This window comes from Tachypleus tridentatus, chromosome 2, assembly GCF_004210375.1.
Source record: "Tachypleus tridentatus isolate NWPU-2018 chromosome 2, ASM421037v1, whole genome shotgun sequence".
Classification (NCBI taxonomy): Eukaryota; Metazoa; Arthropoda; class Merostomata; order Xiphosura; family Limulidae; genus Tachypleus; species Tachypleus tridentatus.
In genome coordinates this window covers 150,661,560-150,794,358 of record NC_134826.1, presented here as the reverse complement: position 1 = coordinate 150,794,358, position 132,799 = coordinate 150,661,560, and the positions used below count along the sequence as shown (strand labels likewise).

Genomic DNA, 132,799 nt, shown 5'->3' with positions numbered 1-132,799 from the left:
AAATCTTAAGGCCAATAACATAAAGAAAAAATATGCATTTTGCATTGTTTGACTCAACCACTTGTTTGACTAGAGCTGCATGGCCAAGCGCGTAAAGCGTGCGACTCGTGATCCGAGGGTCGCGCCCGCGTCGCGCTAAACATGCTCGCCCTCCCAGCCGTGGGGGGCGTATAATGTGACGGTCAATCCCACTATTCGTTGGTAAAAGAGTAGCCCAAGAGTTGGCGGTGGGTGGTGATGACTAGCTGCCTTCCCTCTAATCTTACACTGCTAAATTAGGGACGGCTAGCACAGATAGCCCTCGAGTAGCTTTGTGCGAAATTCCAAAAACAAACAAACAGACTAGAGCTTCGAAAGATGAAAATAAGAAAAGTGAAAATAAAAAAAAAACTTTTTTCAGCATTTAATTAGGAAAATGGGAACACTATGAAATTAGCCTAAATACTAGCTGGTCAAAAGTTTAAGACCATACCAGAAAAAGCCCTAACCAGTGTACGAAATGGTCCAAGAGAGGTCTCAGTAGTGATTTGCACGACCGTCATTGCGAATAATTTCAAACATTCGCTTTGGCATGGTCGATAAAAGCGTTTGCAGAAAGCTAGCTGAAAAGTTAATCCAAGTAGTGAAGATGACTTCACGGAGATCATGCACTGTTTGGAATTGACGTTCATTTCTATAGATTTCCCTTGAAATCCACCCCAAACATTTTCAATGGGGTTCAGTTCAGGCGAACACGCTGGATGGTCGAAAAGAATCACGTTATTCGCCATGAAAAAGTCCTTTGTCCTGCGGGCATTGTGGGATGCAGCTTTGTCCTGCTGAAACATCCAGTCATTTCCACACAAGCCAGGAACTTCAGTCAATAAGGATGCCTCTCCAACATGCCAATGTAGCCGGCTTCTGTTTCACGCCCCTGTATAACCTGATGCACCATTGTCCCATGGAAGGAGAAAGCACCCGATATCATGATGGAACCTCCTTCACTGTGTCGTGTAGAAAATGTCTCCGGTGGGATATATTTATCGTGCCAGTAACGTTGGAAGCCATCTGGACCATGCAGGTAAAATTTGTTCTAATCAGAGAACAGAACCTTCGTCCACTTTTCTACGTCCCATGTTTGGTGCTTCTCAGCAAAGTGTACCGAGCCGTATCTTGGTGTGGAAGGAGGCGTGTTCTTTGAAAACGCTTACACTTTTTTAAAGCCTTTTTAATGCCGTTTTATTGTTCTTGAACTGCATTCTGCGTCCGTAAGGGCCTTAATCTGGTTTGACAATCTGCTGGTGTCTTGCTGGACAGCCGGTTGAATCCTCTTGCTGAACGCTGGCGAAATTTTCTTAAGTCGACCAATTGACATTCTCGTTCCATATTCCTCAGGGTCTTTTAAGAAATTTGAAACAGCAGTTTTACGACGCCCCATCTCACTAGCGATGGCACGTTGAATGAGACCTTGCTTTTGCACGTTCAAACTGTGTCAACGTTTTAGCTATTGCCATGTGTTTACCTAATGTAACACAGGAGATGTCAGTGGGAGATGTTGTCAACGCTAATGCTTGAACACAAATGACAAAATGTTGCTACGTGTTTACCGATTAACGCTTCTTTCAGTATGGTATTTAGGCTAATGTCATACTGTTCACATTTTCCCTATTAAATGCTAAAAATGTTTTTTATTTTTGTATTCCCTTTTCTTATTTTCATCTTTCGAAGCTCTAATCAATTATGCGGTTGAGTCTAACAACGCAAAATGCATATTTTTTTCTTAATGTTCATTGGCCTTAAGATTTTGGCCAGCAGTGTATAAACATGTTCATAAACACTTGTATATCTATACTGCTAAATTCTAACCATTCAGCAGAAGTCGCATCCAAGTATCTAATCTATCAAGTTTATTGTTTCGGACAGTGTATAGAGACGTATAATAAAACACTTTCGGAACTTTTGTTTTTACTTTATGGGATAATCTTTGCAACCATTGTACTGTAAACAAGACAATAATTCTTTCTTTCACTATGTTCTCAGAGTCAGGATTACGTTAAAGTTTCTGTGACTTATCAGCTTTTTGCGACTTACGTGCTTATTTGCTATATATAGTGTCACATACAGAGTAGTGGCAGAATGATAATTCATTGCGTTATGTTCGGCAGATTTCTCATTCAACTGCTAACAGTATGATGAACATAGACTATAGATATGAAAAGTTTAGAAGTAGGAACTTGTAGGAGAAGTGCTTTGGAACTTTGTAGTAAATATTAAAAAGGTTTGTTTATTTGTAGTTTAAACATAAAGCAACACAACGGACTATTTGTTGTACTTTTCCCACCAGAGTTGTCGAAACCCAGCTTTTCACGTTATTACTGTGTAGACATGTAATAGTCAATAAGGGCGGATTTATTTCTTATTTAATTTTCCTTTTTTGTGATGGTTACGAGTTTGGTGAAATTAGCCAAATTCGCATAGTTTTGTTTGTTTTGAATTTCACATAAAACTAGACGAGAGCTATTTGTGCTAGCCGTCCCTAATTCACAGTGCAAGACTAGAGAGAAAGCAACTAGTCATCACCACCCACCGCCAACTCTTGGGCTACTCTTTTACCAATGAATACTGGGATTGATCGAAACATTATAACGACCCCAACAGGCTTAAAGGACAAGCATGTTTGATGGGACTGGGAAAACTCGCATTGAGAAAATAACAAATGAAGTTCATATCTTTAACGAAAAAGAATGTTTTAAATTTCTTTACGAAGTTTTATATTTTACGCAAGAGTAACTTTATTACTTTCAGATGAATAAAAATAATTTTAATTACATCACAAATTTATTTCACACGTTGTCAAAGTTATATTTTTAAGAGAAATCAAACCAATAATGTTAAATAAATACCATGTGTAAACCAGTAAGTAAACAATCAAAATATTTATTGAAGTACATCGACTTCTGATAAAATTAAACTGTTCACTTATAATACTTTATTTATCAGTGTTAATGTATTTAGACAACCAGTTTCTCGACATTTTTAGTGTTTCTGATTAAATAATGTTTTAGTTAACTTAACTTCTATCATTTTTAACACAAAATATTAAGCATTATCTTTATTTACTTTCGTATATTCGGGTGAACTGGACTTTTAGGAACCATGGAGTAGGACTACAGAATAACAAGATATATATCATTGAATAGTTCTTAGTTTTTCTGAATAAAATAAAGGTTGTGGATACAATGCAACGAATCAACAACTAACCTTGACTGTCTACACTAATACAAACAAACACAGAGTGGACACTTGTTTGGTTCATCACAGCCAGTTGCTTTAACTGGATAAGACATAAGTTCTGTCGGACTGATTTAGCAGACACCATTTATCTGTTTAAAAGAATTTCACTGTCTTCAGAGGTAAAGTTTAATTAACCCAATGCGACAGACATCATCCACGTTGCTGATTATTTTCATTGTAACTTAAGTGTGGGTCATGGTCTCGTGGCATCACTTGATTTATCACTCCTGTTGACATCTTTATACAATCTGTATCAGCACGACCATTCCATCCATAGACAGAGTAGATGCCACCATAATAGAACTTCCTTAATCTCATGTCATAAAAACTACAACAACGGAATAATGAACTAATTTAGAAAAATTCGATGTTAAAAAAAGAAGTCATAAAATACATGGTGTGTTGTTATTCAATATATTCAAGAATATCACTGATGATATGGTGTGGTTAATATCAACAGTTATTTTTTTATGAAACATTGAATTCGGTATTTTTAATATTTTCTTAACGGCTAAATTTGATATTTATTTAGTTTTAGTTAATATACTAACCTTTTTCTTCTTTAAGAAAGCAACTGCACAAGCTTTTTCCTTGTCACATTAGTAAAAAAAGAAATATATAGAGGAAACTATACAAAATATAACTTGAATGTGGAGAAACAGAAATTTGCTAGAAAGTTAGAAACGTCCTGGTCGAACTTTACTGATTGCAGAAAGAAATGGTGAAGACTTTTCAATATACTATTGTGAGGAAATTGCTTCATTAGGCTTGGTGATTGTTATTAGTTTCTGCTATAACGTAACACAAAATACTTAACAAAGTTTATTGTAAATAAAAGGTTAACATCAGAGCCAGCTTACAGTTTTCTGAGGCCAGAATACAAAATAGCTCGCAGTACCCTCTTCTATAGGTCAAAGACCTTAAGTACATTATTCAATTTGCCATATAACTCTTCAATACTGAATACGTCAAGGCCTCTGTTTTCTGAGCTCTAGAAATTGTGTCTACATTTAACTCGCACTATGGCTAGATCTATTATGGAAACTAAAAAAAAAGAGAGTCATATTCATGTATGTTTTCATTTCTGTCGGTCTTCACTGATGATTACTGTAATATGGATAGTTATAAACTACAACTGATCATCTTGGCCACGTTTTAAATAGTATGAACGATTGTTTAAAAAATGGTGTCTGTTTCATTTCACAATATACTGAGACATAATTAATTGAATTGTATCATTTTGAGGATAAGGTTTAAATAGATTTCTTAATATTTCCGTTCCTTAAGAAGCACTTCTAATACTGGATCTTATTTATTTAATAACTCAACCATAGTAAGAAAACTATCACAGCCCTCTTCAAATTCCTCTTTGCTCCCTCTAAAAAGTTGATGTTGCATAATTTGAGGCAAAATTATATTGCTGATGCGGTCAAAAACCTATAATGCCAATAAAGTGCTTCATTTTTTTAGCGTTTAGACTTGCATCCAAATTACTATGAGATCGCCATTATTCATAAACAACACAAGATAGTGTGTCTACAATAGATGTTTCATGGTTTTGAAAACGAATCAGAGAAACCTATAATCCAAATAAGAGAAAGAATTGTTCTCTTGTGATATCCAAACAATCAACATGGTTCACAATTACATTTATTCAAAGTCGAGAACACGTTAAATTTTGACCCAAGCTTTAGGCTTCATTTCGTAAAAAAAAAGGAATAACCACGTTCCTTATCTAAGCTGTTATCGTGTGGGCCCTTTTAAATCTACATAGATTAGGGTCTCAGATTGTCAAAATTTATAACTAGAAATTAACCTTGGGTGTACATGGTCCCATTTTCAAAACAAAATATACCTGTACAGCATTTAAATTATCTTTAGGGCTTGTGTTTTATGTTGGATATTTATAGTTCAAAAAATCCCTGATAAAGAAATTGATATGTTTTGAATCTTAATATTTATTATTATTATTATTACTTTATTACGTATTACCGTTAGTAGTAGTAGAATGTGGTTATGTAGAGATTTGTTAATGTCTTCGAATGCATCGTGATTTTTTGGTACAAAAATCTAAAAGTTTGTTTGAGGTAGGTCATCTTACAATTTCTTTACTAGTAAAAAAATAAGTAATTTTAGAAGACTTTCAATTTGTATTTCTTTTCACGTCGTGTTTTATTGTTAACAGCACCATTTAAAACATGTTTATGTCATTTTGTAATTCCAAATCGCGACAACTTTACTAGCAATTATTATTATGAGAATGCAGTGTACCTTATACACTCGGCTGCGTGGAACGTACAATTTATATTCATTCTGAAATCTTTTAAAAATTGTGCGACATTTATATTAGAAAGAGGAACTTGAAGACATTTACAATAAATTGCAGTAACATTAACTGAAAACAATAATGATACTGTTTGTGATGTATTTAAACCATTAATAACTGTCCAAGTGCCACCATTGTCGCAATGTTTTCTGGTCTTTTTCTGCACACTAATATATAAAAGTTATGGTAACTTGACACAAATTATCAACGTTAAAACCGAACACACCACTAACGAGGGGTTCTGGTGCATTAGCACCAACTACATTTTCCATAGACACGGCCTGATTTATTATAATCATGCTTTGTCAGGATATCAAAAGGTGTTCACACAGTATCAACTGTTGTTGTAACAACAGGCCTATGTGAATAGTGTTTCCATCAAGCAGTATTTTGATATTTTGTTCGTCACACTTAGTGACTTCGATGCCTTTCGCTAACACCGAGGTCACCAGACTGTTTGGAGAAAGGCATCGAAGTCAGTTAGTATGACGAACAATGTCAAAATACTGCTTTAGACTTTTATTGGTAAACCTCAAAAGATTGATAAAGAACTGTTAAAATTATAAGAAACCTTATGACAAGTATAATTAATAATTATTTTCCTTAGAATATAGAATTGATTTCCTTTTCCTCCAGCTGTCTTATCTTTGTACTTCAGTTATTAACATATTTATTATTTTTTATGTTGTGTGAATATACATTTTTTTCTGTTTGTTCGAACGTTGAATTTTTATCCTGTATTTTAAATGCATTTATTAAAACGGTTAAAACATATATACGGTTTTCCTGCTTTACATTGTTTAGTAATCGTTATGTTGTACATTTCACCAGCTGTAATATACGTTACAATTATCAGTGTGCTTTGTAAACTCTATGCCTATTTATTGTATGGTAGGCCTTGTACAGTTTACTTATTTATGTATGATAATCATCGTCGAATAATGAACTTGTAAGATTTTTCTTTAAACAAATTTGGTTGTCGTTTGGGTTTTTAATATCTTTGGGGGAAACTTCAAAGGCAAACCCGGGGCGCTCAGAAACTGTTGTTTCTCTTCAGCCCCACACGCGTTAACGGTGAGATGAGACCTGACGAGAGAGGTAGAAAAACATGGTGAACAAACTTGAATTGTTAATGTTAGAATATTCCAATCATATAGGAAAGATAGGAGCAGGACAGTTGGGCTGGTACGTTGAGGATGAGTTTCATTAGCAACAACTGGAGCAGGGAGATCAAGGCTGCAGCAGGTCACACGTGTCAAAGGAACCGGTGACATAAGTAGAGAAGGTGAGGGAAAGAGAGAGAGAGAGAAGAAAAACAAAGAGAGAGAGGAAAGAGAGGTATGGAGAGAGTGATAGAAAAGAACAAGACATAGAAGGGTTAAGGGAGAGAGTGATAGAAAAGAACAAGACATAGAAGGGTTAAGGGAGAGAGTGAAGGAGAGAGTGAAGAAAAGAACAAAACCTAAAGGGTTAAGGGAGAGAGAAGAAAAGAACTCAAACAAAAAGCCTCAGGAAAAAGGAAAAAAAAAAAAGGCCGCAAAACCTCAGGGATAAGAGTGAGAGTGAGAGAAAAGAAAAGTGAAATCTCGGGAACTCATGGAAGAAATAAGAAAAAACTCAGAGAACATCGAAGGCTCATCTCGAGAGAAAGAAAAAAAAGAACCAAGATCGAAGGGTTATGGGAGAGTGAAGTGAACAAAACATCTCGAAGGTTCTCGAGGGAGAAGAATGAGAGAAAAGAACAAGACATAGAAGGGTTAAGGGTGAGAGTGAGAGAAGAGAACAAGACATAGAAAAGGTAAGGGAGAGAAAAGAACAAGACAGAAGGGTTAAGGGAAAGAATGAGAGAAAAAAACAAGACATAGAAGGGTTAAGGGAGAGAGTCATAGAAAAGAACAAGACATAGAAGAGTGGGTGATAACAATAAAAAACGAAGATGGTGAAAGACAGAGAGAGAGGGGTGGGAGACAGAAGGTCCTTTCAGAACCAGGGTACCGGGGATCTATAAATCCAATGGCAGAAAATAAGATGTGGGGGAACCTGGAGTACCCGGAAAAAACAACTTTCACTGAGTAGGCGCCGAAATATCTACCCACCCAGTGCCCAACCTGAAATGTAAAATATTAATGACATATAAATGGGTCATCCTGTGGGGTATGATTCAACGTTAAAAGTTAATAGGAGTCAGTGTGGTTGGTAATCCAGTTTTATGGTGATGTGTTCTTTGCCCAGGCTTGAGGTGTGCCTGAGAGTTGGAATAATTGGCGTGTTTGAAGATTTCTGTCCAAAGCTTTAGTGTTGTAGCGATAGGCAAGTTTAATAAATCTATTCTGAATTGATAAGAGCTGAGTTACGGAGTTGAGGCATGATCTAGGAATGTAATTAGGAAGGCGGTAAGCGATTTTATTGATGCGGTTTTGCAAGTTTTGTGATATTGAATATTGTTTATAGGTCATGTTGCATGTAACTGCACTGCCATATTCAAAAAGTGGTCTAATGAATGCTTTGTATAGAGTAATGATGATGTTGGGGGAGCAGCCTTTGTTAGGGCTACTAATGCGTTTGAGAAATAAAATTCTATTGCTTGCTTGGATACAGATTTTCTGAAAGTGTTGAGTCCAGGATAAGTTTTGAGTCATGATAAGACCAAGAAAAGTAATAGATTTAGTGAAGATGATATCTGTGTTATTGAGGTTAAGTTTTATACTTTTAATTTTTTCCTGTACTTATTAACTTTTCTGTGAAAAGCGATAGCTTGTGATTTCGTGGGGTTTAAGACGACACGTCATCTATTGCACCACTGAGATACAGCGTCGAGGGTGGCTTGTATGCTGCAGTATGGGGATTACTTGAGGTGCTCCAAAAAACGATATCATCAGCATGCTGGGAAGTAAGGGTACACCCGCATTTAGATTGAGCGAGTTCAAAATAGAGGTATTTACTTTAACATTAGCTGTATGGTTAGTAAGGAAGTTGGATATCCAGTGAACAAAAACTTGTGGAATGCCGAGAGCTAGAGTCTTATAACGTAGTCCATCATGCCAGACTGAATCGAATGTTTTTTGGACGTCCAGGAAGGTAGCAATAGTTGTTTGTTTACGGTTGAAACTTTTAAAAACTGATTCGGTAAGACTGGCTAGGTTGTCAGTAGTTGTCTATTTTTCCTACCAGAATACTGGGTTTCGCTTATAAGATTATTCGTCTCAAGGAAGCAACCAATTCTATTTGTAATTGATTTCTCCATAAGTTTTCCTTGGGTATTTAGGAGACTGATCGATCTGTAGTTGTTTGGGTTGCATGGGTTCTTGTCTTTTTTGGGGATGACTTTAATTATGGCAGGTTTTCAGAATTTTAGGTAATATCCTGAGGAAAGGGATAGGTTAGAAATTGTGACTAGGTGGTTTAGATTGGTGTTGCGCAGGTGTTTAAGAACTATATTACTAAAATTATCACTTCCAGGAGCTTTATTTTTAATTTTCTTAAAGATTAGCCTTAACTCGGTTTGAGTTATAGGACGGGTGTAATAAGAGGAAGGCTGATTGATTCGGTTTAAATTAATGGGGAATCGGGCGGAGAAATAAGTAGGGTTCGAACTAACAATCTGATTAACTTGGTAATAGTGTGATTGATCAAAGGGTGAGACGTTTGGGGTAACAAAAGTGTGAGTGAAATATTGGGCAAAAAGGTTAGCTTTGTTTTGGTCAGAGGTTGCAGAAATATTATTGTACTTGATATCTGGGAAGTTGTTTCTAGATTATGTCTTTATTATGGTTTTAACATTTTTCCAGAAGAGAACAGGATTTGGATATGATTTTTCAATGGTATTCATTCCAGTTGTGGGCTTGGAGAGATTTAATCAGGGTTTTTATCCTATTGTTAGTGTTGTTAATCTGGGTTTTAATGTTTGGGCTGCGAGTGCTGATGAAAATTCGCCTTAACTGTCGTCTGTGAATAATAGTTTGATGTTGTTCTGTGTTTGGTACAGTGTTTAGTATACAAATTGTTTTTTTTTTTTTTTTTGGATCGCTTGATTAATGGTTTTGGTTATTAGTGATGAATAAATTTCTATATCCTGTTTACAGGAGGCCATAGTCAGTGTTTAGGGTAATTGGTTTTCGATATACTTATTTAAGTTATCCCAATCAGCGCGGGAATAATTTAGTATGAGCGGTCGTGTGTTTGATTTAAGAAGAAGGTTAGGGGACACTTCAATGTAGATAAGATAGTGATCGCTTCCAATGTCATGGAGAATCTAAAAGTTGAGTAGTTGCAGAAACATTCGAATAGGGGCTATTATGAGGTCAAGGATGTCCTCGCTGCGATCACTGTGTGTGAGTGGCTTGATTATTGTTTATCGTAATCAGATTATTATTCTCTATGAACTTATGTAGTAAAATTCGATTACGATTTGTAATTCGGCAATTGAAATCAGTGTGTTTGCTGTTAAGGTCACCTATGATATTCGTGTTAGGAAATGAGTTGTATATGTTTTGTAGAATGTTTAAATCACGTTTAGATCGAGGAGAAACATATATAGCAGCTAAAGTGATAGCGGTAGACGTGGTGAATACTTGTAGAATAATAATCTCATTATCAGTCGTGTACGTAAGTTTAGGAAATGAGATAACCAAGGAATTATGGTAAAGCACTGCAATGCCACGCCGGACTTGGCCGTGTGGTATATGTTTCATGTTGTAGCCTGGGATTTTAAACGTAGTATTTTCTTTCAGTAAAGTTTCATTTAGGAATAGTATATCAGTGTTTGTTGATTTAAGCAGTTGGAACAGTTCATATTTTTTTTAGTATTAACCTCCTCTAATGTTAATATAAGTAATCTGTACCAATGTAAAACAGTACTTACATGTCGTCAAGGATGGATCTTTCAGCTCGGTCTCACTCCAGTTTTTTCAGTGCTAGGGTTCTGCCCAGCCATACAGGATTCAGAGCTGACTCAGCCTGAAGGTGATAATTGGTGCTTTTGCATACCAAATTAGCTACGTGGTTTTCTTCAATGCTGGCTTTGGTGAGCTCGGTAAGGACGTTGGCAAGAATTATCACTACTGAGGTTAATATTTGGTTCTGTGTAAAAGCATACTTGTCTTGAAGTGGAGCAAGAGGGTTTGTAGCGGCTGCATACGATTTCTGGGTTGTGGAGTTAGGTAGACTGGATGGAAATGGGACATTACCCGAGTGCTGCTTTTTTGGTAGGTTGAGAGATCAGAGGTGTAGCGAACTGAAAAGTTTTCTTGGTTGTGTTGGCTGTTTCCGTATTTAGTGAAGTTGTCTGCTGTGCTTGAAGGGCTGCCTGAAACTTGGAGCAGCCTCGGTTGGAAGAGGCATGGGGCTCCTTGCAATTAGCACAACGGGTGACATCTCTTGCATTGGGGCACACTGAAACTTGATGGGGGGCCGCTACATCAAACACACCGAACGGATGATCTACATACTATCGCAGTGTGCTCAAAGCGTTGGCATTTAAAGCACTGGATGAATCTGGGGGCTGAATACCTGACTTCTTCAACCTGGTGATGTGAATATTTTTCCGCATCCTTAACGTTGTGGGTACTAATTTTCACCAGTGGAGTAGGTAGGCCAGTTTTGGGAAACTTGATACGGTCAATTTTGTTAGTATAAATGTCCTGCGCCGCGAGCTCTTTCTTGACTTCGTCCATAGTAATATCGAAGGGGACACCTAGGATTACAAGTTCTTTACCAGGAAGTTGGTTACCTGCAACACGAACTGAAATGTTGCGCCCTTAAAGGCAGTACTTGGCCAGGTGTTGAGTATCCATGAGTTGATAACAACTCCCCCTCTGGGGAGTCGCCTGAGGTGGTTGAATGCTACTCGTGGTAATAAGTTTTGAGTTTCTTAGCGATTTCAGGGATCCTGGCGGTGGCTGGAATGCCCTCGACAATGAGTGCTGTGGCATCTTGGGGAGGGATTGTTGAGTAATGGAAGGTGCAGGATCCGTAGAAGTCTTGGAAGGGGACAAGGTTTGACTTGTTCGGTTGGTCGGTAAGTTCAGTTGTCTCGGTGTCGGTCCTTAGGAGAGTTGCATGTCGTATTAACACTGTCGTCAGTTGAAATCTGGGTGTTGTCTGATTCAGGTTCACTGAATGAACAACATTCTACGGCTTCTTGAAGTAAATTAAACTGATCTGAAGTCGGCAATTGTTAACATGTAGATCTAGTATTTTTCTTTCTTCTTCTCATAGTCTGATCTGAAGTTATTTTCAGACTTATGATTCAAAAGTATCAGGTGCATGAGCCTGAGTAACTGTTAAACGTTCCCGCGGGTGAATACGTACACCCTAGGAATGTAGGTCAAGATAGAATTGAGGGAGAGTACGCTAAGCTAATTTTCTTACTATCGCACAAATATTAAACACGTCTGCTCTCGTAAACTTTCTAAGTAAACTATGACGTACTTGTTAGTGAAAGTTAAACATGTTTATAGCCTAAGAAAATTTAAACAGTAACTTGCCCTCTACCTACAAATGTTTTACCTGAAACAAATCTGTCCCTATCGATAATATGAATCAACGGATACAGTCTTTCCATGTTACGTACTGAAGAAGCCATCCTTCTTTTGTTTAATGTCCAACAATTAGTTCTCTTGATTAAATAGTGTATTAGAAGTAAACTGTCTTTACAAGGCTTCAATAAACCTAAATTATATGTGGAAACATTTGTAATGAATACTTTTTTGTTAGCAGTTAGTTAATTTGCCGTCTTTTTAGTTACCTAAAAGCAAGTGCAATTTATAACTATGCATAATATTTCACCCATAATACTGGAAAAAGTGGGGATCCCAGATAGTTGAACGTCCTTATCCACGTGCTGTATAAATACATACATTATTTATTATTGGTTTATTAAACCTAATATGAAAACAAGGACTATTCATATGACTTTTGAAACATCGCTGTCTCACACTAAACACAAAACAAAAGCTGGTAAAACACATTTTCGTCTCTCAGTGAGCTGAACGATTTTGATATTTTGAGTGGTAGGTTATCGTCATGTTAGGCTTAGTTTCAGATATCCAGAGTGTAAGTTTTACCTATGTTTTCATTAATGCTCTAGCCCTAATTTTATGTTATAGTATTTTTAGCTGTTGAGTTTCCTTTTCCTCTTGAAATTATTCAGTTATCCTGTTTGTGTGTTGCACTGCAATACATTGTCATAAACCGTTAAAATGCTCTAAAATCATCCATTGTTCCAATGCTTCCTCTTGAGAAAATTGCTAATGACGTTTATGAAGCCCTTCACGAACAAATCGCTAACGAATCGATTGAGTTCCTTAAGAAACATTTTTTGATGGTGGTAAAATGTGTTTAACCTCTGCAGTTTTTATCAAGAACGCTTTAGGTAATGTTGTTGTTGTTGTTAAACTCGTGTTTTTTCTCGTGTTGTCAATATATTAAGTGGGTCCACCTTAGACCACTTCCTCATGAAGTATAATATTAGGTTTTATATATGGGTTGAATTCTTTACAGCAGGTGTCTGTGACTTGTTAGCGATAAATTTCATTAAGAAACAAACAGCAAACATTGCACTTATTTTAAAATATTATAGGGAAACAACTGAAATGTACATATAAATGTTCATTACTTGTTGATTTTCACAGTTGTATCCAGAACTTTCAATAATTAAAGTCATACAGGCTGGTTCAATCACTTTAGAATAAAATTGAGAAGTCAAGTTATTCTTTATTCTGTTATGACAACAAAATATGTGCTAATGTCGTTTCCAAAATCGCTACTATACGTTCTTTAGAGCTGAACTCACATTCACAAAATTTAGATCTATATTTTAACTATATTTTCAATGTGTAGTTACAACCGGAGAGAGGTATACCTTTATTTAGTAACGCTGCCCAGATCAACTATTTATAGCAAACATTAGTTAAACTGTTTAACTTGTACAGTTATTAAGTGCCAGTTTTGTTATTAAAGCAGTGAAATATACATTTTAGGACAAAAATTAAGATTTAGATGCAAAATGAAAAACTATTTTCGCTAAATATTTACTGTTTACAATGTATTTCTCCGCTAGGTGACAGGCTGTTCAAGTAAACTGAACTGCATGAAAAGTTGGGAATGAGAGTCATTTTTCATATTTTCTAAAACGTGTTTGGTTTTTAATTTCTGTTTCTTAGGTCCGCCGACGGTTGCGTGGCCCAAATGGGCGAGAGCGAAACGGGCGGAGATGCCAGTTCTTCCTCCCGCGTCGTCTGCATCAGCTATGGGTGGTCCCCAAGGGGTGCCATCCCAGAAGCTGCCGTGTCTAGGATGGGAGAGTCATGGTCCCCTGAGGAGGGCCACATCTTGCCAGCCCAGGTTGTGGAGGCAGAGTCCTCTGGGAAAGGGGTGGCGCTTTGGGTGCCATTCAGGTTGAGTGGCCTCTGAAGGGGCTTCACCCCATTCTTTGGGCCCTGGTTTGGATAGGGCCCTTGTGGGCGTTCAGGACAAACCATGTGCCCCTGAGGCGTCCCCTGTCTCCCTGGAGGCTCAGGCCTCCCTGTCGGGTGGTGTGGGGGTTGGAGGTTGTGTGGGCACCCACGATACTGGACCCCAGTAAGTGTTGGGGTATGTCCCTCTGAGGAGGGTCCTGCCTCCCTGTTCAGGATGGGTCAGCAGGGGTTGATGGGGACTCTGTGGAGCCCCAGGCTTTCTCTGCTGGTGCTGCAGCACCTGGGAGTACCAAGGGACCCTCACACTGGCACTGGGGATGGTGGATGTTCCTGCCCCCTCCCCCGAGGCCGTGCAGGCGCCGATCGCGACGTTGGAAGACCGGCCGTCACCAGGCTCGTCCGCGAGTATTGTGGACTTCCCCTGTCTACCGTGTCTCTCGGGGCTGGATGTGGACAGTGGAGAGGAGTGGGTGACTTGCAGTCCCTTGGTTTTTCCAGATTTTACTATGCATATGCCTGTGGCGCAGCAGCAGCAGTCGGATGCCAAAAGGACACTGCTACGAGGCGGTGGTGGGGTCGGATGGTCTTAAGAGACCGCTCGCCTTCCCACCTGATTCAGTAATGAACAAGCAGCAGCATCAATAAGTCTATCCTTCCTATCGGTTGATAATATTCTATTACATCACACTTAACATCCAGGGTATGCATGGCATTGCTAAACAATTCTACGCATCTTCCGTGTTCAATCGCTTTGTGGCTGATGTAATATTCTTGCAGGAGACGCATTTTGCCTCTAAAAGGGATCATTTTTCGTTTTCCTTTTACTATCCTGTCTGTGCCTTCTGGTCATTTGGCACGACACATGCACGAGGTGTGGGGATCCTCTTTCATTTGATCTTCAATGGCTCCATCCTTGCGTCACATAGTAATGCTGAGAGGCGAGTTGAGTACGTCGATGTCGTCGCTGGGAGTCGTAAGATTTTGCTTGTTAATGTCTATGCACCTGTAAAGTCTGAGAAGCAGGAGTCCTTCTTCTGGGTCTTGGATAGGTACTTGATTATGCACGCCAATATCATCCTCGGTGGCGACTTTAACTGCACCTTGGATCCTCACTTTGACAGGATTGGGGGTGATCCCCATTCTGGTGATCAGGGTATGCAGTCTCTCCATGTGGTGCTGTCGGATTTCGGCTTTTCTGATGTCTGGCATGCACTGCACGGGTCAGCCTTTAAGGCCACTTGGACTGGTCAGGGCGTTTCTTGTCGCCTTGACAGGTTCTATGTAACACCTGGTTCTGGGCAGAGCCTCTGCAGGGCTGCAGTTCACCGGGTTGGGGACGTCTCGTTTTCTGTGTCTGACCATAGGGCACTACTCGTCACATTCCGGGATTGCTCGAAACAAGTTGGTTTAAGAGCGAGCACCGGTGTCGTACTTTTCTATATTGGGAAGGGCCAGATATAGACTGTTACTCCTACTTCAAGTGGACTATCAGCGTCTGGGTCCGGGGATATTTTATCATCTATGGCGGCCGGACGTCTCGCCTCTTTGTGCGTTGGTGGGGGGTTGGGTGGAGATTGGATTCTGAACCACCCTGTCTCTGACCTCGCTTTTAGTGTTCTTTATGTTTTGTTTAACTTTTTCATTTTTTTGTTTAGCGTTTATCTTTGTTTTGTTCTTTTTAAATATTGTAAGTTTTGTTTTGTTTAACTTGTATATATTTTATTCTTTGCTTTTTAACTTGTAATTTTTTCACTCTTGTAATTTCTGTTTAACTTTTGTACATTTTTCTTTGCTTTGTTTAACTTGTAATTATACTTTTGTACTCTTGTTTAACTTGTAATTATACTTTTGTACTCTTGTTTAACTTATACTTTTGTTTCACTTGTATATTTTTCTGGCAATCACACATGGGACATAAGGTAACGTACTAGCAACCCGGATTTTGAACGTGATTTGAAACATTTGTGTTGGCTCATTGCACATCGAATGTTATCTGTCCGAGAAACTCTGTATCTCCGTTAGATGAGTCGGATGGAGGCACGTCCATTATGTCTGGTATGTATAGAGTTGGTTGTACACCTTTTTCGTTCTGTGTCCTATGTCGTGTAGGGCATTGTCTTTTGCTGCTAAATTGTTCCATGTCCCTTATATTGTCCCTACTACCATTTTATTCCGCTTTCCCGTTCTGGTAACTCGAGAGTTTAAGATTCCTTTTTGTTATTGAATAACACTTTTTAAGTATTGCCTGTGGTTCAACTGGAATAGGGCAGTTTTTGAACACTGTCGTGACATTTTTTACCACAGTGTACATCAGGTCAAATATCGTCTTCTTGTACGGTTGGATGCTGACTTTGTACATTTGGCTACTGTGGACACCTGCTCACAATCCCTTATTTAGTATTCAGGGTGAATACATACACTAAAGTTATGATTCCGTTTTCTGTATGATTTTTAGTCAATGTATTGCATTTACTTTTGTCTCATTTCAAACTGATCTAAGTGTATCCTCTTTGTATCTTCACCTGTTTTTTATTTTTTCCCAGTGTGGTTACTTCTTGTTTTATATTACTTTCTTGTTCTTTGCGTGTATTCCTTTTTTTGTAAATCACACAAAGTATGTTTTACTCATTTTCTTTACTCCTGGCCTAGTACTTTTGTTACATATTGTACATTTGTATATATTTCATTGTATACTTTGTACACTGGATTAGTCCTTCCAGTTCATTTGTATTATTGTTTGTTTTCCTTGTAGTTCTGATTTTGTTTCTGTTTTCAGTGAAAATAAACAATTTCAAAAGAGTATCTGGTACGGTCCCATTGGCAGTATCATTCGCAGATACTAACTTTAACTTAACTGACTAGCGTATCTTACCAATGATAGAACAACCAATTACAATAAAAACTGCAATTATCGTAATTTATATTTCCCGTTCAACCATATCAGATGTAATATATATACATTTATAATAACTGAATTTCATTCCAAACACCACAATTTCAACTGTAGAATTAACAACAATAACGGCTATAATATCATTGACTTTATCTCCCAAGCATAATCTTATTCTAGGCCACAAGAAAATCCCAACCCATACACACTATAATGGGAGTCAGGACATCCTAGACCTTGCTTTATATACATCGATTCAAGTCCCTCAATACAAAATTTCAGAGTGCATAATAACACAGGTGGCGATCACAACCATATATCCATATTCATCCGCAGTACCTGCCCCCAAGCCATGATCAACCCGCCTAGAATTTTCTAATTTTCTACCAGTGACTGGGACGCCTTTTGGAAAACTATCGATGATAATTTACCAGAGATAGCAACGCATGCCAACAACCCCAAGTCCATAGATGATTACTTATCCAGCATAGTCAACACGATAACAAATGCAATAGACACAATAGTTCCCAAACGTAACCTCCACAATCTTCAAAACTCATCAAAACAGTCCATTCACTAATTATTAAAAGACGCAAACTCAGATGCCAATTCACTATTTCTCGCGACCCCACCATTAAAACCAGAATTAATCAGGTAAACAACCTCATCAGGCACCACATCAATGAACAAAAAGAACACAACTGGTCTGAGCTATGTGCATCACTAGATAATTCACACAAAGACTCTGCAACATTCTGGAGAAAATTCAAAAACATGTGCAATGATAACTCAAGCAACAATATTCCCAAATTAAAAGTAGACAACAATACAGTAACACCCGGCCTCGAAAAAGCTAATTTACTAGCCGAATACTACAGATAGGTGTTCACCACTTCGAACTCACCACTCTTTGATAACAATTATTTTTGCGCAATTCAAAACTTTATAAAATTAATGCAAACTTATTTAGTATCGACTTCCCATGTGAAAACAATGAATATCCAGCTACTCATTAATCCAATTACACACGCCGATTAATTGTTTGTTTGTTTTTTGAATTTCGCACAAAGCTACTCGAGGGCTATCTGTGCTAGCTGTTCCTAATTTAGCAGTGTAAGACTAGAGGAAAGGCAGCTAGTCATCACCACCCACCGCCAACTCTTGGGCTACTCTTTTACCAACGAATAGTGGGATTGACCGTAACATTATAAAGCCCCCACGGCTGAAAGACGAGCATGTTTGGCGCGACGGGGATACGAACCCACGACCCTCAGATTACGAGTCGCACTCTTGTCCATGCCGGGCCTACATACGCCGAAATCAGGCTGTCTATCATCTATCAAAACACTGCCCCAGGAGAAAATGGCATACGTAATGTCATTCTTAAAAAAGCCTCAGCTTCACTTATCAATCATCTTATTTAAAAGGATTATGAACAGCGCTAGTGGAAAAGAAGGGGACAGACAGAAACACCTAACGGTCGTCAAAGGGTTTTTAATTATATTCAAAAACCACACACAAAATTACTCAGCGTTGAGCAGTAAAAAGAATTAAAGCCAATTAGACAACAATAGAAAATATAGTCACATGAACGTCGGGTATTGCTTCAGAGATGAACTATCCACTGCGTATGTATTGCTATATCATAAAAGAAACCCATACTTTAAAAATTATATTTTATATTTCACTGTCTTTTAATTCTCGAATTAACTTTCTTTTGTGTACTATTCATAACAGATGGGGTCTACATATACCATTTTGAGTAACTTTAGTAAGTTTTGAATATTGCAACGCTCAGAAGAAAAGAAGTGGCTAAAATAACTGGATTTTCCTGTGCAATAAATAATAGAGGACAACAATGATGTGTTGAATTAATTACAGTTTGGTTCATAAATATATATTTTTAAATGTACTGATAAATCTATAGTGTAGGTAACTCTAGGTCTAAGAATGATGTTTAAGCCTTTTAAAATACTTCTGTTGATTACAAACAAGGAAATAAAACAGAAAACTGCAAAATTTATTTTCAAAAGCGCTTTAATTTAAACACTTCCTTATGAACATGTCATAAAATCGCCAACATAACAATTAGAAATAATCTTTTCGAAAAAGTTGTTTTGATATCTCATTCACATACGTTGTAGGTACAACTACAAAATATAAAGATATGTGATCATCCACATACGATTAAACAGAAACATTCATAAGTGGCAAACAAACGTTTTGCCATCAAAACTCTCACAAAATGTTTTGTTATCTAAAACTCGTTTTCTGATATGTTTGTCTTGAATATCTGTTCTAAAGTAGTTTTATCTTTTACTTTTCCTAGCTCCGCCCTCCCTTCGATGTCATATCTGAGTCAAATCCTTTCATTATTTTGTCGATGAAAAGGTTTTCCAACTGTCGTAGGGGCATGTCCAGGAACAGAGAGACGAATGACGCCATTGAAAACGATATTAACAGTAATCCGCTAAACAAGTAAAGCTAAACAAAACAAAATGATGAAGAGGTTAAGTGTAAGAATGATTTGCAACTATATTATAATAATTTATTAGAATTTTGAAATATTAAATACATATGTTTACTGAAGCTTGCGTGGTAAACACAGATATCCTGGAATTCAAATTCACTTAAGTTTCAGTGTAAGAAAAATGTTTCATATAATTTTTCTAAATGTAAAAAAGTGAAAATACGCAGAAAGTAGTCCTCGTGTATCACTGCACGAAACGAAAAATAAAACAAAACCAAGCTTGTTTTTCTCTTAATTTTTGTGTTTAAAGTTATTGAAATAAAAACAAATTCATTATTCAATATCATATAAAAAATTAAGTTTCAGGATCTTGCAAAGGAATTTCAAGTGTATCAATGTTTAAATATATTATACTTGTCGTAAGATATTAGTATTAAGCCTAATATATTTTAAAAATAAAATTATTAAGCCTAATATATTTTTAAATACTACGTTTTTTATTTGACCGTGTATAATAATTGTATTCCAACCTCACTTTATACATCGTATAAGTCGCCGATGACACGTTTTTCTTAATCCAGAGCTCATCAGGCCTGCTAAGACACAGCAAATATTACATAAGCCAATCTTACAACAATAGCAATAGTGTTTGTTGTATCTCAGTCGGATTGAACGAGTCATGTTGTCGGTAATGGATATGGCGAATATGATGTGGCTGGAATGTTATTATTATATACTATTTAAATGATTGAAAATACTAATAAACTAGACAAATAACTTAGTGTTTAAAACTGTAATAGTTTTAACAGTAATGTCTTATGACGAGTGCAGTTATCACAATTTTCTCGCTTGTAAAAGATGTTCATACCATAACATGTTGAAATACAGTATTTTAAAATGATCCTAAGCAGCAGGAATGTGTCTTATACATTGACTTTGCTACTTCAGGAACTTTCAGTAGCAGGTTTTACAAACTTGTAAAATGACATTCTGTTCATTACAACAAAACGAATTTGCCTACTTTAAAATTACATTTACGTATTTAATTGAGAATAAATAACACATAAAAAGTTAATACATCGACGAGAGGTGCTGTTATTAATAAACTGCTTCTCATAAGTATGCACGTTTATGTCAAATACTTTTTTCATATTTTTCATTTTGAATAAAATAATTTTTATAAAACTTACTGCAATATACTGGTCCGCCTGAAGCCGTTCTTTAACACTAGCAACTAAGGTCATCTGGACCAAAGGGTGTAGAAGGTAGGTAAGAAAGGTTAACCGACTTAACGGTATCCAACCTCTCCAACATAGAATCCTGTTGATGATGCCTACAAAACACAGAAACAATGGTAGTTAAGAACTAAGGAAACAAAAAGGAAACTTGCATATAAAAAATCACAATTTATGGACCAGATAATAAGTCTACAGATGAGAAACTAAATAAATGTTTACGTTTTGAAAACAAGTTTGTGAATAATTTTCTCACGTAACAATGTGGAATGAGAACAAAAATTCATTAAAAATTAAACACATTTATTATTTCAGATTTTATAAAACTCTAAATATTTATTTTAAAACAAAACACTGTGGTGTTCCTTTCATTCACCAGGTTAAGTAAATACAACATTTTGAAAAGCCAGGACGAAACCCGACACTCGTTGTTGACAAAGATAAACCCATAGAGAGTTAGAACTATTGTAAAGATAAATTAATAACTTGTGAGCTGAGGTTGTATCTGATAAACAAATCTTTACGATTTAGTTTTATTACCATAAACTAGGAATATCCGGGTTTTCATTACGGTCTGTTTTTATTGGCCTCACTATTCTAGTGAAGCCTAACACTGAATGTAACAGCTGTTGTCTTTATTTGAGCGATTACAGGTTCGTCGAACAGCGTGGTTTCAAGTATGTGTTGACAAGTATTTGGTTCTGAATGTTCGCTAAGGCTTTCCGAATTGTACAGAATTCCTTTGTAAATTATTATTTTTAGCACGTGATACATACCAGTCTTATAAATTACTATTCCATAAATTATAGGTTCAGTTTCATTTCTTACAATTTAACTTTATCTATCTAGCTCTTGTATGTTATGTATCTCAGTTATTTTCTAGCTTTTAGAACTTAAGTCATCCTTCACAGTTTCTTTTCCGGTGTTACATCTTACTAATTATAAATTTACAGCCTTATTCTTTATCGTTTAAGTACTGAACCTTATATTTCCAAGTCTTACATGTCTCATCCTTAATCTTATACGTTTTCTTCAACCGTTTTTACTCTAGCCTTCAATTTTTACTCATCTGATTTTTAAACTTACCTCCATTTCCGGTAATGCAAGCAAACACCATCCAACCGACTCCAAAGGCCCACAGGGTCCTGTGAGTTGCGGCATAAATGGCTGAATCCGCTGTTTCAATAGTTTCGTTACCTTTGTTCCATGGATGAATTCCCAGAACCAGGGAAAGGTTACATCCTGTAGCTAGCAGCCATAGGATTAATTGTATATACTAAAATATAAAATTAATTAAATAAAGTAAATTATTAATACGACGTTGTTGTAAATTGTAATTGTTCGAAAATTATACATCAAATACTAAAGTATGTTGAAAACATAGGAAATCTGAACACAATTGTATTCAAAATTTCCGAATATAAATTATGTTGGCAGTCCAATGGGCAGTTCTTTCACTAATGAAAAAAATAATATACAAGCCTAATTAATATAAAATTCAAGAACCTTGAAAACCAGGATTTTCTTAAAGGTTTCTTTGTTTGTTATGATTGTCGCGCCAAACTACATGAGGGCTGTCTGCACCAGGCGTCCCTAATTTATTAGTGAAATACTAGATGGAAGACAGCTAGTCCTCACTACCAACTGCTAATCATTGAGCTACCCTTTTACCAACGAATAGTGGGCTTGACCATCACAGTATAATGCTCCCAAGGCTGAAAGGGTTTACTGAAAAACTACTATATATATATATATATAAACACACATATTTGTCAATGAATTTGGAATATTTCTTACTCTTAAAATATTTTACAAAATAAACAAAATTAATAAGATGAAAATTTGTGTTTGCTGGGATTCCAGCAGCGAATCCTGATTCGAGTTATCTTTTGAAATTTACATCGTTTTGAATTAACGCTTTGTAGAAAAAACATGACAATTAACAGATGAATATCAAGTTACATTTCGTCAAACGTTTCTTATTTTCAAGGTGATCACCCAGAATATAATAATATGTGTACTTAGTAGCAAAGCAACACTGTGTCAACTGAGGGGAATTAGACCCCTGATTTTGACATTGAAAACCCACAGACTTATCGTTGTACCACCGGGGGAACAACAATTATAATAACAAAGCACAATACATCCCAAGGAGGGTGCACCAAACATTTCTTGGTGTGTTTGTTTCTTCAACAAAAAATAAGTCTGCGAATTAACAATACTAAATTCAGGGGTTTAATTCTCCTCGGTTGACACAGCAAATATCCCGATGTGGCTTTTTTATAAGAAAAATACACACACACACACTCCTTGAAAAAATTATGTACTGAAAATCTTTACTTCTTAATTTGTATTGAAGGACTTGATTTAATTAATTAATATGAAAATGTATTTCATGAATATATTTCTTAAGTTTTCCGGCATCCTTTAGTTAATTGTTGAACGTGTTTTTACCTTTCCTATAGCTTAATTTGTAACCTTTCAGCCGGAAGGGCATTGTAATGTGAGAGTCAATCCCACTATTCATTGGTAAACGAGTAGCCCAAGAATTGGCGGTGAGTGGTGATGACTAGCTGTCTTCCCTCTAGTCTTTCACTGCTAAATTAGGAACGGCTAATACAGATAGCACGATGCGTAGCTTTGCGCAAAATTCATATTAAACTACTTTGTAACCTAGCATGTTTCTAACATTTTGGCCAGTACGGTAGCACGTAACCATTCAAAGATAAAAGTTACTTCCTTGGTTTCAGAAATATTATTCTATGTGTGTACAAATTGCATAATGGTTCAGAAGGGGGCTGGTTATACGTCGTCATGTGTAAAAACTGTATCATGGTTCAGAAGGGGGCTGGTTATACGTCGTCATGTGTAAAAACTGTATCATGGTTTAGAAGGGGGCTGGTTATACGTCGTCATGTGTAAAAACTGCATCATGATTCAGAAGGGGGCTGGTTATTCGTCGTCATGTGTAAAAACTGCATCATGGTTCAGAAGGGGGCTGGTTATACGTCGTCATGTGTAAAAACTGCATCATGGTTCAGAATGGGGCTGGTTATACGTCGTCATATGTAAAAGCTGCATCATGGTTCAGAAGGGGGCTGATTATACGTCGTCATGTGTAAAAACTGTATCATGGTTCAGAAGGGGCTGGTTATACGTCGTCATGTGTAAAAACTGCATCATGGTTCAGAAGGGGCTGGTTATACGTCGTCATGTGTAAAAACTGCATAATGGTTCAGAAGGGGCTGGTTATACGTCGTCATGTGTAAAAACTGCATCATGGTTCAGAAGGGGGCTGGTTATACGTCGTCATGTGTAAAAACTGCATAATGGTTCAGAAGGGGGCTGGTTATACGTCGTCATGTGTAAAAACTGCATCATGGTTCAGAAGGGGGCTTGTTATACGTCGTCATGTGTAAAAACTGCATCATGGTTCAGAAGGGGGCTGGTTATACGTCGTCATGTGTAAAAACTGCATCATGGTTCAGAAGGGGGCTTGTTATACGTCGTCATGTGTAAAAACTGCATCATGGTTCAGAAGGTGGCTGGTTACACGTCGTCATGTGTAAAAACTGCATCATGGTTCAGAAGGGGGCTGGTTATACGTCGTCATGATATACGCTGCTTACATCATGACATAAGTTTATAATTTTTGACTCTCTCAACACGAACACTGTCAATTTTAGCGACCACATGAGCTCTTTGTGATTTCTATAGAAGTTTCTATAGAGTTAGTATTTCTTTTCACGACATTTGGCAGTTTTTCGGTTAATATGATAAGTTTTTAGTATATAAAACATCATATTTTGTGTACTGTTTTAGTTCTCTTATTAATATATGATTTTTTTATAAATTTTGAACATGTAGTGTATTCAGTTTTGAAAGTGTATTGCCCGAAACCTTTGCAATTAGTCTACTTACATGACTTACTGGTGTGTTTCAACTCTCCCAATTAGTCTACTTACATGACTTACTGGTGTGTTTCAACTCTCCCAATTAGTCTACTTACATGACTTACTGGTGTGTTTCAACTCTCCCAATTAGTCTACTTACATGACTTACTGGTGTGTTTCAACTCTCCCAATTAGTCTACTTACATGACTTACTGGTGTGTTTCAACTCTCCCAATTAGTCTACTTACATGACTTACTGGTGTGTTTCAACTCTCCCAATTAGTCTACTTACATGACTTACTGGTGTGTTTCAACTCTCCCAATTAGTCTACTTACATGACTTACTGGTGTGTTTCAACTCTCCCAATTAGTCTACTTACATGACTTACTGGTGTGTTTCAACTCTCCTTATAACTGCTATTAATTTACGAATAAATGTTTTAAATATCTAAATGGTAAGAGTCGGTATCTTCAGAGGACATTAAAGGTCAGGGATTCATTGAAAACAAAGGAGACGTTTTATGCACCGTAAGGCAAGACTTTGGGGTATAGGGAAGTAGGTGTTAGGGAAATTTTGGGTTGCCTCTGGTATACTTTGTGATTTCTATAGAAGTTTCTATAGAGTTAGTATTTAAAGTTTGGGTTGCCTCTGGTATACTTGAGTCAAACTTTATAAACAAACAGACACACTCTTCTATTCCTATTCAATCTTATAAACACTTTTAAAATATAAAACTAAACAGTAAATACTAGCCTATTAACACTTAACAAAACATCGCAATTATTTTACTGTAAAGCCCTGCATGCCTTTTTGTATCATTCATTTTAAAACTAAAATCATTTTCCCAACTCACAGCAAGCAAAATATGGACCCAGGCGTGTCTTTTTTTTTTTTTTTTTTTGTAGTTGTGGATACTTTTCGTGAATGACAATAAGGACACTTTGGAGACATAAGAAGCCTGTAGCTTTAATCTATCTAGTCAAACCCCTAAGCAGTCACTACTACAGTTTTTAGAGGCTTTAATCAGTATTGTCAAAAGTAAAGAAGCAGTTAGCACGTGGATTTAAAGACACAGAAGTTAAACAATGTAAAATAATACTTTAAGTAAGAACCAGTTTTACCCACTGCAGATATTTTCATATTCTTCCCCACCCGAAGTGTTGAAGATAAAAACTATGGTTAGTTAGTTTGATCTTCCACTATAATCAGTACCGGCTCCACAATTCTGTAAATTGAAGGGGTGGCAGACTACTTTACAAGAAAGAGAGGAAGGTTGTGGAAGATATTTTATAAAATCCTAAAGTTGCTTTATTTTATCCTGCAGAATATTGTTATAAATTTTCGACCGCCGCTAGTACAGAGGTATGTCTACGGATTTACAACGCTAAAATATGGGGTTCGATTTCTCTAGGTGGGCTCAGCAGATAGCCCGATGAGCACGTTATAAATTTTTATTTTTGATTCACAAAATAATTAAGATAACTCACGATAAGTTTATAGCACAAAATCACACAATTGGCTGGCTGCTATCTGTGCATCTCTTGGGATTGAACCCTGTATTTTAGCATTGTAAGTCTAAGCCTACCGTTCACCCGAAAGGTCTCTCTCCGGATAGGGATTTAGGTCATTTGTGACCTAGGAAGGTCAGGGTCACAACAAGTTTTCAGGTGTGGACGATTCTTACTATCACTGGCTGTAAGATTAATGGGACTAATCAGAGAATGGATGATACTACAGCTGTAAGGTTTATGGGACTAATCAGAGAATGGATGATACTACGGCTGTAAGGTTAATGGGACTAATCAGAGAATGGATGATACTACATTAGGTGGGTTTTTTTTGTTTACATTTACTTGATTCCTGACAACACGGTATTATGTGAACTGTGTAGCTCTTAATGTACATGGGGAGGCAGACAAATATTTCAATGTTGCTAGCCGTCCTTCGTCTCTTCCTAACGTCGTCATTGTGTATAATTCAACTAAAGGGTAATATTGTCGGAGTTAATGTGTTATTTGTTAATATACCACTGGTACGTTGCATTGGTACCCATAAAAAGTTGGAAGTTACCAAAGGGAGGTGGTCGTTAAGGAATATATGTGATGTTAAAATTGGATCTACACCCAAACATCTCAACTTGTAACAAATTACCCCTACAGTGAAAAGTGATATAATACCAAACAGAGAAAAACAAACAAACAGACACAGCGTGATAGATCATAAAGCTAAACATACCGGTTTGATGTTGAACATAGACTTTTTAGCTATTTTGTAACCTATTACAAGCCCTGTGCAGAAGGCACCTAAATGAGCGTAAGGCTTATGGTAAGTCAGGTCCTCAGAAGTCAACCTTTCACTGCAAAAGAGAATCAGAATAAGTAAAAAGAAACATGATGAACATACTTTACATATTTTTTTATTTTTAAATAAATTTCCTCATTAAACTGGATGAAGTTAATTTGTATGAACATTATAATAAAGTTTCTAGTACTAATACAAAATTTACATATACACTTCAATGGCGGAAGGTAACAGAAAAGTGATAGACTTTATTTGATAGACACCTAAATCTATTCAATAACAGGAGGAATTGAACATGTAAAAGATATATCTCGCGCTCCTCAAATCTGCTACCTACGTTTTGTATGTCAGCTTTTCCACGTTTACGGTTAAAAAAAAAAAAAAAAAAGATTGAAACTGGCGGGAGAAAAGATAAACATAAATAAAATATTTCGTTAGATTTACTATGATGTTATATAGCAGTTGTATAGCTTCCCCTTTAAATAAAATATACTAAATATAAATCATCATTAAGCTTTACTGTTACCTTTATTAACTGATAGCTTATTATAACTAAAACTGTTTAACTTTTAAAATAATAGTTGAGTTATGTAGTTATTTTTATAACTTATCCATGAAACATTTTTATTTGGATGTTTGTTTGTTTCGTAAAATGTTTTCAATAACTTCTAATAAACTAGATATAGTCAAATGTTTACATTAGTTCTGAATAATATTTTTCAAGTACAAAGCTACCGTACATATACTGCACTTAAATGTTATTTAATTTTGTATACATTTTACGTTTTAAAACAGTGATCTGTTCAATTCTTTCTGCCTACCTTTGGTCAGCTTGAGCAAAAAGAACAGTGGGTGGGAGGACATAATAGAAGGTCAACAGTCCTGTTATTATGACCGCTAGAATAGTCAACATGCAAGACAGTAGAATTCCGAGTTTGGGTTTTCTGCAATAACACAACCCCGGTTCTCAAAAAAATATATATATATAATTATAGATACCATTAGTTGTTTTAACAGAACCTTAAGTTTTAAATACCATTAGTTGTTGAAACAGAACCTTAAGTTTCAGATACCATTAGTTGTTAAAACAGAACCTTAAGTTTTAGATACCATTAGTTGTTTTAACAGAACCTTAAGTTTTAAATACCATTAGTTGTTGAAACAGAACCTTAAGTTTCAGATACCATTAGTTGTTAAAACAGAACCTTAAGTTTTAGATACCATTAGTTGTTTTAACAGAACCTTAAGTTTTAAATACCATTAGTTGTTGAAACAGAACCTTAAGTTTCAGATACCATTAGTTGTTAAAACAGAACCTTAAGTTTTAGATACCATTAGTTGTTAAACTATAACCTTAAGTTTTAGATACTATTAGTTGTTAAAACAGAACCTTAAATTTTAGATACCATTAGTTGTTAACACAGAACCTTAAATTTTAGATACCATTAGTTGTTTTAACAGAACCTTAAGTTTTAGATACCATTAGTTGTTGAAACAGAACCTTAAGTTTTAGATACCATTAGTTGTTAAAACAGAACCTTAAGTTTTAGATACCATTAGTTGTTAAAATATAACCTTAAGTTTTAGATACTATTAGTTGTTAAAACAGAACCTTAAATTTTAGATACCATTAGTTGTTAACACAGAACCTTAAATTTTAGATACCATTAGTTGTTTTAACAGAACTTTAAGTTTTAGATACCATTAGTTGTTGAAACAGAACCTTAAGTTTTAGATACCATTAGTTGTTAAAATATAACCTTAAGTTTTAGATACCATTAGTTGTTAAAACAGAACCTTAAATTTTAGATACCATTAGTTGTTAAAACAGAACCTAAAATTTTAGATACCATAAGTTGTTAAAACAGAACCTTAAGTTTTAGATACCATTAGTTGTTAAAACAGAACCTTAAGTTTATGTTTAACAAATCAAGAAATGTGTCACCATGAAACAGACGGGTATGTTAACATTTTATGAAATGCCCTAGCTAGCTACTTTAATGAGATGCCTCTCTAAAACGTTAGGTCACTTAACCCCTTTTATTTCTACATACAAATAAACTGACGACGTCAGGTAATTATTTGAGCCATACAAATGTTAGATATGCAGTCTTATTTTTGTACAATTTCAGGGATCTCTCTTCAAGTGGCTTCTTTGAGACTTTTCACGTGGTACTTTCTCATTTTTAGTTTCAACCCGAGACTTTCCTTCTGTAACAAATAAATAACATTTCCAACTGCTATGTTTTTCCCCTGTCACAGAAAAAGCCTATCATGAGACCTAGCTTCAGGGTCGTGAGGTAACAACACGTCGTGCACTAATGTGGTAATTATTTCAATGATTATCTTATCGTTACGTGGCAGGTATCAACTGTCATAAAGGGCTACTAGCTCCATAAGTTTGCTAGCATAACATTTACAGCCATTCAAACTAAACTGAACTCTAATTCTGTGAAATATATGACAGCCTCTTTAAAGAACCAACTAAAAATAAATACAGCGGCTTCTGACATCTTTTTGAGTCTATGCTTCGCAAAGAAGGATGGTCTGACTAAATATTAGGTGGAAGTTCTAATGTAGTCAGTTTAACTAAGTACTTCTGTAGTAAATGTACACGTATTTGACTTTGAAAACTAAAATCTTAACTAGCTAAAATAAAAACTGTACGAATTTTGACTTTATGCAGTTATTAACATTCTAGAAATAAACACCACTGAGTGTTACTGGAAAGTTATTGTTTATAATGGAAGAAAAAATAACCTCGTTCTCTGATTGGTCCATTCCATCAACACCAACAAGTTTAGGTATAACTATAGAAATAATCAAAAATGAATTGTAAAACATGATATGGGTTTAACTTTACGTTTTTACATTTGAAAAAAAGAACACGTGCATATATTCGTTACAAGTTATGTACGAATATTCACAATTCAAACTTAAACCTAAGTAAATATCAAATTTCTTTATATCTAGCTATTGTTTCAAAAACCAGTTATTTTGTAATGTGCACAATGTTCAAACGACTTTATCCACTTCACATGTTTGTTTTGGAATACCATTGGTTTGATTATTTTGAAATACAAATGGTTTGGTCTCCCAGTAACACAGCGGTATGCCTGCGGACTTATAACGCCAAAATCCGGGTTCCGATACCCATGGTGGTAGGTAGAGCATACATAGCTCTTTCTGTAACTTTGTGTTAACTTCAAACAAACACAACCAATGGTTAACAATGGAATACAATGGAAAAACAAAAACGTTTTAACTTGTCAAGATCAATCGTTACAAATGACGTAATCAATCTGTTCTAATATAAAATTTGTGATTTATACCGCAGATTCTCCATTGTGATTTCCCGAAATCATTTTGTCATAACAGCTTACCTTTGCATTAGGTACACTACTGCCATTGACACGACGAAGAGTTGTAGTTCGCAAGCCACGTACCAGGAGTGTTCTAAACACTGTTCATGGAAAGAATAAACACTGAAATCAAAAACAAGTCTTTCATTAAACAGCTTGTAAACACTAGTTCGTATCTGCTTGAGAAAAAAATTAAATTTTTATTTGTTCCATCATATATTAAGTTTGATTATTATGATGTTGGCTGATAACGTTTTAAATTGATACTGCCGGTTAATTACAAGAAATTTTCAGAAAGTTCAAACAAGTATTTTCAATCAAACTGTCACATTTTACCAGTGTTCTATTACATGTCATACTGAGCAAATTATTGTTTTTTAAATGTGGCAATTTTAAACAAAACTCCATGGAATTCACCGCACTTTAATATATAATAAAATAATTTTTTTTCACCTAAATATCCACGACCCCTGAGCCGTGAAATCACCAATACATACTCTGTCTTTAGCCGAGAGAACAATGTTGTTAATAAACAACAGATTGGCCCACCATGACTTCTGACACTTGGTTACTATAGGGTCCACTGTCTCATGCCATACAGGTCCAGAACCTAACAGTGGAAGCAACATAGCTAGTGCTATTACCGTCATGTGAGCCGGAACCATCCTGTTAAAAAAACACCAGATAATTATTGCATTACCATAAATGAAAAAACAAACAAACACAGATAAACTTGACATTACTTATGGTTATAGTTGGCTATAGCTTAGTTATTATAATTTCAACATCATTATCAGCAAATGATTGAAAATATTTCTTCGCATTTGTTTAGTGACGCACCTAAAGAAATATTTTGATATGTGACCAAACAAAACAACATCTAGTGTCTAGAATGGTTTTTGGTGTATCACCTCTGTAACTAAAGTTATATTAAAAACACATACTTTTATCAGCATTTCCCAATACAATATACATTTATTAATTTCGTCTTTAGAACGAAAGCCATTTTGTATATTTATATTGGTTTGTTTTGTTTTGAATTTCGCGCAAAGCTGCACGTGGGCTATCTGCTCTAGTCGTTCATAATTATGCAGTGTAAAACTATAGGGAAGGCAGCTAGTTATCACCACCCACCGCCAACTTTTGGGCTACTTTTTTTACAAACGAATACTGGGATTTACTGTCACATTATAACGCCCCCACAGCTGAAAGAGCGAGCATGTTTTGTGTGACGGTATATTAATATAATATTAACATATACCAGCCTTTATTCAAAATTTAAAGTTAGTTGCTAAACGTCTTCATTTCTATTCTCACCACATCTGCGACCTTTCACGTATTAGAGCCCGTCATAGAAATCTGAGGGTCGCGGATTCAAATCCCCGTCTCACCAAATATGTTCGTATTTTCATCCGTGGGGGCGTCATAATATGACGGTGGGTGGTCATAATTAGCTGCCTTCCTTTTCGTCTTACACTGTTAAGTTAAGGACGGCTAGCGCAGATAGTCTTCGTGTCGGTTTGCATGAAATTCAAACAAACTAATAATCCACTTATTAAGTTATTTTTTTATTTAATTATGAGAATAAAATGTACATACAATCTGGTTGATTGTAAGTAAGTGTAAAGGTATTCTATTCTACCAGATTTGATAAATCTGGAAATGTTGTGTTCACAACAACTAAAGACAATTCGTTGATGGCGATTATCTGGTTTTATTTCCACTTGTCTCTTTAAAACGTTCTTTACCACTTGTGCTTAGTTTAACACCTTGTTAGTGTACGTTGTTCACCACTGAAGCTGTCATGATATTCTTAAGACCTTATGTGATAAGCAGGAAGATAGAGAAGCATGATTGAATACACATAAAACGATCCTCCCTCCCAAATCTTGAATTAACACCAAGTTGATCATGTATTCCTGGGCACACATTATTCATGATTTTACACAACATACTAAACGTAAACTATTTGAAATTTTGCAATTAAATGTTACTTTATAGCTCGTCATGTTTTATCGTTTTACTTCTGAAACACGGGTGTGAAAAGCACGGTATATATTTATAATTTTGTTTATTTATTTCAAAAGTTTTATACAAAACTAAAAAAAAGAACGGTTTCAAAATAGGTGTTCCTAATCAGCACCGTTATCTATCGTCAACTACTGTACTAATCGATTCACAGTTCAGCATGCTAAGAATTAGTTCAAGTATGATCAAATTTCTAAAATGGAAGGATTTGGATTAACAACGTAATAAATCTTATTTTTACATTTAATATATATTTGTGTCTATGACAATGTCTTCATTTTCTTTCTTTTTACAGTGAGGTACTACACTTACCTGTATATTTTATAAGTTAGTAGACTTATCTGTAGATGTTGTATATTGGTAGACTTACCTGTATATTTTGTAAGTTAGTAGACTTAAGTGTATATTTTGTAAGTTAGTAGACTTACCTGTATATTTTATAAGTTAGTAGACTTACCTGTATATTTTGTAAGTTAGTAGACTTACCTGTAGATTTTGTAAGTTAGTAGACGTACCTGTAGATTTTGTAAGTTAGTAGACTTACCTGTAGATGTATGTTGGTAATCTTACCTGTATATTTTGTAAGTTAGTAGACTTACCTGTATATTTTGTAAGTTAGTAGACTTATCTGTAGATGTTGTATATTGGTAGACTTACCTGTATATTTTATAAGTTAGTAGACTTATCTGTAGATGTTGTATATTGGTAGACTTACCAGTATATTTTGTATATTGGTAGACTTACCAGTATATTTTGTAAGTTAGTAGACTTACCTGTATATTTTGTAAGTTAGTAGACTTATCTGTAGATGTTGTATATTGGTAGACTTACCTGTATATTTTGTAAGTTAGTAGACTTACCTGTATATTTTGTAAGTTAGTAGACTTAAGTGTATATTTTGTAAGTTAGTAGACTTACCTGTATATTTTATAAGTTAGTAGACTTACCTGTAGATTTTGTAAGTTAGTAGACTTACATGTAGATTTTGTAAGTTAGTAGACTTACATGTAGATTTTATAAGTTAGTAGACTTACCTGTAGATGTATGTTGGTAAACTTACCTGTATATTTTGTAAGTTAGTAGACTTACCTGTATATTTTGTAAATTAGTAGACTTACCTGTATATTTTGTAAGTTAGTAGACTTACCTGTATATTTTGTAAATTAGTAGACTTACCTGTATATTTTGTAAATTAGTAGACTTACCTGTATATTTTGTAAGTTAGTAGACTTACCTGTATATTTTGTGGAGAAGAAGCATTAAAAGAGTTGTTTTTCGTTCTGATTCATAAGTTGGTTTCAAAATGACGTACGACGTGAGGAGTCCACTGCATAAAAATGAAATTTGAATCATAGATTACGATTTATTGTTTACCAAAAATGTATCTCGAACAAAAACCATATTTACATAAATAGTGGCGACAAGTTTGTGCTATGAGAACATGTAAGTATTTAAAGAAAAATGAAAACACGATTATGACAATTTATACTGCAGAAACATTATTACATTAAAAATAATAAATATGTGTTCATAATATAGTTTGTTCTGTTGTAGTAATTTTTGTATATACTTGTTCAGAGTTGTTGATCTAAATATTCCTTCAATGACAACAATAAAGATATATTTAGAGTAGACTGTTCTTAGAGTGAAACAATGTTACCAGGAAAATATATTTGTATCGATGTCTCTAAGAAACACTGAATAAATATTTTTAAAAAATTATAGTAATTTTGCTGAAGTTATGGATTTTAGTGAGTAAAAGGAAAATCTGTAATATTTGTTCTATTAAAACTATTTCACTGCTCAATAACCATAGTGCTATTTTCTGTAAAGACATTATTGCAATAAGAATAAGAAAAGACATGTTCATTGTAGTTTGTTCTTAGGAAAATTATTTGGGTAATAAAAATACAGACACATTCACAGTAATTGCTTTGAAGTTAAACATTACAGTGTTTAGAATGTTTTTCTAGTTAAAAAATAAAGATACTTTTATGGTATTCCTCAATAATTAAAAACCACTGTGTTCATTCGAGTTTATCCTTATTTAGGAACTAAACAAAGTGTAAAGGTTTCTCATGAAAAATCGTCTAATTATTGTTTTTAAATCAACTGGTTATAATCAGTTACACTACGTTCGTGCTATTCAGTTAAACAACAAACTGATAGTTTAAAATGAACTTTTTTCCAAGGAAAGGAACGAAACACTTAATTATTTTACACAACTCAATCTAATTATAGCGTGAATGGAAAATCTGATTATAATCAAATTTTGAAACAAGAGAAATCAGTTACTCCTTTTTAATAATATTTTATGATTTATTCTTTCTACAGTACTGAGAAACATTAAGCATCTTTGACATCAAAGTAAATATTATATCAGATCTAAACAACGAATGTTATATTATATCAGATCCAAACAACGAATGTTTATTTACATCAGAATAAAATGCTTTATTTGCAAAATACGTTTGAATTTATTTCATTACAGTCTTTAATCACTTGGAGAGGAAGAAAGTGTCTAGTACTATTCATCAGTTAAATATCTGGAGAGGAAGAAAGTGTCTAGTACTAATCATCAGTTAATTATCTGGAGAGGAAGAAAGTGTCTAGTACTAATCATTAGTTAAATATCTGGAGAGGAAGAAAGTGTCTAGTACTAATCATGAGTTAATTATCTGGAGAGGAAGAAAGTGTCTAGTACTAATCATCAGTTAATTATCTGGAGAGGAAGAAAGTGTCTATTACTAATCATCAGTTAATTACCTGGAGAGGAAGAAAGTGTCTATTACTAATCATCAGTTAATTATCTGGAGAGGAAGAAAGTTTCTTGTACCAATCATCAGTTAATTATCTGGAGAGGAAGAAAGTGTCTAGTACTAATTATAAGTTAATTACGTGGAAAGGAAGAAAGTGTCTATTACTAATTATAAGTTATTTACGTGGAAAGGAAGAAAGTGTCTATTACTAATCATCAGTTAATTACCTGGAGAGGAAGAAAGTGTCTATTACTAATTATCAGTTAAATATCTGGAGAGGAAGAAAGTGTCTATTACTAATCATTAGTTAAATATCTGGAGAGGAAGAAAGTGTCTAGTACTAATCATGAGTTAATTATCTGGAGAGGAAGAAAGTGTCTAGTACTAATCATCAGTTAATTATCTAGAGAGGAAGAAAGTGTCTATTACTAATCATCAGTTAATTACCTGGAGAGGAAAAAAGTGTCTATTACTAATCATCAGTTAATTATCTGGAGAGGAAGAAAGTTTCTTGTACCAATCATCAGTTAATTATCTGGAGAGGAAGAAAGTGTCTAGTACTAATTATAAGTTAATTACGTGGAAAGGAAGAAAGTGTCTATTACTAATCATCAGTTAATTACCTGGAGAGGAAGAAAGTGTCTATTACTAATCATCAGTTAATTATCTGGAGAGGAAGAAAGTGTCTAGTACTAATCATCAGTTAAATATCTGGAGAGGAAGAAAGTGTCTAGTAATAATCATGAGTTAATTATCTGGAGAGGAAGAAAGTGTCTAGTACTAATCATCAGTTAATTATCTGGAGAGGAAGAAAGTGTCTAGTACTAATCATCAGTTAATTATCTGGAGAGGAAGAAAGTGTTTAGTGCTATTCTTCAGTTAATTATCTGGAGAGGAAGAAAGTGTCTAGTACTAATCATCAGTTAAATATCTGGAGAGGAAGAAAGTGTCTAGTACTAATCATCAGTTAATTATCTGGAGAGGAAGAAAGTGTCTAGTACTAATCATTAGTTAAATATCTGGAGAGGGAGAAAGTGTCTAGTACTAATCATGAGTTAAATATCTGGAGAGGGAGAAAGTGTCTAGTACTAATCATGAGTTAATTATCTGGAGAGGAAGAAAGTGTCTAGTACTAATCATCAGTTAATTACCTGGAGAGGAAGAAAGTGTCTGGTACTAATCATTAGTTAAATATCTGGAGAGGGAGAAAGTGTCTAGTACTAATCATGAGTTAAATATCTGGAGAGGGAGAAAGTGTCTAGTACTAATCATGAGTTAATTATCTGGAGAGGAAGAAAGTGTCTAGTACTAATCATCAGTTAATTATCTGGAGAGGAAGAAAGTGTTTAGTTTTAATCATCAGTTAATTATCTGGAGAGGAAGAAAGTGTCTAGTACTAATCATCAGTTAATTACCTGGAGAGGAAGAAAGTGTCTATTACTAATCATCAGTTAATTATCTGGAGAGGAAGAAAGTTTCTGGTACTAATCATCAGTTAATTATCTGGAGAGGAAGAAAGTTTCTGGTACTAATCATAAGTTAATTACGTGGAGAGGAAGAAAGTGTCTAGTACTAATCATCAGTTAATTACCTGGAGAGGAAGAAAGTGTCTATTACTAATCATCAGTTAATTATCTAGAGAGGAAGAAAGTGTCTATTGCTAATCATCAGTTAATTACCTGGAGAGGAAGAAAGTGTCTATTACTAATCAGCAGTTAATTATCTAGAGAGGAAGAAAGTGTCTATTACTAATCAGCAGTTAATTATCTAGAGAGGAAGAAAGTGTCTATTACTAATCATCAGTTAATTACCTGGAGAGGAAGAAAGTGTCTATTACTAATCATCAGTTAATTACCTGGAGAGGAAGAAAGTTTCTGGTACTAATCATCAGTTAATTATCTGGAGAGGAAGAAAGTGTCTAATACTAATCATAAGTTAATTACGTGGAGAGGAAGAAAGTGTCTATTACTAATCATGTTAATTACCTGGAGAGGAAGAAAGTGTCTATTACTAATCATCAGTTAAATATCTGGAGAGGAAGAAATGTCTAGTACTAATCATCTGTTAATTATCTGGAGAGGAAGAAAGTGTCTAGTACTAATCATCAGTTAATTACCTGGAGAGGAAGAAAGTGTCTATTACTAATCATCAGTTAATTATCTGGAGAGGAAGAAAGTTTCTGGTACTAATCATCAGTTAATTATCTGGAGAGGAAGAAAGTTTCTGGTGCTAATCATAAGTTAATTACGTGGAGAGGAAGAAAGTGTCTATTACTAATCATCAGTTAATTACCTGGAGAGGAAGAAAGTGTCTATTACTAATCATCAGTTAATTATCTAGAGAGGAAGAAAGTGTCTATTACTAATCATCAGTTAATTACCTGGATTGGAAGAAAGTGTCTATTACTAATCATCAGTTAATTACCTGGAGAGGAAGAAAGTGTCTATTACTAATCATCAGTTAATTATCTAGAGAGGAAGAAAGTGTCTATTACTAATCATCAGTTAATTACCTGGATTGGAAGAAAGTGTCTATTACTAATCATCAGTTAATTACCTGGAGAGGAAGAAAGTGTCTATTACTAATCATCAGTTAATTACCTGGAGAGGAAGAAAGTGTCTAGGGCAAGAGTAGAACTGAGGAAAGGCTGAAACGCCAAATCACCGGAAAAACTCACAGCTTTCAACAGCTGTCCTGTAAAAAAAACAAAACCAGATAAATTAACATATACATATGTTTTGGCTTTTCACGTTGGTTTCGCATGTGTATCATTTCTAAGAAGCGAGAAACTTATAAAGGAGTTTTTTTATATTTCAATTAGACTAATAGGTTTAAGCTTACCTTTAGATATTCGTTTGTACTTGTGTATGAAATAGCCACTTCTTAACGAGAAAATATAACTAATAACTGAAATTACCCATGGTCAAAAGCAAGATCACCTATACAGTATTTCTAGCTTTGATATACAAATAAAAGGTTGGTTTTATGAGTATTTATTCTTAATTAAACATAACGGGTAAGATGCTCGTCCAAAACTTTACTTATGTAAAGTGTAGTTGGGTGATATTGTTGGTTAATTAATTGTGTCACTTTTGCACACGTGTTTACAAATTCTTTGTTAACAAATCTGCTCAGAATTCGTGTGATTTAACACGATTTGATTTACACACTAGAGGAGTTTAGCATTGGTCAGAAGATAAGTTTTAATTCTTCAAATTATAAATGTTTTTTCACAGTGCATTTATTTGTGCAGGTAGCGTGACGCTGCTTTAATATTGAATTTCTGACCACAGAGGGAGCAAGTGTCTTTGTAGCTACCATTGTTATGGTTTTGTTTGTATATCTATTTTTAACAATAAATACTTGTTATAGATAAGTTGATTTTAATATTGTTGCTTTTATACCTATTAGATGCTTAAAATATCTGTTACCGGCCTTCAACCATCACTTCAGTGTTCTTCTGAAATTTGATTTAACACAAGCTATCTGTTTACATAATAGATTGTTACGAAAATTAACTGTTACCTGTAAGGCATAATTAAATCTAATGTTATGATTGGTTGATAGTTTGTTGTCAAGGGTTTTGATATTAAAAACAAATAAACTTGAATTTTGAGATCTTTGAGAAAACTCACTCCGAAACACGTGTCTAAAAACAGACATTTGCAATATGAGATTCATTTTTGAAATTTATTAGCTTAACTATTATTTAAATATAATAGATATGGTCCTGTGAATGTAGGAGAAAACAAACATGGCCTAAAAGAGGTTAAAGTTACTTTAGTGTTTGAATAGGAGTGATTTCACGCAGGAGCAGGAACGGTTTAGCTGTCATGATCACAATACTGTAATGACTCAGTACTCAAAGACTAACCTTAATCTACTTTCTTGTTATTATATTTGTTGCTGTTGATGTTGGGTTACGAGTGTTAGGGTTATCCTAAGACTTACCAATATGATCGTATACTAATTTAAGAGAAATTTAATTCAATTTAATGTGAATAAATATTTGAATTATACTGTATTCACGAACTAACTACCGAGTAAAGTTGACAACAGTTTCTTCGAATGTTAATTAAAATGAAAATGTTTTTAATCGATTAAAAAGTCATTTTACGTCTTTATGAGAAGTGAAAAAACTATCGTGAAATATTGGATTATCCTTGGAACTGTTAAATTAAAGTAACATCGGCATAGCAGCCTTTCTGTATGATAATCTTTGTTCACTAAAAAATAAATATAGTTTACTAAAATCCCGAAACAAGGCAAAAATAGAACTAGAAATCTGCGTTAACAATAACATATAGGCTTAACTTTGATTATACTAATCCTTGGAGTCTACCATTACAAAACCCCTTGTCGATATGTTTCAAAAATTGATAACACGTTGATACAGACCACACAAGAGAAGTTCATGTAGATTTTCAACAATATATTCATGTGTAATTGGAACGTAATAACAGTATTTTCTGAAGAAATTTCTCTTCACGGGTGTTTCTAGCATTAAGGGGCCAGTTAAATATATGTCGTTAATCAGATGATGACCATATCTAATAGATAAGGTGTAAGCATTAAACAAACCATAACCTGCTTAATAGAATAGCAAATGTTTACCTTTTATACAAACATATATTAGTCTTAGCTGTTTCATGCTCTACGAGCTGACATTTATCGAAAATATGTGTTTATTTGTTAAACACTCAATACAATTAAAATAACTATTTTAAACAACCATACGTACGGAAAATCTGGTATTTGATACACAAAAAGATGTTTCCTGATATAATCCACGTCATACTGAGAGCTCTGAGACCGTGCAGACCTTCTAGTTTGTCCAAAGATGTTTTGGTTTCTAGGACTTTGGAAATGTTACTGTTAAACGACAGAGATGTCAGTATTCTGGTGAATGTGCCTGAAAAGACGTGTTCATAGTAATTAATAAAATAATGAATGTCTATCAAAACAACAATATTAAATCACGTGCCATTTAATTACATTCACGTGTATACATTTAACAAGCTTCCAATGACAAATAGCTCTCCAGGTCTTTTTCACAAGACAAAAACCTCTCTATACAAACAACACAACACGTGTAATGCAACCTAAAATCAGTGACGAAATGCTAACAATACTTTCACGTTCTAGCAGGAATCTAAGATGATTTATTCGAATTAGATTATGAATACAATTGACTCTGTGTGTATATATAAAGATTATTAAGTATATATATATATAAAGATTATAGGGTATATATATATATATAAAGATTATAGAGTGTATATATATATATAAAGATTATAGGGTATATATATATATAAAGATTATAGAGTGTATATATATATATAAAGATTATAGGGTATATATATATATAAAGATTATATGGTATGTATATGTATATAAAGATCATAGGCTGAATTACATTTTAAATAGAATAGAAAATTATTTATGTAGCAGTAGTAGTAGTGTTTCTACCCCCTAATTAGTAATGAGTATAAAAGCATGTCTTTCTTAGAACAAAAGACAAATTAGACCTTTCTAAAACAAAAGATAAGATGTACTAAACACCTGGACGAAGAATGAAATGAAACTGTTAGTAAGTTCCAGTATATAGACTTAATTAAAAACCAAATTATCGGACGTGATGTAGACACGAAAATATCGAATCAGACCCTTAGTTAACGAATCGAATCGGAGCCTTAGTTAACGAATCGAATCGGAGCCTTAGTTAACGAATCGAATTGGAGCCTCAGTTAACGAATCGAACCGGAGCCTTAGTTAACGAATCGAATCGGAGCCTTAGTTAACGAATCGAATCGGAGCCTTAGTTAACGAGCCCAATCAGAGCCTTAGTTAACGAATCGAATCGGAGCCTTAATTCCAATTTGCAATTGAATCTCGAAGCTTCGCAGGGCCCTAAATATATATATATCCACATATCTACATATATATATATCCACATATCTACATATATATATATCCACATATCTACATATATATATATCCACATATCTACATATATATATATCCACATATCTACATATATATATATCCACATATCTACATATATATATCCACATATCTACATATATATATCCACATATCTACATGTATATATCTACATATATATATATCCACATATCTACATGTATATATCTACATATATATATATCCACATATCTACATATATATATATCCACATATCTACATATATATATATCCACATATCTACATATATATATATCCACATATCTACATGTATATATCTACATATATATATATCCACATATCTACATATATATATATCCACATATCTACATGTATATATATCCACATATCTACATATATATATATCCACATATCTACATATATATATCTACATATCCTGTAAATAAACTGTTATACAGTTTTGTTTACTGAAGTTCTAGAAACTTCTGTTCCTGATTGGAAGTTAAATAATCGTCATTCCAACCACTTTTAATTACTACCATTTCAAACTGTTTGTGGTGTGTTATCTCTTGGTCATTCCAACCACTTTTATTTACTACCATTTCAAACTGTTTGTGGTGTCTTATCTCTTGGTCATTCCAACCACTTTTAATTACTACCATTTCAAACTGTTTGTGGTGTCTTATCTCTTGGTCATTCCAACCACTTTTAATTACTACCATTTCAAACTGTTTGTGTTGTCTTATCTCTTGGTCATTCCAAGCACTTTTAATTACTACCATTTCAAACTGTTTGTGGTGTCTTATCTATTGGTCATTCCAACCACTTTTATTTACTACCATTTCAAACTGTTTGTGGTGTTTTATCTCTTGGTCATTCCAACCACTTTTATTTACTACCATTTCAAACTGTTTGTGGTGTCTTATTCCTTGGTCATTCCAATCACTTTTAATTACTACCATTTCAAACTGTTTGTGGTGTCTTATCTCTTGGTTCATGTAACACCAACAGCTTACCCAGATTGTCTTCCAAATTTATTTTTGATATTATTAGAATTGCATTATTTGCTTCTTTACAAGATTTATAATGGGAGTAAGCTCAATTATCTAGTTGAAGTACAAGGGCTATACATAAGAAGTTATCATTTTTATATTATTAAGTTATTGAATTTGAATTTCCCACAAAGTTATACGAGAGCTATCTGCTTTAAGAGTCCCTAATGTAGTAGTGAAAAACTAGAGAGAAGGCAGCTAGTTATCACCACCAACCGTCAACTCGTGGGCTACTCCATAATAAACGAATAGTGCGATTTACTGTAACATTATAACACTCTCACGGCTGAAAGGGCGAACAAAATTGGTGGGACCGGATATTCAAATCTGCGACCGTCAGATTGCGAGTTAAGCGCTCTAACCATCTTGCCATGCCGAACCATATTACTAAGAATTCACTAACCATCTTGCCATGCCGAACCATATTACTAAGAATTCACTAACCATCTTGCCATGCTGAACCGTAATACTAAGAGCTCACTAACCACCTTGCCATGCCGAACCATAATACTAAGAGCTCACTAACCACCTTGCCATACCGAACCATATTACTAAGAACTCACTAACCACCTTGCCATGCCGAACCATATTACTAAGAACTCACTAACCACCTTGCCATGCCGAACCATATTACTAAGAACTCACTAACCAACTTGCCATGCCGAACCATATTACTAAGAACTCACTAACCACCTTGCCATGCCGAACCATATTACTAAGAACTCACTAACCACCTTGCCATACCGAACCATATTACTAAGAACTCACTAACCACCTTGCCATACCGAACCATATTACTAAGAGCTCACTAACCACCTTGCCATACCAAACCATATTACTAAGAACTCACTAACCACCTTGCCATGCCGAACCATATTACTAAGAGCTCACTAACCATCTTGCCATACCGAACCATAATACTAAGAGCTCACTAACCACCTTGCCATACCGAACCATATTACTAAGAACTCACTAACCACCTTGCCATGCCGAACCATATTACTAAGAACTCACTAACCACCTTGCCATACCGAACCATATTACTAAGAGCTCACTAACCACCTTGCCATACCGAACAATATTACTAAGAGCTCACTAACCACCTTGCCATGCCGAACCATATTACTAAGAACTCACTAACCACCTTGCCATGCCGAACCATATTACTAAGAACTCACTAACCACCTTGCCATGCCGAACCATATTACTAAGAGCTCACTAACCACCTTGCCATGCCGAACCATAATACTAAGAACTCACTAATCACCTTGCCATACCGAACCATATTACTAAGAACTCACTAACCACCTTGCCATACCGAACCATATTACTAAGAACTCACTAACCACCTTGCCATGCCGAACCATATTACTAAGAACTCACTAACCACCTTGCCATGCCGAACCATATTACTAAGAGCTCACTAACCACCTTGCCATACCGAACCATATTACTAAGAGCTCACTAACCACCTTGCCATGCCGAACCATATTACTAAGAGCTCACTAACCACCTTGCCATGCCGAACCATATTACTAAGAGCTCATACATTAAAAACGATTTTCCAAAAGTGAATTCTTATTTTCATTAGAAAACGCTAATCAGCAAGATATAGGGGAAGATAAGGAAATTTGAAACTTAGCGGATTGTAAGAAGTTCTTTGACTAGAAAGAGTCACTAACGTTTAACATAGGAAAATGTTTTCAAACGCTACAGAATTCCAAAACCAGGTTCGTCAATTTGTTTGTTTTGAATTTCGCGCAAAGCTACTAGAGAGCTATCTGCGCTAGTCATCCCTAATTTAGCAGTGTTAAGACTAGAGGGAAGTCAGCTTGGTTATCACCACCCACCGCCAACTCTTGGGCTACTCTTTTACCAATGAATAGTGGGATTGACCGTCACATTATAACGGCCCCACGGCTGAAAGGGCGAGCATGTTTGGTGCGACCTGGATTCGAACCCGTGACCCTCGGATTACGAGTCGAACGCCTTAACGCGCTTGGCCATGCCGGACCAGGTTAGTCAGTTAGGTCTTAAAGTGTTACTTTCTACTTACAAAAAAAGAATAGAATTTCTAAGACATAATAATTTGTTTATGGCTGATCAGTATAGTTGAAACGGTTTTCACTACAAAGTTTATTGATCAATGAAATAAGTTTAACATTTTTTTCGCTTTACTTTTGACAGAAATGTGCGAACTCTGATTTTTTCCTTACATGATTTTTAATGTAAAATTTATATTATTTTCACGTAGAACAGCTACAGTTTAAAGTGTACCAACTTCAGATTGTTCATACTAACCTCGTGGCGAACGTTTGTTCCTTATGCGGTTCTCGCAGCAATAAAATGACAATATGTCATAGGCAGTTCCAACTAGAATAAATATTCCCAAAATTCCAAAAACGCACCTGAAATTACCAATAACAAAATAATTCTAAAATTGTTTTCAAATGTAATAAAGAGAAAGATAATTTATTATTTGAAAATCAAGAAATAATATTTGTTCTTTACAAAAATCTCAGAGTAAAATTCATGAAAGTTGATTGAAGAAGCAAAAGGTGTTACACATATTTATTGAATATATATTGTAACTAATATATAAATACTGGGTATGCTTACATTGCAAAGAATATCTAAATTCGAATCAAGAGACCAAGTCTTTAGTATATATATATATTGTGACTCTTAATAATTAACATTTCATTTAATAAAGTTGAAGTATAAAGTTGATGTATAAAGTTGAAGTATAAAGTTGAGTTATATAGTTGGTGTATAAAGTTGATGTATAAAGTTGGTGTATAAAGTTGAAGTATAAAGTTGAGGTATATAGTTGATGTATAAAGTTGAAGTATATAGTTGATGTATAAAGTTGATGTATAAAGTTGAAGTATATAGATGAAGTATATAGTTGATGTATAAAGTTGAAGTATAAAGTTGATGTATAAAGTTGAAGTATAAAGTTGATGTATAAAGTTGAAGTATATAGTTTGTGTATAAAGTTGAAGTATATAGTTGATTATAAATTTGAAGTATAAAGTTGCTGTATAAAGTTGAAGTATATAGTTGATTATAAAGTTGAGGTATATAGTTGATGTATAAAGTTGATGTATAAAGTTGAAGTATATAGTTGATGTATAAAGTTGATGTATAAAGTTGAAATATAAAGTTGAAGTATATAGTTGATGTATAAAGTTGATGTATAAAGTTGAAGCATATAGTTGATTATAAAGTTGAAGTATAAAGTTGAGGTATAAAGTTGAAGTATTAAGTTGAAGTATATAGTTGATGTATAAAGTTGAAGGATATAGTTGATGTATAAAGTTGAAGTATTAAGTTGAGGTATATAGTTGATGTATAAAGTTGAAGTATATAGTTGATGTATAAAGTTCAATTATATAGTTGATGTATAAAGTTGAAGTATTAAGTTGAGGTATATAGTTGATGTATAAAGTTGATGTATAAAGTTGAAGTTTATAGTTGATGTATAAAGTTGAAGTATTAAGTTGAGGTATATAGTTGATGTATAAAGTTGATGTATAAAGTTGAAGTATATAGTTGATGTATAAAGTTGAAGTATTAAGTTGAGGTATATAGTTGATGTATAAAGTTGATTATAAAGTTGAAGTATAAAGTTGATGTATCAAGTTGAGGTATAAAGTTGAAGTAAAATGTTGAAGTAGAAAGTTTAGTATAGTTTTCTAATCCAATTTTCGCATTTAAATTTATATCACTTTTCTTTCTATGAAAACATTTATTTGTTTACTAGTAAGAGCAAACTTTATGCAATATGCTATTTGAACTGTATCAAGACGGGTATAGAAACTCTATTTTTTGTGCTACAAGACTAGAGATTTATTGTTGCTCACTAGGGGCAAAAGAATCTATAAAATAAACTATAATATTTGAGTGATTCCTTAAGTGTACAACATTTATAAAACTCAGAAAGATCTCACAACCAACAGCTCCCCATTCTTTACTAAAACCAGGGAACTAGTAGATCCCACTTTAAAGACCTCGCAAGCAACAGCTCCCCATTCTTTACTAAAACCAGGAAACTAGTAGATCCCACTTTAAAGACCTCGCAAGCAACAGCTCCCCACTCTTTACTAAAACCAGGGAACTAGTAGATTCCACTTTAAAGACCTCACAACCAATTGCTCCCCATTCTTTACTAAAACCAGAAAACTAGTATATCCCACTTTAAAGACCTCACAACCAACAGCTCCCCACTCTTTACTAAAACCAGGGAACTAGTAGATTCCACTTTAAAGACCTCACAACCAATAGCTCACCATTCTTTACTAAAACCAGGAAACTAGTAGATCCCACTTTAAAGACCTCACAACCAACAGCTCCCCATTTTTTACTAAAACCAGGGAACTAGTATATCCCACTTTAAAGACCTCACAACCAACAGCTCCCCACTCTTTACTAAAACCAGGGAACTAGTAGATCCCACTTTAAAGACCTCACAACTAACAGCTCCCCATTCTTTACTAAAACCAGGAAACAAGTAGATTCCAATTTAAAAACCTCACAACCAACAGCTCACCATTCTTTACTAAAACCAGGAAACTGGAAAATTCCACTTTAAAAGACCTCACAACCAACAGCTCCCCATTCTTTACTAAAACCAGGGAACCAGTAGATCCCACTTTAAAGACCTCACAAACACCAGCTCCCCATTCTTTACTAAAACCAGGAAACTAGTAGATTCCACTTTAAAGACCTCACAACCAACAGCTTCCCATTCTTTACTAAAACCAGGGAACTAGTTGATCCCACTTTAAAGACCTCACAACCAACAGCTTCCCATTCTTTACTAAAACCAGGGAACTAGTTGATCCCACTTTAAAGACCTCACAACCAACAGCTCCCCATTCTTTACTAAAACCAGAAAACTAAGATTCCATTTTAAAGACCTCACAACCAACAGCTCCCCATTCTTTACTAAAACTAGGGAACTAGTAGATTCCACTTTAAAGACATCACAACCAACAGCTCCCCACTCTTTACTAAAACCAGGGAACTAGTTGATCCCACTTTAAAGATCTCACAACCAACAGCTCCCCATTCTTTACTAAAACCAGGAAACTAGTAGATTCCACTTTAAAGACCTCACAACTAACAGCTCCCCACTCTTTACTAAAACCAGGGAACTAGTAGATTCCACTTTAAAGACCTCACAACCAACAGCTTCCCATTCTTTACTAAAACCAGGGAACTAGTAGATCCCACTTTAAAGACCTCACAACCAACAGCTTCCCATTCTTTACTAAAAGCAGGGAACTAGTTGATTCCACTTTAAACACCTCCCAACCAACAGCTTCCCATTCTTTACTAAAACCAAGGAACTAATAGATCCCACTTTAAAGACCTCACAACCAACAGCTTCCCATTCTTTACTAAAACCAGAAAACTAGTAGATCCCACTTTAAAGACCTCACAACCAACAGCTCCCCATTCTTTACTAAAACCAGGAAACCAGTAGATTCCACTTTAAAGACCTCACAACCAACAGCTTCCCATTCTTTACTAAAACCAGGGAACTAGTTGATCCCACTTTAAAGACCTCACAACCAACAGCTTCCCATTCTTTACTAAAACCAAGGAACTAATAGATTCCACTTTAAAGACCTCACAACCAACAGCTCCCCACTCTTTACTAAAACCAGGGAACTAGTAGATTCCACTTTAAAGACCTCACAACCAATAGCTCCACATTCTTTACTAAAACCAGATAACTAGTAGATCCCTCTTTAAAGACCTCACAACCAATAGCTCCCCATTCTTTACTAAAACCTGGAAACTAGTAGATTCCAATTTAAAGACCTCACAACCAACCGCTTCCCATTCTTTACTAAAACCAGGGAACTAGTAGATCCCACTTTAAAGCCCTCACAACCAATAGCTCCCCACTTTTTTACTAAAACCAGGGAACTAGTAGATTCCACTTTAAAGACCTCACAACCAACAGCTCCCCACTCTTTACTAAAAACAGGGAACTAGTAGATTCCACTTTAAAGACCTCACAACCAATAGCTCCCCATTCTTTACTAAAACCAGGGAACTAGTATATCCCATTTTAAAGACCTCACAACCAACAGCTCCCCACTCTTTACTGAAACCAAAGAACTAGTAGATTCCACTTCAAAGACCTCACAACCAATAGCTCCCCATTCTTTACTAAAACCAGGAAACTAGTAGATTCCAATTTAAAGACCTCACAACCAACAGCTTCCCATTCTTTACTAAAACCAGGGAACTAGTAGATCCCATTTTAAAGACCTCACAACCAACAGCTCCCCACTCTTTACTAAAACCAGGGAAATAGTAGATTCCCTTAAAAGACCTCACAACCAACAGCTCCCCACTCTTGCTAAAACCAGGGAACTAGTAGATTCCACTTTAAAGACCTCACAACCAATAGCTCCCCATTCTTTACTAAAACCAGGGAACTAGTATATCCCACTTTAAAGACCTCACAACCAACAGCTCCCCACTCTTTACTAAAACCAGGAAACTAGTAGATTCCAATTTAAAGACCTCACAACCAACAGCTTCCCATTCTTTACTAAAACCAGGGAACTAGTAGATCCCATTTTAAAGACCTCACAACCAACAGCTCCCCACTCTTACTAAAACCAGGGAAATAGTAGATTCCCCTTAAAAGACCTCACAACCAACAGCTCCCCACTCTTTGCTAAAACCAGGGAACTAGTAGATTCCACTTTAAAGACCTCACAACCAATAGCTCCCCATTCTTTACTAAAACCAGGGAACTAGTATATCCCACTTTAAAGACCTCACAACCAACAGCTCCCCACTCTTTACTAAAACCAAAGAACTAGTAGATTCCACTTCAAAGACCTCACAACCAATAGCTCACCATTCTTTACTAAAACCAGGAAACTGGAAGATTCCACTTTAAAGACCTCACAACCAACAGCTCCTCATTCTTTACTAAAACCAGGGAACTAATAGATCCCACTTTAAAGACCTCACAACCAACAGCTCCCCACTCTTTACTAAAACCAGGGAACTAGTAGATTCCACTTTAAAGATCTCACAACCAACAGCTCCCCATTCTTTACTAAAACCAGGAAACTAGTAGATTCCACTTTAAAGACCTCACAACTAACAGCTCCCCACTCTTTACTAAAACCAGGGAACTAGTAGATTCCACTTTAAAGACCTCACAACCAACAGCTTCCCATTCTTTACTAAAACCAGGGAACTAGTAGATCCCACTTTAAAGACCTCACAACCAACAGCTTCCCATTCTTTACTAAAAGCAGGGAACTAGTTGATTCCACATTAAACACCTCCCAACCAACAGCTTCCCATTCTTTACTAAAACCAAGGAACTAATAGATCCCACTTTAAAGACCTCCCAACCAACAGCTTCCCATTCTTTACTAAAACCAGGGAACTAGTAGATCCCACTTTAAAGACCTCACAACCAACAGCTCCCCATTCTTTACTAAAACCAGGAAACCAGTAGATTCCACTTTAAAGACCTCACAACCAACAGCTTCCCATTCTTTACTAAAACCAGGGAACTAGTTGATCCCACTTTAAAGACCTCACAACCAACAGCTTCCCATTCTTTACTAAAACCAAGGAACTAATAGATCCCACTTTAAAGACCTCACAACCAATAGCTCTCCACTCTTTACTAAAACCAGGGAACTAGTAGATTCCACTTTAAAGACCTCACAACCAATAGCTCCACATTCTTTACTAAAACCAGATAACTAGTAGATCCCTCTTTAAAGACCTCACAACCAATAGCTCCCCATTCTTTACTAAAACCTGGAAACTAGTAGATTCCAATTTAAAGACCTCACAACCAACCGCTTCCCATTCTTTACTAAAACCAGGGAACTAGTAGATCCCACTTTAAAGCCCTCACAACCAATAGCTCCCCACTTTTTACTAAAACCAGGGAACTAGTAGATTCCACTTTAAAGACCTCACAACCAACAGCTCCCCACTCTTTACTAAAAACAGGGAACTAGTAGATTCCACTTTAAAGACCTCACAACCAATAGCTCCCCATTCTTTACTAAAACCAGGGAACTAGTATATCCCATTTTAAAGACCTCACAACCAACAGCTCCCCACTCTTTACTAAAACCAAAGAACTAGTAGATTCCACTTCAAAGACCTCACAACCAATAGCTCCCCATTCTTTACTAAAACCAGGAAACTAGTAGATTCCACTTTAAAGACCTCACAACCAACAGCTTCCCATTCTTTACTAAAACCAGGGAACTAGTAGATCCCATTTTAAAGACCTCACAACCAACAGCTCCCCACTCTTTACTAAAACCAGGGAAATAGTAGATTCCCCTTAAAAGACCTCACAACCAACAGCTCCCCACTCTTTGCTAAAACCAGGGAACTAGTAGATTCCACTTTAAAGACCTCACAACCAATAGCTCCCCATTCTTTACTAAAACCAGGGAACTAGTATATCCCACTTTAAAGACCTCACAACCAACAGCTCCCCACTCTTTACTAAAACCAAAGAACTAGTAGATTCCACTTCAAAGACCTCACAACCAATAGCTCACCATTCTTTACTAAAACCAGGAAACTGGAAGATTCCACTTTAAAGACCTCACAACCAACAGCTCCTCATTCTTTACTAAAACCAGGGAACTAATAGATCCCACTTTAAAGACCTCACAACCAACAGCTCCCCACTCTTTACTAAAACCAGGGAACTAGTAGATTCCACTTTAAAGACGTCACAACCAACAGCTCCCCATTCTTTACTAAAACCAGGAAACTAGTAGATTCTACTTTAAAGACCTCACAACCAACAGCTTCCCATTCTTTACTAAAACCAGGGAACTAGTAGATCTCACTTTAAAGACCTCACAATCAACAGCTCCCCACTCTTTACTAAAACCAGGGAACTAGTAGATTCCACTTTAAATACCTCACAACCAATAGCTCTCCACTCTTTACTAAAACCAGGGAACTAGTAGATTCCACTTTAAAGACCTCACAACCAATGGCTCCCCATTCTTTACTAAAACCAGGGAACTAGTAGATCCCACTTTAAAGACCTCACAACCAATAGCTCCCCATTCTTTACTAAATCCAGGGAACTAGTAGATTCCACTTTAAAGACCTCACAACCAACAGCTCCCTACTCTTTACTAAAAACAGGAAACTGGAAGATTCCACTTTAAAGACCTCACAACCAATAGCTCCCCACTCTTTACTAAAACCAGGGAACTAGTATATCCCATTTTAAAGACCTCACAACCAACAGCTCCCCACTCTTTACTAAAACCAGGGAACTAGTAGATTCCACTTTAAAGACCTCACAACCAACAGCTCCCCACTCTTTACTAAAACCAGGGAACTAGTAGATTCCACTTTAAAGACCTCATAACCAATAGCTCCCCATTGTTTACTAAAACCAGGGAACTAGTATATCCCACTTTAAAGACCTCACAACCAACAGCTCCCCACTCTTTACTAAAACCAGGGAACTAGTAGATTCCACTTTAAAGACCTCACAACCAATAGCTCACCATTCTTTACTAAAACCAGGAAATTGGAAGATTCCACTTTAAAGACCTCACAACCAACAGCTCCCCATTCTTTACTAAAACCAGGGAACTAGTAGATTCCACTTTAAAGACCTCACAACCAATAGCTCACCATTCTTTACTAAAACCAGGAAATTGGAAGATTCCACTTTAAAGACCTCACAACCAACAGCTTCCCATTCTTTACTAAAACCAGGGAACTAGTTGATCCCACTTCAAAGACCTCACAACCAACAGCTCCCCATTCTTTACTAAAACCAGGAAACTAGTAGATTCAACTTTAAAGACTTCACAACCAACAGCTCCCCATTCTTTACTAAAACCAGGGAACTAGTATATCCCACTTTAAAGACCTCACAACCAACAGCTCCCCACTCTTTACTAAAACCAGGGAACTAGTAGATTCCACTTTAAAGACCTCACAACCAATAGCTCACCATTCTTTACTAAAACCAGGAAATTGGAGGATTCCACTTTAAAGACCTCACAACCAACAGCTCCCCACTCTTTACTAAAACAAGGGAACTAGTAGATTCCACTTCAAAGACTTCACAACCAATAGCTTACCATTCTTTACTAAAACCAGGAAACTGGAAGATTCCACTTTAAAGACCTCACAACCAACAGCTCCCCATCCTTTACTAAAACCAGGGAACTAGTAGATCCCACTTTAAAGACCTCTCAAACAACAGCTCCCCATTTTTTACTAAAACCAGGAAACTAGTAGATTCCACTTTAAAGACCTCACAACCAACAGCTTCCCATTCTTTACTAAAACCACGGAACTAGTTGATCCCACTTTAAAGACCTCACAACCAACAGCTTCCCATTCTTTACTAAAACCAGGGAACTAGTTGATCCCACTTTAAAGACCTCACAACCAACAACTCCCCATTCTTTACTAAAACCAGGGAACTAGTAGATCCCACTTTAAAGACCTCACAACCAACAGCTCCCCATTCTTTACTAAAACCAGGAAACTAGTAGATTCCACTTTAAAGACTTCACAACCAACAGCTCCCCACTCTTTACTAAAACCAGTGAACTAGTTGATTTCACTTTAAAGACCTCACAACCAACAGCTTCTCATTCTTTACTAAAACCAGGGAACTAGTAAATCCAACTTTAAAGACCTCACAACCAACAGTTTCCCATTCTTTACTAAAACCAGGGAACTAGTAGATCCCACTTTAAAGACCTCACAACCAATAGCTCCCCATTCTTTACTAAAACCAGGTAACTAGTAGATCCCACTTTAAAGACCTCACACCCAACAGCTACCCACTCTTTACTAAAACCAGGGAACTAATAGATTCTACTTTAAAGACCTCACAACCAATAGCTCCCCATTCTTTACTAAAACCAGGGAACTAGTAGATCCCACTTTAAAGACCTCACAACCAACAGCTTCCCATTCTTTACTAAAACCAGGGAACTAGTTGATCCCACTTTAAAGACCTCACAACCAACAGCTCCCCACTCTTTACTAAAACCAGGGAACTAGTAGATCCCACTTTAAAGACCTCACAACCAACAGCTCCCCACTCTTTACTAAAACCAGGGAACTAGTAGATTCCACTTTAAATACCTCACAACCAACAGCTCCCCACTCTTTATTAAAACCAGGGAACTAGTAGATTCCACTTTAAAGACCTCACAACAAACAGCTCCCCACTCTTTACTAAAACCAGGGAACTAGTAGATTCCACTTTAAAGACCTCATAACCAATAGCTCCCCATTCTTTACTAAAACCAGGGAACTAGTATATCCCACTTTAAAGACCTCACAACCAACAGCTCCCCACTCTTTACTAAAACAAGGGAACTAGTAGATTCCACTTGAAAGACCTCACAACCAATAGCTCACCATTCTTTACTAAAACCAGGAAACTGGAAGATTCCACTTTAAAGACCTCACAACCAACAGCTCCCCATTGTTTACTAAATCCAGGGAAGTAGTAGATCCCACTTTAAAGACCTCTCAACCAACATCTCCCCATTTTTTACTAAAACCAGGAAACTAGTAGATTCCACTTTAAAGACCTCACAACCAACAGCTTCCCATTCTTTACTAAAACCAGGGAACTAGTTGATCTAACTTTAAAGACCTCACAACCAACAGCTTCCCATTCTTTACTAAAACCAGGGAACTAGTTGATCCCACTTTAAAGACCTCACAACCAACAGCTCCCCATTCTTTACTAAAACCAGGGAACTAGTAGATCCCACTTTAAAGACCTCACAACCAACAACTCCCCATTCTTTACTAAAACCAGTGAACTAGTTGATCCCACTTTAAAGACCTCACAACCAACAGCTCCCCATTCTTTACTAAAACCAGGAAACTAGTAGATTCCACTTTAAAGACCTCACAACCAATAGCTCCCCATTCTTTACTAAAACCAGGGAACTAGTATATCCCATTTTAATGACCTCACAACCAACAGCTCCCCACTCTTTACTAAAACCAAAGAACTAGTAGATTCCACTTCAAAGACCTCACAACCAATAGCTCACCATTCTTTACTAAAACCAGGAAACTGGAAGATTCCACTTTAAAGACCTCACAACCAACAGCTCCCCACTCTTTACTAAAACCAGTGAACTAGTTGATCCCACTTTAAAGACCTCACAACCAACAGCTCCCCATTCTTTACTAAAACCAGGAAACTAGTAGATTCCACTTTAAAGACCTCACAACCAACAGCTTCCCATTCTTTACTAAAACCAGGGAACTAGTAGATCCCACTTTAAAGACCTCACAACCAAGAGCTTCCCATTCTTTACTAAAACCAGGGAACTAGTAGATCCCACTTTAAAGACCTCACAACAAACAGCTCCCCATTCTTTAGTCTTGTTCAAGAAAAACCAATGTTTACTCTCCTGCTATATTAATCACCAAGTGTATTCACGTAAATTGTTTAAATCTAGTTTAGTAGTAGCTCACATAATGGCTATTTGACTGCTGTTTATATCCGCTGATGCTTCTGTTTCGCAGTGAGGAACGGAAACGGTGAATCCATACGAACCTATCACTGAAACAATAGAAATGAATAACTTTTTTCACAATCAGTTATGTTGCAGTTTGGTAGTGTGACGTAAAATAAATATTAATTCAAATTGACTTAAATGTGAATTTTTTTCTCACAAATTAGTTTTTTTTTACAATAAAATGATAAAACTATGACAATGTAGTAAGGTCGACGAGAAATCTTATCCACTGAGTTTGGTAAATTACGTAAAATATTTCACGTTAGAGGAAATGAAATTACGCCTTTCATGGCGTTCACTGTTGTTATGATTTTACTCAAACAGAAAAGAATTAATAGAGGAACAAGTTACGTGATCGTTAAACTTAACACTAACGTCTAGTGATGACGTGGACGAGATCTTCGGATGAGCAGGTAGAAGGGATGCATACTCCCAGTCGAAATGATAAGAAGTAGAAGAAATGTGCTTTATCGCTAATGAGTGATAGAATCTGGAAAACAAAATAATATTAAACATGAAAGTCAAAAAATAGTACAATAGGTATTTTCATTATATGTACACAAACACATTACTATAATATATTGATAACTATAAAATAACAACGTTTTAATGAAGCTGTCAACCAGTATTTCAACACCTTTGACTAATTGTAGCTTTTAAAATTATCTTATTCATCAGGTTATTACTGCTCAGTCATATCACAACTTAAAATAATAGGAATTAATTATGAATCATTAAAATTTGTACACGTTTAGCCGAGTGATAACTTATGAGCGATAAATACTATTTTTGTACTATTGTACTATGCATACACTGTTTGTAATAAGCTCCCTATATATACTTAGAAGAAAGCATCAGTTTCCACATTTCTTTAATACACTCTCTACCATTAAAGGTGTTTGGTTTGTTTTGAATTTTGCGCAAAGCTACTCGAGGGCTATCTGCGCTAGCCGTCCCTAATTTAGCAGTGTAAGACTAGAGGGAAGGAAGCTAGCTAGTCATCACCATCCACCGCTAACTCTTTTACCAACGAATAGTGGAATTGATCGTCACATTATAACGGACCCATAGCTGAAAAGGCGAGCATGTTTGGTGTGACAGGGATTCAAACCCGCAACCCTCTGATTACAAATCGAGTGCCTTAACCAGCTGGCCATACCGGGCCTATTAAAGGCGTTCTTTGATGGCTGTCTTCATTTCTATTCTATTACATAAAATTTGTACCGGAAACGTTCAGAGTCATATGTGTTAAACTATTACAGTCGTGCATTCAAAACTCTCATAACATTATTTCGTTACTGAAGTTAATTTTGGTCCAATGTCCAAAACTACCTAGTTTTATTTGTCCCTATATCAAGCTCCGTATAATAACATTCATTATTTTATTTCTAAAATATAGAACATTTTTCACAGAAATAGAACTATTTTTTTTATATTTTATCGTGTATATGATCACAAGAGTTCTAAACTTTGTGAAAAACTAAATTTACTTATGTTATTTTTTATACTTCCAACTTACGTTGTCGTTAGGGGGAGGGAGTGGACGAACCTCTACCGAATTAACATATAGGCCGCCTACACCCCAGTTTTACAAGGAATACTCGTCAGCTACCCAAGTTGAAATATTATGGTTCGTGAAATTAGCAGAATAGAGGCAAGGTTGAGATATTATTATTACCAAATAGTTCCTTAATCTGGGGCCCAATCAACGTGGGCCTAACTACGTACCTTCGCTGATTTAGTAAAGTTTTCAAATAATTTTAATCGATGATGAACAGTGTAGTATCGAGGTTTGGGTGGTAATGGTGGGTGGAGTTCAACAGCACAGTATTGGCCACTGAAATATCTCTCCGTCTGATTGGTCCTTTTGTTAAATTCGCTTGCTTCCACATTCAAACATTCGTCAAACGATCCAAATGACGTCAGCGCACCTAGCAGAACTCCTCCACCAGGTTTCCCAAACGCATCTAGCACTAAGATTAAACAAAACACAATTGCAAATTATTAGATAATTTTAAAAAAAGAATTCACCTCACATAATAATGAACAATTACATCGCGACAAGGGACGTATATAGAAATAAAAGCAAGACCGCGAGACAGCGAATGAGCTAAACACTAGTTAATTTGTGATAACTTCTGAATCATAAAGTGTAAGTAAGAATTTTTATTATTCAGTCTTGAGAATTGTCGCACATCACTTTTCTAAAACGATAAATAATTGTAAAACAACGAATTTTAGCTACTTTGAACAACTACGTAGTTTAAGTCTTTCTGAACAAACGATGATTTGATGGAGAATACTTTAGTTAGAACTAAAGTAGAACCATCACAGTTTATTATATGTCACATGCGTTTAGTGATAAAAAATGGTAGACTGAAGTTTTCGAAAGTGCGTGTAATTGATTCTTAAAACTCTTCAATGTTTACATTTCAGGGTGGAGAGATCATTAAAGGATTGGATTCCTCTCGGTGTACACAGCAGATAGCCCGATGTGGTTTTGTTCTATGGATTTCTCTTGGTGTACACAGCAGATATCCCGATGTGGCTTTGTTCTATGGATTCCTCTCGGTGTACACAGCAGATAGCCCGATGTGGCTTTGTTCTATGGATTCCTCTCGGTGTACACAGCAGATAGCCGATGTGGCTTTGTTCTATGGATTCCTCTCGGTGTACACAGCAGATAGCCCGATGTGGCTTTGTTCTGTGGATTCCTCTTGGTGTACACAGCAGATATCCCGATGTGGCTTTGTTCACAGTAGGTAGCCCGATGTGGTTTTGTTCTATGGATTCCTCTCGGTGTACACAGCAGATAGCCCAATGTGGATTTGTTCTATGGATACCTATCGGTGCACACAGCAGATAGCCCGATGTGGCTTTGTTCAATGGATTCCTCTCTGTGTACACAGCATATATCCCGATGTAGCTTTGTTCTATGGATTCCTCTCGGTATACAAAGCAGATATCCGGATGTGGCTTTGTTCTATGGATTCCTCTCGGTGTACACAGCAGGTAGCCCGATGTGGCTGTGTTCTATGGATTCCTCTCGGTGTACAGAGCAGATATCCCGATGTGGCTTTGTTCACAGTAGGTAGCCCGATGTTGCTTTGTTCTATGGATTCCTCTCGGTGTACACAGCAGATAGCCCAATGTGGCTTTGTTTTATGGATTCCTCTCGGTGTACACAGTAGATAGCCTAATGTGGCTTTGTTCTATGGATACCTATCGGTGCACACAGCAGATAGCCCGATGTGGCTTTGTTCTATGGATTCCTCTCGGTGTACACAGCATATATCCCGATGTAGCTTTGTTCTATGGATTCCTCTCGGTGTACACAGCAGATAGTCCGATGTGACTTTGTTCTATGGATTCCTCTCGGTGTACACAGCAGATAGCCCGATGTGGCTTTGTTCTATGGATTCCTCTCGGTGTACACAGCAAATAGCCCAATCTGGTTTTGTTCTATGGATACCTCTCGGTGTACACAGCAGATATCCCGATGTGGCTTTGTTCTATAGATACCTCTCGGTGCACACAGCAGATATCCGGATGTGGCTTTGTTCTATGGATTCCTCTCGGTGTACACAGCAGGTAGCCCGATGTGGCTGTGTTCTATGGATTCCTCTCGGTGTACACAGCAGATATCCCGATGTGGCTCTGTTCTATGGATTCCTCTCGGTGTACACAGCATATATCCCGACGTAGCGTTGTACTATGGATTCCTCTCGGTGTACACAGCAGATAGCCCCATGTGGATTTGTTCTATGGATACCTATCGGTGCACACAGCAGATAGCCCGATGTGGCTTTGTTCTATGGAATCCTCTCGGTGTACACAGCATATATCCCGATGTAGCTTTGTTTTATGGATTCCTCTCGGTGTACACAGCAGATAGCCCGATGTGGCTTTGTTCTGTTGATTCCTCTCGGTGTACACAGCAGATATCCCGATGTGGCTTTGTTCACAGTAGGTAGCCCGATGTGGTTTTGTTCTATGGATTCCTCTCGGTGTACACAGCAGATATCCCAATGTGGATTTGTTCTATGGATACCTATCGGTGCACACAGCAGATAGCCCGATGTGGCTTTGTTCTATGGATTCCTCTCTGTGTACACAGCATATATCCCCATGTAGCTTTGTTCTATGGATTCCTCTCGGTGTACACAGCAGATATCCGGATGTGGCTTTGTTCTATGGATTCCTCTCGGTGTACACAGCAGGTAGCCCGATGTGGCTTTGTTCTATGGATTCCTCTCGGTGTACACAGCAGATAGCCCAATGTGGATTTGTTCTATGGATACCTATCGGTGCACACAGCAGATAGCCCAATGTGGATTTGTTCTATGGATACCTATCGGTGCACACAGCAGATAGCCCGATGTGGCTTTGTTCTATGGATTCCTCTCGGTGCACACAGCATATATCCCGATGTAGCTTTGTTCTATGGATACCTCTCGGTGTACACAGCAGATATCCGGATGTGGCTTTGTTCTATGGATTCCTCTCGGTGTACACAGCAGGTAGCCCGATGTGGCTTTGTTCTATGGATTCCTCTCGGTGTACACAGCAGATAGCCGATGTGGCTTTGTTCTATGGATTCCTCTCGGTGTACACAGCAGGTAGCCCGATGTGGCTTTGTTCTATGGATACCTATCGGTGCACACAGCAGATAGCCCGATGTGGCTTTGTTCTATGGATTCCTCTCGGTGTACACAGCATATATCCCGATGTAGCTTTGTTCTATGGATTCCTCTCGGTGTACACAGCAGATATCCCGATGTGGCTCTGTTCTATGGATTCCTCTCGGTGTACACAGCAGATAGACCGATGTGGCTTTGTTCTGTGGATTCCTCTCGGTGTACACAGCATATATCCCGATGTAGCTTTGTTCTATGGATTCCTCTCGGTGTACACAGCAGATATCCGGATGTGGCTTTGTTCTATGGATTCCTCTCGGTGTACACAGCAGGTAGCCCGATGTGGCTGTGTTCTATGGATTCCTCTCGGTGTACACAGCAGATAGCCCAATGTGGATTTGTTCTATGGATACCTATCGGTGCACACAGCAGATAGCCCAATGTGGATTTGTTCTATGGATACATATCGGTGCACACAGCAGATAGCCCGATTTGGCTTTGTTCTATGGATTCCTCTCGGTGTACACAGCATATATCCCGATGTAGCTTTGTTCTATGGATTCCTCTCGGTGTACACAGCAGATAGCCCGATGTGGCTTTGTTCTGTGGATTCCTCTCGGTGTACACAGCAGATATCCCGATGTGGCTTTGTTCACAGTAGGTAGCCCGATGTGGTTATGTTCTATGGATTCCTCTCGGTGTACACAGCAGATAGCCCAATGTGGATTTGTTCTATGGATACCTATCGGTGCACACAGCAGATAGCCCGATGTGGCTTTGTTCTATGGATTCCTCTCGGTGTACACAGCAGATATCCCGATGTGGCTTTGTTCACAGTAGGTAGCCTGATGTTGCTTTGTTCTATGGATTCCTCTCGGTGTACACAGCAGATAGCCCGATGTGGCTTTGTTTTATGGATTCCTCTCGGTGTACACAGCAGATAGCCTAATGTGGCTTTGTTCTATGGATACCTATCGGTGCACACAGCAGATAGCCCGATGTGGCTTTGTTATATGGATTCCTCTCGGTGTACACAGCATATATCCCGATGTAGCTTTGTTCTATGGATTCCTCTCGGTGTACACAGCAGATATCCGATGTGACTTTGTTCTATGGATTCCTCTCGGTGTACACAGCAGATAGCCCGATGTGGCTTTGTTCTATGGATTCCTCTCGGTGTACACAGCAGATAGCCCAATCTGGTTTTGTTCTATGGATACCTCTCGGTGTACACAGCAGATATCCGGATGTGGCTTTGTTCTATGGATTACTCTCGGTGTACACAGCAGGTAGCCCGATGTGGCTTTGTTCTATGGATTCCTCTCGGTGTACACAGCAGATAGCCCAATGTGGATTTGTTCTATGGATACCTATCGGTGCACACAGCAGATAGCCCAATGTGGATTTGTTCTATGGATACCTATCGGTGCACACAGCAGATAGCTCGATGTGGCTTTGTTCAATGGATTCCTCTCGGTGCCCACAGCATATATCCCGATGTAGCTTTGTTCTATGGATACCTCTCGGTGTACACAGCAGATATCCGGATGTGGCTTTGTTCTATGGATTCCTCTCGGTGTACACAGCAGGTAGCCCGATGTGGCTTTGTTCTATGGATTCCTCTCGGTGTACACAGCAGTTAGCCGATGTGGCTTTGTTCTATGGATTCCTCTCGGTGTACACAGCAGGTAGCCCGATGTGGCTTTGTTCACAGTAGGTAGCCCGATGTGGTTTTGTTCTATGGATTCCTCTCGGTGTACACAGCAGATAGCCCAATGTGGATTTGTTCTATGGATACCTATCGGTGCACACAGCAGATAGCCCGATGTGGCTTTGTTCTATGGATTCCTCTCGGTGTACACAGCATATATCCCGATGTAGCTTTGTTCTATGGATTCCTCTCGGTGTACACAGCAGATATCCCGATGTGGCTCTCTTCTATGGATTCCTCTCGGTGTACACAGCAGATAGCCCCATGTGGCTTTGTTCTGTGGATTCCTCTCGGTGTACACAGCATATATCCCGATGTAGCTTTGTTCTATGGATTCCTCTCGGTGTACACAGCAGATATCCGGATGTGGCTTTGTTCTATGGATTCCTCTCGGTGTACACAGCAGGTAGCCCGATGTGGCTTTGTTCTATGGATTCCTCTCGGTGTACACAGCAGATATCCCGATGTGGCTTTGTTCACAGTAGGTAGCCCGATGTGGTTTTGTTCTATGGATTCCTCTCGGTGTACACAGCAGATAGCCCAATGTGGATTTGTTCTATGGATACCTATCGGTGCACACAGCAGATAGCCCAATGTGGATTTGTTCTATGGATACCTATCGGTGCACACAGCAGATAGCCCGATTTGGCTTTGTTCTATGGATTCCTCTCGGTGTACACAGCATATATCCCGATGTAGCTTTGTTCTATGGATTCCTCTCGGTGTACACAGCAGATAGCCCGATGTGGCTTTGTTCTGTGGATTCCTCTCGGTGTACACAGCAGATATCCCGATGTGGCTTTGTTCACAGTAGGTAGCCCGATGTGGTTTTGTTCTATGGATTCCTCTCGGTGTACACAGCAGATAGCCCAATGTGGATTTGTTCTATGGATACCTATCGGTGCACACAGCAGATAGCCCGATGTGGCTTTGTTCTATGGATTCCTCTCTGTGTACACAGCATATATCCCGATGTAGCTTTGTTCTATGGATTCCTCTCGGTGTACACAGCAGATATCCGGATGTGGCTTTGTTCTATGGATTCCTCTCGGTGTACACAGCAGGTAGCCCGATGTGGCTGTGTTCTATGGATTCCTCTCGGTGTACACAGCAGATATCCCGATGTGGCTTTGTTCACAGTAGGTAGCCCGATGTTGCTTTGTTCTATGGATTCCTCTCGGTGTACACAGCAGATAGCCCGATGTGGCTTTGTTTTATGGATTCCTCTCGGTGTACACAGCAGATAGCCTAATGTGGCTTTGTTCTATGGATACCTATCGGTGCACACAGCAGATAGCCCGATGTGGCTTTGTTCTATGGATTCCTCTCGGTGTACACAGCATATATCCCGATGTAGCTTTGTTCTATGGATTCCTCTCGGTGTACACAGCAGATAGTCCGATGTGACTTTGTTCTATGGATTCCTCTCGGTGTACACAGCAGATAGCCCGATGTGGCTTTGTTCTATGGATTCCTCTCGGTGTACACAGCAGATACCCCAATGTGGTTTTGTTCTATGGATACCTCTCGGTGTACACAGCAGATATCCCGATGTGGCTTTGTTCTATGGATACCTCTCGGTGCACACAGCAGATATCCCGATGTGGCTTTGTTCTATGGATTCCTCTCGGTGTACACAGCAGGTAGCCCGATGTGGCTGTGTTCTATGGATTCCTCTCGGTGTACACAGCAGATACCCCGATGTGGTTTTGTTCTATGGATACCTCTCGGTGCATACAGCAGATATTCCGATGTGGCTTTGTTCACAACAGATAGCCCGATGTGGTTTTGTTCTATGGATTCCTCTCGGTGTACACAGCAGATAGCCCAGTGTGGATTTGTTCTATGGATTCCTCTCGGTGTGCACAGCATATATCCCGACGTAGCGTTGTACTATGGATTCCTCTCGGTGTACACAGCAGATATCCGGATGTGGCTTTGTTCTATGGATTCCTCTCGGTGTACACAGCAGATAGCCCGATGTGGCTGTGTTCTATGGATTCCTCTCGGTGTACACAGCAGATAGCCCGATGTGGCTTTGTTCTGTGGATTCCTCTCGGTGTACACAGCAGATATCCCGATGTGGCTTTGTTCACAGTAGGTAGCCCGATGTGGTTTTGTTCTATGGATTTTTCTCGGTGTACACAGCAGATAGCCCAATGTTGCTTTGTTCTATAGATTCCTCTCGGTGTACACAGCAGATAGCCCGATGTGGCTTTGTTCTATGGATTCCACTCGGTGTACACAGCAGATAGCCTAATGTGGCTTTGTTCTATGGATACCTATCGGTGCACACAGCAGATAGCCCGATGTGGCTTTGTTCTATGGATTCCTCTCGGTGTACACAGCATATATCCCGATGTAGCTTTGTTCTATGGATTCCTCTCGGTGTACACAGCAGATAGTCCGATGTGACTTTGTTCTATGGATTCCTCTCGGTGTACACAGCAGATAGCCCGATGTGGCTTTGTTCTATGGATTCCTCTCGGTGTACACAGCAGATAGCCCGATGTGGTTTTGTTCTATGGATTCCTCTCGGTGTACACAGCAGGTAGCCCGATGTGGCTGTGTTCTATGGATTCCTCTCGGTGTACACAGCAGATAGCCCGATGTGGCTTTGTTCTGTGGATTCCTCTCGGTGTACACAGCAGATATCCCGATGTGGCTTTGTTCTATGAATTCCTCTCAATGTACACAGCAGGTAGCCCGATGTGGCTTTGTTCCCAGCAGATAGCCCGATGTGGTTTTGTTCTATGGATTCCTCTCGGTGTACACAGCAGATAGCCTAATGTGGCTTTATTCTATGGATTCCTCTCGGTGTACACAGCAGGTAGCCCGATGTGGCTGTGTTCTATGGATTCCTCTCGGTGTACACAGCAGATATCCCGATGTGGCTTTGTTCACAGTAGGTAGCCCGATGTGGTTTTGTTCTATGGATTCCTCTCGGTGTACACAGCAGATATCCCAATGTGGATTTGTTCTATGGATACCTATCGGTGCACACAGCAGATAGCCCGATGTGGCTTTGTTCTATGGATTCCTCTCTGTGTACACAGCATATATCCCCATGTAGCTTTGTTCTATGGATTCCTCTCGGTGTACACAGCAGATATCCGGATGTGGCTTTGTTCTATGGATTCCTCTCGGTGTACACAGCAGATAGCCCGATGTGGCTTTGTTCTATGGATTCCTCTCGGTGTACACAGCAGATAGCCCAATGTGGATTTGTTCTATGGATACCTATCGGTGCACACAGCAGATAGCCCAATGTGGATTTGTTCTATGGATACCTATCGGTGCACACAGCAGATAGCCCGATGTGGCTTTGTTCTATGGATTCCTCTCGGTGCACACAGCATATATCCCGATGTAGCTTTGTTCTATGGATACCTCTCGGTGTACACAGCAGATATCCCGATGTGGCTTTGTTCTATGGATTCCTCTCGGTGTACACAGCAGATAGCCCGATGTGGCTTTGTTCTATGGATTCCTCTCGGTGTACACAGCAGATAGCCGATGTGGCTTTGTTCTATGGATTCCTCTCGGTGTACACAGCAGATAGCCCGATGTGGCTTTGTTCTATGGATACCTCTCGGTGCACACAGCAGATAGCCCGATGTGGCTTTGTTCTATGGATTCCTCTCGGTGTACACAGCATATATCCCGATGTAGCTTTGTTCTATGGATTCCTCTCGGTGTACACAGCAGATATCCCGATGTGGCTTTGTTCTATGGATTCCTCTCGGTATACACAGCAGATAGACCGATGTGGCTTTGTTCTGTGGATTCCTCTCGGTGTACACAGCAGGTAGCCCGATGTGGCTTTGTTCTATGGATACCTATCGGTGCACACAGCAGGTAGCCCGATGTGGATTTGTTCTATGGATACCTATCGGTGCACACAGCAGATAGCCCGATTTGGCTTTGTTCTATGGATTCCTCTCGGTGTACACAGCATATATCCCGATGTAGCTTTGTTCTATGGATTCCTCTCGGTGTACACAGCAGATAGCCCGATGTGGCTTTGTTCTGTGGATTCCTCTCGGTGTACACAGCAGATATCCCGATGTGGCTTTGTTCACAGTAGGTAGCCCGATGTGGTTTGTTCTATGGATTCCTCTCGGTGTACACAGCAGATAGCCCAATGTGGATTTGTTCTATGGATACCTATCGGTGCACACAGCAGATAGCCCGATGTGGCTTTGTTCTATGGATTCCTCTCGGTGTACACAGCAGATATCCCGATGTGGCTTTGTTCACAGTAGGTAGCCTGATGTTGCTTTGTTCTATGGATTCCTCTCGGTGTACACAGCAGATAGCCCGATGTGGCTTTGTTCTATGGATTCCTCTCGGTGTACACAGCAGATAGCCCGATGTGGCTTTGTTCTATGGATTCCTCTCGGTGCACACAGCAGATAGCCCGATGTGGCTTTGTTCTATGGATTCCTCTCGGTGTACACAGCAGATATCCCGATGTGGCTTTGTTCTATGGATTCCTCTCGGTGTACACAGCAGATATCCGATGTGGTTTTGTTCTATGGATTCCTCTCGGTGTACACAGCAGATAGCCCGATGTGGCTTTGTTCTATGGATTCCTCTCGGTGTACACAGCAGATAGCCCAATCTGGTTTTGTTCTATGGATACCTCTCGGTGTACACAGCAGATATCCCGATGTGGCTTTGTTCTATGGATTACTCTCGGTGTACACAGCAGGTAGCCCGATGTGGCTTTGTTCTATGGATTCCTCTCGGTGTACACAGCAGATAGCCCGATGTGGATTTGTTCTATGGATTCCTCTCGGTGTACACAGCAGATAGCCCAATGTGGATTTGTTCTATGGATACCTATCGGTGCACACAGCAGATAGCCCGATGTGGCTTTGTTCTATGGATTCCTCTCGGTGTACACAGCATATATCCCGATGTAGCTTTGTTCTATGGATTCCTCTCGGTGTACACAGCAGATATCCGGATGTGGCTTTGTTCTATGGATTCCTCTCGGTGTACACAGCAGGTAGCCCGATGTGGCTTTGTTCTATGGATTCCTCTCGGTGTACACAGCAGATAGCCGATGTGGCTTTGTTCTATGGATTCCTCTCGGTGTACACAGCAGGTAGCCCGATGTGGCTTTGTTCACAGTAGGTAGCCCGATGTGGTTTTGTTCTATGGATTCCTCTCGGTGTACACAGCAGATAGCCCAATGTGGATTTGTTCTATGGATACCTATCGGTGCACACAGCAGATAGCCCGATGTGGCTTTGTTCTATGGATTCCTCTCGGTGTACACAGCATATATCCCGATGTAGCTTTGTTCTATGGATTCCTCTCGGTGTACACAGCAGATATCCCGATGTGGCTTTGTTCTATGGATTCCTCTCGGTGTACACAGCAGATAGCCCGATGTGGCTTTGTTCTGTGGATTCCTCTCGGTGTACACAGCATATATCCCGATGTAGCTTTGTTCTATGGATTCCTCTCGGTGTACACAGCAGATATCCGGATGTGGCTTTGTTCTATGGATTCCTCTCGGTGTACACAGCAGATATCCCGATGTGGCTTTGTTCACAGTAGGTAGCCCGATGTGGTTTTGTTCTATGGATTCCTCTCGGTGTACACAGCAGATAGCCCAATGTGGATTTGTTCTATGGATACCTATCGGTGCACACAGCAGATAGCCCAATGTGGATTTGTTCTATGGATACCTATCGGTGCACACAGCAGATAGCCCGATTTGGCTTTGTTCTATGGATTCCTCTCGGTGTACACAGCATATATCCCGATGTAGCTTTGTTCTATGGATTCCTCTCGGTGTACACAGCAGATAGCCCGATGTGGCTTTGTTCTGTGGATTCCTCTCGGTGTACACAGCAGATATCCCGATGTGGCTTTGTTCACAGTAGGTAGCCCGATGTGGTTTTGTTCTATGGATTCCTCTCGGTGTACACAGCAGATAGCCCAATGTGGATTTGTTCTATGGATACCTATCGGTGCACACAGCAGATAGCCCGATGTGGCTTTGTTCTATGGATTCCTCTCTGTGTACACAGCATATATCCCGATGTAGCTTTGTTCTATGGATTCCTCTCGGTGTACACAGCAGATATCCGGATGTGGCTTTGTTCTATGGATTCCTCTCGGTGTACACAGCAGGTAGCCCGATGTGGCTGTGTTCTATGGATTCCTCTCGGTGTACACAGCAGATATCCCGATGTGGCTTTGTTCACAGTAGGTAGCCCGATGTTGCTTTGTTCTATGGATTCCTCTCGGTGTACACAGCAGATAGCCCGATGTGGCTTTGTTTTATGGATTCCTCTCGGTGTACACAGCAGATAGCCTAATGTGGCTTTGTTCTATGGATACCTATCGGTGCACACAGCAGATAGCCCGATGTGGCTTTGTTCTATGGATTCCTCTCGGTGTACACAGCATATATCCCGATGTAGCTTTGTTCTATGGATTCCTCTCGGTGTACACAGCAGATAGCCCGATGTGGCTTTGTTCTATGGATTCCTCTCGGTGTACACAGCAGATATCCCAATGTGGTTTTGTTCTATGGATTCCTCTCGGTGTACACAGCAGATATCCCGATGTGGCTTTGTTCTATGGATTCCTCTCGGTGTACACAGCAGATAGCCCGATGTGGCTTTGTTCTATGGATTCCTCTCGGTGTACACAGCAGATAGCCCGATGTGGCTTTGTTCTATGGATTCCTCTCGGTGTACACAGCAGATACCCCGATGTGGTTTTGTTCTATGGATTCCTCTCGGTGCACACAGCAGATATTCCGATGTGGCTTTGTTCACAATGATAGCCCGATGTGGTTTTGTTCTATGGATTCCTCTCGGTGTACACAGCAGATAGCCCAGTGTGGATTTGTTCTATGGATTCCTCTCGGTGTGCACAGCATATATCCCGATGTGGCTTTGTTCTATGGATTCCTCTCGGTGTACACAGCAGATATCCCGATGTGGCTTTGTTCTATGGATTCCTCTCGGTGTACACAGAAGGTAGCCCGATGTGGCTTTGTTCTATGGATTCCTCTCGGTGTACACAGCAGATAGCCCGATGTGGCTTTGTTCACAGTAGGTAGCCCGATGTGGTTTTGTTCTATGGATTCCTCTCGGTGTACACAGCAGATAGCCCAATGTGGCTTTGTTCTATGGATTCCTCTCGGTGTACACAGCAGATAGCCCGATGTGGCTTTGTTCTATGGATTCCTCTCGGTGTACACAGCAGATAGCCCGATGTGGCTTTGTTCTATGGATACCTCTCGGTGCACACAGCAGATAGCCCGATGTGGCTTTGTTCTATGGATTCCTCTCGGTGTACACAGCAGATATCCCGATGTAGCTTTGTTCTATGGATTCCTCTCGGTGTACACAGCAGATAGTCCGATGTGGCTTTGTTCTATGGATTCCTCTCGGTGTACACAGCAGATAGCCCGATGTGGCTTTGTTCTATGGATTCCTCTCGGTGTACACAGCAGATAGCCCGATGTGGTTTTGTTCTATGGATTCCTCTCGGTGTACACAGCAGATAGCCCGATGTGGCTTTGTTCTATGGATTCCTCTCGGTGTACACAGCAGATAGCCCGATGTGGCTTTGTTCTATGGATTCCTCTCGGTGTACACAGCAGATATCCTGATGTGGCTTTGTTCTATGGATTCCTCTCGGTGTACACAGCAGATAGCCCGATGTGGCTTTGTTCTATGGATTCCACACAGCAGATAGCCCGATGTGGTTTTGTTCTATGGATTCCTCTCGGTGTACACAGCAGATAGCCCGATGTGGCTTTGTTCTATGGATTCCTCTCGGTGTACACAGCAGATAGCCCGATGTGGCTTTGTTCTATGGATTCCTCTCGGTGTACACAGCAGATATCCCGATGTGGCTTTGTTCACAGTAGGTAGCCCGATGTGGTTTTGTTCTATGGATACCTCTCGGTGTACACAGCAGATAGCCCAATGTGGCTTTGTTCTATGGATACCTCTCGGTGCACACAGCAGATATCCCGATGTGGCTTTGTTCTATGGATTCCTCTCGGTGTACACAGCAGATAGCCCGATGTGGCTTTGTTCTATGGATTCCTCTCGGTGTACACAGCAGATAGCCCGATGTGGCTTTGTTCTATGGATTCCTCTCGGTGTACACAGCAGATAGCCCGATGTGGCTTTGTTCTATGGATTCCTCTCGGTGTACACAGCAGATAGCCCGATGTGGTTTTGTTCTATGGATTCCTCTCGGTGTACACAGCAGATATCCCGATGTGGCTTTGTTCTATGGATTCCTCTCGGTGTACACAGCAGATATCCGGATGTGGCTTTGTTCTATGGATTCCTCTCGGTGTACACAGCAGATAGCCCGATGTGGTTTTGTTCTATGGATTCCTCTCGGTGCACACAGCAGATATTCCGATGTGGCTTTGTTCACAACATATAGCCCGATGTGGCTTTGTTCTATGGATTCCTCTCGGTGTACACAGCAGATAGCCCGATGTGGCTTTGTTCTATGGATTCCTCTCGGTGTACACAGCATCTATCCCGATGTGCTTTGTACTATGGATTCCTCTCGGTGTACACAGCAGATAGCCCGATGTGGCTTTGTTCTATGGATTCCTCTCGGTGTACACAGCAGGTAGCCCGATGTGGCTTTGTTCTATGGATTCCTCTCGGTGTACACAGCAGATAGCCCGATGTGGCTTTGTTCTGTGGATTCCTCTCGGTGTACACAGCAGATATCCCGATGTGGCTTTGTTCACAGTAGGTAGCCCGATGTGGTCTGTTCTATGGATTCCTCTCGGTGTACACAGCAGATAGCCCAATGTTGCTTTGTTCTATAGATTCCTCTCGGTGTACACAGCAGATAGCCCGATGTGGCTTTGTTTTATGGATTCCACTCGGTGTACACAGCAGATAGCCTAATGTGGCTTTGTTCTATGGATACCTATCGGTGCACACAGCAGATAGCCCGATGTGGCTTTGTTCTATGGATTCCTCTCGGTGTACACAGCATATATCCCGATGTAGCTTTGTTCTATGGATTCCTCTCGGTGTACACAGCAGATAGTCCGATGTGACTTTGTTCTATGGATTCCTCTCGGTGTACACAGCAGATAGCCCGATGTGGCTTTGTTCTATGGATTCCTCTCGGTGTACACAGCAGATAGCCCGATCTGGTTTTGTTCTATGGATTCCTCTCGGTGTACACAGCAGGTAGCCCGATGTGGCTGTGTTCTATGGATTCCTCTCGGTGTACACAGCAGATAGCCCGATGTGGCTTTGTTCTGTGGATTCCTCTCGGTGTACACAGCAGATATCCCGATGTGGCTTTGTTCTATGAATTCCTCTCGGTGTACACAGCAGGTAGCCAGATGTGGCTTTGTTCACAGCAGATAGCCCGATGTGGTTTTGTTCTATGGATTCCTTTTGGTGTACACAGCAGATAGCCCGATGTGGCTTTGTTCTATGGATTCCTCTCGGTGTACACAGCAGATAGCCCGATGTGGCTTTGTTCTATGGATTCCTCTCTGTGTACACAGCAGATAGCCCGATGTGGCTTTGTTCTATGGATTCCTCTCGGTGCACACAGCAGATAGCCCGATGTGGCTTTGTTCTATGGATTCCTCTCGGTGTACACAGCAGATAGCCCGATGGGTTTGTTTTTTGGATTCCTCTCGGTGTACACAGCAGATAGCCTAATGTGGCTTTATTCTATGGATACCTACCGGTGCACACAGCAGATAGCCCGATGTGGCTTTGTTCTATGGATTCCTCACGGTGTACACAGCATATATCCCGATGTAGGTTTGTTCTATGGATTCCTATCGGTGTACACAGCAGATAGTCCGATGTGACTTTGTTCTATGGATTCCTCTCGGTGTACACAACAGATAGCCCGATGTGGATTTGTTCTATGGATTCCTCTCGGTGTACACAGCAGATAGCCCAATCTGGTTTTGTTCTATGGATACCTCTCGGTGTACACAGCAGATATCCCGATGTGGCTTTGTTCTATAGATACCTCTCGGTGCACACAGCAGATATCCGGATGTGGCTTTGTTCTATGGATTCCTCTCGGTGTACACAGCAGATACCCCGATGTGGTTTTGTTCTATGGATACCTCTCGGTGCATACAGCAGATAGTCCGATTTGGCTTTGTTCTATGGATTCCTCTCGGTGTACACAGCAGATATCCCGATGTGGCTTTGTTCTATGGATTCCTCTCGGTGTACACAGCATATATCCCGATGTAGCTTTGTTCTATGGATTCCTCTCGGTGTACACAGCAGATATCCGGATGTGGCTTTGTTCTATGGATTCCTCTCGGTGTACACAGCAGGTAGCCCGATGTGGCTTTGTTCTATGGATTCCTCTCGGTGTACACAGCAGATAGCCCGATGTGGCTTTGTTCTATGGATTCCTCTCGGTGTACACAGCAGATATCCCGATGTGGCTTTGTTCACAGTAGGTAGCCCGATGTGGCTTTGTTCTATGGATTCCTCTCGGTGTACACAGCAGATAGCCCAATGTTGCTTCGTTCTATAGATTCCTCTCGGTGTACACAGCAGATAGCCCGATGTGGCTTTGTTTTATGGATTCCTCTCGCTGTACACAGCATATATCCCGATGTAGCTTTCTTCTATGGATTCCTCTCGGTGTACACAGCAGATAGTCCGATGTGAATTTGTTCTATGGATTCCTCTCGGTGTACACAGCAGATAGCCAGATGTGGCTTTGTTCTATGGATTCCTCTCGGTGTACACAGCAGATAGCCCGATCTGGTTTTGTTCTATGGATTCCTCTCGGTGTACACAGCAGGTAGCCCGATGTGGCTGTGTTCTATGGATTCCTCTCGGTGTACACAGCAGATAGCCCGATGTGGCTTTGTTCTATGGATTCCTCTCGGTGTACACAGCAGATATCCCGATGTGGCTTTGTTCTATGGATTCCTCTCGGTGTACACAGCAGGTAGCCCGATGTGGCTTTGTTCACAGCAGATAGCCCGATGTGGTTTTGTTCTATGGATTCCTTTTGGTGTACACAGCAGATAGCCCGATGTGGCTTTGTTCTATGGATTCCTCTCGGTGTACACAGCAGATAGCCCAATGTGGCTTTGTTCTATGGATTCCTCTCGGTGTACACAGCAGATAGCCCGATGTGGCTGTGTTCTATGGATTCCTCTCGGTGTACACAGCAGATAGCCCGATGTGGCTTTGTTCTGTGGATTCCTCTCGGTGTACACAGCAGATACCCCGATGTGGTTTTGTTCTATGGATACCTCTCGGTGCATACAGCAGATATTTCGATGTGGCTTTGTTCACAACAGATAGCCCGATTTGGCTTTGTTCTATGGATTCCTCTCGGTGTACACAGCAGATACCCCGATGTGGTTTTGTTCTATGGATACCTCTCGGTGCATACAGCAGATATTCCGATGTGGCTTTGTTCACAACAGATAGCCCGATTTGGCTTTGTTCTATGGATTCCTCTCGGTGTACACAGCAGATAGCCCAATGTGGATTTGTTCTATGGATACCTATCGGTGCACACAGCAGATAGCCCGATGTGGCTTTGTTCTATGGATTCCTCTCGGTGTACACAGCATATATCCCGATGTGGCTTTGTTCTATGGATTCCTCTCGGTGTACACAGCAGATATCCCGATGTGGCTCTGTTCTATGGATTCCTCTCGGTGTACACAGCAGATAGCCCGATGTGGCTTTGTTCTGTGGATTCCTCTCGGTGTACACAGCATATATCCCGATGTAGCTTTGTTCTATGGATTTTTCTCGGTGTACACAGCAGATATCCGGATGTGGCTTTGTTCTATGGATTCCTCTCGGTGTACACAGCAGGTAGCCCGATGTGGCTGTGTTCTATGGATTCCTCTCGGTGTACACAGCAGATATCCCGATGTGGCTTTGTTCACAGTAGGTAGCCCGATGTGGTTTTGTTCTATGGATTCCTCTCGGTGTACACAGCAGATAGCCCAATGTGGATTTGTTCTATGGATACCTATCGGTGCACACAGCAGATAGCCCAATGTGGATTTGTTCTATGGATACCTATCGGTGCACACAGCAGATAGCCCGATTTGGCTTTGTTCTATGGATTCCTCTCGGTGTACACAGCATATATCCCGATGTAGCTTTGTTCTATGGATTCCTCTCGGTGTACACAGCAGATAGCCCGATGTGGCTTTGTTCTGTGGATTCCTCTCGGTGTACACAGCAGATATCCCGATGTGGCTTTGTTCACAGTAGATAGCCCGATGTGGTTTTGTTCTATGGATTCCTCTCGGTGTACACAGCAGATAGCCCAATGTTGCTTTGTTCTATAGATTCCTCTCGGTGTACACAGCAGATAGCCCGATGTGGCTTTGTTTTATGGATTCCACTCGGTGTACACAGCAGATAGCCTTATGTGGCTTTCTTCTATGGATACCTATCGGTGCACACAGCAGATAGCCCGATGTGGCTTTGTTCTATGGATTCCTCTCGGTGTACACAGCATATATCCCGATGTAGCTTTGTTCTATGGATTCCTCTCGGTGTACACAGCAGATAGTCCGATGTGACTTTGTTCTATGGATTCCTCTCGGTGTACACAGCAGATAGCCCGATGTGGCTTTGTTCTATGGATTCCTCTCGGTGTACACAGCAGATAGCCCGATCTGGTTTTGTTCTATGGATTCCTCTCGGTGTACACAGCAGATAGCCCGATGTGGCTTTGTTCTATGGATTCCTCTCGGTGTACACAGCAGATAGCCCGATGTGGCTTTGTTCTGTGGATTCCTCTCGGTGTACACAGCAGATATCCCGATGTGGCTTTGTTCTATGGATTCCTCTCGGTGTACACAGCAGATAGCCCGATGTGGCTTTGTTCACAGCAGATAGCCCGATGTGGTTTTGTTCTATGGATTCCTTTCGGTGTACACAGCAGATAGCCCGATGTGGCTTTGTTCTATGGATTCCTCTCGGTGTACACAGCAGATAGCCCAATGTGGCTTTGTTCTATGGATTCCTCTCGATGTACACAGCAGGTACCCCGATGTGGCTTTGTTCTATGGATTCCTCTCGGTGTACACAGCAGATAGCCCAATGTGGATTTGTTCTATGGATACCTATCGGTGCACACAGCAGATACCCCGATGTGGTTTTGTTATATGGATACCTCTCGGTGCATACATCAGATATTCCGATGTGGCTTTGTTCACAACAGATAGCCCGATTTGGCTTTGTTCTATGGATTCCTCTCGGTGTACACAGCAGATAGCCCGATGTGGCTTTGTTCTATGGATTCCTCTCGGTGTACACAGCAGATATCCCGATGTGGCTTTGTTTTATGTTCACTCGTAGGTAGCCCGATGTGGTTTTGTTCTATGGATTCCTCTCGGTGTACACAGCAGATAGCCCGATGTGGCTTTGTTCTATGGATACCTATCGGTGTACACAGCAGGTAGTCCGATGTGGCTGTGTTCTATGGATTCCTCTCGGTGTACACAGCAGATATCCCGGTGTGGCTTTGTTCACAGTAGGTAGCCCGATGTTGCTTTGTTCTATGGATTCCTCTCGGTGTACACAGCAGATAGCCCGATGTGGCTTTGTTTTATGGATTCCTCTCGGTGTACACAGCAGATAGCCTAATGTGGCTTTGTTCTATGGATACCTATCGGTGCACACAGCAGATAGCCCGATGTGGCTTTGTTCTATGGATTCCTCTCGGTGTACACAGCATATATCCCGATGTAGCTTTGTTCTATGGATTCCTCTCGGTGTACACAGCAGATAGTCCGATGTGACTTTGTTCTATGGATTCCTCTCGGTGTACACAGCAGATAGCCCGATGTGGCTTTGTTCTATGGATTCCTCTCGGTGTACACAGCAGATAGCCCAATCTGGTTTTGTTCTATGGATACCTCTCGGTGTACACAGCAGATATCCCGATGTGGCTTTGTTCTATAGATACCTCTCGGTGCACACAGCAGATATCCGGATGTGGCTTTGTTCTATGGATTCCTCTCGGTGTACACAGCAGGTAGCCCGATGTGGCTGTGTTCTATGGATTCCTCTCGGTGTACACAGCAGATACCCCGATGTGGTTTTGTTCTATGGATACCTCTCGGTGCATACAGCAGATATTCCGATGTGGCTTTGTTCACAACAGATAGCCCGATTTGGCTTTGTTCTATGGATTCCTCTCGGTGTACACAGCAGATATCCAGATGTGGCTCTGTTCTATGGATTCCTCTCGGTGTACACAGCATATATCCCGACGTAGCGTTGAACTATGGATTCCTCTCGGTGTACACAGCAGATATCCGGATGTGGCTTTGTTCTATGGATTCCTCTCGGTGTACACAGCAGGTAGCCCGATGTGGCTTTGTTCTATGGATTCCTCTCGGTGTACACAGCAGATAGCCCGATGTGGCTTTGTTCTGTGGATTCCTCTCGGTGTACACAGCAGATGTCCCGATGTGGCTTTGTTCACAGTAGGTAGCCCGATGTGGTTTTGTTCTATGGATTTTTCTCGGTGTACACAGCAGATAGCCCAATGTTGCTTTGTTCTATAGATTCCTCTCGGTGTACACAGCAGATAGCCCGATGTGGCTTTGTTTTATGGATTCCACTCGGTGTACACAGCAGATAGCTTAATGTGGCTTTGTTCTATGGATACCTATCGGTGCACACAGCAGATAGCCCGATGTGGCTTTGTTCTATGGATTCCTCTCGGTGTACACAGCATATATCCCGATGTAGCTTTGTTCTATGGATTCCTCTCGGTGTACACAGCAGATAGTCCGATGTGACTTTGTTCTATGGATTCGTCTCGGTGTACACAGCAGATAGCCCGATGTGGCTTTGTTCTATGAATTCCTCTCGGTGTACACAGCAGGTAGCCCGATGTGGCTTTGTTCACAGCAGATAGCCCGATGTGGTTTTGTTCTATGGATTCCTTTTGGTGTACACAGCAGATAAATTGATGTGGCTTTGTTCTATGGATTCCTCTCGGTGTACACAGCATATATCCCGATGTGGCTTTGTTCTATGGATTCCTCTCGGTGTACACAGCAGATAGCCCGATGTGGCTTTGTTCTATGGATTCCTCTCGGTGTACACAGCATATATCCCGATGTAGCTGTGTTCTATGGATTCCTCTCGGTGTACACAGCAGATATCCGGATGTGGCTTTGTTCTATGGATTCCTCTCGGTGTACACAGCAGGTAGCCCGATGTGGCTGTGTTCTATGGATTCCTCTCGGTGTACACAGCAGATATCCCGATGTGGCTTTGTTCACAGTAGGTAGCCCGATGTGGTTTTGTTCTATGGATTCCTCTCGGTGTACACAGCAGATAGCCCAATGTGGATTTGTTCTATGGATACCTATCGGTGCACACAGCAGATAGCCCAATGTGGATTTGTTCTATGGATTCCTCTCGGTGCACACAGCAGATAGCCCGATGTGGCTTTGTTCTATGGATTCCTCTCGGTGTACACAGCAGATATCCCGATGTGGCTTTGTTCTATGGATTCCTCTCGGTGTACACAGCAGATAGCCCGATGTGGCTTTGTTCTGTGGATTCCTCTCGGTGTACACAGTAGATATCCCGATGTGGATTTCTTCACAGTAGGTACCCCGATGTGGTTTTGTTCTATGGATTCCTCTCGGTGTACACAGCAGATAGCCCAATGTGGATTTGTTCTATGGATACCTATCGGTGCACACAGCAGATAGCCCGATGTGGCTTTGTTCTATGGATTCCTCTCGGTGTACACAGCAGGTAGCCCGATGTGGCTTTGTTCTATGGATTCCTCTCGGTGTACACAGCAGATATCCCGATGTGGCTTTGTTCACAGTAGGTAGCCCGATGTGGTTTTGTTCTATGGATTTCTCTCGGTGTACACAGCAGATAGCCCAATGTTGCTTTGTTCTATAGATTCCTCTCGGTGTACACAGCAGATAGCCCGATGTGGCTTTGTTTTATGGATTCCTCTCGGTGTACACAGCAGATAGCCTAATGTGGCTTTGTTCTATGGATACCTATCGGTGCACACAGCAGATAGCCCGATGTGGCTTTGTTCTATGGATTCCTCTCGGTGTACACAGCATATATCCCGATGTAGCTTTGTTCTATGGATTCCTCTCGGTGTACACAGCAGATATCCGGATGTGGCTTTGTTCTATGGATTCCTCTCGGTGTACACAGCAGGTAGCCCGATGTGGCTGTGTTCTATGGATTCCTTTCGGTGTACACAGCAGATATCCCGATGTGGCTTTGTTCACAGTAGGTAGCCCGATGTGGTTTTGTTCTATCGATACCTCTCGGTGTACACAGCAGATAGCTCAATGTGGATTTGTTCTATGGATACCTATCGGTGCACACAGCAGATAGCCCGATGTTGCTTTGTTCTATGGATTCCTCTCGGTGTACACAGCAGATAGCCCGATGTGGCTTTGTTCTATGGATTCCTCTCGGTGTACACAGCATATATCCCGATGTAGGTTTGTTCTATGGATTCCTCTCGGTGTACACAGCAGATAGTCCGATGTGACTTTGTTCTATGGATTCCTCTCGGTGTACACAGCAGATAGCCCGATGTGGATTTGTTCTATGGATTTCTCTCGGTGTACACAGCAGATAGCCCAATCTGGTTTTGTTCTATGGATACCTCTCGGTGTACACAGCAGATATCCCGATGTGGCTTTGTTCTATAGATACCTCTCGGTGCACACAGCAGATATCCGGATGTGGCTTTGTTCTGTGGATTCCTCTCGGTGTACACAGCGGATACCCCGATGTGGTTTTGTTCTATGGATACCTCTCGGTGCATACAGCAGATATTCCGATGTGGCTTTGTTCACAACAGATAGCCCGATTTGGCTTTGTTCTATGGATTCCTCTCGGTGTACACAGCAGATATCCCGATGTGGCTCTGTTCTATGGATTCCTCTCGGTGTACACAGCATATATCCCGACGTAGCTTTGTACTATGGATTCCTCTCGGTGTACACAGCAGATATCCGGATGTGGCTTTGTTCTATGGATTCCTCTCGGTGTACACAGAAGGTAGCCCGATGTGGCTGTGTTCTATGGATTCCTCTCGGTGTACACAGCAGATAGCCCGATGTGGCTTTGTTCTGTGGATTCCTCTCGGTGTACACAGCAGATATCCCGATGTGGCTTTGTTCACAGTAGGTAGCCCGATGTGGTTTTGTTCTATGGATTCCTCTCGGTGTACACAGCAGATAGCCCAATGTTGCTTTGTTCTATAGATTCCTCTCGGTGTACACAGCAGATAGCCCGATGTGGCTTTGTTTTATGGATTCCACTCGGTGTACACAGGAGATAGCCTAATGTGGCTTTGTTCTATGGATACCTATCGGTGCACACAGCAGATAGCCAGATGTGGCTTTGTTCTATGGATTCCTCTCGGTGTACACAGCATATATCCCGATGTAGCTTTCTTCTATGGATTCCTCTCGGTGTACACAGCAGATAGTCCGATGTGAATTTGTTCTATGGATTCCTCTCGGTGTACACAGCAGATAGCCAGATGTGGCTTTGTTGTATGGATTCCTCTCGGTGTACACAGCAGATAGCCCGATCTGGTTTTGTTCTATGGATTCCTCTCGGTGTACACAGCAGGTAGCCCGATGTGGCTGTGTTCTATGGATTCCTCTCGGTGTACACAGCAGACAGCCCGATGTGGCTTTGTTCTGTGGATTCCTCTCGGTGTACACAGCAGATATCCCGATGTGGCTTTGTTCTATGAATTCCTCTCGGTGTACACAGCAGGTAGCCCGATGTGGCTTTGATCACAGCAGATAGCCCGATGTGGTTTTGTTCTATGGATTCTTTTTGGTGTACACAGCAGATAGCCCGATGTGGCTTTGTTCTATGGATTCCTCTCGGTGTACACAGCAGATAGCCCAATGTGGCTTTGTTCTATGGATTCCTCTCGATGTACACAGCAGGTAGCCCGATGTGGCTGTGTTCTATGGATTCCTCTCGGTGTACACAGCAGATAGCCCGATGTGGCTTTGTTCTGTGGATTCCTCTCAGTGTACACAGCAGATACCCCGATGTGGTTTTGTTCTATGGATACCTCTCGGTGCATACAGCAGATATTCCGATGTGGCTTTGTTCACAACAGATAGCCCGATTTGGCTTTGTTCTATGGATTCCTCTCGGTGTACACAGCAGATAGCCCGATGTGGCTTTGTTCTGTGGATTCCTCTCGGTGTACACAGCAGATATCCCGATGTGGCTTTGTTCACAGTAGGTAGCCCGATGTGGTTTTGTTCTATGGATTTCTCTCGGTGTACACAGCAGATAGCCCAATGTTGCTTTGTTCTATAGATTCCTCTCGGTGTACACAGCAGATAGCCCGATGTGGCTTTGTTTTATGGATTCCACTCGGTGTACACAGGAGATAGCTTAATGTGGCTTTGTTCTATGGATACCTATCGGTGCACACAGCAGATAGCCCGATGTGGCTTTGTTCTATGGATTCCTCTCGGTGTACACAGCATATATCCCGATGTAGCTTTGTTCTATGGATTCCTCTCGGTGTACACAGCAGATAGTCCGATGTGACTTTGTTCTATGGATTCCTCTCGGTGTACACAGCAGATAGCCCGATGTGGCTTTGTTCTATGGATACCTCTCGGTGTACACAGCAGATAGCCCGATCTGGTTTTGTTCTATGGATTCCTCTCGGTGTACACAGCAGGTAGCCCGATGTGGCTGTGTTCTATGGATTCCTCTCGGTGTACACAGCAGACAGCCCGATGTGGCTTTGTTCTGTGGATTCCTCTCGGTGTACACAGCAGATATCCCGATGTGGCTTTGTTCTATGAATTCCTCTCGGTGTACACAGCAGGTAGCCCGATGGGCTTTGTTCACAGCAGATAGCCCGATGTGGTTTTGTTCTATGGATTCCTTTTGGTGTACACAGCAGATAGCCCGATGTGGCTTTGTTCTATGGATTCCTCTCGGTGTACACAGCAGATAGCCAAATGTGGCTTTGTTCTATGGATTCCTCTCGATGTACACAGCAGGTAGCCCGATGTGGCTGTGTTCTATGGATTCCTCTCGGTGTACACAGCAGATAGCCCAATGTGGATTTGTTCTATGGATACCTATCGGTGCACACAGCAGATACCCCGATGTGGTTTTATTCTATGGATACCTCTCGGTGCATACAGCAGATATTCCGATGTGGCTTTGTTCACAACAGATAGCCCGATTTGGCTTTGTTCTATGGATTCCTCTCGGTGTACACAGCAGATATCCCGATGTGGCTCTGTTCTATGGATTCCTCTCGGTGTACACAGCAGGTAGCCCGATGTGGCTGTGTTCTATGGATTCCTCTCGGTGTACACAGCAGATAGCCCGATGTGGCTTTGTTCTGTGGATTCCTCTCGGTGTACACAGCAGATATCCCGATGTGGCTTTGTTCAAAGTAGGTAGCCCGATGTGGTTTTGTTCTATGGATTCCTCTCGGTGTACACAGCAGATAGCCCAATGTTGATTTGTTCTATGGATACCTTTCGGTGCACACAGCATATAGCCCGATGTTGCTTTGTTCTATAGATTCCTCTCGGTGTACACAGCAGATAGCCCGATGTGGCTTTGTTTTATGGATTCCTCTCGGTGTACACAGCAGATAGCCTAATGTGGCTTTGTTCTATGGATACCTATCGGTGCACACAGCAGATAGCCCGATGTGGCTTTGTTCTATGGATTCCTCTCGGTGTACACAGCATATATCCCGATGTAGCTTTGTTCTATGGATTCCTCTCGGTGTACACAGCAGATAGTCCGATGTGACTTTGTTCTATGGATTCCTCTCGGTGTACACAATAGATAGCCCGATGTGGCTTTCTTCTATGGATTCCTCTCGGTGTACACAGCAGATAGCCCGATCTGGTTTTGTTCTATGGATACCTCTCGGTGTACACAGCAGATATCCCGATGTGGCTTTGTTCTATAGATACCTCTCGGTGCACACAGCAGATATCCGGATGTGGCTTTGTTCTATGGATTCCTCTCAGTGTACACAGCAGGCAGCCCGTTGTGGCTTTGTTCACAGCAGATTGCCCGATGTGGTTTTGTTCTATGGATTCCTTTCGGTGTACACAGCAGATAGCCCGATGTGGCTTTGTTCTATGGATTCCTCTCGGTGTACACAGCAGATAGCCCAATGTGGCTTTGTTCTATGGATACCTCTCGGTGCATACAGCAGATATTCCGATGTGGCTTTGTTCACAACAGATAGCCCGATTTGGCTTTGTTCTATGGATTCCTCTCGGTGTACACAGCAGATAGCCCGATGTGGCTTTGTTCTATGGATTCCTCTCGGTGTACACAGCAGATATCCCGATGTGGCTTTGTTCACAGTAGGTAGCCCGATGTGGTTTTTTTCTATGGATTCCTCTCGGTGTACACAGCAGATAGCCCAATATGGATTTGTTCTATGGATACCTATCGGAGCAGACAGCAGATAGCCCGATGTTGCTTTGTTCTATGGATTCCTCTCGGTGTACACAGCAGATAGCCCGATGTGGCTTTGTTTTATGGATTCCTCTCGGTGTACACAGCAGATAGCCTAATGTGGCTTTGTTCTATGGATACCTATCGGTGCACACAGCAGATAGCCCGATGTGGCTTTGTTCTATGGATTTTTCTCGGTGTACACAGTATATATCCCGATGTAGCTTTGTTCTATGGATTCCTCTCGGTGTACACAGCAGATAGTCCGATGTGACTTTGTTCTATGGATTCCTCTCGGTGTACACAGCAGATAGCCCGATGTGGCTTTGTTCTATGGATTCCTCTCGGTGTACACAGCAGATAGCCCGATCTGGTTTTGTTCTATGGATACCTCTCGGTGTACACAGCAGATATCCCGATGTGGCTTTGTTCTATAGATACCTCTCGGTGCACACAGCAGATATCCGGATGTGGCTTTGTTCTATGGATTCCTCTCGGTGTACACAGCAGGTAGCCCGATGTGGCTGTGTTCTATGGATTCCTCTCGGTGTACACAGCAGACAGCCCGATGTGGCTTTGTTCTGTGGATTCCTCTCGGTGTACACAGCAGATATCCCGATGTGGCTTTGTTCTATGGATTCCTCTCGGTGTACACTGCAGGTAGCCCGATGTGGTTTTGTGCTATGGATTCCTTTTGGTGTACACAGCAGATAGCCCAATGTGGCTGTGTTCTATGGATTCCTCTCGGTGTACACAGCAGACAGCCCGATGTGGCTTTGTTCTGTGGATTCCTCTCGGTGTACACAGCAGATATCCCGATTTGGCTTTGTTCTATGGATTCCTCTCGGTGTACACAGCAGATATCCCGATGTGGTTCTGTTCTATGGATTCCTCTCGGTGTACACAGCATATATCCCGATGTAGCTTTGTTCTATGGATTCCTCTCGGTGTACACAGCATATATCCGGATGTGGCTTTGTTCTATGGATTCCTCTCGGTGTACACAGCAGGTAGCCCGATGTGGCTGTGTTCTATGGATTCCTCTCGGTGTACACAGCAGATAGCCCGATGTGGCTTTGTTCTGTGGATTTCTCTCGGTGTACACAGCAAATATCCCGATGTGGCTTTGTTCACAGTAGGTAGCCCGATGTGGTTTTGTTCTATGGATTCCTCTCGGTGTACACAGCAGATAGCCCAATCTGGATTTGTTCTATGGATACCTTTCGATGCACACAGCAGATAGCCCGATGTTGCTTTGTTCTATAGATTCCTCTCGGTGTACACAGCAGATAGCCCGATGTGGCTTTGTTCTATAGATTCCTCTCGGTGTACACAGCAGATAGCCCAATGTGGCTTTGTTCTATGGATACCTCTCTGTGCATACAGCAGATATTCCGATGTGGCTTTGTTCACAACAGATAGCCCGATTTGGCTTTGTTCTATGTAGATTCCTCTCGGTGTATACAGCAGATAGCCCGATGTGGCTTTGTTCTATAGATTCCTCTCGGTGTACACAGCAGATAGCCCGATGTGGCTTTGTTCTATGGATTCCTCTTGGTGTACACAGCAGATAGTCCGATGTGGCTTTGTTCTATGGATTCCTCTCTGTGTACACAGCAGATAGTCCGATCTGGTTTTGTTCTATGGATTCCTCTCGGTGTACACAGCAGATATCCCGATGTGGCTCTGTTCTATGGATTCCTCTCGGTGTACACAGCAGATAGCCCGATGTGGCTTTGTTCTATGGATTCCTCTCGGTGTACACAGCAGATATCCTGATGTGGCTTTGTTCTATGGATTTCTCTCGGTGTACACAACAGATAGCCCGATGTGGCTTTGTTCTATGAATTCCTCTTGGGTTACACAGCAGATAGCCCGATGTGGCTTTGTTCTATGGATTCCTCTCGGTGTACACAGCAGATAGTCCGATCTGGTTTTGTTCTATAGATACCTCTCGGTGTACACAGCAGATAGCCCGATGTGGCTTTTTTCTATGGATTCCTCTCGGTGTACACAGCAGAGCGCCCGATGTTCTATAAAATTGTTATTTAATTTATAAATAATTGTTTCCAATATTTGTTCCGTGACGTAGTTTCTTCGTCATTTATTAAGATCAGATTACTAAAAAACACACAAAACATGAATTTCAAGTGTTGTATGCATGGATTGAATGAATTACTTAGAACAGATTACTAGAAGACACACGAAACATGAATTTCAAGAGTTGTATGCTTGGATTGAATGAGTTACATAGAACAGATTACTAAAAAACACACGAAACATGAATTTCAAAAGTTGTATACTTGGATTGAATGAATTATATAGAACAGATTACTAGAAAACACACGAAACATGAATTTCAAGAGTTGTATGCTTGGATTGAATGAATTACATAGAACAGATTACTAGAAAACACACGAAACATGAATTTCAAGGGTTGTATGCTTAGATTGAATGAATTACACAGAACAGATTACTAGAAAACACACAAAACATGAATTTCAAGAGTTGTATGCTTGGATTGAATGAATTACATAGAACAGATTACTAGAAAACACACGAATACAAGTTGTATGCTTGGATTGAATGAATTACATAGAACAGATTACTAGAAAACACACGAAACATGAATTTCAAGAGCTGTATGCTTGGATTCAATGAATTACACAGAACAGATTACTAGAAAACACACGAAACATGAATTTCAAGAGTTGTATGCTTGGATTGAATGAATTATATAGAACAGATTACTAAAAATACACGAAACATGAATTTCATGAGTTGTATGCTTGAATTGAATGAATTACACAAAACAGATTACTAGAAAACACACGAAACATGAATTTCAAGAGTTGTGTGCTTGGATTCAATGAATTACATAGAACAGATTACTAAAAACACACAAAACATGAAGTAAGCGTTATATGCTTGGTTTGAACAAGTTATACAAAACAGATTGCTAAAAACACACGAAACATGAATTCTAAGAGATGTAGGCTTTGTTTGAATGAATTATGTATAAAAATTAACAACACTAAAATCAGTCATTAAAATGTTCCATCTTTGTTAATAAAAAATTAAACTAAGAACTAAAGATCCATTAAAATGTACTGAGTAATATTTGTACTGTGTAATATTAAAATGTGTAATATTTGTACTGTGTAATCTTAAAATGTGTAATATTTGTACTGTGTAATATTAAAATGTGTAATATTTGTACTGTGTAATATTAAAATGTGTAATATTTGTACTGTGTAGTATTAAAATGTGTAATATTTTAAAAGAAGGTTAAATCGTGGACAAACTAAGATTTAACTTGATTTCAAATTCTACACAATTCAGACATAGAATGAAATAGATTAATATGACGCGTCACTATTTTTCGACGTTTATATCATTTAGCATTCGAGGGCATGTAATAAGACGTCCTAGTTTTCTCAGTGAAATAAATCTTCGACAGATTTGTTTGTTTCTTATGTCTACAGACCCATTAAAATTAACAGTACGTAAACTTTAATTACACATTTGTAACACCATCAGCCGGAGCAATTTGATGATGCAACCATTAGACGTGCAGTTTGTACAAATTAAAACATCATCCAGTGATTTAGAGGTTATCTCAACTGAGGTTCGGGTTTCGATTCCTGCAGTAGGTGCAGAGCAGATGGCCCATTGTTAAGGTCAGCGCTTAAACAACAACGTAAAGAAAACAAGTTAATAATATATTTCAAGTAGCAGTGCTCTCTGTTGTGTTTAGATTTCTTATATATCGAACAGAATCTGGACTTTGAAACTAGTGAGAAAAGGTCGAATACGTGCGCTTCAAGATACTGACGTGTTATTTCTTTAGAGCAGATTGCGGGTGGGAGGAATGCTGCTGACTGGCTGCCTTCTCTTTAGACAGTAGTAAATAAAAGAATTATGGACGGCGGCAAATAGCTTTAAGAAATTTGCTTTAAACACAAGTAAAATAGAATAGAAACAAAACGGAATTAAAATATTTCCTATAAAAAATATAATACTGTGACGCACTTGAATAATGCATTATGACCAAATAGGCCAGGCATAGTCAGGTGGTTAAAGCACTCGACTCGTAATCTGAAGGTTGCGGGTTCGACTCTCCATGTCACTAAACTTGCTCACCCTTTCAGCCGTGGGGGTGTTGTAATGTGATGGTCAATCCCACTATTCGTTGGTAAAAGAGTAGCCCAAGAGTTGGCGGTAGGTGGTGATAACTAGCTTCCTTCTCTCTAGTCTTACACTACTAAATTAGGGACGGCTAGCACTGATAGCCCTCGAGCAGCTTTGTGTGAAATTCAAAACAAATTAAACCAAGACACATCAAAGGACCTGTTAGGATATCACTGCTGTACTCTAATCAAACTAAAGTAAATGATGTAATTATAAATATTTAAAGCCAGCCCTTATCATTCATTTAGTGAGCATTTTGGTGTGACAGGGATTCGAACTCGCAACTCTCAGATTACTTGTTGAGCGCCCTACCCATACCAGGCCTAAGCAGAGTAAGTAGAAACTTAAGTTATTAACCGTCCTTGGGTATCTTTCAGGTCCCAAGCTTTCAAATCAAATTACCTGCCAAGCCCCGGTTCGTTCTTGGACCAATGTCGTTTTCTATTCTACCTGATGACAACCTGGACAAAAGATCGCATAGTAACTGGATATAGAAAATAACGTAGTGTGAGTCGAACACCCTAACCACCTGGCCATGACAGGTGTTTACTTTTTGTAACAAAAGTTTGGCTGGAGCTATGTTTATAATAACACCAAATCAATTTTTATTTGGTGTTGACTTTTAGTGTATTTCAATAAACCACTCTTTGCATTAATTGCAAATTACTAGAATATAACCATTTAACTAATGGTTTTGAATTTCGCTGTTCAGGTGTTTATAATTTACTGCAAGGACATTTTGTTTTTCTTCTGTAAATTGTTAGACTTTCTCAAGGCAATCACCTTCTAGACTATACCTTAAGGTCCAATGTAAAACATTCATTTTGTACTGAGAGTGTGGCCTTGTCAAACAGAGACACCTGGAAACCGATTACTAAACATTAAAACTTGAAGCGTGAATGAAGAATGAGCTATTGTTTATTAAATTTATCGTTTTAAAAGTTTACTTTAATATATATACACGTAATTCAGAAAAGATCTAGGACTAAAATAAACTTACCTAGTAGAAATAATTATTTGTTTGCTTTCACGAATGACTATTTCTACTTAGCTGCGCCAAGTTTGGAGCTAATAGACTATTGAAAGAGCAGCTAATTAACATCACTGGCTCACGTACAATGATTTTTCATATTCATATTCCAATCAGGATCTTGTCTACAATTATTGAAAAATAAACGCAGGGGATCGACCAGTTATATTTTATGAGGGGAAACATGGTTTGAATTACATCACTTATTTATTATCTCTTCGCAACTTTAACATTTTTAAATATACAAACAAAAATAAGATATTTTAAACATATTTTAAGCATGTTATAATCGCACACACGAGGACTAAAAGTGTCTTACAACTTTACACTTTCGGAGTAGCTTTGTTCAGATAAGTTGGTTCAAGGTTTGTGCACAGTCCGCTCATATCAAAAGTAATAATGTCAAACGTGCTTCACCAGTTAGCGTAGTTCAGTATAACAGACCGTCTGTTTTAAATTCCAAGAAAATCCAAACATGGAATATTTAGCATGTCTCAAGCTTAAAAACATATGGTGTCTTTAATAAAGTTTTCTTTATTAGTAGCAATGTTGTAATGTAGGTTATAGTTCTAGAAGGAAGAAACACTATTAAAGTATTTATGTAGTAATGCATGTCCTACTTCTAAAAGTAAGAAAACACTATTGAAGTAGCAATGTTGTACTGTATGTCCTAATTCTAGAAGGAAAAAAACAACTGTTAAAGTAGCAATGTTGTAATGCATGTCCTAGTTCTTGAAGGAAGAAAACACCATTAAAATAGCAATGTAGTAATGCATGTTCTAGTTCATGAAGGAAGAAACACTATCAAAGTAGCAATGTTGTAATGCATGCCCTACTTCTAGAAGGAAGAAAACACTATTGAAGTAGCAATGTTGTACTGTATGTCCTAGTTGTAGAAGGAAGAAAACACTATTGAAGTAGCAATGTTGTAATGTATGTCCTAGTTGTAAAAGGAAGAAAACACTATTAAATTAGCTATGTTGTAATTTTCGTCGTAGTTGTAGAAGGAAGAAAACACTGTTAATGTAGCAATGTTGTAATGTAGGTCATAGTTCTGGAAGGAAGAAACACCATTAAAGTATTTGTCTTGTAATGCATGTCCTACTTCTGGAAGTAAGAAAACACTATTAAAGTAGCACTGTTGGAACATGCATTTGAACCCACGACTCTTGCTAGGCCAAACAGTAGAAGGGTACCGTAATAAAAATAAAGAAAGGGTAGAAACACGAAATTTAGTTCTTTCTATATGGTTAATTTGTAATGCTACTTCTAACTTAGAAAAACGACGTCTATCCTAACTGCTGGACCATTTTATTATTATTTGTGTTAAAGAAACTAATTTATTTTATCTTTATAAAAAGAATACTGAGAGAAATCCAATAATCATTCTTTTCTATAGAGAAGTGCACTGACCAAAATGATGAACATCCGATATACCATAAGACAATTAAACGCAGCGCCCCTTCTGAAACGCCAACTTAATGTTAACATATAGCTTTAAATATCTTTTAAGGATCAAGATATTTTTATCAGTGGTGTAAAAAGAGGTGGCAGACATTCACTTTTAATTTGTGTCCTACGTAATTATACGTAATAAAAAAAACCGGTTATGCAGGTTGTGTTTGGTATTATGTGTCCCACGTTTGCCATTATGAATGAATTCATCAGATATGGAAAATCTTTAAAAATAAATGTATAAATATTCAAGTTAAATATATTCTTTACAGAAAGAAGAGTGTGGCTGCAGGTAAAAAAACCAATTTGGCTCTCAAAGGGTATTAGAGACAATATTAAATGCAAGAAACTTAAATTGACTGGCCTGACAGAAAAGTACAGAAAATAAAGAAAGTTGGTGAATCAGACAATTATGATATCAAAAAGAATGTATGTCACAAGGTTTTCTGAAAATTTAAAAATTAACAGTAAGGATTTCTTTAAATACATTAAAGGTGAACAAACTGTTAGGAAGACGGTAGGACCTCTTACGTATGATAAAGGGTGGTTGGTATCTGAGGATTATGAGATGGCTGGGTTACTGACTTTTCTTAGGTTTTCATTAACAAATATTTAAGCAACACACTTACAGGGGTTGCACAAAAAAGTGGCCACCTCTTTAAAATGTTGTTAGTTTGTCATATATTGTATTAGAGAACAGAAAAATATGTAAAAACTATGTTTTTATAACACATTCGACAAGATATATTAAATTATGACTTTAAGTTACAATTTTAACACAGGCTTTCGTAAATACATGAACTTTTCATCATTTTAGTTACATCTTCTCATAGCAAGTGTTACCAAACTGTCTGCACACATTTACGCAAAAAGTCACACGAGTTGTCAGTTTAACATTTTTACTACAGCTTCACTTATAAGTAAAAATGAACCGTTTATAGTTTTTCATTATTCGGATTTAAAGCGAATGATTTAGAGCAGTAAAACTATAAGCGGAAATAATGTGTAAATAAACAAGTATTGTAAAGCAAATTAAATCATTAACTTCTAGCTCGAGTTTCCAAAAGAATTATAAAAGTAGACGAATGTCATTCAGCATTCATAGCCAACCTTTAAACACAAAGTTGCTAAATATTATGAAATTCTCGTTTAGCATCACGTGATATTTTAATCAGATAGCGTAAATAGTGATGCTTGATGAGGCTGTACTGAGTGCATGCGGGTGATGACAAGAAACTGTTAATTTAGATTCCATGGTGTAACTATAAAGGTATTTATTAACACTGTTTAAGAGAGGGAGAAATAACGCTATATATTTTGAAGAATCTAAATGGTCAGGTTGTGTTAGATCATGTAAGGCTGGCTATTATGTTAACTTTGTAACATATATATTTTTTAATAACAGATTTACTGAAGATTCTAGGAAAAATGATGAAACTATGAACGTTATACAATTAAGTTAAAAATAAATTGTACTTAACATACAACATTGAAATATAATTTTACAAATGCCACATGTAATTTGTTGAAATAAATATCCCTACTTTAAAGTTTGTTACTTTTCCAATTCTATTGAATTTTCCAAATTACAAAATTATAGCAAATATAATTAGTTGTGATGGATATATGCTTAGAACCTTTCTTTTAGATGTTAGTGTGGGAAATTTTAAAAATCTAAAATTAATATCTTCTATTATATTTTAAATCTGGAGGAAAAGTTCGAGTAATATACAAAAATATTTGATGATAAGCAGTGTGCTTCATTTGTATTTGATGATAAGCAGTGTGCTTCATTTGTATTTGATGATAAGCAGTGTGCTTCATTTGTATTTAATGATAAGCAGTGTGCTTCATTTGTATTTGATGATAAGCAGTGTGCTTCATTTGTATTTGATGATAAGCACTGTGCTTCATTTGTATTTGATGATAAGCAGTGTGCTTCATTTGTATTTGATGATAAGCAGTGTGCTTCATTTGTATTTAATGATAAGCAGTGTGCTTCATTTGTATTTAATGATAAGCAGTGTGCTTCATTTGTATTTGATGATAAGCAGTGTGCTTCATTTGTATTTGATGATAAGCAGTGTGCTTCATTTGTATTTAATGATAAGCAGTGTGTATTTGATGATAAGCTTCATTTGTATTTGATGATAAGCAGTGTGTATTTGATGATAAGCAGTGTGCATTTGTATTTGATGATATTTGTATTTAATGATAAGCAGTGTGCTTCATTTGTATTTGATGATAAGCAGTGTGCTTCATTTGTATTTGATGATAAGCAGTGTGCTTCATTTGTATTTGATGATAAGCAGTGTGCTTCATTTGTATTTGATGATAAGCAGTGTGCTTCATTTGTATTTGATGATAAGCAGTGTGCTTCATTTGTATTTGATGATAAGCAGTGTGCTTCATTTGTATTTGATGATAAGCAGTGTGCTTCATTTGTATTTGATGATAAGCAGTGTGCTTCATTTGTATTTGATGATAAGCAGTGTGCTTCATTTGTATTTGATGATAAGCAGTGTGCTTCATTTGTATTTGATGATGATAAGCAGTGTGCTTCATTTGTATTTGATGATGATGATAATAAGCAGTGTGCTTCATTTGTATTTAATGATAAGCAGTGTGCTTCATTTGTATTTGATGATGCAGTGTGCTTCATTTGTATTTGATGATAAGCAGTGTGCTTCATTTGTATTTGATGATAAGCAGTGTTCATTTGTATTTGATGATAAGCTTCATTTGTATTTGATGATAAGCAGTGTGCTTCATTTGTATTTAATGATAAGCAGTGTGCTTCATTTGTATTTGATGATAAGCAGTGTGCTTCATTTGTATTTGATGATAAGCAGTGTGCTTCATTTGTATTTGATGATAAGCAGTGTGCTTCATTTGTATTTGATGATAAGCAGTGTGCTTCATTTGTATTTGATGATGATAAGCAGTGTGCTTCATTTGTATTTAATGATAAGCAGTGTGCTTCATTTGTATTTGATGATAAGCAGTGTGCTTCATTTGTATTTAATGATGATAAGCAGTGTGCTTCATTTGTATTTGATGATAAGCAGTGTGCTTCATTTGTATTTAATGATAAGCAGTGTGCTTCATTTGTATTTGATGATAAGCAGTGTGCTTCATTTGTATTTAATGATAAGCAGTGTGCTTCATTTGTATTTATGATAAGATGTGCTTCATTTGTATTTGATGATAAGCAGTGTGCTTCATTTGTATTTGTGATAAGCAGTGTCATTTGTATTTAATGATAAGCAGTGTGCTTCATTTGTATTTGATGATAAGCAGTGTGCTTCATTTGTATTTGATGATAAGCAGTGTGCTTCATTTGTATTTGATGATAAGCAGTGTGCTTCATTTGTATTTAATGATAAGCAGTGTGCTTCATTTGTATTTAATGATAAGCAGTGTGCTTCATTTGTATTTGATGATAAGCACTGTGCTTCATTTGTATTTGATGATAAGCAGTGTGCTTCATTTGTATTTGATGATAAGCAGTGTGCTTCATTTGTATTTAATGATAAGCAGTGTGCTTCATTTGTATTTGATGATAAGCAGTGTGCTTCATTTGTATTTGATGATAAGCAGTGTATTTGATGATAAGCAGTGTGCTTCATTTGTATTTGATGATAAGCAGTGTGCTTCATTTGTATTTGATGATAAGCAGTGTGCTTCATTTGTATTTGATGATAAGCAGTGTGCTTCATTTGTATTTGATGATAAGCAGTGTGCTTCATTTGTATTTGATGATAAGCAGTGTGCTTCATTTGTATTTAATGATAAGCAGTGTGCTTCATTTGTATTTGATGATAAGCAGTGTGCTTCATTTGTATTTGATGATAAGCAGTGTGCTTCATTTGTATTTGATGATAAGCAGTGTGCTTCATTTGTATTTGATGATAAGCAGTGTGCTTCATTTGTATTTGATGATAAGCAGTGTGCTTCATTTGTATTTGATGATAAGCAGTGTGCTTCATTTGTATTTGATGATAAGCAGTGTGCTTCATTTGTATTTGATGATAAGCAGTGCTTCATTTGTATTTGATGATAAGCAGTGTGCTTCATTTGTATTTGATGATAAGCAGTGTGCTTCATTTGTATTTGATGATAAGCAGTGTGCTTCATTTGTATTTGATGATAAGCAGTGTGCTTCATTTGTATTTGATGATAAGCAGTGTGCTTCATTTGTATTTGATGATAAGCAGTGTGCTTCATTTGTATTTGATGATAAGCAGTGTGCTTCATTTGTATTTGATGATAAGCAGTGTGCTTCATTTGTATTTGATGATAAGCAGTGTGCTTCATTTGTATTTGATGATAAGCAGTGTGCTTCATTTGTATTTGATGATAAGCAGTGTGCTTCATTTGTATTGCTTCATGATGATTTGTATTTGATGCAGTGTTCATTTGTATTTGATGATAAGCAGTGTGCTTCATTTGTATTTGATGATAAGCAGTGTGCTTCATTTGTATTTGATGATAAGCAGTGTGCTTCATTTGTATTTGATGATAAGCAGTGTGCTTCATTTGTATTTGATGATAAGCAGTGTGCTTCATTTGTATTTGATGATAAGCAGTGTGCTTCATTTGTATTTGATGATAAGCAGTGTGCTTCATTTGTATTTGATGATAAGCAGTGTGCTTCATTTGTATTTGATGATAAGCAGTGTGCTTCATTTGTATTTGATGATAAGCACTGTGCTTCATTTGTATTTGATGATAAGCAGTGTGCTTCATTTGTATTTAATGATAAGCAGTGTGCTTCATTTGTATTTGATGATAAGCAGTGTGCTTCATTTGTATTTGATGATAAGCAGTGTGCTTCATTTGATAAGCACTGTGTCATTTCATTTGTATTTGATGATAAGCAGTGTGCTTCATTTGTATTTGATGATAAGCAGTGTGCTTCATTTGTATTTAATGATAAGCAGTGTGCTTCATTTGTATTTGATGATAAGCAGTGTGTCATTTGTATTTGATGATAAGCAGTGTGCTTCATTTGTATTTGATGATAAGCAGTGTGTTTCCATTTGTATTTGATGATAAGCACTGTGCTTCATTTTGTATTTAATGATAAGCAGTGTGCTTCATTTGTATTTGATGATAAGCAGTGTGCTTCCATTTGTATTTAATGATAAGCAGTGTGCTTCATTTGTATTTGATGATAAGCACTGTGCTTCATTTATGTTTGATGATAAGCAGTGTGCTCATTTGTATTTGATGATAAGCAGTGTGCTTCATTTGTATTTGATGATAAGCAGTGTTTGTATTTGATGATAAGCAGTGTGCTTCATTTGTATTTGATGATAAGCAGTGTGCTTCATTTGTATTTGATGATAAGCACTGTGCTTCATTTGTATTTGATGATAAGCAGTGTGCTTCATTTGTATTTAATGATAAGCAGTGTGCTTCATTTGTATTTAATGATAAGCAGTGTGCTTCATTTGTATTTGATGATACAGCAGTGTACTTCATTTGTATTTGATGATAAGCAGTGTGCTTCATTTGTATTTGATGATAAGCAGTGTGGCTTCATTTGTATTTGATGATAAGCACTAAGCCCATTTGTATTTAATGATAAGCAGTGTGCTTCATTTGTATTTAATGATAAGCAAGTGCTTATGTATTTAATGATAAGCAGTTTCATTTGTATTTAATGATAAGCAGTGTGCTTCATTTGTATTTGATGATAACAGTGTGCTTCATTTGTATTTAATGATAAGCAGTGCTTCATTTGTATTTGATGACGCTATGCTTTCATTTGTATTTATGATAAAGCAGTGTGCTTCATTTGTATTTGATGATAAGTGCTTCCATTTGCATTTAATGATAAAGCAGTGTGCTTCATTTGTATTTGATGATAAGCAGTGTGCTTCCATTTGTATTTGATGATAAGCAGTGTGTTTCCATTTGTATTTAATGATAAGCATGAAAGTGTTATTTCCATTTGATGATAAGCAGTGTGCTTCATTTGTATTTGATGATAAGCAGTGTGCTTCATTTGTATTTAATGATAAGATAAGTGTGCTTCATTTGTATTTGATGATAAGCAGTGTGCTTCATTTGTATTTAATGATAAGCAGTGTGCTTCATTTGTATTTGATGATAAGCAGTGTGCTTCATTTGTATTTAATGATAAGCAGTGTGCTTCATTTGTATTTGATGATAAGCAGTGTGCTTCTATTATTTTTGATGATAACTGTGCTTCATTTGTATTTAATGATAAGCAGGTGCTTCATTTGTATTTGATTATGCAGTGTGTTCATTTGTATTTAATGATAAGCAGTGTGCTTCATTTGTATTTGATGATAAGCAGTGTGCTTCATTTGTGTTTGATGATAAGCACTGTGCTACTCATTATGGTTTGATGATAAGCAGTGTGCTTCATTTGTATTTGATGATAAGCAGTGTGCTTCATTTGTATTTGATGATAAGCAGTGTGCTTCATTTGTATTTGATGATAAGCACTGTGCTTCATTTGTATTTGATGATAAGCAGTGTGCTTCATTTGTGGCTTAATGATAAGCAGTGTGCTTCATTTGTATTTGATGATAAGCAGTGTGCTTCATTTGTATTTGATGATAAGCAGTAAGCTTCATCTTGTATTTGATGATAAGCAGTGTGTTTCATTTGTATTTGATGATAAAGCACCAGTCTTCATTTGTATTTGATGATAAGCAGTGTGCTTCATTTGTATTTGATGATAAGCAGTGTTCATTTGTATTTAATGATAAGCAGTGTGCTTCATTTATGATATGTGCTTCTTAATGATAAGCAGTGTGCTTCATATCTTAGTATTTGATGATAAGCAGTGCTTCATTTGTATTTGATGATAAGCAGTGTGCTTCATTTGTATTTGATGATACAGTGTGTTTCATTTGTATTTGATGATAAGCAGTGTGTGCTTCCATTTGTATTTGATGATAAGCAGTGTGCTTCATTTGTATTTGATGATAAGCACTGTGCTTCATTTGTATTTGATGATAAGCAGTGTGCTTCATTTGTATTTAATGATGCAGCAGTGTGCTTCATTTGTATTTAATGATAAGCAGTGTGCTTCATTTGTATTTGATGATAAGCAGTGTGTTTCATTTGTATTTGATGATAAGCAGTGCTTCATTTGTATTTGATGATAAGCAGTGTGCTTCATTTGTATGCTTAAGATGATAAGCACTGTGCTTCATTTGTATTTGATGATAAGCAGTGTGCTTCATTTGTATTTAATGATAAGCAGTGTGCTTCATTTGTATTTAATGATAAGCAGTGTGCTTCATTTGTATTTGATGATAAGCACTGTGCTTCATTTGTGTTTGATGATAAGCAGTGTGCTTCATTTGTATTTGATGATAAGCAGTGTGCTTCATTTGTATTTGATGATAAGCAGTGTGCTTCATTTGTATTTGATGATAAGCAGTGTGCTTCATTTGTATTTGATGATAAGCAGTGTGCTTCATTTGTATTTGATGATAAGCAGTGTGCTTCATTTGTATTTAATGATAAGCAGTGTGCTTCATTTGTATTTAATGATAAAGCAGTGTGCTTCATTTGTATTTGATGATAAGCAGTGTGCTTCATTTGTATTTGATGATAAGCAGTGTGCTTCATTTGTATTTGATGATAAGCAGTGTGCTTCATTTGTATTTAATGATAAGCAGTGTGCTTAATTTGTATTTGATGATAAGCAGTGTGCTTAATTTGTATTTGATGATAAGCAGTGTGCTTAATTTAATATTTGATGATAAGCAGTGTGCTTCATTTGTATTTGATGATAAGCACTGTGCTTCATTTGTATTTGATGATAAGCAGTGTGCTTCATTTGTATAATACTTGTTAAAATTGTCAAGTACTAGAACTGTCGGATAGGTTTAATCTTGCCATCTAGTAGACTTTAATTTAATTCGAAAAGCTGTGTAATGTTTTGATATACAAGTGAAAAAGTCCCCCTGTGACTCAGCGGTATGTTTGCGGACTCACAACGCTAGAATACAGGTTTCGATACCCGTAGTGGGCAGAGCACAGCTGGTATATTGTATAGCTTTGAGCTTAATTCAAAATAACAACAAGTGTAAAAAAAAATCAGCCTACTGCTTGTGAACTGACGTTACTACCAGTCGCGTTAGCCGAATTGTATGAAAGTGCTGTTAAAAAGAGTATGGCTTATATAGGCTCATTCACTATAAAAAGTGATATTTATTATAATGAGTCAAAAAAACATTTACCATCATTTATTTAAATCATTAACTTACCAGCTTTCGGAAAAGCTATATTAATTTTATAATTAATATTTCATTAATTTCATGTAAAAGAAGATTGCTATAAAATGTTTTTTATAGATTTAAGTCGGAAAGATTTTTTACTTTTATTTATATTGATGGAATTTTCGAAAATTCTGTTTGTACTAAAACTTACCCGTTTTTATGTTGCAATATTTCTTCAAATATGTAACACTTACACGTTTTTATGTTACAATATTTCTTCAATTGTGTAACACTTACACGTTTTTATGTTGCAATATTTCTTCAAATGTCTAACACTTACACGTTTTTATGTTGCAATATTTCTTCAAATGTCTAACACTTACACGTTTTTATGTTGCAATATTTCTTCAAATGTCTAACACTTACACGTTTTTATGTTGCAATATTTCTTCAAATGTGTTTTTGATCTACTTAACTATTTTGTAGCGGCTGTTTTCTGGCTCCATCTATGAATCTGTATTCATGAAGCGACTTGTGGTGTTTAGAAACTACTGCCATCTATGAACCTGTATTTATGATTTGACTTGTGGTGTTTAGAAACTATTGTCATCTATGAACCTGTATTTATGATTTGACTTGTGGTGTTTAGAAACTATTGTCATCTATGAACCTGTATTTATGATTTGACTTGTGGTGTTTAGAAACTATTGTCATCTATGAACCTGTATTTATGATTTGACGTGTGGTGTTTAGAAACTATTCTCATCTATGAACCTGTATTTATTATTTGACTTGTGGTGTTTAGAAACTACTGCCATCTATGAACCTGTATTTATTATGTCTTTAATTGTCTTATGATGTATCGGATGTTCATCATTTTGGTCAGTGCACTTCTCTATAGAAAAAAATGATTATTGGATTTCTCTCAGCATTCTTTTTATAAAGATAAAATAAATTAGTTTCTCTAAAACAAATAATAATAAAATGGTCTAGCAGTTAGGATGGACGTCGTTTTTCTAAGTTAGAAGTAGCATTACAAATTAAGCGTATAGAAAGAACCAAATTTCGTGTTTCTACCCTTTCTTTATCTTTATTACGGTATCCTTCTACTGTTTAGCCTAGCAAGAGTCGTGGGTTTAAATGCATGTTTCAACAAACATACTCGCCTTTCACAAAAATCCATACTCACTCCCCAACCCATAAGAGAAACAATGTGTAAATAAATGTAGCCAAGGTGGTGAAGTTAACAGAAAAGTGCCTACTGTGGTGTTATCTCTGTTGAGCCATCAAATAAAAACACTTTCAAGTGAAGGAGGGAGATGAATAATGGAGTCCAGGGAATCCCAAGCAAAATCCCATTGATTTTGCAACACCTCTGAAGAGTTCAAATGTAAGCACAATCCAAGGGTATACGATCTTTTATGAAAAAAACCCAAAAGTGAAAAAATATTGTGCAAACAGTGTAATAAGAGGGTTGGGGTTTGAGTACCATGTGTTCCATCAGTTGTAGATCAAGAGAAGAAAGATGAACCTATAATAAGAGGGTTGGGGTTTGATTACTCTGTGTTCCATCAGCTGTAGATCAAGAGAAGAAAGATGAACCTATAATAAGAGGGTTGGGGTTTGAGTACTCTGTCTTCCATCAGCTGTATATCAAGAGAAAAAAGATGAACCTATAATAAGAGGGTTGGGGTTTGAGTACTCTGTGTTCCATCAGCTGTAGATCAAGAGAAGAAAGCTGAACCTATAATAAGAGGGTTGGGGTTTGAGTAATATATGTTCCATCAGCTGTAGATCGAGAGAAGAAAGATGAACCTATAATAAGAGGGTTGGGGTTTAAGTAATATATGTTTCATCAGCTGTAGATCGAGAGAAGAAAGATGAACCTATAATAAGAGGGTTAAGGTTTGAGTACCACGTGTTCCATCAGCTGTAGATCAAGAGAAGAAAGATGAACCTATAATAAAAGGGTTAAAGTTTGAGTACCATGTGTTCCATCAGCTGTAGATCAAGAGAAGAAAGATGAACCTATAATAAGAGGGTTGGGGTTTAAGTAATATAACTTCCATCAGCTGTAGATCGAGAGAAGAAAGATGAACCTATAATAAAAGGGTTGGGGTTTTAATACCATGTGTTCCATCAGCTGTAGATCAAGAGAAGAAAGATGAGCCTATAATAAGAGGGTTGGGGTTTTAATACCATGTGTTCCATCAACTGTAGATCAAGAGAAGAAAGATGAACCTATAATAAGAGTGTTGGGGTTTGAGTACTATGTGTTCCATCAGCTGTAGATCAAGAGAAGAAAGCTGAACCTATAATAAGAGGGTTGGGGTTTTAATATCATGTGTTCCATCAGCTGTAGATCAAGAGAAGAAAGATGAACCTATAATAAAAGTGTTGGGGTTTGAGTACTATGTGTTCCATCAGCTGTAGATCAAGAGAAGAAAGATTAACCTATAATAAGAGGGTTGGGGTTTTAATACCATGTGTTCCATCAGCTGTAGATCAAGAGAAGAAAGATGAACCTATAATAAAAGGGTTAAGGTTTGAGTACCATGTGTTCCATCAGCTGTAGATCAAGAGAAGAAAGATGAACCTATAATAAGAGGGTTGGGGTTTTAGTACCATGTGTTCCATCAGCTGTAGATCAAGAGAAGAAAGATGAACCTATAATAAGAGGGTTGGGGTTTGAGTACCATGTGTTCCATCAGCTGTAGATCAAGATAAAAAAGATGAACCAATAATAAGAGGGTTGGGGCTTAAGTACTATGTGTTCCATCAACTGCAGATCAAGAGAAGAAAGCTGAACCTATAATAAGAGGGTTGGGGTTTGAGTACTATGTGTTCCATCAGCTGTAGATCAAGAGAAGAAAGATGAACCAATAATAAGTGGGTTGGGGTTTAAGTAATATATGTTCCATCAGCTGTAGATCGAGAGAAGAAAGATGAACCTATAATAAGAGGGTTAAGGTTTGAGTACTATGTGTTCCATCAGCTGTAGATCAAGAGAAGAAAGATGAACCAATAATAAGTGGGTTGGGGTTTAAGTAATATATGTTCCATCAGCTGTAGATCGAGAGAAGAAAGATGAACCTATAATAAGAGGGTTGGGGTTCGAGTACTATGTGTTCCATCAGATGTAGATCAAGAGAAGAAAGATGAACCTATAATAAGAGAGTTGGGATTTTAGTACCATGTGTTCCATCAGCTGTAGATCAAGAGAAGAAAGATGAACCTATAATAAGAGGGTTGAGGTTTGAGTACCATGTGTTCCATCAGCTGTAGATCAAGAGAAAAAAGATGAACGAATAATAAGAGGGTTGGGGCTTAAGTACTATGTGTTCCATCAGCTGTAGATCAAGAGAAGAAAGATGAACCAATAATAAGAGTGTCGGGGTTTGAGTACTATGTGTTCCATCAGCTGTAGATCAAGAGAAGAAAGATGAACCAATAATAAGAGTGTTGGGGTTTGAGTACTATGTGTTCCATCAGCTATAGATCAAGAGAAGAAAGCTGAACCTATAATAAGAGTGTTGGGGTTTGAGTACTATTTGTTCCATCAGCTGTAGATCAAGAGAAGATAGATAAACTTATAATAAGAGTGTTGGGGTTTGAGTACTATGTGTTCCATCAGCTGTAGATCAAGAGAAGAAAGATGAACCTATAATAAGAGGGTTGGGGTTTGAGTACTATGTGTTCCATCAGCTGTAGATCAAGAGAAGAAAGATGAACCTATAATAAAGGTTTTGGGGTTTGAGTACTATGTGTTTAATCAGCTGTAGATCAAGATAAGAAAGATGAACCTATAATAAGAGGGTTGGGGTTTGAGTACTATATGTTCCATCAGCTGTAGATCAAGATAAGAAAGATGAACCTATAATAAGAGGGTTGGGGTTTGAGTACTATATGTTCCATCAGCTGTAGATCAAGAGAAGAAAGATGAACCTATTTGAAGTTTGAACTGAAAATTTCTCCCAAGTGGACTTACGTTGAGGAAAGGAAGGGTATTTGCAATTTACTGATCAATCTCATATGAGTTGCTTCTTGTGTTGGTGGTATGTGGTTCGCTTTAGCTGCTTTCTTCCTAGTCTGTGACTGCTAAGATGGGGACGATTAGCCCGGATTAGTCCTCTGTTATATTTCACAAAATTAAAAATTGACAAATAAAGAAATTACACTGTTGCTACAGGGAATGTGTAGACACTTTACTGATTTATTAGAAAATATAAAATCGAACTAAGAAGTCCCTTATGAATTCACAAACTGGCATGTCTTTTCAAGGCTACTTGGAAAATGTCACACAGTTACCTTATGGATGACCTACATGCACGTGTGTACAAGGTAAGAAACAGTAAAGGAAACACTGTTTGTAAAGTCTTAATGTTTTCTCTCTTGTTTTGTTACACCTTGCTTATAGTTTTATCACATAACGAGGAAATAAAGAATGTTAATATTTGTAAAAAATATTATCTGAGAATTTTAATTATTTGTTCCAATACTCCTTGAAGATACACAGAAGATTGAAACGAAGCCATTCGGGGTTATGAAATACAATATATTAACCATATTGTCTGATAACAAAAGTTAAACAGATAAATTTAACAGAGACGAGGTGCTGTTTTGTTGTGATGAGTTTTTCTTTTGTTTTTATCATCTTTTTTAGCTGCTTTTAGTGTTTGTTAATTTTTAATTATAGGGATTTTCTATTTACATTAATACTAATACCAATTTGTGTCTGTTACGATTGGGTCGTACATGTATGTATCTTCAACTAGACGCACAAGTTATATAGGAACCCTTAAAGAATTTAAACATATTTAATATTGAAAGAGGATAGGTAATTACGTAATTGTGTCACATGACATTTACTATAACACTAGTAGACAAAAATTTTAAATCCTTTCTGTCTTAGTTGACACACTTGTATACTTCTAAGTAATCCACAAGTTTTTTTTTAAATAAATATTCAAATATGAAGCTCTCGGACACAATTCAGCAAGCTCCACTTACATGTTTGACTATCTTGGTGGGCACAGCACCGAGAGACTGTCTAGTTTCGCCTTCAACAACAAACAAAACTTACTCCGTCGAATGAAAACTTAAGAGGAAAGAAATTAGGAGTAAGACACGACAGGTTACAACGTAGAATAGGAAAATAGCATAAAATTATTGTTTCTGTAACACAGTGGGTTACTCAAGAGAACATTATATGTCGTTTGGATCGTTTCTTATTCAATTTGGTGCCCAATTAGAGAAACAAACATCTCAAGGATGTGTTTATGCTAGTAGAATGGTATAATCTGGGATTATCTTCATACTACAGAAGAATTATAGTGAAAGTTAGAAACGCCGTCGTCTCAGTATAGGGAAGATCTGTGAAGAATAGAACTCCATCATCCCAGACTGCTATTAAGTGTTCCAGACCTTTGAAGTTTAATTGTTTGGACAACGCAAGTACCCGTTTAGTTACAAACGAAAAACAAAACATTTTATAACACTGGGTTAATTAAGTAACATTATATACATGTAAATAACTAACGACCAGGACAAGTCGTATACTTTAAGTTCAATGTTCTTACAAGGAAGAAAAATCACACATTACAGGTTCACGAGAAATAAAAATTTATTCCAGGATGTCAGGTGTGATAATAAAAACAAACCTTAACGTGCTTGCTACGGCAAAGTGAGCGCGTTGAACTTAAACAGAACTACGGAAGTATAAGTGGCAATATCTCTTGAAAATTATTCCAAAAAATACTAAAATACTCAATAATATCTCGCAGTGTTTTCATTGTTCATCGACTTGTGTCCTAAATGTTTTAACCGTCCTTATGTCACCCTGTATGCGCAACAGGGGCGGCTCGTATAACAGGTTTAGTTTCCTCAAATAAAACGTCCGTTACGGAGAATTATTCTCACTAATTAGCAATATTAAAAAGTATTCGTTTAAACCTTTGTCGTCTAATGTCTTCCACAGCCTAAAAATAGAACAACCGTTTCCCTATTATAATTTGATGTTAGTCCTTATACAAACGTTTCGAAGTTTTTGCTTCTTTCGAGAATTGATTTTTGAAAAGTTATAAAATATCTAACTAAACTGTGTAAAGAAAAATTACAAATTATTCTAATGCATGTTTTAAGGCCTTACATACAGTATTATTATAGGAGTTTAAACTAGGCCTTACATACAGTATTATTATATCGAGTTTAAACTATAGACAATTATAAGTGTTATTTCATAGTACAAAAATATTGATTGAATAAACACAAGCAACTTAGTATAGATTAAGAATTCAACAGCCTCTGTTAAAAATCAAAGGATGAAACAATTCTGAAAATAAATAAACGTTAATACAGTTTTTTCCTCAAGTAAAACACATCTTTGTCTGCATATTGTTACCATAGAATCCTGTAGTGTAAACACTACATTTTTTTAAGTTACGTAGTTTTCAAGACGCTTTTAAATCATTATTGTTGGTGCATATGGTAGTGTGTCGTGTGGCTGAAACAACCTACAGGGCACACCGTTCTGTTATTAACAGGAGAGGTAGCTTAGCGATATTCTATCTTCTGTATCTCAGAACGTATTACATTAAACTATCCCATAGTTTAAAAGGATATTCTACACTTAACTCTTGTTCCATATACCAAATTTCATAGCAATCCATCAAGAAATACCAGAGATATAAAATATCCAATGTAATTAATTTTTTTCTTGTTTTTTATTCGCACCGAAAATACGGATACTTTGTTTGACAGAAAGATATACCTAACTTTTATACAATAGATCTCTACAACCTGCCATTGAGAGTTAACTTAGTCTAAATATAAGCTACGCGTACAATGTTATTTGATAAAAATCGCTCATATTAAATAAAAATGTCTGCATACACCAACGTAAAATATCACACGAGCTACTGCTTCATCTAGACGTAAAGAGTTTAATTTGTTATCATTTGAATTAAAGACGGCTGACTTAGAACAGTAAAAGCTATAGGGTGAAGACGGTTGATTTAGAACAATAAAACTATAAAGTAAAGACAAGTGACTTAGTGCAGTAAAACCGTAGGATGGAGACGACTGATTTAGAACAGTAAAACTACAGGGTGAAGACGGCTGATTTAGAACAGTAAAACTATAAAGTAAAGACGACTGATTTAGAACAGTAAAACTACAGGGTGAAGACGCCTGTTTAAAACAATAAAATTATAGGGTTAAGACGACTGTTTAGAAGAATAATACTATAGGGTAAAAGACAACTGATATAAAGACGACTGATTTAGAACAGTAAAAACTACAGTGTGAAGACGGCTGATTTAGAACAATAAAACTATAAAGTAAAGACAAGTGACTTAGTGCAGTAAAACTGTAGGATGGAGACGACTGATTTAGAACAGTAAAACTACAGGGTGAAGACGGCTGATTTAGAACAGTAAAACTATAAAGTAAAGACGACTGATTTAGAACAGTAAAACTACAGGATGAAGACGACTGATTTAAAACAATAAAACTACAGGGTGAAGACGCCTGTTTAAAACAATAAAATTATAGGGTTAAGACGACTGTTTAGAAGAATAATACTATAGGGTAAAAGACAACTGATTTAAAGACGACTGATTTAGAACAGTAAAAATTACAGTGTGAAGACGGCTGATTTAGTTTATTATTTATAATCATCTTTTTGAGCTTCATTAAAGAGCAAATAATACGACGTGATTTTAGCGTATATCACGTATGTTAAAAGCACGCGATATTATTTGCATGTATCGAGTGCATGTGAATGATGATAAAAACTGTTGATGTACATTCCGTGATGTTACTATACAGGAAGTTGTTAACGCTGGTTTAGAGAGTAGAAACTAAAACATGGGTTTTAAAGACTCTCGTTGCTTCTATAAAGTATAGGTCTGTTCCAGTAATTGGGTTGCAATTGTAAAACTAATATGGGTTACTATCGATTTTCACTTTCTTACTTGTTAAGGTTTGTAGTTGTATAGTAGCAAAAAATGTCGTGATATATATAATCAAAAGCACTTTAGGTATGAAAAAAATGTGCAAACAAAAAAGTGATTCGTGTGTGACTTAAAGGAATGAAATAGGAATTGGCTGACACACTGGTAGCGACACCCGACATCATTAATATAAACTTTACAGCCAGTTTCCTTAACCGCGTTTTGTTGTTTTATGTACGTGAGTCATATTTGAAGGCAAAACCTTCTTTCACACGTTGGTTATTTTTATTTAGACTATCTATACCCTAACTGAGTTGTTTTCTATCTATACCCTAACTGAGTTGTTTTCTATTTATACCCTAACTGAGTTGTTTTAAAAGGATGTTTTGACCAACATACAAGATTACTCAAATCCACGTGCTCAGAATGTTCTGAGACCTGAATGAAAAATATTGGGGTTAAACTATTAACCTGAATATCACCTATAATATTTTTTATTAAAGAGGTAATACATCATAATGGTGTGAGGGAAAGGTTGATGGAATAAAAGTCTAATAATCAAGTACAGTTATCGACAAAAAAACAGAAATAAAGAAATGTGTTTCGAAATACGAATGAGTAACATCAACATATTTGTACCAATGATAAAAAACAGGCAAAAGTTGGGTACGGTTTAGAAATCTCGCCACGTCTGGTCATGCTTTGTGTGACGATTATGAGTCATGACAATAGCTCTGCAGCACAGTTGCTAATGTAAAAGACTTCGTTATTGAACTGTCATGCCCAAAGTATAAAACTCCTCACTAAAGGCATTCCATATTCCATGTATGCAACAGTTAAACTGCTTGTGTACACGTGATTTGTGCTACTCTCCCAGCACATTGTTTCTTGGAATATGTGGACTACTCTGATCGCTGATATTTATGAACACTGCTTAACACTACAGTGGTACGACTTTTTACAAATAATCTGGGATGGTCTTTGTGCTGTAGGTTGATCTATATTAGTGTCTTTTCCAAACCCATGAACTAAAAGAAATATTACTGTCTAAACGCGTGTTTATTATCTGAATCTATGAAAATGTTTCGTTGGAATGAACTATTACATGCTATTTTTAAAAGGATCAATTTTCGATGACGTCACATTACGTGCCAAACAATGTCAAAAAGTAGTTATAATATATTCCATTCTACCACGACTTTACATTGGCTGTGGTTGTCACGTGACTTGCTGATTTGCATATTCATAATCGTTTAACATAACTTACTTAATCTTCTGTACATGATTTTCATTTCTAACCCTAAGATTAAAAATTAACAAACGATAAAAAAACTGGCTTATTTGAGGGCTACCTAAAAAAACAATAAAAATTGTAGAACAAAACTAAATAACAAACAAAATCACATGACTACATGACTTTATCGCGACGGCCACATATGCAGAGACAAACGTACTTTGGAAAATTAATAGTGAAATTGTTAATACGTATCAGAAGGTTCTTACTTTTCAGAGCCCACGGTTCCATTGTTCTTAAGGCCAGTATTGTTCTCAAGACTGCTGATTTACAAATTCCCGAAAGTTTACTTTTCAACCCAACTTTGATTAAAGATGGAAATATCATTGCTGTAGCTTTACCCAAAGTGCTTTCAGCTACTTTCTCAAGTTTTATCCATGACTGAATTGCCTTCTGTTCCGAAGAAAAAGAGAAGTCAGTAGACGACAGCGTTGAAATGGAAGACGCTGATTCAGTTATTTCCGACAAGCCGGAGACGTTTCTATTTGTACTTGATGTATATTGAGCTGAATGATGTGTGGCGGTAATTATCTCTAGTTCTGTCAAGCTCTGGCTGGAAACAACATTGGTATACACAGTTAAAAACAATATGAATAATTCCACATTGTTCGCTTTCGACTGCATTGTAGTTCTGGTAGATATTCTATCCTTAACACTCTAAATGTCACGACAATAGAATATATCTTTATTGTGGAATTATACCGCTATATACCATAACCTGGTTAAGTTATCTGTCTCTGGGCGAAATCATACTACTCGCATTCGTTAAAAGAACAGGTAAGCTGCATTTCAAATGTAGGTCTGATCCTCGAACTCACGCGCTGTTTCTCGTTAATGCTATATGTATCCACCAGGAGGTGTTAAACTTTAAGTAAAACTTTTTTTAACTCTTAGCTCACGTGTATCAACTTTGAATTGTGGGTATGAGTACAAAACCACGTGATTCACACGTGACATATACTTTCCTAAACCTCCCAAGGACAATCCTATGACGATAAATAGGTCAATTTTGCTCAGCATGTTTACAATAGTTTCAACCACCAATAAATTCTATCCAAATATATCATAATATGTTTAACAAGCTCAAAAAATAGATACACAAATTGTCAAAGAATGGAGTGAATGTTTTTTGCTGTACATCAATACACTTCTCCAGTTTTAGTTCGTATTATATGTTATACAAAGTGCTACCAATGTGTATAAGACTTCTAGTAATTTGAGCTTTAAATTCCATAGGCTTTTTACCAACTCTTTATGTTGCATTATTAAACAATGACAGGTAAATACGAAAAGCTAATATTAGAAACTATATTAAACTTCATATTAATTGGCACACTGCTAGAATCCATGTTTCGATATGCGTGATGGGCAGAGCACAGATAGCCCATTGCGTTACTTTGTGATTAACAAACATATCAATTGACTTCTTCATGTTAATTATGTCGTACATCTTTTCCATACATTTTTTCAGAATATCTGATTTACAAGTATTTTATAGTTTTTTTTATCTGGACCGCTAGGGATATATACTAATGGTTATTGTGCCCGGACTGAGAATCTGAGAGTCCTCCGTTTGTGTCTCCTTGTCACTAACTCGCGCTCTGCACACGGAAAACGTGGGTGGCCTGTTCAATGGGAAATGAGTAATCCGAAAGAAGACGATGGGTGCTTCTGACTAACTGCCTTCCTTCAAGTGTTCAAAATCATACACGGCAAGAGATGTCGTGCGTTGCTTTGCACGAAAATTTTAAACAAACAGCAAAGATTTATCCCACGTTGTTATTTAAAGAAAAACATTTTAAAATACTTGTACAATGGAAAACATTTTAATATACTTGTACAATGGAAATCATTTTAAAATACTTGTACAATGGAAATCATTTTTGTATTTACTCTTGATTTAATATCAAAATGTGCTTGAAAATAAATTATAACTTTTACAAAACGTGAGAAATATGATGATAACAACTCATTATTAGAAATATACATTCGATATCTTGTCATTCAAAAGTTAATGTATTTAAAACCAGTAAATAAAATTAGCAACTTTTAATGACAACCACTAATCTCCTGATATTGGTAACAGAAACAAATTATACCAATAATATAAACCTTCAAACATGCTAGGCCCAACATGGCCAGGTAGTTAAGGCACTCGACCCGTAACCTGAGGGTCGCAGGTTCGAATCTCCATCACACCAAACCTGCTCGCCATTTCACCCTTGGGGGTGTTATAATGTTACAATCAATCCTACTATTTGTTGGTAAAAGAGTAGCTCAAAAGTTGGCAGTGGGTGGTGATGATTAGCTGCCTTCCCTTTAGTCTCACACTGCTAAATTAGGGACAGCTAGCCCAGATAGCCCTTGTGTAGCTTTGCGCGAAATTCAAAACAAACAAACATCAAACATGCTAACTGGGCATGTAAGGGTCTCGGGTTCAAAACGCGGCGCTGTCAAATACGATTTGCATTTACAGCTGTGGGTGCGTTATATGAGTGACAGTCAATCATTCTCACTGGTTAAGAATAGGCGTATCATACAGTATACGCTTCCCTCTGGTGTGTAGTTTAAATTATGGAAGCTATTCTGAACTATAAGGCTATGTGATGCGTTCTGTTAACATAAAGTGTTAATTCGATGAAAAATATAAACTCATAGAGGTCGTGAGTTTATAATATTTTTTTTTACTTATCTTTTCTATATTTGACATAAAAGAGCTATATCAGTTGCATGAATTTATTTGTTTGTTTTTGAATTTCTCGCAAAGCTACACGAGGGCTATCTGCGGTAGCCGTCCCCCTAATTTAGCAGTGAAAGTCTAGAGGGAAGGCAAGTAGTCATCACAACTCACTGCCAATTCTTTGACCATCTTTTACCAACAAGTAGTGCGACTGACTGTCACTTTATAATGCCCTTACGGCTGGAAGTGTGTTTGATGTGACGGAAATTCGAACCCGTGACCCTAAGACATCCCGGGCCACGGGAATTTGTTAAATCAAGAAGAACAGAAAGGTTAGAAGTAATCACGCCCTTTGGGTACAGACAAACAAACGAAGTTAACTTACGTAATTTGTTTAGACTTGTTCCATACTGGTTTAACAAATTGAACAGGATTGTAACAAACATTTTGGTAGATAGTTAATGAAATTCAAAAGAAGCAGATATATCGGGTCTGCGAAAAAAAACACAAAAAGTGAAAGAATGATAAACATCGATACAAGATTTACAAACTTTGAAGAATTATTTCATACGACCTCAAGTGGCTTGTTTCTAGGTGCTACACAAAGAGTTATCTGTGGTCTGTTCGACGCAGGCATCGAAATCCAATTTATAGCGTTATAAACTCTTGAAATTTACCGAAGAGTCACCGCTGAGCTTCACAAATCTTTTTTGATTGGGTGGTTGCAATTAAGCACAAAGCTACACAATGGGCTATCTGTGGTCTGCCCACCACGGGTATCGAAACCCTGTTTTTAGAGGTGTAAATCTGCAGACATTCCGCTGTGCCACTGGGGGCACACAAATCTTTATATTTATTGTTTCTGATACATTCTGTTACAGCGATTATACAAAGAAGCTACAACTTACGTTTAATGTTTGAGTGTGTGTTTGGAACACTAACTGATTAGGTTTAATAGGTACATTATATAGATCTGTTGTGTTGCTTTCCAGCCCTCGAACTTCTCGCTTAGCCACTCGAGGGGTGGATACCTCTGGGGAGTAGACCTTCTCCTTTCAAACATTTCATAACTCTTACACACTTTTGTTATATTGTGTATTCAATCAGAGTTTCATAACTCTTACACACTTTTGTTATATTGTGTGTTCAATCAGAGTTTCATAACTCTTACACACTTTTGTTATATTGTATATTCAATCAGAGTTTCATTACTCTTGCACGCTTTTGTTATATTGTATATTCAATCAGAGTTTCATAACTCTAACACACTTTTGTTATATTGTGTATTCAATCAGAGTTTCATAACTCTTACACACTTTTGTTATATTGTATATTCAATCAGAGTTTTATAACTCTTACACACTTTTGTTATATTGTATATTCAATCAGAGTTTTATAACTCTTACACACTTTTGTTATATTGTGTATTCAATCAGAGTTTCATAACTCTTACACACTTTTGTTATATTGTGTATTCAATCAGAGTTTCATAACTCTTACACACTTTTGTTATGTTGTGTATTCAATCAGAGTTTCATAACTCTTACACACTTTTGTTATATTGTGTATTCAATCAGAGTTTCATAACTCTTGCACACTTTTGTTATATTGTATATTCAATCAGAGTTTCATAACTCTTACACACTTTTGTTATATTGTGTATTCAATCAGAGTTTCATAACTCTTACACACTTTTGTTATATTGTATATTCAATCAGAGTTTTATAACTCTTACACACTTTTGTTATATTGTGTATTCAATCAGAGTTTCATAACTCTTACACACTTTTGTTATATTGTGTATTCAATCAGAGTTTCATAACTCTTACACACTTTTGTTCTATTGTATATTCAATCAGAGTTTCATAACTCTTGCACACTTTTGTTATATTATGTATTCAATCAGAGTTTCATAACTCTTACACACTTTTGCTATATTGTGTATTCAATCAGAGTTTCATAACTCTTACACACTTTTGTTATATTGTGTATTCAATCAGAGTTTCATAACTCTTACACACTTTTGTTATATTGTGTATTCAATCAGAGTTTCATAACTCTTACACACTTTTGTTATATTGTATATTCAATCAGAGTTTTATAACTCTTACACACTTTTGTTATATTGTGTATTCAATCAGAGTTTCATAACTCTTACACACTTTTGTTATATTGTATATTCAATCAGAGTTTTATAACTCTTACACACTTTTGTTATATTGTGTATTCAATCAGAGTTTCATAACTCTTACACACTTTTGTTATATTGTGTATTCAATCAGAGTTTCATAACTCTTACACACTTTTGTTATATTGTATATTCAATCAGAGTTTAATAACTCTTACACACTTTTGTTATATAATGTATTCAATCAGAGTTTCATAACTCTTACACACTTTTGTTATATTGTGTATTCAATCAGAGTTTCATAACTCTTACACACTTTTGTTATATTGTGTATTCAATCAGAGTTTCATAACTCTTACACACTTTTGTTATATTGTATATTCAATCAGAGTTTTATAACTCTTACACACTTTTGTTATATTGTGTATTCAATCAGAGTTTCATAACTCTTACACACTTTTGTTATATTGTATATTCAATCAGAGTTTTATAACTCTTACACACTTTTGTTATATTGTGTATTCAATCAGAGTTTCATAACTCTTACACACTTTTGTTATATTGTGTATTCAATCAGAGTTTCATAACTCTTACACACTTTTGTTATATTGTATATTCAATCAGAGTTTAATAACTCTTACACACTTTTGTTATATAATGTATTCAATCAGAGTTTCATAACTCTTACACACTTTTGTTATATTGTATATTCAATCAGAGTTTCATAACTCTTGCACACTTTTGTTATATTGTATATTCAATCAGAGTTTCATAACTCTTACACACTTTTGTTATATTGTATATTCAATCAGAGTTTCATAACTCTTACACATTTTTGTTATATTGTATATTCAATCAGAGTTTCATAACTCTTACACACTTTTGTTATATTGTATATTCAATCAGAGTTTCATAACTCTTACACACTTTTGTTATATTGTGTATTCAATCAGAGTTTCATAACTCTTACACACTTTTGTTATATTGTATATTCAATCAGAGTTTCATAACTCTTACACACTTTTGTTATATTGTGTATTCAATCAGAGTTTCATAACTCTTACACACTTTTGTTATATTGTATATTCAATCAGAGTTTCATAACTCTTGCACACTTTTGTTATATTGTATATTCAATCAGAGTTTCATAACTCTTACACACTTTTGTTATATTGTGTATTCAATCAGAGTTTCATAACTCTTACACACTTTTGTTATATTGTATATTCAATCAGAGTTTCATAACTTTTACACACTTTTGTTATATTGTGTATTCAATCAGAGTTTCATAACTCTTACACACTTTTGTTATATTGTGTATTCAATCAGAGTTTCATAACTCTTACACACTTTTGTTATATTGTATATTCAATCAGAGTTTCATAACTCTTACACACTTTTGTTATATTGTATATTCAATCAGAGTTTCATAACTCTTGCACACTTTTGTTATATTGTATATTCAATCAGAGTTTCATAACTCTTACACACTTTTGTTATATTGTGTATTCAATCAGAGTTTCATAACTCTTACACACTTTTGTTATATTGTATATTCAATCAGAGTTTCATAACTTTTACACACTTTTGTTATATTGTGTATTCAATCAGAGTTTCATAACTCTTACACACTTTTGTTATATTGTGTATTCAATCAGAGTTTCATAACTCTTACACACTTTTGTTATATTGTATATTCAATCAGAGTTTCATAACTCTTACACACTTTTGTTATATTGTATATTCAATCAGAGTTTCTTAACTCTTACACACTTTTGTTATATTGTGTATTCAATCAGAGTTTCATAACTCTTACACACTTTTGTTATATTGTGTATTCAATCAGAGTTTCATAACTCTTACACACTTTTGCTATATTGTATATTCAATCAGAGTTTCATAACTCTTACACACTTTTGTTATATTGTTTCTTCAACCGAGCATTTCAAAGACTAAGCGAATTATTTCGTTTATTTATTAATTTAATACTTCGAACTAGAAACACTGGATAACAGTGTAAATATTGTGACTGTCAATTTCGGGAATTGGGTAGATACTTGAATGTAGTCGTCAATGTTTAGTGAGAACTAAATCGATAGACAAACGCTGTTATCTTCTTACTACCAACCATTACTAGTTCAGAAGCAAGAGATAAATAATGAACGACAGAAGAGGACATTTCAAGGTAATATCGTGGTAACTTCTAGAAACGCCCGCGGTGATTGAACACGATCTACCTTATTTTGTGAGGTAATTATAATGTAGTATGTGTGTTCTAGTTCCTTGTTACAAACTAGCTACGACCAGTGAAATTATCTAGGCTATATAAACGTGGAGGCCACTATATGACAGATAAAACAGCACAATCTGTAAGCACACAGAAGCCTCGTGTTGGAAATTTGATTACAGAAGTTGTGGTTTAGAAATATTAGTCCTAAATCAACTCTTTACGTTATAAAAAAAAATTATTAGAAGCATTCATTGTCATGCCAGACTATATATAGGTCCGAGGGTCAATTATTTGCGTTCCATAAAATGCCTCCGAATTTTATAGTTGTAAGTTCGTTATAAGAGTGACCGTCAAATCCCCTATTCGATTAGAGTAGTTCATGGCTGGTACTCTTGGCAAGCTGCCTTCCCTTTAGTTCTGTAGTTCAAAATTAGAAATGGCTAGCACAGATAGCCCTTACGTAATTTTATCTGAAACACTCCTAATACCATCAAAAATCAACCAGCTGTATAAATGGAGATCTTAGTCTTAGTAACGTATGGAAAGACAACTAAAACTAAACATACAGCGAAACGGTCCCTCTTCATGCCTTGTGTTTATACTTAACAAAACAGGATATAGTACCATAAATCATATATTCTGATAGAAGTCTTTATACAATTTACCATTATTATTTAAACAAATGGCACATTTTCCATTATTATTATCCAGCGTTAGTCCAAAGCTCCAAAGAATATTAGGTATGGAAAGGAAAAATGACCAACTGAGACGTAAATGTACGATATAGCTAACTGTATATTATATTTATAATCACTATTATGTTACAGGATAATAACAGTAAAAGCCGTTACTTCATTATACAGCGTATTCGCTGAGTATTATAACGTTTCACTGTATTTAAGGTAAGTTTGTGTCATCCAATATCAGTTGTTTTCATGATAAATGATCAGTAAGATTACTTAAATTTATCTACTGATTATTACCATTAATAAATACTGATTCTTATTTAGTTTATTTCTGGTACGGTCTTCACTTCTAAAACGAACTGCCTCTGATGACAGGAAAATGATCGAGGATCGAATCTAAGTTTCTCGAGCTCATGCGATATTTCGCAAGACTTCCTAAAGACAACAGCGATTCTGCCATCCATACAAAGGAGATAAATTAATTGTTAATTTATATCTCGTATTAATAATTTGTAAGTAATTAGTAAACAGAGTTGGGTGTTCTTACAGATTACTAACCATGACAACGGTAGTGATACGTGTTTATTCAACAATCTTCAACTATAGATGGATAAAAAATAAAACATTTATGGAACTTCTCAGTATTTGTTTTAGAAGGCCCAGCATGGCCACGTGCTTAAGACGTCGCTTGATTTTCAGTATCAGGGTTGCGTTTCAAATTCCCGTCTCACCAAACGTGCTTGCTATTTCAGTCTTGGAAGCGTTATAATGTTACAATTAATCCCACTATTTGTTTGTAAAAGAGTAGCCCAAGAGTTGGCGGATGGTGGTGATAACTAGCTACTTTCTCTCTAATCTTTTAATACTAAATTAGGAATAGCTAGCGCAATTAGACCTAATGTACTTTGTGTGAAATTCACACCAAACTTTTGTTTTAGAAGTCTTCAAGTGTATTTCATAACCTAGTTCATGAAAATATAATAAGCGATTTAAAAACAATTTCTGTGAGTTATGAATTCGAACTTTTAATCCGATGACATTAAAATATAATTTTCTGATAACATTAATAAGGTTAAAATAAATTAGTTATTCCTTGTAACATTAAAATTACACAGATACTTGGCTAAACGTGAAACTTGTATCATACAGTCTTGTCAGTGTGAAAGGTAATTCATACACCACCTAAACCCTACTCTTTTCATTTAAACTTAAAACGCGTTGAGTTCATAATTAATATTATTATATTACAGAAAACATACTCATTACACAAGAAATACACCCTTAGAAGGTTTAATACAACTAATACACGGGAAAACAAAATACAACACACACAACAAAAACATCCATGATAAATCTTAACTTATGTTTAGCGATCTTTCAAATTAATTACTCATGTAAATTAGTATTTACATGATCATTACATGATCAGCTAGCTGCTGAGCTAGCCTATAAATAAATCTAACACATGTACTGAACCCTATTGCTCAACAGAGACAAGTGGAAGAGGCTTGATAGTTGGTTGATTGCTGGGTCTAAACAACAACAAGTTCTGACAGCAATTCTGACGAAATTTGACCAGTCTCTTTTTTACAAGTTATCTAAATGTTCATTTTCTATTAACCCTAACTCAGATCTTGCCTTTTGATGACATGGTCTAGTTATGTCAAAGAATGCAGCCTTGTACTGTGCAACCACACGTATTGGAAAACGTTTAGCAAGAGAATTAAGCAACAATAAACAAATATTTATATTAGAACACTCCCAATAATTTCAAACTGTTATTATTCACCCGAAATACCACGGGCCATCAATTACCAACATAACTCAAAGGCTCTAATTCTTTAATGTTATAAGAGAATCAAAATTTCTAAAATTATACCTGAAAACACAGGTTAGTTTTAAGGAGCGAATATTTGTATTCCAATGTATGTGTTTTTCATATAGCAAAGCCACATTGGGCTATCCGCTGAGTCTACCGAGGGGAATCGAACCTCTTATTTTAGGGTTGTAAATCCATAGAGTTACCACTGTACTAGAGGGACTATTTCATTATAAATTAAAACATTCGTTCTCACGTACAATTTCCTATTACTTACTTCTCGTTCTTACATCATACATCTACTATTTTATTTATATGTAATATTTTCTATTTTGTTTTATTGTCTTCAGAGACTAGCATTTGTCATTGTATGAGAATTGCTACCATATTTGTTAATTATTAAAAAATTCCCCTCCTAACGGTAACTTGGAAACTAATAAACAGGGAACGCGTGAGCGCATAATACGTGTACTTTTTTTAGTGGTAACACGGTACCACCACTAATGAATCCTAAGTTACAGAGTTAAGCGTGTTCCAATGTTTCTTTATTAAGCACTGCGCAGCTGCCTATAAAGCTAAAAGTTAAAGTTCAATCACTGCAGTGGGCAGAGGACAATTATCTTTGCGAAGTTTTGAGCTTAGCAACAAGCAAACAGTTAAGAAAAATTCAATTTTGACGTAGTTATACACAAGAAAGTCATTCTGTAATACCTCTTTATAACACTTTTTAAAACATTTCTTCACTACATACAAGAACAACTTATCTTTAAGCAAGTTTATGGAATGAAGGAAAAATGATGAATTCGCGTTCTAATTGGTTAAGAATCGAATTTTTTTCACCATTGTTCAAATAATATAAATTAAAACGAAGTTGAGAACATAATATAATCTTTAATACTTTAAGATTAGAGAATCTAGTATTAAACTGTGTGGTTCACATTCCTAATTTTCGGTTTTGTTTTCATAGTTTGGAGTGAATATATCGGCTTGTTCCAACTAATTAATTAAACAATCGTTGTTGAATTTCGCGCAAAGCTACTCGAGGACTATCTGCGCTAGCCGTCCCTAATTTTGCAGTATAAGACTAGAGGGAAGGCAGCTAGTCATCACCACCCACCGCCAACTCTTGGGCTGCTCTTTTACCAATGAATAGTGAAATTGGCCGTCACATATTAATACCCCCCACGGCTGAAAGGGCGAGCATGTTTAGTATTTAGATAGACAGCTAAATACATATGTAAAAACGGCTCGTTTGGGTTGATAACGTTTTTTATGCAGAGAAGCGAACAACGTTTCGACTTTCTTCGGCCATCGTTTCTACTGTATTTTTCTCGTCATCCCTCACTACTACCCACCGTCAACCCTTAGGTTATGCTAATCGATTAATAGGAATTATCGTTTTTAATAACACCACCTTGGCTGAAAGGTCTAACTCTTTCGAGTACTCTAACCAGCAGGCCATGCCATAGCCAATAATATAATTGTCCTGACTAGGTCTGTTCAAACATAATGAACATTTTCGCTGTATAGAGACAACACGCTTTACGTTGTAACTTTCATAATATTTTCTATTGTTTTAGTAAATTTGAACTATAGAATCTTGAGTAAACAAACGTTTGTTTTTACTGAGAAATGGTACCATTAAACTTTCTTTGTTTTGTTGTTAAGCGCAAAGATATACAATGGGCTATCTGTACTCTGCCCACCACAGACATCTGAGCCTGGTTCTTAGTGTAAGACGTCGTGAGAACTACCGCTGAACATTCAGTAATAAAATTAGCATTAATATAAACTAGAGAAACCTGGAACAAACTCTACATAGAACTAGTTCCTACAACTTTATGAAACAATAATCACATAAAACAGTCTCAGACTTGTAATTATCATATTATAGTGTTACTATATACGTTAGATCCAAGTTATAATCAAGACTAAATGGTCTCTGTAGCTGTAGTTTAGATTCTACAAGTGTTTATGTTTATTCGTACTAACACATGTAAAAATATTGTTTGATAATTAATGAATAATTAGTATTTTGCCACTATGGTGAAAGAAATGCTCTGGTTCCTCTCGAATGTTAAATGCAATTCTAAAATCCATCGAGTAAAAGCAAGACACGACATTTTAATATATATTAACCGTACAACATGATTTCTCATATCCAGTTACGATGCGACCTTTCGTACAATATCAGGTTGTCATTAGGTAGAATGGAAAACGACGCGAACAGGTATTGTCCGAGAACGAACCTGAACTTGGCAGGTAATGTGGTTTCAAAGCTTGGGACCTGAACTTGGCAGGTAATGTGGTTTCAAAGCTTGGGATCTGAACTTGGCAGGTAATTTGGTTTCATAGCTTGGGACCTGAACTTGGCAGGTAATTTGGTTTCAAAGCTTGGAACCTGAACTTGGCAGGTGATGTGGTTTCAAAGCTTGGGATCTGAACTTGGCAGGTAATTTGGTTTCATAGCTTGGGACCTGAACTTGGCAGGTAATTTGGTTTCAAAGCTTGGGACCTGAAAGATAATCAGGTGCGGTTAGTAACTTTAGTTTCTATTCACCCCCTCAGGCCTGGCATGGCCAGCTGGCTAGGGAGCTCGACTCGTAATCAGAAGGATACGGGTTCGAATCCCCCTCACAGTAAACAGGCTTACCTTTTCAGGCGTGGGGACATTATAATGTGACGACGGTCAATCCCACAATTCGTTGGTAGAAGAGTAACCCAAGAGTTGGCGGTGGGTGATGATGACTAGCTGCCTTCCTTCTAGTCTTGCACTGTAAAATTACGGATGGCTAGCGCAAACAACCCTCATGTAGCTTTCCGCGAAATTCAAAAACAAACAAGTCACTCCACTCCTGGAAAATGGTTAAGCTTTAAAATAGAGGCAAAAAGTTTAGGCCAAGATCTAAAAACAAGTTGAGTTATTTAAAAGCTGAGTGTTTGATGATAATATAACACGACTAAAGGGCGCGAATCAAGAGAAGCCGTGAATGAAGGGAAACGAACAGTGGAACTTTAAATACGAAGGTTTGGTTTGAATTTCGCGCAAAGCTACTCGAGGGCTATCTGCACTAGCCGTCCCTAATTTAACAGTGTAAAATTAGAAGGAAGGCAGTTAGTCGTCACCACTAACAGAGGGTTATCTGCACTAGCCGTCCCTAATTTAACAGTGTAAAATTAGAAGGAAGGCAGTTAGTCGTCACCACTAACCGAGGGCTATCTGTACGAGCCGTCCCTAATTTAACAGTGTAAAACTAGAAGGAAGGCAGCTAGTCGTCACCACTAACCGCCAACTATTGGAATACTCCTTTACCAACTAAAAGTGGGATTGACCATAACATTATAACGCCTCCATCACTGAAAAGGTGAGCATGTTTGGTGTGACGGGGATTCGAACCTGAAACCCTCGGATTACGAGTCGAGTGCCTTAACCATCTGGCCATGCCGAGCCAGTTAAGTATACAGGAAGAAGTTAACATAAATCACCAAGCAGGAACGTTTCTCAATATGTCTTTCTTCTTAGGCAATTGGTGTTATATGACCATTTCTTTTAAATACTTTTGTCGATATATATCATACTTCTCCTTATTACTACAAATGCCCAGCATGCCGCAAAATGTTCAGCGAATCATGGTGAAGTTTCTAGATACTCGCGTGATTATTACTACAAATGCCCAGCATGCCGCAAAATGTTCAGCGAATCATGGTGAAGCTTCTAGATACTCGCGTGATTATTACTACAAATGCCCAGCATGCCGCAAAATGTTCAGCGAATCATGGTGAAGGTTCTAGATACTCGCGTGATTTGTATAAAAGCAACGGCCCAAGAAAGGACAATACTATTGGATAGCTACAGGGTGGCCCGTAAGTCCTCACTCATCCATATATCTTATTGTATCCAGGGTGTCACCAGTATTCTTGCACTCATGTACCCACGTACTTGTCACAATACGCTCTTTAAGTATAAATGGGCTTACATCGGCCATATTTCTCTGAAAAAAAAGAAACAAATTTATAATACATGCGTAATTGTATATAACATATGGATGGGTAGGGACTTACGGGTCACCCTGTACAGTCAGTTTGCTATAAGCCCAGGAAACTATACCTGTGATTAACGTCTATTAATCGGAAAAATACAAAATTAACCAGGAATGTTATATATTTCGAATATTACAAACCGTTCAGCTTCATTGGATTATTTCTAATGTTCTTATTTCTAGGAGGACATTAAATATCTTTGCTGGAAGAAGTCAGTTTCCACTCGCCGTGAGGGAAACTTAGTTCGCTAGCTTAAACCAGTGCAACAACATCAACTCGGAATTAATCTGCTCGTCGTGAACCGTCGATAAAATATTCAGTGATCGCATATAAGACTCAATATTGTTAGTAAGTTTGTAAATTATTGTATATAAACCATCATTTGTAATAACTATTAGTAATACCCGTTATTAACAACTGTATTGTTTTTATTTTTGTATATTAAAATATATTTGTGATAAAAAAGAACACTGTGTATCAATCCTGGTGGTCAATGACATAAACTTAATACATATTAACATTTAATTAACTACTAAATTCAAATTCAAAATTCCAGTTATTTGAAATAGTAACATGTAAAGTACATAACGTAATAAATTATAATATGTTATATTTTTCACAGCTACTGTTGGATTTGGTTGAGTGTAATGAAGGGGTCTGCACTAACTGAGTTTACAGTGATATCTTCTCACCAGTTCACTCTACGTAAACTTGTCTGTGAAAGCAGGTAGACTGTGTGGTTGCTTTTTACCTGGTTTCGTCTGCTTAGACGTGCTTGTAGAAGGATTTGATGGTTTATTGCTTCGCGCAAAAGGGATGAAAGGCTTGCTGGGAAGTTTAGTGAAGGGTGTATCTGTAGGGCGTTGTCTCGTTCTAAAGTGAAAAAGAAACGTTAGAAGACATTAGTTAGTGTTAGTTCAATAACAGTTTAGGAAGTGGTGACGGTCCTGATGTTGTGGGTTGGTGAGTTTAAGGTCCTTGAGTTAATTCGGTATATTCTGAAGAATAGTGTGTTGGAACTGAATGACCGACGCCCTCAAGAAAAGCAGAAAAAAAGTTCTGAATTAGATCTTGGAGGGTAACAGAAGGGTTTTAGTTCAACAGATAACTATCCCCTTTCATTCCCCTGCGATAAAAAAATGAATTACGATGTAGCCTCTGGTGGAGCACATTGATGGAGATGTTGTGAAGATGTGAAAAATACTGACTCGAGCGCTGTGTGGTTGTAGTGTGGTTTGTATTGAAATTTGCGCAAAGCTGCACGAGGGCTATCTGCGCTGGCCGTCCCTAATTTAGCAGTGTAAGACTAGAGGAAAGGCAGCTGGTCATCACCACCCACCGCCAACTCTTGGACTACTCTTTTACCAAAAAATAGTAGGACTGACCGTCACATTATAACACCCCAATGGCTGAAAGAGTAAGCATGTTTGGTGTGATGGGGATTCAAACCTGCGACCCTCAGATTACGAGTCGAGTGCCTTAATCACTTGATCATGCCGGGCCTGCATGGTTTGGGTCACGTGGATTTTAAATACAAAAAATTATAATATAAAAATTGCGAAACAATCATGTCAATTCGGTCAGAAATGTCATGCAGAGGAATCAGGTAAAAGCGTTGACATGAGAGGTTTTGAATATTTTAAAAAGGACAAAATATGGAAACCAAAACAATGTCTTCATATGAGAGATTCCGGTCATCAAACTGGTTGGAAATCAACACGAAGCTTATAAGGAACAGATAACTACATAAAAAAAAAAAACATCCAACTTCAACACCTCTCAAGGTCACTTTACAAAGAACTCCTCGTGTCTTTAACGGAATTCCAAGAGCGGCTGTCACACAAGTGTTTGTTTATCAGTCTTGTTTTGTTTCTTTCCACCTGAAGGCAATGCGAAACTGAAAGGGGCCACTAAATACGTTGAAACTAGTTTGTTTGGTATCTGACGGTTTCTTTGTTTACTATGACTTTTTCACTGTTTTCTATTCACGACATAATAGTTAATTGTCTTCAAATTAAATTTCATACATGTAATGTTTCTTTCTTTGTATTAATAAGTATCAATACACGTCTTCATACATGTAATGTTTCTTTCTTTGTATTAATAAGTATCAATACACGTCTTCATACATGTAATGTTTCTTTCTTTGTATTAAATAAGTATCAATACACGTCTTCATACATGTAATGTTTCTTTCTTTGTATTAATAAGTATCAATATACGTCGTGGTTTATACTGTTAATAAAATCAACTTTAAGGGAAAAATATTTTTTCAAGGAACATTACTTGCCATTTGCTATTAAACACAAAGCTACACAATGGTCTATCTGTGCTTTGCTCATTATAGGTATCGAAACCCGGTTTCTAGCGTTATAAATTTGCAGGCCTCCCGCTGTGCCACTAGAAGACTGCAGAAACGCATCGCTGACTTATAACACTGTTCCTATAGAAAAAAAATCGATCAATCCGTGTTCTATCTCTTATAGGTATTTACATTTATGTTTATATACCCAGGTGGGTCAGGTTCCGTCAACCTCTTCCTCCTTTCTTTATATCAGCAACTGTCAAGTGTATTTATACATGGTGCACGAGGACCAGAGTAACCCGTACTTACTCAGGCCCCCTTCAGGCAATGTCCATGTACTGTCTACACATACACTTGGTGCAAATAAATTATTTCTCATTATAGTTCCATAATTATTTACACTATCATTAGATAGGTATCAACTATGAAACATTTACATAAAACCCTTTCAATGTTTAGTAATTAACCCTTAAACTAATGTGGAGTCTAGTTTATAGGTGGCGTTATCAATCAATCCGTGCCTCCTTGTTATAAGGCGCTGTCTCTGTGGGCAGAACGCTTACTCAACCCTACCTATAATTTTCCTACTTTTTAAACGTCATGTTCCCACAGATGTTTGTTCTAAGCACAAACTGGGCTTGGGTGATAAAGATATCTCTTTAAAGATAATTATTTATCATCCAGAATCTTGTGCTAGGGGAAACTACTACATATCATTATTTTATTTACAACATTTGTCAATAACATCAGTTCTTTAACTTTACCTGTTAATTTTGCCGTTGGAACTTAGCCATAGTCTACATTCGATTTCTGCTCGGAATTTAAACTCTTACCTATATTGAGCGACTTCGGATCATTTTTCTGGGTTATCAAGTTTGTGTGGTCGCCTGACTCCAAGTCAGTACTTGACCATGCAGTTCTTTCCTTTTTCAAAGAGTCGGTTTCCATTACTGACCTGAGTAGTCTGGGCTCACCTCCATGTACCCAACACCCGCCAGCTAACCACACAGGGGTTCCTGCGTCTTTCGCCGCCAAGCACCGTCCACCACCCGACAAGCCCCAGGGTACGGCCTGTACCCTAGTGGTAAGCTTCCTAACTCCATCTCCTGTATCCTGCCTCTATCTCCTCAGCTTAGGTAACACATTAACTATTCTAACTGTGAGAAGAGAGTAGGGCATTTCTCCAACCTACCCTGCAACCCCAGTCAACACAAAGTAAGATATGGAAATCACTTACTATAATTTCTGTTTTCCGTGTTTATCGTTCTGTAGTATCCATTTGTTGCAGTTGCCTCTGGATTTCCTGCCGTGTGTTGGGTGTGGGTTGAACACATTTGCGGAACACAATACACAACTTCACATGTGTATTCAAAGTCACTATTATTACGGTCCACGAGCCATTTGTCCAAGCACCTGCACACGAGAAGTACACAAACACACTCACTAACCAGGTTTTCACCTCCAGCGTTGGCTGGTCCGCCGTGGTTCCCTCCTCTGTCGTCCACTTGAAGTCAACGGGTGATGTTTGTTTCGATATAGTGAAGAATTTGAGATCCATGAATCTGCCTTTCGTCACCGTTATGTTCGACTCTTCCGGGGTCCATCTCTTGTTAAATACTTCATTCGTTAATCAATGCTTATCGATTTTTAACCTAATTCTCGTATTTGAACGCTTTCCTCCACGTTTCCGTATACGGATTTGCATCTTGCGGACCGTATGTGATATTTAAATTCATTCACCAAAATAAGAAATGCGAATTTCTGATTATTCTTCACATGTAGTGGAGTGTTGGAGGACTGCAGTGTAACTTATCAAACTCGTGTGTTATTCTTCACAGGTAGTGGAGTGTTGGAGGGCTGTAGTGTAACTTATCAAACTCGTGTGTTATTCTTCACAGGTAGAGGAGTGTTGGAGGACTGTAGTGTAACTTATCGAACTCGTGTGGAAAATGTCGGATATCTTTCGCCAAAATACTTTTACATATGCGCAGTCGTAGAAAGCATGTTTTGATGTTCCTATGCACTGGCAGTACAGACATTTGTTTGATTTCATAACTTTCTGTCTGTTTAATCTGTCTTTAGTTATACTATATCATGTGCTATTTTATATATAGGTCTCTTCTGTTTTCTCTTTTCTTGTTGCTTGTTGTAGTCCACGCTGTCTTCCAGTTGATGTGTGGGTATTCATTCACTATTTTGACTTGTATTTTATTGATAGAATTGTGTAAAATTTTTCTATTGGCATTTTGTATAGTTGAGTTCATGAATTCTTATTCGTTACCTTTATTGTTTTCGCTATCATATTTTTGTAGGTAGACTGGTGGAGTTTCTCCTCGAAGTGCTTGCGGTTTGATTTTATTTACGTAAAAGTTAGCGTTGAAACCAACTGTTTAGTTATGGGAAAGAGCACAGTTGTGTTCAGATCCCATAATTTTACACGTATTCTGTATGATGATTGTTGTGAGGTAGTTGTAGTCCTAGGACTCCTTCGTTTATCAGGAGGTTAACTACTTTTCTTGAGAGCCATTCCCTTTTGGAATTCCAAATAAAACTGTAAATTATTCTATTTATTTTTTTGATTTCCATCTCCGGGAGTGGAAGTGATCTGTCTAGATATATCAGACTTGGATATATGACTTGTTTTATAGTTTGTGCTTTGATTAGAAATGACAATTCGTTTTCTCTCCAGTTATCTCTTTTTGTTTCTATTTCTGTGATTTTGAGCTTCCAGTTATAAGACGCGATTGTATAACGCGCCGTTTCGTTTTCAGAAACGCATTCCGCGCGCTGTAGGAGATATACCTGAGAGTGAATATGTATAACCTTCACAAACACAACGAGTATGAGTTAGTTTAAGCTAACGAACTGTAATTATATTCAACGTTAAAACATTCATAAATCAAAGTATTAGGTAATAAATAATAACTTAACATTATTTATTTTCATGTTAAAAATGTTTATTTATTATTATTTTATTTTAACTTTATTATCATTCACAAAAAATAACTCGTGAATCAGCAAGCTAGTTTCCTTCTTCCCAGAGTGGGGTCAAAAAACCCCACTTTCAACGGAAACGTGCTATTCTATCCCAGCAAGCCCGAAGTTGAAGGTCGTGGGCGAAACGAAGCGCTGAATTTTTTGTAATAACTTTTGTAGAAACGTTCTTGTAGAATGTGCAAGGGCATGCGTAAATTTAAAGATAAGTTATGACAATTTTACCAGTTCATATTGTTGTGTAGGCCTACTTTATGAGATTTATTTTTCTACGCTTCACTTCTCTGTGTCAACGTACATCGTAGTGTTGTCAATTTCTGCAAACTTTCCCAAACGGCAAAAGGAAAAACAAACTTTAAAATATACATCACTTGATATCTTTACGCAACTTAAACCTTGATTCAGCTGATAAAGACAGACAATAACATGTTTCTTAAGTTATAATACGTCTCTGACATCGAGTTCAAAACTCACTCAGCTGTTAGTTTTACAATAAAACCAGTATAAAAATGCCACGTAATTAAAGAGGATATGGTAAGTTATCTTGACATTACAAAGGTTAACGTTTTCCTGTGTAAGGCACAAACTTACATTACGAATGAATGTTTATAAGCATTTATTTTAACTTGTAATTTCACAACTCGCCGAAAACTGCGAAAATCATTTCTCTGTACTACTTAGAGATGGACTTTTTCTTTGTTTTTGAATTTCGCGCAAAGCTACACGAGGGCTATCTGCGCCAGCCGTCCCAAATTTTGTAGTGTAAGACTAGAGGGAAGGCAGTTAGTCATCACTACCCACCTCCAACTCTTGGACTACTCTTACCAAAGAATAGTAGGATTGATTGTCACATTATAATGTCCCCACGGCTGAAAGGGCGAGCATTTTGGTGTGACGGGGATTCGAGCCCACGATTCTCGGATTACGAGTCGAGTGTCTCGTACCGGGCCTCAGGGCTCAAGAAGCTGGCTCTCTCTGTAAAAGTTAACCAATATGATGACAATACTGTGATATCATCACAGTCAATAACAGATTGTAAACGAACATTTATCATCCCAGTACACTTAAACAGTGATATCCTACATCTTTGTTTCCTCTTTTCTTTCTATAAGTTTTTCCAGTAACATCTGAAGTGTGGATATATATATCGTTCTTTGTATAATCATGCCATATCACTACCTGCCATCTTCATATACAACCATGTCTTTTAGTAGTTAGTAGGAGATTGCATCACCACCCACCACCAATTCTTGGGTTACTCTTTTACAAACGAATAGTGGGATTGATTGTACATTATAACGCTCCAACGACTTAAAGGGCGAGCATCTTTAGTACGACGAAGATTCGAACCCGCAACCCTCAGATTCCTAGTCGAGCGCCCTAACCACCTGGCTATGCCAGGCCTGAACTTTTTGACCTACTTTATTAGCCTTTGTAATGTAAGTATTTCGACATTAATCAGATAAGCTTAGAATGTACTGCAGTTTAATCTAATAGAACAAAAACCGTTTAAAACCTTTGTTTCTCTTAATGATTGTTTTCTTCAACTGTTGGGAGCGTCTTAAATAATTTGAAAATATACATAGCCACATCTATAAAGCCAAGTTTGCATTCTTAGCATAGTGTGTAGCCAAAGCTAAATCTTCTAAACTATTGGAGCTGGGTGTAATCTAGCTAGTGACCTGCTTTCTCGAACTGACGATTCATGGTTCTCGAGCCGTTACTGCCACAGAAATCCGCACTTTGTGATAATGAATGTGCTAAAAAAGTAATGGTAAAATTACCGATTAAAGTAGTCGGCAGTATGCGGTGTTGTCTAATTAGTGATGTCTATACTAAAGGAGTAATGGTAAAATTACCGATTCAAATAGTCGGCAGTATGCGCTGTTGTCTAATTAGTGATGTCTATGCTAAAGGAGTAATGGTAAAATTACCGATTCAAGTAGTCGGCAGTATGCGTTGTTGTCTAATTAGTGATGTCTATGCTAAAGGAGTAATGGTAAAATTACCTATTAAAGTAGTCGGCAGTATGCGTTGTTGTTCTAATTAGTGATGTCTATGCTAAAGGAGTAATGGTAAAATTACCGATTCAAGTAGTCGGCAGTACGCGTTGTTGTCTAATTAGTGATGTCTATGCTAAAGGAGTAATGGTAAAATTACCTATTAAAGTAGTCGGCAGTATGCGTTGTTGTCTAATTAGTGATGTCTATGCTAAAGGAGTAATGGTAAAATTACCGATTCAAGTAGTCGGCAGTATGCGTTGTTGTCTAATTAGTGATGTCTATGCTAAAGGAGTAATAGTAAAATTACCTATTAAAGTAGTCGGCAGTATGCGTTGTTGTCTAATTAGTGATGTCTATGCTAAAGGAGTAATGGTAAAATTACCGATTCAAGTAGTCAGCAGTATGCGTTGTTGTCTAATTAATGATGTCTATGCTGAAGGAGTAATGGTAAAATTACCTATTAAAGTAGTCGGCAGTATGCGCTGTTGTCTAATTAGTGATGTTTATGCTAAAGGAGTAATGGTAAAATTACCTATTCAAGTAATCGGCAGTATGCGTTGTTGTCTAATTAGTGATGTCTATGCTAAAGGAGTAATGGTAAAATTACCGATTCAAGTAGTCGGCAGTATGCGTTGTTGTCTAATTAGTGATGTCTATGCTAAAGGAGTAATGGTAAAATTACCGATTCAAGTAGTCGGCTGTATGCGTTGTTGTCTAATTAGTGATGTCTATGCTAAAGGAGTAATGGTAAAATTACCGATTCAAGTAGTCGGCAGGTATGCGTTGTTGTCTAATTAGTGATGTCTATGCTAAAGGAGTAATGGTAAAATTACCTATCAAAATAGTCGGCAGTATGCGTTGTTGTCTAATTAGTGATGTCTATGCTAAAGGAGTAATGGTAAAATTACCTATTATGTAGTCGGCAGTATGCGTTGTTGTCTAATTAGTGATGTCTATGCTAAAGGAGTAATGGTAAAATTACCGATTCAAGTAGTCGGCAGTATGCGTTGTTGTCTAATTAGTGATGTCTATGCTAAAGGAGTAATGGTAAAATTACCTATTAAAGTAGTCGGCAGTATGCGCTGTTGTCTAATTAGTGATGTCTATGCTAAAGGAGTAATGGTAAAATTACCTATTAAAGTAGTCGGCAGTATGCGTTGTTGTCTAATTAGTGATGTCTATGCTAAAGGAGTAATGGTAAAATTACCTATTCAAGTAGTCGGCAGTATGCGTTGTTGTCTAATTAGTGATGTCTATGCTAAAGGAGTAATGGTAAAATTACCTATTAAAGTCGTCGGCAGTATGCGTTGTTGTCTAATTAGTGATGTCTATGCTAAAGGAGTAATGGTAAAATTACCTATTAAAGTAGTCGGCAGTATGCGCTGTTGTCTAATTAGTGATGTCTATGCTAAAGGAGTAATGGTAAAATTACCTATTAAAGTAGTCGGCAGTATGCGTTGTTGTCTAATTAGTGATGTCTATGCTAAAGGAGTAATGGTAAAATTACCTATTCAAGTAGTCGGCAGTATGCGTTGTTGTCTAATTAGTGATGTCTATGCTAAAGGAGTAATGGTAAAATTACCGATTCAAGTAGTCGGCAGTATGCGCTGTTGTCTAATTAGTGATGTCTATGCTAAAGGAGTAATGGTAAAATTACCTATTAAAGTAGTCGGCAGTATGCGTTGTTGTCTAATTAGTGATGTCTATGCTAAAGGAGTAATGGTAAAATTACCTATTAAAGTAGTCGGCAGTATGCGTTGTTGTCTAATTAGTGATGTCTATGCTAAAGGAGTAATGGTAAAATTACCGATTAAAGTAGTCGGCAGTATGCGCTGTTGTCTAATTAGTGATGTCTATGCTAAAGGAGTAATGGTAAAATTACCTATTAAAGTAGTCGGCAGTATGCGTTGTTGTCTAATTAGTGATGTCTATGCTAAAGGAGTAATGGTAAAATTACCGATTAAAGTAGTCGGCAGTATGCGCTGTTGTCTAATTAGTGATGTCTATGCTGAAGGAGTGATGGTAAAATTACCTATTAAAGTCGTCGGCAGTATGCGTTGTTGTCTAATTAGTGATGTCTATGCTAAAGGAGTAATGGTAAAATTACCTATTAAAGTAGTCGGCAGTATGCGTTGTTGTCTAATTAGTGATGTCTATGCTAAAGGAGTAATGGTAAAATTACCGATTAAAGTAGTCGGCAGTATGCGCTGTTGTCTAATTAGTGATGTCTATGCTGAAGGAGTGATGGTAAAATTACCTATTAAAGTCGTCGGCAGTATGCGTTGTTGTCTAATTAGTGATGTCTATGCTAAAGGAGTAATGGTAAAATTACCGATTAAAGTAGTCGGCAGTATGCGCTGTTGTCTAATTAGTGATGTCTATGCTGAAGGAGTGATGGTAAAATTACCTATTAAAGTCGTCGGCAGTATGCGTTGTTGTCTAATTAGTGATGTCTATGCTAAAGGAGTAATGGTAAAATTACCTATTAAAGTAGTCGGCAGTATGCGCTGTTGTCTAATTAGTGATGTCTATGCTAAAGGAGTAATGGTAAAATTACCTATTAAAGTAGTCGGCAGTATGCGTTGTTGTCTAATTAGTGATGTCTATGCTAAAGGAGTAATGGTAAAATTACCTATTCAAGTAGTCGGCAGTATGCGTTGTTGTCTAATTAGTGATGTCTATGCTAAAGGAGTAATGGTAAAATTACCGATTCAAGTAGTCGGCAGTATGCGCTGTTGTCTAATTAGTGATGTCTATGCTAAAGGAGTAATGGTAAAATTACCTATTAAAGTAGTCGGCGGTATGCGTTGTTGTCTAATTAGTGATGTCTATGCTAAAGGAGTAATGGTAAAATTACCTATTAAAGTAGTCGGCAGTATGCGCTGTTGTCTAATTAGTGATGTTTATGCTAAAGGAGTAATGGTAAAATTACCTATTCGAGTAGTCGGCAGTATGCGTTGTTGTCTAATTAGTGATGTCTATGCTAAAGGAGTAATGGTAAAATTACCGATTCAAGTAGTCGGCAGTATGCGTTGTTGTCTAATTAGTGATGTCTATGCTAAAGGAGTAATGGTAAAATTACCTATTAAAGTAGTCGGCAGTATGCGTTGTTGTCTAATTAGTGATGTCTATGCTAAAGGAGTAATGGTAAAATTACCGATTCAAGTAGTCGGCAGTATGCGTTGTTGTCTAATTAGTGATGTCTATGCTGAAGGAGTAATGGTAAAATTACCTATTAAAGTAGTCGGCAGTATGCGCTGTTGTCTAATTAGTGATGTTTATGCTAAAGGAGTAATGGTAAAATTACCTATTCAAGTAATCGGCAGTATGCGTTGTTGTCTAATTAGTGATGTCTATGCTAAAGGAGTAATGGTAAAATTACCGATTCAAGTAGTCGGCAGTATGCGTTGTTGTCTAATTAGTGATGTCTATGCTAAAGGAGTAATGGTAAAATTACCGATTCAAGTAGTCGGCAGTATGCGTTGTTGTCTAATTAGTGATGTCTATGCTAAAGGAGTAATGGTAAAATTACCTATTAAAGTAGTCGGCAGTATGCGTTGTTGTCTAATTAGTGATGTTTATGCTAAAGGAGTAATGGTAAAATTACCGATTCAAGTAGTCGGCAGTATGCGTTGTTGTCTAATTAGTGATGTCTATGCTGAAGGAGTAATGGTAAAATTACCTATTAAAGTAGTCGGCAGTATGCGTTGTTGTGTAATTAGTGATGTCTATGCTAAAGGAGTAATGGTAAAATTACCGATTCAAGTAGTCGGCAGTATGCGTTGTTGTCTAATTAGTGATGTCTATGCTAAAGGAGTAATGGTAAAATTACCTATTAAAGTAGTCGGCAGTATGCGTTGTTGTCTAATTAGTGATGTCTATGCTAAAGGAGTAATGGTAAAATTACCGATTCAAGTAGTCGGCAGTATGCGTTGTTGTCTAATTAGTGATGTCTATGCTGAAGGAGTAATGGTAAAATTACCTATTAAAGTAGTCGGCAGTATGCGTTGTTGTCTAATTAGTGATGTCTATGCTAAAGGAGTAATGGTAAAATTACCGATTCAAGTAGTCGGCAGTATGCGTTGTTGTCTAATTAGTGATGTCTATGCTAAAGGAGTAATGGTAAAATTACCGATTCAAGTAGTCGGCAGTATGCGTTGTTGTCTAATTAGTGATGTCTATGCTAAAGGAGTAATGGTAAAATTACCTATTAAAGTAGTCGGCAGTATGCGTTGTTGTCTAATTAGTGATGTCTATGCTAAAGGAGTAATGGTAAAATTACCGATTCAAGTAGTCGGCAGTATGCGTTGTTGTCTAATTAGTGATGTCTATGCTGAAGGAGTAATGGTAAAATTACCGATTGAAGTAGTCGGCTGTATGCGCTGTTGTCTAATTAGTGATGTCTATGCTGAAGGAGTAATGGTAAAATTACCTATTAAAGTAGTCGGCAGTATGCGTTGTTGTCTAATTAGTGATGTCTATGCTAAAGGAGTAATGGTAAAATTACCGATTCAAGTAGTCGGCAGTATGCGTTGTTGTGTAATTAGTGATGTCTATGCTAAAGGAGTAATGGTAAAATTACCGATTCAAGTAGTCGGCAGTATGCGTTGTTGTCTAATTAGTGATGTCTATGCTAAAGGAGTAATGGTAAAATTACCTATTAAAGTAGTCGGCAGTATGCGTTGTTGTCTAATTAGTGATGTCTATGCTAAAGGAGTAATGGTAAAATTACCGATTCAAGTAGTCGGCAGTATGCGTTGTTGTCTAATTAGTGATGTCTATGCTGAAGGAGTAATGGTAAAATTACCTATTAAAGTAGTCGGCAGTATGCGTTGTTGTCTAATTAGTGATGTCTATGCTAAAGGAGTAATGGTAAAATTACCGATTCAAGTAGTCGGCAGTATGCGTTGTTGTCTAATTAGTGATGTCTATGCTGAAGGAGTAATGGTAAAATTACCGATTCAAGTAGTCGGCTGTATGCGCTGTTGTCTAATTAGTGATGTTTATGCTAAAGGAGTAATGGTAAAATTACCTATTCAAGTAATCGGCAGTATGCGTTGTTGTCTAATTAGTGATGTCTATGCTAAAGGGTAATGGTAAAATTACCGATTCAAGTAGTCGGCTGTATGCGTTGTTGTCTAATTAGTGATGTCTATGCTAAAGGAGTAATGGTAAAATTACCGATTCAAGTAGTCGGCAGTATGCGTTGTTGTCTAATTAGTGATGTCTATGCTAAAGGAGTAATGGTAAAATTACCTATTAAAATAGTCGGCAGTATGCGTTGTTGTCTAATTAGTGATGTCTATGCTAAAGGAGTAATGGTAAAATTACCTATTATGTAATCGGCGGTATGCGTTGTTGTCTAATTAGTGATGTCCATGCTAAAGGAGTAATGGTAAAATTACCTATTAAAATAGTCGGCAGTATGCGTTGTTGTCTAATTAGTGATGTCTATGCTAAAGGAGTAATGGTAAAATTACCTATTAAAGTAGTCGGCAGTATGTGTTGTTGTCTAATTAGTGATGTCTATGCTAAAGGAGTAATGGTAAAATTACCTATTAAAGTAGTCGGCAGTATGCGTTGTTGTCTAATTAGTGATGTCTATGCTAAAGGAGTAATGGTAAAATTACCGATTCAAGTAGTCGGCAGTATGCGTTGTTGTCTAATTAGTGATGTCTATGCTGAAGGAGTAATGGTAAAATTACCTATTAAAGTAGTCGGCAGTATGCGCTGTTGTCTAATTAGTGATGTTTATGCTAAAGGAGTAATGGTAAAATTACCTATTCAAGTAATCGGCAGTATGCGTTGTTGTCTAATTAGTGATGTCTATGCTAAAGGAGTAATGGTAAAATTACCGATTCAAGTAGTCGGCAGTATGCGTTGTTGTCTAATTAGTGATGTCTATGCTAAAGGAGTAATGTTAAAATTACCGATTCAAGTAGTCGGCAGTATGCGTTGTTGTCTAATTAGTGATGTCTATGCTAAAGGAGTAATGGTAAAATTACCTATTAAAGTAGTCGGCAGTATGCGTTGTTGTCTAATTAGTGATGTCTATGCTAAAGGAGTAATGGTAAAATTACCGATTCAAGTAGTCGGCAGTATGCGTTGTTGTCTAATTAGTGATGTCTATGCTGAAGGAGTAATGGTAAAATTACCTATTAAAGTAGTCGGCAGTATGCGCTGTTGTCTAATTAGTGATGTTTATGCTAAAGGAGTAATGGTAAAATTACCTATTCAAGTAATCGGCAGTATGCGTTGTTGTCTAATTAGTGATGTCTATGCTAAAGGAGTAATGGTAAAATTACCGATTCAAGTAGTCGGCTGTATGCGTTGTTGTCTAATTAGTGATGTCTATGCTAAAGGAGTAATGGTAAAATTACCGATTCAAGTAGTCGGCAGTATGCGTTGTTGTCTAATTA

At 37.6% G+C, this 132,799-nt stretch overlaps 1 protein-coding gene across 1 annotated transcript; it reads right to left on the bottom strand.

Moving 5' to 3' along the window:
* Positions 1-18,925: 18,925 nt before the first annotated feature.
* LOC143245360 (nose resistant to fluoxetine protein 6-like) lies at positions 18,926-122,497 on the bottom strand. Its single transcript, XM_076491605.1, has 15 exons — positions 122,217-122,497; positions 56,245-56,489; positions 54,892-55,006; positions 54,473-54,560; positions 44,255-44,361; positions 39,697-39,867; positions 37,556-37,649; positions 33,431-33,523; positions 30,622-30,834; positions 30,190-30,291; positions 27,628-27,750; positions 26,741-26,861; positions 21,698-21,887; positions 20,567-20,709; positions 18,926-19,390 (listed from the first exon to the last, which is right to left on the bottom strand). Exons 1-15 carry the CDS (start codon positions 122,329-122,331, stop codon positions 19,232-19,234), a joined length of 2,079 nt encoding a protein of 692 aa, XP_076347720.1. The 5' UTR covers positions 122,332-122,497; the 3' UTR covers positions 18,926-19,231.
* Positions 122,498-132,799: the final 10,302 nt, after the last annotated feature.

What these genes read in the sequence shown, in the direction of transcription:
- LOC143245360 (XM_076491605.1), bottom strand. Translation starts at nt 122,331, where the DNA reads ATGGAAACCGACTCTTTGAAAAAGGAAAGAACTGCATGGTCAAGTACT. An exon ending in CGTCCACGTCATCACTAGAC is followed by an intron (nt 54,561 to 54,891) that starts GTTAGTGTTAAG and finishes CTATTGTTTCAG; the next exon opens with TGATAGGTTCGTATGGATTC. An exon ending in GAACAAACGTTCGCCACGAG is followed by an intron (nt 39,868 to 44,254) that starts GTTAGTATGAAC and finishes ACGTCTTTTCAG; the next exon opens with GCACATTCACCAGAATACTG.